The 104,244-nt window shown below is 43.4% G+C and overlaps 1 protein-coding gene and 1 long non-coding RNA gene across 2 annotated transcripts; one reads left to right on the top strand and one right to left on the bottom strand.

Moving 5' to 3' along the window:
- The first annotated feature begins 909 nt into the window (after nt 1-909).
- NID1 (nidogen 1) lies at nt 910-90,071 on the top strand. The gene is made up of 20 exons (XM_003410906.4): nt 910-1,267; nt 26,262-26,561; nt 28,643-28,869; nt 31,005-31,384; nt 33,635-33,784; nt 37,589-37,840; nt 40,570-40,770; nt 43,079-43,324; nt 44,382-44,525; nt 50,665-50,790; nt 54,302-54,451; nt 55,986-56,108; nt 72,615-72,839; nt 74,011-74,183; nt 77,586-77,712; nt 82,708-82,879; nt 84,312-84,469; nt 86,152-86,275; nt 87,062-87,174; nt 88,143-90,071. The coding sequence occupies exons 1-20, from the start codon at nt 1,043-1,045 to the stop codon at nt 88,262-88,264; spliced, it is 3,738 nt and encodes a 1,245-aa protein (XP_003410954.2). The 5' UTR covers nt 910-1,042; the 3' UTR covers nt 88,265-90,071.
- Nucleotides 90,072-97,085: 7,014 nt separating this feature from the next.
- LOC135228658 (uncharacterized) lies at nt 97,086-102,937 on the bottom strand. The gene is made up of 3 exons (XR_010319419.1): nt 102,597-102,937; nt 101,237-101,301; nt 97,086-98,248 (listed from the first exon to the last, which is right to left on the bottom strand). It is a non-coding gene; the product is annotated as an uncharacterized LOC135228658 (long non-coding RNA).
- Nucleotides 102,938-104,244: the final 1,307 nt, after the last annotated feature.

The raw sequence follows: 104,244 nt of genomic DNA, 5'->3' as shown, positions 1-104,244 counted from the left end.
TCTATTTTCAACCAAGTGCCAAATTAATGATCAATCTATTATTTACCATACCTCTTCCAATCTGTTACCTCCCTTTGTTAGAACTTTCAATAGTTCTCTGATTGTTAGGGAGAGTCCAAATTCCTGTATGTGGCATTCAGAGCTTTACTTGGACCAGTCCCCCGCTAATTCTCAGCTGGGGGATAGTGCCTCGAATCCTCCCTGCTCAGGGCTCAACTCTTGTCTTCCCTGCTGCCTGTAGAAATTCCACCCCTTCCGGAAGACCTGGTTCCATTCCCAACATCTCACGCGCCGCTTTCCTTGGCCAATTATTCCAGCCTCGATGTCCTTCATTACTTAGGGACCTCACCCAACTTAACACCGAATTGTGTGTTATACATTCGTGACTTTGGCTTGCCTTTGAAACGTCTCAGGGGATGCGACCCTATTTCTTGCGAAAACGCAACTTTACATAGCTCAGGACCAGGCATTCAGTAAATGGTGAATGAATGGGTGCATAAGTAAAATGACCATGCCACTGGCCCAGGCCGCTCTTGCTAACTCCTAACACCCACCCTTTTTCCTACGAGAGGCACGCGAGTCGGGCCTCCGGATGCCGCCGAGCGACATTGGCTTGGGCTCTGTTTCTGAATCCAGGGCATTTCCACGTCGCCTGCATTCCACGGTTTAGCTCTGACCCGAGGACAACGTTGCTCCCACCTCCCGGAGGGGCCGCTGGGGGGAATCGGGCTGGTTTCGGGAATCGCGGTCGTCCGCGCTCATTTCCTTGCAGGGGGTCTGGGCACTGCCGCCAAGGCTGGGGGATTGGGCCCCTCGCCCTCCCCCTCGCGGCCATTGGGCCGCCTCCGCGGCGCGCCCTGTCGACGGGGCGGGGCCCTCCCTCTCCCATCTCCCCTCGGTCCCCTCCCCTATTTCCCGGGGTGGAAAAGTTCTGGGGCGGGAGGCGTGCAGGGGCTGCCGAGGGGCGTCTGGTTACATCTCCGCCCTTCTTCAGCTTCCAGGCCGCGGAGCCGCTGGGCTTGCGGGACAGCAGTTCGGAAACATGTTGGCCAGAAGCAGCCGGAGTTGGGCTGCGTGGACGCGGGCGCTGCTGCTGCAGCTGCTGCTGGCGGGGCCCGGGGGCTGCCTGAGCCGCCAGGAGCTCTTCCCCTTCGGCCCCGGACAGGGGGACCGGGAGCTGGAGGCCGGCGACGATCGCGTCTCCCCCGCCCTGTTGCTGAGCGGGGGGCTTCGCTTCTACGACAAATCCAACATCGACTCGGTCTACGTGAGTGCGCCCTGGGTTGGGAGATGGACGCCGCCCGGAGGAAGGGCGCGGGGGCTGGAGCCGGCGTCGGAAGGAAGGGTCCGGGCTGGCTGGGGACGCTGGCGGAGCCGGACGGACGTTGGCGTCGCGGGCGGGGGCAGGGACCTAGTGACCCGCTGGGCTCGGGGCGCGGCACTGGGTCCCCAAGCCGAGGGAGGTTTCCTGCCTGTGCCGCGCGCCGAGGTCCCCCGCCGCGTCACTGTCGCCCGAGGGACACTTGGGTGTGGGGAGCCGGCTCGCCCCGTCTGCGCGGCCCCGCGCGAGCCCTGGCCCTACTCCAGGACAAGGGGACCTGGAGAAGCGTTTCCTCCCCGGCGGCTGTGGGCGGAATCGCCGCCGGGAAGTCGGTTCGTTGCTCTCCACTGTCCGGTGCCTTTGCGGCAGGACCCGGCTGGCCCGGGTGTGACCAGGTGCGGGCGCGGAGCCTTCCCGGGGAATGGCCAGAGCTAGGGCGCAGCCGCGCGCGGGCTTTGGAACTCCTGTGGGTACCAAGGCCAAACAGGCAGCAGCTCCCGCAGCCGAGAAGCGGACTGAGCCAAGCCGGGCTCTCAGCCCCGGGAACTTAGCCGACAGTCCCAAGTGAACTCGAGAAATGCCTTGGCAGTGATTCTGCTCTCCAGTTGAGCGCCTTTCAGAGTCCAGAGTTCAGGGCTCGGACGCAGGGCATCCTGGTGATCCAGTTTCCTGTTGCCGAGCATTGTCACCATGGGGCCCCAATAAGAAACAGGGCCAGGTGACCTTTAGTTCTCCCGCGCCTCCCCAGAACTGCCAGGGCCTGTGGGGCTCTGTCAACTTGGTAACGTCCCTTCCTGCCGCCGCCTTGCCCAGCCGCGCACCATGTGGATTTCATATAAAGCTGTGCGCATTCCAGAAGCAGGGGGAACAAACACGCGACTGGAGCCCGTGCTGCCGGTGAAATGGTTGTGCGCACGGTCTCGCCAGGGCAGACTACGCGCTGGACGACATCCACGCGGAGCTTATCGGCTTTGCGTAACAGGATGAGTCCTAACGTCACGGTCCACAGAGCACATGGCCCCTGTTGGCTGACTGCCCTAACCCCTTAAGACCCCTTCTCAGAATATTTTTAAATTCATAAAATAGAATCCATAGGGTTACCAAGGAAACCAACTGCATTGAAATGCACATCGAAATATTTTTAAAAACTCAAAATTTTGTGGAGTAATAGACGTGCTTGTTTTTAACCACATTAAATAATAAGATGTAGCAGCTGATTCTAATAATTACTGAATTTTCTAGGTAATGAAGATTGTAAACAACGAGGCATCTGCAGCAAACGTAGTGTGACATGGACATAGCTGTGAGTTCTATTAGGGACAAAGTCACCAAGTGCTACTGCTGCTGTGCCTACATTCACAACGGAAGGAAATGCTAAGTATCAGTTACAAAAACCTAAAAAGACAAAGACTCGCTGGCAATTCAGTTTGATTCATGGTGACCCTATGTGTTGCAAGGGTAGAACTGCGCCCCAGGATTTTTGAGGCTGTGAGCTTTTAAAAGCAGATTGCCAGGTCTTTCTTCCCAGGTGCCTCTAAGTGGGTTGTCACTAGTTGAGTGCTCAACCGTTTCACCACCTAAGCCAGAAAACCAAACTGGTTGCCGTTGTGTTGATTTTTAGTCATAGTGACCCAACAGGACAGACTAAAACTGCCCCATACGGTTTCCAAGACTGTAAATCTTTGTGGAAGCTGACTGCCACATCTTTCTCCCACCAGGGGCTGGTGGGTTGGAACCACTGACCTTTTGGTTAGCAGCTGAGTGCTTAACCATTGCGCTACCAAGGCTCCTCCAAATATCAGCTAGGGTTTAGTGAAAATAAAAATGCAATGTCTTTTTTCCCATGTAAGTTTACAGATCTACTGAATTCTATCCAGGAACTCTTATGTGGGTCGTTGGGCCCCAGGTTAAGAACCAAAACCAAACCCACTGCTGTTGAGTTGATTCCGACTCAAAGCGACCCTATAGGACAGAGTAGAATTGCCCCATAAAGTTTCCAAGGAGTGCCTGGCAGATCCGAACTGCTGACCTCTTGGTTAGCAGCCGTAGCACTTAGCCACTACGCCACCAGAGCTTCCAGGTTAAGAACCCCTGTGTTAAATTGTAGTATCAGACTAACCACATTACCTTCTAAAGACCTGGAACATCCATTCCTAATTAAACAAACAAACAAACAAACAAAAAAAGATTCTTGTCAAACCATTGCTTCCGCATCTGTTTGGGTTTAATCTGCATTTTAATGAGAAAGAATTCCAGAGCTCTCTTTGGATCTTACATGTGTGTTGCAGGTTGGGCTCCCCAGAAAGCAGACTCTGAGATGGGGATTAGAGAACCAATCATTTAATTAGGGTGAACCCTTCAGATACACACCTGTGGAAGGGAGGGGAATGAAGCAAGATTGAGCAGGAGGAGAAAGTGAGCTGCAATGCAGTTTCAAGGAAGGTCTCAGCCAACCCCATGGGCAGGTCTGAAACTGGAAAGACCTTTCAGAGTTGTCTCAAGTTGGAGTGAGAGGGCTGGCCTCTGTACCCTTGCATTGGTTAGTCATTGGGTAAGGGCTGCCCTGGAAGGAGGTGTGACCCTGGATGCGGCAGACTTTTTCAAGGAGGGGGGGGTGGTGACAACTGAAGGCTGCATTCCTAGGAACTGAAGAGGGATCTGGGTGACAAAGTCAGCATCCACTGTTATCTGTAACTGGGTAGGTGCTCTTTTGAGCTGATGGAAACCCTCACACGGCTCTGATTGAGAAGGTAAGTTGACAGGGAACGTGAGCATTAACTTGATGCTGTGCACTTTTCTGGGCACTAGCCCAGGAGAATAAAAGGAACACCCACCAAGAAAGAAAGTGATTATTGACTGGTTATACCTATGTGTGCCAGGGACTTACTAATTTTTTTTTTAATTTTTATTTTGGTGAAAATATACGCATTTGATGACTGTAGCTGATTACTAAATTGTACACCAGAATAAGGGCAAAATGGCAAATATTGTGTTTAAACACAATAATCTTATAACAAGAGCAGCAAAAAAAAAAAAAAAAAGGGAAGAGGCTCACATTGCTGACACTGCTTAAGTACATCCAAACACTTAATGGGATTAGTTCTGATCTTTGAAAGGTACAGGGTCATGGCTTTGTGGGACAGTCCAGTCAGTTGGCCTAACAGTGTTTTTCGAGTTACTCTTCCATGATGAATATACCCATTCATCAATTTCTACATATACAGCTCAGTAACATTGGTTATATTCCACGGGTTGTGTCACCGTTCTTGTTATCTCTACCCATATTGTTTCATCATTGATTTAGACTCACTACCCGCTAAACCTCTCATCTATGCTTTAAAGTCACTGTTGACAATTTGATCTCATATAAATAACCCTTTAATAGAGCAAAATGCTCATGGCAAACATTCTTTACTAATTTGTCTAAATAGTTGTTTAGTTTAAAGGTAACTTCAGGGGATAATTTTGGTTCGTGGTTTGAAGATTTTCTCAGAGGAGTAGATTCAGGGATTCCTGTCGTTTCAATAGGTCCAATAAGTCTGGATTCTGAAAGAATTTGAAATTCTGTTTCACATTCCGCCCCCCCTTTTTTTGTTTATATTTTTATTGTGCTTTAAGTGAAAGTTTACAAATTAAGTCAGTCTCTGATACAAAACCTTATATACACCTTGCTATAATACTCCTAGTTGCTCTCCCCCTAATGAGACAGCACACTCCTTCTCTTCACTCTCTATTTCTGTGTCCATTCAGCCAGCTCCTGTTCCCCTCGCGCTTCACATCTCCCCCCCAGACAGGAGCTGCACACATAGTATCATGTGTCTACTTGATCCAAGAAGCTCAGTCTTCACCAGTATCATTTTCTGTCTTATAGCCCAGTCTAATCCCTGTCTGAAGAGTTGGCTTCAGGAATGTTTCCTGTCTTGGGCTAACAGAAGGTCTGGGGACCGTGACCTCGGGGTCCCTCCAGTCTCAGTCAGACCATTAAGTCTGATCTTTTTACAAGAATTTGAGGTCTGCATTCCATTGCTCTCCTGCTCCTTCAGGGATTCTCTCTTGTGCTCCCTGTCATGGTAGTCATCACCTGTAGCCGGGCACCATCCAGCTCTTCTGGTCTCAGGCTGATGTAGTCTCTGCATTTTCCCCCTTTTGATCAGGATCCATCTATTGATCCCTTGATCAAAATGTTTAGAAATAGTAGCCAGGCACCACCCAGTTCTTCTGGTTTTACGGATAGGGAGGCAGTAGTTTGTAGAGGCAGTTAGACCTGAAGTCCAGTTCCTTCTCCGATTCCTGGGTCTCCTTCTTCCTGTGCTGCACCAGGCAAAAAATAGAGACCAATTGTTGTATCTTGGATGGCCACTCACAAGCATTTAAGACCTTGACACTACACAACAAACTAGGAAATGGAAGAGTAACTCTAAAAACACTGTTAGGCCAATTGACTGGACTGTCCCACAAAGCCATGACCCGGTACCTTTCAAAGAACAGAACTAATCCCATTAAGTGTTTGGATGTACTTAAACAGTGTCAGCAATGTGAGCCTCTTTTTTTTGTTGTTGTTATAAGATTATATATAACACAATATTTGCCATTTTGCCCTTATTCTGGTGTACAACTTAGTAATCAGCTACACTCATCAAATTGTGCAACCATCACCCTTAATTGATGTGAATTTTCCCATAAAAAAACCACTACTTCCCAGAGAATAATTCCCTCTCTTCCTCCCCACTCCTGCCCCAGGCAACCACTAAATAGCCATTTGGTCTCTGTATATTTACTTATTCTTGTCTTTTCATATAATTGAGGTCATCTAGTATTTGTCCTTTTGTGACTGACTTATTTTACTCGGCATAATGTCTTCGAGGTTCATCCATGTTGTAACATGTATCAAGACTTTCTCTTTATGACTGAGTAATACTCCATTGTTATGTATGTACCACATTTTCTTTGTCCCTCTGCTGATGGGCACTTAGGTTATTTCTACCTTTTGGCTATTGTGAATAGTGCTACGAGGAACATAGGTGTGCATGTGTTACTTTTAAGGGTATACACTGGGGTCCCTAAGGTATATACTGGGGCCCTGGTGATGCAGTGGTTAAGAGCTCAGGCTGCTAACCAGAAAGTTGGCAGTTCAAACCACCAGGCAAGCCTGTGGGGTAGTTCTACTCTGTCCTATAGGGTTGCTATGAGACAGGATCGACTCGATGGCAATGAGTTTGGTTTTTTGGTTTTTAGGGTATATACGTAGGCTTTTTAGGGTATATACGTAGGCATGAAATTGCTGGGTCCTATGATAGTTTTTTTAGGTTTTTGAGGAATCACTATAATGTTTTCCACAATGGATGTGCCCATTTTACATCCCCACCAGCAATGGATAGGGTTTTGATCTCCTCACATCCTTGTAAATATTTGTTATTTTCTGGGGTTTTTTGATCATTGCCATTCTAGTAGGGGGTGAGATGGTATCTCATTGTACTTTTGATTTGCATCTCTCTAGTGGAGCCCTGGTGGTGCAGTGGTTAAGAGCTACGGCTGCTAACCAAAAGATGGCAGTTTTAATTCACCAGCTGCTCCTTGGAAACCCTATGGGGCAGTTCTACTCTGTCCTACAGGGTCTCTATGAGTCAGAATTGACTCGATGGCAATGGGTGTGGTTTGGTTTGGGGTTTCAATGGCTAATGATGATGAACATCTTTTATATTTATTGGCCACTTGAATATTCTCTTTGGTGAAGTGTCTGTTCATGTCATTTGCCCCTTTTTTGATTGGGTTATTTGCCTTTTTAATGTGAAGCTATAGAAATTTTATGTATTTTTTTTTAGATATTATACCCCTATCGGCTACATTGTTCCTGAAGCTTTTTTCCCAGTCTGTAGGTTCTTTTTATTCTTTTGATAAAGTCTTTTGATGAACATAAATACTTAATTTTTATGAGGTTCTAGTTATCTATTTTGTTTTCTGCTGCTTGTGCATTTGTTGTAGAGTTTGATAATCTAGCATTAAAAAAAAATTAGGCCCCATAGCTTTGCCCTTATATTTTCTTCCAAAAACTTTATGGTTTTAGGTTTAGTATTTAAGTCCTTGAGCCATTTTGAATTAGTTTTAGTGTATGGTGTGAGGTATGGACCTTGCTTCATTTTTCTGCACGTGGACATCCAATTTTACCAGCATCATTTGTTGAAGAGACTGTTCCTTCCCCGTTGAATGGACTTACCATATTTTTATGCAAATAAAAAAAAAAATCTGAGTTTTAGTTTTTTAATGCATACCTTCTGTATTAGTTTGCCAGTCATGCCCTCCCTCTGCCAGGTATTTTTGTAAGCATGCTGTGCTATTTGTTTTTTCTTACAGCAACATGTAAAAAATTTGTGCATCAGCACTTATAAAAATAAGTCAAGGATTCTTACTCCTGGGGCATGAAAGAGTGATGGGGTGGCTGGGGACTGACTTGAGAGCAAAAGTGTTAGCTCAGGTTTGACTTTGTGGCATTGGCAGCAACAAGGGGACCAGAGAGTGGAATTGCTCTGTAGCCAGTAGACCCACAAGTAAGTGGTCAAGCTGAGGAGGAAAGTGGAAATCTTGAGACATTGGTTCACAAGGGGAAGTAGGATAGTAAGAAAAAAGTGGAGAGCCGTATTTGGAGCCCTTGAAAAGGATACCATTGGTGATATCTAAGCAGAAGTTCTCAAAGAGTGGTTCGGGGACCCCTGGGTGTCCTGGAGACTTCTTAAGAGAATTCACAAAGCCAAAACTATTTTCAAATAATACTAAGATGTTATTTGCTTTTCGTACTTCCATATTCTCATGAGTGTACAGTGGGGTTTACGAAAGGGTACATGACATGTGGTATTTGTCACAACTGATTGAATGTAGAAGCTGGTATGAGAATCTAGCTGTCTTCTGTTAAGCCAGACATTAAAGTGATTCTCAAAAATGTAAAACAATGACATTTCTCCCCTCATTATTTTTGGTTTGGAAAATAGAATTATTTTCCTAAAAAGGAATACTTAAGTTAACATGTAATGGATTTATTATTATTTAAATATTTAATTTTTTTCAGTTTTAATTTGTAATATGACTATATTGATGGATATAACCTATATAAACACAAGCTTTTGGGGGAACATCAATAATTTTTAAGAGTGTAAAGAAGTCCTGGGACCAAAATGCTTAAGAGCTGCTGTTGTAACGGTATACAGACATCACATGCCTTAGCCTTAATTTGAGAAATGCTTGATGGCAGAAGGGTATTGTGGGAAAGTGTTCCATGAAGGGGGAGGGACCTTTCTGGTTGCTAGACTTCTCTTGTAGACCACAGCAGACTCCCTTCATGATAAGGTCTGATACTCTGCTTGAAATAACCTCTTATTCTTGAAGTTAAATGGTAAGTCAGCACAGTCTCACAGATGAAACCAGCTGTTCTTTGGACCCCGGCCTGGGTCATGGGGGATAGGTCCCATGTGCACTTCTAATGAGCCAAATCACTGAACCATTGAACATTTCACATGAGCCCTGCTGCCTGGAGCAGTGAACTGAGCTCCCTGTGCAAGAGTTCTTCACAATGCAATGAGGTTATACAGAACAATAAAAATGTTTTCTTCCATTGGCACCTTGGCAACTGAGTTTATTGATGCTGGTTATCTCATGCTGAACAGAATTGGCTGTGCAGACCAAAGAAGAACTTCTGGAACATGATTTTATTGCATATTAAATTATTTATGCCTTTGATTCATAAAAATGGAGAAATGGACTAGTTATTATTTAATAAGTTCAGTTTGTTTTGGAGATAAAATCCTTTGTGCCATGCAAAAATAAGGACATCCTTGGTAGCAAAAAGACTGTTTACTCTTTTTGCTAAAGACTTTGCTAACAATTGTTTAGTCTCCCTAGTGTCTGTCTGTTTTTCTGTCTCTCACACTCTCTCTCTTTCTGTCACACACACACACACACACCCTCCACTTTCCATCCAGAAAATTTCTTGATTTCAATAACCTTAACCTATCTTCCAAGATCTCCTACCAACTCTCTTCCCTCTTCCTGTTTTTCCCTTTCCTCCTTCATTCTGCCATAGGATTCTTATGTGTGTAGGGCTGTGGTGGGTGCTGGGGCTATAAAGTGTGTGAAACACAGCACTGAATATGACCAGGCCCCTGTCCTTAAGGAACTCTTGATATCGTGAGGGTGCTACAGGTAAATAGGTGATTGCAATGCCCTGTGCAATGCACTCTGATAGAGGAGCCAATCCCAGAATAAGTGCAGTTCAGAATCTGAGTAACCAGATCTACCCAACCTGGCTCATTCCTTGACCCCTCCATAGAAGTGAGCTAAATCTATGTTGTACAGTGTTTGTTGTAAATGTTTCCTTTGCTTCTTTCATTCTATACTCTGCTGTCCCCAAGTAGGCTATGAAACCCCTGGAATCGTAGAGTATTTCCTTCATTTGATTTTTCCCTTTCTTTGGAGATCTCGGCAACCTTTATGGCTTTACCTGCCTGCTCCGTGGCAGTGTATCAACTGAATTCTCACTTACTCACTACTAGATGTCAAAGCCATATCAGATGTTCCCATCTGAATGCCCGTTGGTTACTTCAGGTTCCATGTGGCATACCGAGAATTACGTCCCTTCCCCCTTCCGTTGCCTTTCACTACCACTTAGTTTTCCTTGTGAATGGTGCCTTATGAGGATTCTCACACTGGCTTGAAGCTGCTTTGCCCCTTTCCTTTCATTCATTTATTCTACAAAGACTTATCAAGAGCCTACTATGTGCAGGCACCATGTTAAGCACTTGGGATACAAGCATGCAAAACAGAGAATCCTGCCCTCAAGGAGCTTACATTCTAGTGGGCATGGGGTGGGAGCAAGAAAATAAACAGTGTACATGGTAAATAAATTATATAGTATATTGTTGTTAGTTGCCGTTGAGTTGATTCTGAAATGTTGATTAAGGGCTTTGTAAAAAAACTAGAACAGGAAAGTGGGAGTTGAGCAAAGGCTTGAAGGAGGTAGAGAGTTTAGTGAAGCAGGTATCTAGGGAACGAGGATTCCAGATGGAAGGAACACATTCTCCAAGGTAGAGATGGTGCCTGGTTGCTGTAGGCTGTGTGAGCAATGGAATAAAGGAGGTCAGGGAGGTAGCTGGGGGCCTAGGTCACCAGGGGCCTGTGGCCCCTGAGAGGGCTTTGCTTTTTACTCTGAGTGAAATGAGGAGTCTTTGCAGGGCTTTGGGCAGGGGAGTGACATGATCCGACTTAGGTTTTAAGAGGATCATTCTGGCTGTTACTTTGTGAATAGATGGTTAGGGGGCAAAGAAACAAGGGAGAACCATTAAGAGGATATTAATGCTTTCTGTGGACACAGTTCTACTTTGACATACATGGAGTTGCCATAAGTCAGAGTCAACTTGATGCCAACGGGGGGGCGGGGGGAGCAATCTAAGCAGGAGGTCATGGTATCTGAAGTCAGAGTGGTAGAAAAGATGTAGAGAAGTGATCAGAATCTGGATCTCCTTTAAAGCTACAGCCAGCAAGATTTCTTGTAGATTTGAATGTGGGGTGTAAGAGAGAGAGACATTTCTTTCAGTGTTTTTGACCTGAATATCTAGAATAGAGTTGCCATCAGTTGAGATGCAGAAGGTTGTGGGTGGAGCAGGTTTGTGTGGGAATGAAGGTCAGAGGTGTGAGATGGAGTAGGTACCTGGACATATGAGTCTGGAGTTTGGAAGAGATGTGCTTCACAGGTAAATTTGGGAACCATTGGCATATAGACAATATTTAAAGAACTAAAGGAGCTCCGCTAAGGGAGTAAGTATACACATAGAAAATGACCGTGGGGACCCACCAACAGATAAGGGAAAAGCAGAGGAGCCAGCAAAGGAGATGGAGAGGGAGTGGCCAACAGCGTAAGAAAAAAGCCAAGGGAAGATGGAGTTCTGGAAGCCAAGTAAAGAAAGTGTATCAAGGAGGAGAGAGTGAACTGCCATGTTAAATCCTGCTCATGGGCCAAGAAAGATGAGGACTGAGAGCTGACCTTTGAACTGAGCAACATGGTAGAGGTTTTAGCCAATCACCAGTTCCTGTCCGCTGCACCTTCACGATGGACCTTGGATCTCTATCTTGCTATTTCCAGCATCTTTTGCTATGTTTAGAAATCTCTAGAGCCCTCGCCTGACCCTAACATCAGAGGAAGACAGACTCCTTGGCCTGGCATTCAGGGCCTCAACCTTATTTTTAGCTTTACTACAACACCTCCCAGAAAAGTAAAATAGATGTTACTTTTGGCCTTGGATGATTTTTTTACTCTACCAAGTTACTCTCTTACCTCTCAAAATCTATCCATTCTGCCAGGGCCAATGCAAGTCCTTCTTCTGCGTGAAGTCCTAACCAACCGGGGCCACCAGACTACACTGATCTCTCAGTCTTCAGAGCTCTCTCTAATGCCGATGTTGTTTTATTTGGAACGTAATGTATTAACAAAATTTCAAGTATCTTAAATTTATCATTAAGTAGTGTAGAAAGAGTGTGGTCTCTGGAGCTCAGCAGATGTGGGTTTGAATTCCTGTGTTGTCACTTTCTAGTGTGCAATCTTGAATAAGTTATCCTAAGCCTTGGCATGTTCATCTTTAAGATAGAGATGTCATTGCCTTTCTCATGGAGTTGTGCACATTCATTGAATTAATGTAGTTGAATAGTTAATCGTGTGGTATGTGCTCAATAATTGATGGCTTTCTTCTTCATTGAGAGCAGAAATTGTGTCTTATTCCTCGCTTAACGTCAGTCATAGAGCTATCACACCTACTTGTGCACAGATTTACAGAATTGTGGATCAAGTCCAGAGCTACCACTTGTGGTTGTGCAGGTTGTTCACAGCACAGGGACTTTGACCAAGGGGACAAGTAGGGGCTGAAATAAGCCCACATGCCACTCAGCAAGCCCTTGAGACTTGGCATGGGACTGGGGCCACTCAGGGGAAGGGACATCAGTTTCTAATTTGCACCCCATGGTCTAGAAGTGGCCCCAATCAAATCCCAAAATATTGAATGACAGATTATTAACTTCCAAATGAGGGCTAAAATTTCATTGACTAATCATGCTGACCAACTTATAAGTGAAGTCAAATCCTTTCATTTCTAGCCCCGTTACTCTGGATCTCCTTTATTTATAAAATGAAGAGGTTTGATGAGATTATGTCTAAAGTTCACTTCATTTTCTATTTTTAATATTCTCTGATTTAGTGACTAGATGCTAAGTACATTTATTTTTCAGAACACTGGGTATTATCTTTTGTTAAATGCAATACAATGTTAAAAAAAATCATTTACTTATTCAACAAATATTTTCTTTGCTTTCTAAAATGCTGGATGCTCTGCTAGGTTTTGGAGATGCAAACTGAAAACAAGACCGTTGTTGTTTCTGCCCTCATGGAATTTACAGTCCAGTAAGGAAGACAGGCATTAAACCAATAATTACACAGATAGTTGACCAGTTGTCATAGGGATGGGTGCTATGAAGGAGAAATTTAGGGTGGGGATTTATTGTGGTGGAGGAGCCAGGAGAGGCCTCTCTGAGGAAGTTAGCCAGAAGCTGGAACTGAAGGATGAGCAGAGGTTAGCCATGTGAAACGGGGAGGAAGGTGTGGAACCCTGTAGGGTGTAGCAAGAAGGAGCTTAGCATGTCATAGGAAGAGAAAGGATGCCGGTGTGTGCAAGGGGTAGTGGCCCACGATGAGCTTAGAGAGCTAAGCACGGTCAGGTCTGCAGTGCCTTGTGAATCAGACCTTGTCACTCTCCAGCTTAAAGCCCTCCAGGGGTTTTCCATTGTGCCTCACCACATGTCCTCAGAGCCTCAGCTTGTTTCTCAACTCTCTTCTCTTACCCTATCCCCTGCAGGCCCTGGGCTCCAGCCACACCAGCCTTCTTTCTGTTCCTTGGCTACAACCAGCTTGTCCCATCCCAGGTCTTTGTGCTTCTCTTCCCTCTGCCTGGAATGCAGATCATTCCATGGCTGCTACCTTCCCTGTTGACCCAGTCTCATTGTTCCATTTGTGACACACATAAAACCACCTAAGACTAGCTTCTTCATTTTTTTATTTCTTTATTGTTTGTCTCCCCCATTAGCGTCCGAGCTCCGGGAGGGTAGGGCATTTCTGCCACGTGCACCATCTCCCCCAGTTCTAAGAGTCCTGCCTGTGGCACATGGTGGGTGTTCTGTAATGAACTGTGGAATGAAGGAAAGACTGCTAGGAATTTTCACTTTATTCTGTGCATCAGGGAGAAGCCATGAGAGATTTCTAAGTAGGTGAGTGACAAGATTTGATTTTCAAAAATTACCATGTTCTCCAATGGAAGAAAAAGGAGGAAAGAGAACTGTTACAGATGAAAAGAGACTTAAGGACTATGTTAACCAAAGGCCAGGTGAGGACTTTTTGGGATCCTGATTAAAACAAACTCACCATACAAAGCCTTTTTTTTTTTTTGGACAAAGTGCTTGTCTAGAAAAGAAGTGTAAGGAAATACTGACAGGTAAAATAATGTGATGTTTGGAGTTTTATTTTTTTAAATATTCTGTAAAAGAAAAAGAAAGATACACATGTGGGAGAAATAGATGAAGCAAGAACTGTAGCACGTTGGTAATTGTTGAAGCTGATTGATGGGTATTGGGGGATTCACTGTACTGTTCTTTTGTGTGCATTTGAAATTTTCTCTAATAAATAGTTTCATTATAAAAAATAATTTTTAAAAAAATTACATTGTCTTGGGGTGGCGTAGTGGTTAAGTGCTACGACTGCTAACCAAGAGGTTGGCAGTTCAAACCACCAGGAGCTCCTTGGAAACTCTATGGGGCAGTTATACTCTGTCCTATAGAGTCGCTATGAGTCAGAATTGAGTCGAAGGCAGTGGGTTTGGTTTTCTGGTTTTTGCCTCGGGGTGGGAGGGGTGGGGGAGAAGTCCTTGCTTAAGGGGCATTGAGTTTCTGCTGAGGGTGATGGAAAAACCTGGAAACAGATAGTGGTGACAGTCGCAAACAACATGATGCACATAATTAATAGCAATGAATTGTACATGTAGAAATGGTTGAAATGGCAATTTTGTTGTGGTGGTGGTATTTTACCACAAAAAAAAAAGAAAAAAATCAAAACCAGTTGCCATCCAGTCAATTCCAACTCACGACAACCCCATGTGTTACAGAGCAGAACTGCTCCGTGGAGTTTTCTTGGCTGTGATCTTTACAGAAGTGGGCCACCAGGCCTTTCTTCTGTGGCACCATTGGGTGGGTTCGAACCTTCAACATTTAGGTTAGTAGTCGGGCACAAACTGCTCTACCCAGGGACAGACATTTAAAAAAAGAAAAATTACACTGTCTTCTGGGTATAGGGCTTTGGGAGGATGAAGAGGAGAGGAAACAGCAAATTCCAGAGCTAAAGACCTGTTGCCTTGGTCCAGGTGAGGTGGTGATGGTGTGGTCAAGGGTTGTAGGTTCCAGAAGTATCTGGGAGGTGGAAACAGGGAGGCTTGCTTTTATACATTATTTCACTGGAGACACGCAACAGCCCTGTGTGGGGTGTCAGGTAGGTGACACCAATAGCCCAGTGCTGTAGGTCAGGCAGGAGACAATAAGCTGTATACTACAGAGAAGGACGCTGACCCACAGAGCTAAGGGATATGTGGAAGTTTACATGGCTTAAAGTATCAGAGTCGCAGCTTGAACTCAGGTCTTCTGAGTGCATGTTCCATGCTCTTAACAGTAGTTGATTATCACTTTCTTCCGTTCATTCATTTACTCACTCAGCAATTATCTCAGCCCCTGCTCTGTGCAGACTTCTGTGCTAGGTGTGTTGGGGCAAGTGACATCAAACATGGCTCCTCCGAAGACCCCAAAGAGCACGTTTCTTTACTGCTTTGCCATTACATAAAGTTTTTTCTTTTCCTTAGTTTTTTTTTTTTTTTTTATCGTAAGTGTTTTCAGACACACGCCAAAGGGGAATTTTCTATATGTTATTTTCAAGTATAACGAGCACCCTTAGACCTACTACCTACATGTAACAGTTGCTAGCATTTTCCATATTGTTTTATCAATTTCTCTTTGTCGAATATCCAAAGTAAAGGACAGTTCTCATGACATTTTATAGCTAAATATTTTACTATGCAGGCCTAGAAAATAAGAGCATTTTCCTGTATAACCACTATGCTATTATTACACATAACAAGATTAATCATTCCCTATTATCAGCTTATGCTCAATTCATATCAAATTTCTCCAATATTCCCAAAGCTCTCTTTTGTAAGATTTATTCAGATTGGTATCCAAAAAACCCAAGCATTACAGTTGGCTATGTCTCTTAAGCCTCTTTTAACCTTGAACAGTGTTCTCCCCTTTTTCATTCACGGCATGAGCTTACTTGGGCATCACTGCCAGCTGTGCTCTAGAATGCCCACTTTCTGCATTTGATTGTCTCTTTGTTGTGCCATTTAACTTGTTATCCCATCCCCGTATTTACTGAACACTAGTAATTGAATCGAAAGCCTTGAAAAGATCCAGGTTAAACTTTATTTTTCTTCAGAAAACATTTACAATTTTATTTTTAAATCAGTTTTGGGTTTTGGAATACAATTGTTAAAAAGGAAAAAAAAAAAAAAAACTCTAAAACTTGCAAAAACAGTGAAAAGTAAAGTTTCTTTCCCACCCTAACCTCCGGTGCTATAGTTTTCTCCTTAGAGACAATCACTTTTTTTTTTTTTTTAATTGTGGTAAAAATATATATAACAAAATATTTGCCAATTCAACAATTTTTGCATGTACAATTCAGTGACATTGAGTACATTCGTCATGTTGTGTAACCATCACGACTATGCTTTTCCAAATTATTCTACCGCTATTAACAGAAACTCAGTGCCTCTAAGCAATAGTTCCCTCTTTTCCTCTCCTTGCCAACCCTGGTAACTACTAATAAACTTTACCAAAAAACCAAATCCATTGCCGTTGAGTCTATTCCAACTCATAAAGACCCTATGGGTCAGAGTAGAACTGCCCCACAGGGTTTCCAAGGAATAGCTGGTGAATTCGAATTGCCGACCTTTTGGTTAGCAGCCGAACACTTAACCACTGTGCCACCAGGGCTCCAAACTTTAGTCTCTATATGTTTGCCTATTTCGTAGCCTTCAGTATGGATTACTCCTCAACATAAAGAAAACAAAAATCCTCACGACTGGACCAATAAGCAACATCATGATAAATGGAGAAAAGTTTGAGGTTGTCAAGGATTTCACTGTACTTGGATCTACAATCAACAACCATGGAAACAGCAGTCGAGAAATCAAAAGACACATTGCATTTGGCAAATCTGCTGCAAAAGACCTCTTTAAAATGTTGAAAAGCAAAGATGTCACCTTGAGGACTAAGGTGTGCCTGACCCAAGTGATGGTGTTTTCAGTCACATCATATGCATGTGAATACTGGACAATGAATAAGGAGGACCAAGGAAGAATTGACACTGCCTTTGAATTGTGGTGTGGGTGAAGAAACATACCGTGGACCGCCAAAAGAATGAACAAATCTGTCTTGGAAGAAGTACAACCAGAATGCTCCTTAGAAGCAAGGATGGCGAGACTATGTCTCACATACTTTGGACATGTCATCAGGAGGAATCAGTCCCTGGAGAAGGACACCAAGCTTGGCAAACTACAGGGTTTTATGCAGCTATCCTTTTGTCCATCAACCTTTTTCACCTAATGGTTTTAGCATCCATTGATGATCTTCACCTGAATCAATTATTAAATTAAGGGTTGCAAAATGGTAGTTTTACTGTTTACTTGTTTCTGTCAATGTTTCTACGTTCATCAGTTGGCATGCTTCTCTAAAGAAGAGCTTTTCCTCATTAACTGGGGCTTTGGGTTACACTGGAAAGGCAGGTGAATGCTTAGTTTTCACCTTTAATTTAAAATATTCAAATTAAGGAGTTGCTGTAATACCCAGATGCATCCAAGTTGTTAAGGAGGGGCACGCTTCTCCCAGAGACTGAGGGCTAGCACAGGCCCTTCTCTTCTCTTCCCTGCTTTTCTTTTCCTGGTGTGGTGTGCTCAAGGACACCACTGCCTCTTCTTTGATAATCACACCAGTGGCGTCAATAGGGTTGGTGTCACCCAGTGTGGTAACTCATGGTGTAACCCCCACCACACCTGGGATGGGCAGGGTGGCCAGTGAGCAGCCTGGCCTTGCCCCCTCCCGGCCCCCATGGCTCCCACAGCTCCTCCCTTCTTCCATTGTCCCAGACAAGGCCACTCCACGCTCTGAACGCCCTGACCGGTGGTGATGGGGTTGACAAGTTACCCCACAGGGTGATAGGTGATACCAACTCTGGTGACGCCACTGCCTTGGTGGCTCTTCCCCTGGCAGCACCAGCCTGCCCACCACCACTGTGAACCCTGGGGTCATTTTGGTGTCACCCCCTTTGACAGTGTCGAGGGGTGTGGTCTGGACCTCTGCACCCCCACAGTGACGCCACTAGTTAAACACACTAGTAGTTAAAATTTAAAGACCCCAACCATTTTTAAATGTTGGAAAGCAGGTAGAAATTTCCTGCAGAAGATATGGGTAACTGATTCAAAGTCTCTCATTAGACATTAACTGGATTAAGTTGAAGGCTTTGACTCACATCTAATCATTACCCCCTGGGCCACCCCTCCTCTTTTATTTGCTAATTCTTTTGTTGCTATGTCTGTTTCAAGCCAGAGTCATTTCCCTGGCTCCTCTGGATTAATGGAAAAAAATTTCATCCTGTACTTGGAGTTTTGTTCTAGCACTTCTAGTGTATGATCTCTTAAGCAAGTTATATAAACTGAAACTCATTTTTCTCCAGGAAGAACGAAGATGCTACCAATGCCTACTTTATTAGGTTTAATGAGGTAACTGAGTAAAAATGTAAAGATCCCATGTAAAAAAAAAAAATTTTTTTTAAGTGGGATCAAGCCCCAAGTCCACCTCTGGGCTCTAGGCTGAAATCAATCAACCTCTCCCTTGATTGCATTATGGACTTGACTATTTACCAGACTTCTTTATAAAGTTTTTCTTTTCTTAGATCCTTTTAGTCTTTAAAGAAAGCTTGTTTTCCAGCTTTTTCTAGCTGCCCCATCTCTAATCAAGAAGTCATCTCACAAAGCTTTGCAACGTCCGTGACTTTTGCCCCCAATTTCTCTAAATTAGGCAGCTGGATATAAGAGAAAGAACATGGATTATGGTCTCTAGCAGACATGGGTTCCAATCTTGGTTCCATGAAGCGCTGGCTGTTTGACATTAAGTTAAATGAACTGTTTTATCATTTCCTCGTGCGTTTCGTAGATGTGAAAACAGATGGTTGTATTAAATGCCGGAATTACATTTGAAAAAATGTAGACAGTCTTAGTAAAGGATCTCAAATTTAGCAGTTACTCAGTAAATGTTTCTTTCTCTCCATTCTTTAAATTATTTTACCTTAAATTCCCACTGCCTCCCACCCATGGAGTTCACTTTTGCAAGTTTTAATGTCATCTCAGCCTACTTGTTTATCTGTGCCTACCTCAAGCATTCTCTAGCCACCTGTGCTTTGGAGAAGGCTGCTTTCTGCCCTGGAGGTTGCTACTAGGCTAATGTAAGTCTAAAAAGATGGCTATTGTTTCGTTGTCTTCAGTGTGTATTTGAATATAAGAAATCTAACATGGAATTTTAATTTATTGAGTATCTGTATTTAGACTTTCCCAGTGATCCAAGCTGTCTGTAAATTTACTTTAATGATGAAAACGAGGCAGGAAGTACTTTTCAAACGGGAAACACTCTTCCATTATGAGTTAGCTGTCTGTCCATCCTCTCTTAATGTTGGTTGGGTTAAAACAATTGTGTATAAATGGCTCCAGCTGTGGACCATGTGGTACTTGCCATTTTTACCCTGGGAGTTTTTGTGGTATAATTGACGTGGTCTGCCTTACAGCAGCTGGATGAAAAGCCCTATTGTTTGGGGTGTTCCCTGGGGTGAGTGCACAGCATGTACCGAAAAATTGTGCTAGTAACACTGAGCCGAAGTTCGACTTTGCTAAAAAAAGGAACCTTTTTTTCTCAGCGTGAACTGTTGTCGTAAGCATGATTTCAGGCAACTATTTAAGTTGGTCAGTATGCTGGAAGTAGCTGTTTTTCAATTAAAAAATGGCTTAACATTTACTCATTAATGCAATCTGCCAAGAACTTCACCTAAGCATTGTTGGGCTAGTTTGAGTTACCTTAAGACAGTAGTATAACGGTTTTTGTTTGTTCGTTGGTTTGTTGAGCTCTCTCAGTAATTCAAAGGGGCTTTTTCAGGAATGTGTTCCATCCATGCAAGGTTGGCAGTGTGATCCATAGCAAGGAATCTGCTGGTGCTTAGGAGACAGGGCGCCTGAGTCCTGACTCTTGGGTGCTAAGTGCAGAGATAGGAGTGCAGGTGTAAAGGACCAGGTGGTAAACCCTGCCTGAGGAGGCCAGGGAAGGCTTCCTGAGGAGAAGTGGGACTTTGCCAAGGCTCTGAACTCAGAAAGGGTCTTCAAGGCAGAGGGGACCGTAGGTGCAAAAGCATGACAGTGCTAAATAGGGGAAACACCATGGCAAGTTTAGAGAATCGTAAGCAATTTAGATTTTTTCTAATGTATGTATTTCTACTTCAGTCTTCTACTCACCAACATTCATATTAAAACTAAAATCCAGCCCCATATCCATATTAGTTTTTAACCAGCACAAACAACAGAAAGTAATACTGGTGACGGGTAGCGAATGCTTCTGTTTAATCATCGTTTCTTTCTAGACCCAGGGCACTGCACAGGTTGGCTCCAGGCTCTGTAATATTTGATTAGCTTAAACTACTAAATCCGCTTTTCCCAGCACCGTCTGCTCATCAATGCAGCCAAACCCACCCAGTGTAACAACACTTCCTGAATCCCTGGTGGTGGGGGGTGCTGGTGGCAGGGCCTGGGAGGGAAGGCTGGGAGAGTCTGAGGAAGCAATTCAGAGACAATAAGCCACAGGTGCTCCTCCTGTCCAAGAACTTTAGCGCCAATGTATATGTTAAATAGGAATCAACTTGATGGCAACTGGAAAAAGTATACTAAAGCTGTCTGCCCTTCCTTGCTAATTTTAGGTCAGTCTCATGCATTGTCTATTTTTTTTTTAACTTTTTATTACGGAAAATTTCAAACATATATAAAAATACAGAAAATAATATAATGAACTCCCATGCCCCCATCATCTGGCTTCAACAAGTATCAATTTACGGTTAATCTTGTTTCATTTATATCCCCAGCTATTCCTAACTGCCCCCACCCACCTACCTAAATGGAATTATTTCTAGTAAACCCCAAACATTTCATTGTAAATACTTCAGAATGTATCTCTGAAAAATGACTTTTTTCCAACAAAACTACAAAATCACGATCACATCTAAAAAATTAGTAATAATTCCTTACTATCACCAAATATCCAAAGAGTTTCAGAAATTGTGTTACTTTCCTTTTCAGTTGATTTGTTCAAATCAGGAGTCACAGAAGGCCCACACGTTGCATTTGGTGGATTTGTCTCTACATCTTTTTTCTTGCAATTTATTTTTTGAAAAAACTGGGTTATTTGTCCTGTAGAATGTCCTGAATTCTGTATTTTGCTGATTGCATACCTATGGTGTCATTTAACATGCTCATCTGTTCCCTGTATTCCCTGTAACCTACTAGGTGATCTAGAGACTTGATCTGACTGACTGAAGTTATTTGGTTCATGTTTAGTGCAGGCCCTGTTTTAGTAATTGGTGTTGGAGTCTCCTGGGAGGAACTCCAGTAATGCATAATGCCATGGTCCTTCATGTTGCCAACCCACTGACCTCACCCTTGGACATTATTCCTAAACCACCCTAGGTTTGCAGGCTGTATCCTGTATTGAACCTCCCTGCTGTGTTTCTCGAATGAAGCCAGAGAGGGGTGGGATAACATGTGCCAGGCAGTGTATAAACTCTGGAGCTACCACTGTCAAGTTGTGATGGGGCAGTGAAGGAAGCAAACAGGAGCTGACATGTAAATCTCTGGGGTAGGAGTAGGGGAAAGGAGAAGGAACCAGCACTTGTATGGTAGGAGAAGGTCTCTCTGAGAAGATGAGAAAGGGCCAGTCACATGAATGAGGAGGCAGGGACAGGGCAATGATTGTAGTTGGACAGGATGACTGTCTGTAGGACTGAGATGCCACTTAGGAGCCCATTGTAGTAGGACCTGTTGGATGATGATGATTTGGACTAGGTGGTGGTAGTAGGGATGGAGGAAGTACCATTTACTCTGGAGGAAGGACATACAGGACATGGGAGGTGAGAAAGAGGAAGGTTTCCTGGTTTAAGCAAGTGGGTGAAAGCAGTTGTGGCATTAGCCCTGAGCACCTTGACAGGAAGGTGAGGGGGCTTGTGGGAACCTCCCTGGAGCACCCAGTCTAGTCCCCTTAGGGATTGCACGCTGGGTTTATACCTCATAAGTGCATTTTAGGCCTTTTCCTTTGTACTGCCTGCCCTTTGACCATTGAATTGCTCAATGGCACTTCCAAAAGATAGAAAAAAGGAACAAGGCTGGTAGAAACATCATGGTTTTTGACCAAAAAAATCCAAACCCACTGCCATTGAGTCAATTCTGACTCATAGCGACCCTATAGAACAGAGTAGAACTGCCTCATCGAGTTTCCAAGGAGCGCCTGGCGGATTCGAACTGCTGACCTCTTGGTTAGCAGCCATAGCACTTAACCACTATGCCACCATGGTCTTTGAAGACTTTGCAAAACGAGACTTGCACCCAAGTGTAAGGCAATAATATCATTAATCAAGTTTACCATTAATTTTTATAACTAAAAAAAAAAGTTTACTAGGGAGAAGTTTAAAGCTAAGAATCAAATAAAACTTCCGAGTTTTCTGCTTATTTCACTTAGCTTTGGTGTCATCTTTCTTCATTATCACAGATGATTGAGTTGAAGTAAAATTGGCTGAATGATAATTTCCCAATAATAACATTATGAAGGTTATATGACTTTTGGGTAGAGCATTTGCAGTGCTTCACAATACATGTCTAAAACTTCAATTCCTAAAGCATTCCCTGCGAAAAGAGATACACATTCCTATGCCCAGATTCTAAATAATAAAAGACATCAGGAGTGTTTTGAAAATTGTTGGACCAATTTAAATTGCATTTGAAAACCTCTTTTGAGAACTCCTTTGTCTGTATGTGGTCTCTATGTGATGACTTTCCCACTAGCAGCTGGTCACTGCCAACTTCTGGTGGCTTGAGAAAGTAAGCCGTTTCCCACGCTCCCACATGTAAACCCAACTGGGATGTTTGTGCAATACTGTATTGCTGGAAGAGAAGAGGGTGAAAGACCAGCTGCATGGAATTCCTTCACTAACTCCCTCTTCTGCAGCCTGTCATTGTGTCCTGAAAATTAGTGCTGGATCCAGGTGATGATGGAAAATATAGCACCTAAAGATTTGACAGCCCTTGGAATTTGATTAATAAAAGAGGGTTTTGTTAAATCCACACTTAACTCCCAAAGTTCTCATTCTTTCCCAGTTATTAGCTGCTGGTGAGTCGACTGTGACTCATGGCAATCCCATGTACAACAGAATGGAATGTTACCCAGTCCTGCACCATCTTCCCAATTGTTGGTATGTTTGAGTCCATCGTTGGAGCCACTGTGTATAATGAGTACCTTCCAACTTAGGGGGTTTATCTTCCAGCATTGTATCAGACAATGTTTTGTTGTGATCCATAGAGTTTTCGTTTTTGGAAGTAGGTCTCCAGGTCTTTCATTCTAGTCTGTCTTAGTCTGGAAGCTCCACTGAAACCTGTCCACCATGGATGGCCCTTCTGATGTTTGAAATACTGGTGCCATAGCTTCTGGCATCATAGCAACATGCTTGCCACCACAGTACAACAAGTTGACCGATGTGGAGTAGAAAAGATATGGAACATTTTGGCTCCAACACATTGAACCTTTTTTTTTTTTTAACTAGGTTCTTGGCATATTGCAAGCACTTGATTTTACGTTTCTCTCTGCCCACCCCACCCCTTCCTCTAGTAATGAGTCTGAAATGACTGAAGGTTAAAGATGTGGGAAGAGGATGAGGGGAAATAAGTGGCTTGGGAAACTCACAGGCCTTCTAGCCAAGTCCTGGACAATTGAGAGTTGCTTTTTAGATTTCTATTTTTCCAACCTGTTTATGATACAGCCTCTTAAAGTGTAAAATTAGGGAATTAAAACCAGGTTCTCTAAGTAAAAACATGATTAGAGCCATATTCTATTTCCTCAGTGGGTTGTGCACTGACAAGAATATGAGAGGATGGTCAGCGCCTTATCCGTTAGCATAACCCTGGAGGGTCCAAGTGTCCCCACCACCATAGGGCAGAGTTGCTACTGTATCTCGGTGGCTTCTTTCCCATCTTCCCAAGGACTGTGGGTTTTAGTTGAATAAGAGCAGTAATGCTTATTTTATAGACAGTAATAACACCCAGTAGCTGATTTCAAGAAGGCTCGAAGGCCAGCTTTGGAAAGATCAGGAAGACCAGTTTTAGAATCAGGCTCCCTGGGTTCAAATCTCAAGACTGCCACTTATTATTTGGTGACTTTGGAGAAATTAATTAACATACCTCAGTTTCCCCAGCAGAAAAATATGGATAATAGTAGTACCTAGTGTTATGGGGTTATTCTGAGGATTAGATACTAATAAGATGCATGGAACATGGTAAACATTCAATAAGTGTTAGCTATAAGCTATTCAAAATAATAATGTCCCAAAACATATTTACCTCTTGACACTTTACTAATTTTTTATTTATTGTATAATCATGATTTTTATCAGTCCCTCACCTTATCCTGTGAACTGTGGGTCTCTTCAAAGGGAAGATTGCAAAGGGACGTATTAATGGTAAAATATCTATAACAAAAAGTTTGCCATTTTAACCATATATTTCAGTGGCATTATATACACTCACCATGTTGTACAACCATCCTCACTGTCTATTCCCAAAAGTTTTGCATCAGTCCAAGCAGAAATTCAGAACCCCTTAAGGAGCCCTGGTGGTGCAGTGGTTAAAGAGTCCATCTGCTAACCAAAAGGTCAGCAGATTGAATCCACTAGCCGCTTCTTGGAAACCCTACGGGGCAGTTCTACTTTGTCCCATAGAGTCGCTATGAGTCGGAATTGACTCAATGGCAAAGGGTTTGGTTTTTTATATTATTTTAAGGAGCCTGGTGGTGCAGTGGCTAAGTGTTCAGCTGCTAACTGAAAGGTCAGAGGTTCGAACCCGCTAGCCATTCTTTGGGAGAAAGATGTGGCAGTCTGCCTCTGTAAAGATTTACAGCCTTGGAAAATATTAGCCCAAGAGACTAAAGGGCCACATAAACCAGAGACACCAGTAGCCTGAGACCAGAAGAACTAGATGGTGCCTTGCTACCACCAGTGATCTCCCTGACAGGAAACATAACAGAGAGTCCTGACGGAGCGGGAGAAAAGTGTGGAGCAGAACTCAAATTCACAGAAAATGACCAGGCCTAATGGTCTGACAAAAAATAACACACACGAGGAATGTGCTTCTTAGTTCAGATATACGAGACCAAATGGGCAGCTTCTGTCCGGAGGCAGGAGGAGAAGGCAGGAAGGGACCGGAACTGGTTGGATGGACACACGGAACCTAGGCTTGAAAGGGGAGTGTGCTGTCACATTGTGGGGATTGCAACTAATGTCACAAAACAATATGTATATAAATTTTTGCATGAGAAATTAACTTGAGCTGTAAATTTTCACCTAAAGCACAATTAAAAAATACAAAAGAGAGAGAGATTTACAGCTTTGGAAACCCTATAGGGCAGTTCTACTCTGTCCTATAGGGTCGCTCTGAGTTGGAATCACTCCAGGACAAGGAGCTCAGCAATAGCTCCCATTCCCTTTTCCCCCCAGCCCCTGGTAACCGCAAATAAACTTTTGTCTCTATGCTATTTGCCTATTCTATGTATTCAATATAAGTGTGCTCATACAGTATTTATCCTTTTCTGTCTGACTTATTTCACTCAGCACAATGTTTTCAGAGTTCATCCTGTCAGAGAATATATCAGGACTTTGTTTCTTTTTGTGGCTGAATAATACTCCTTGTATATATATGCCACCTTTTGTTTATGTCTTCATCTGTTTATGGACGTTTAGTTTGTTTCCACCTTTTGGCTTTGTGAATACTGCTGTAATGAACATTGGTGCAAACATACCTGTTCGTGTCCTTGCTTTCAAGTCTCTTGAGTGTATAACTAGGAGTGAAATTGCTGGGTCATATGGTAATTCTATGCTTAATTTTTTGAGGAACTGCTAAACTATTTTCCACAGCACTTGTACCATTTTACAGTCCCACCAGCAGTGCATGAAGGTTCCAGTTTCCCAACAACCTGCCCAACACTTGTTATTTTCCATTTTTCTGATAGTAGCCATCCCAGAGGGGTGGTGGTGGTGGTATGCCCTACCCATGTCTGTACCCACAGTATTTAGCACCATCCTGGTACGTAAGGATAACTCAGTTTGTTGAATAAATTAATGAAGGTTGTAATAATGACTTATGTTTGAATAGTGCTTTGCTTTTCCCTTTCACGTCTATTCCCATCATCTTATTTGAAATAAAGAAGGCATGGATGAGGAAGCCTGAGACTTGAAGTTTGAGACACTTGCCCAAGGTCCTGTGACTGGTATATGGCAGAGTCAGGTCTTAGGATTCTTACCAGTATTCTTTCCCCAAGCTCTACTGCCTGGAAAAACAAAGCTGAGTTGTTAAATTTGGGATCATGTCCTTCTCAAACTCTGTTGTATTTAACCTACTCGGTACCTACTGACAACGATCTGAGTTGAGTTCCAGTCTTCCTTGCATTCCCTTTAACCGTACTTGGTTTTGCACAGGTCACCACAAATGGCATCATCGCAATGAGTGAGCCCCCAGCTGAGGAATCCCATCCTGGACTCTTCCCACCGACCTTCGGGGCCATCGCACCTTTCCTGGCTGACTTGGACACCTCAGATGGCCTTGGGAAGATTTATTATCGAGAGGACTTCTCCCCTTCTGTCACTCGGCTGGCAGCAGTGTGTGTCCAGAGAGGATTCCCGGATGTCTCTTTCCAGCCCCGTAGTGTGGTGGTTGTCACTTGGGAATCCGTGGCCCCCTACGAAGGGCCCAGCAGGAACCCTGCCCAGGAAGGCAAGGTAAGTATTCATGGAGGTACACGTGTAAATAGTCTAACAGATGGGTTTTACACTCTTTGGTCTTCTGGTTCGTGCTATTCTGATATACATCCTGTCTGAGTTATTAGTAAAGACAGGAAATCCAAAGCATGTCCAAAAGTTCTAAAATTTATCTACAAGGCTATATAAATCTATGTTTCAATGATGATTAGATACAAAGAAGGGCAATTTCTGAGAAGACTACTATCCAGCCAGAATATGGCTGATAAATAGCATCCCCAACCTGTGTTTAAAAATATATAACCTTAGTTTTGGTGGCAAAGTAGTTTCTAATTAAATAGAGACGTTATTAATATGAAGTGATAGGTTTAAAATAACATGGTCCTGAGGGATGTGAAGAAATAAAGACAAGGCCCTACACCCTAGTTGGGGAGATAAGAATCATTTGCACCGTGAGTGGTTGAGAAAACAAGTGCTATCAGAATTCTGAGGTAGGGTCCATGTGGGCTCAGTGGTCAGGAAAGACTGTAGAGGCTGAACTTACCCTTGAAGAATGGGGAATATTTGGGTGGGTCAAGAAGCCATGACAGGCCTTGAACTGACCTTAGGACATGCCTCAATTTTTCTTGGAAAAATAATTTCTCCTCACCATTATTTAATTTTTATAAGATTACAGGGTAGAGAGAAACTGGAAAAGTGCAAAATCTCTGCATTTAAATGGCGGTTGTTCCCAAAGTGCTTACCACAGAACACTTTTCCTGTATGAGAGTTCTTCAGAGAAAGGCCTCCTTGGAGACTCATACTGGGAAGTCTGGCAGTAAAGAAAACTGCTTAATGTTTAACCTCGTATTTCTCAAACTTTTTTGGCCATACTTTTTTTTCCCCCTCAAAACACATTACCTCCCATATGTGTTTTGTGTGGGACTTTGGGAAAGTTCATTATGGGCCTCTATGACATTTTGCTCTGCCAACTGTTATCTTGTCTGAGTGCTGTACTTGAAAAACTGCTTAAGATCTCAAAATTCTTGAGTGCCTCCCTTTCACTTGCACGATAAATGCACAATTCCTTGGTACTAAGCCCTCACTGCCTCTCGGGCCTAATCTTCTGTTACTCTTCCACACGCCCTCTACAGCAATGATACCAAATTATTTGTAGTTCCCTGATCATGCTCCTCCTTTCTTTTTTTAACTGTAGTCTCTTGCACATGCTGTCCTCTCTACTTGTGATGTCCTTTCCCTGACCCTCTTGAACTCTCGTTTGTTCATTCAGACTCTAGCCCTCTGTGAGGACTTGATCAACCACCGTCTCCTCCACTCCCACTCTCCTCAGTGCTGGGCGTTTCCTCCTAAGGCTCCTGTAGCTCTTTGCACACATCCTCATTATAGTATCCAGCCCCAGGTTTTGTGATGTTTGATTCACAGGTCAGCCTTCCCATGGAAACAGTAAACTTTCAAGTGCAGGGACCATGTATTTTTATTTACTGTCTCCACAGAATTTGGGCCAATGCCTGGCTCATAGGGAAGGTACTAACATTTATGGAGTACTTCCTCTGTGCCTGGCCCTTCATAGGCTATCTCATGTAATCTTCATAACATTTCTGTGAGGCAGGTGGTTTTATTTCTGTTTTACTTGATGTGAAACTCAAGGCTTAGAGAACTTAAGTAACATGCCCAAGGTCACACAACCAATAGAGAGTAGAGCAAGCATTCGGATCCAGGTCTGTTTTCTCCCAAAGCTCACATTTTTTCTACTGTATGATGCTTTGGCCCAATAAATATTTGCTGGATGATGACTGAGGTTGAATATGTCTAATGGCCATGGAAACAAATTCTAAGGATAGGAATTTCCTACGTTGGATGAGATTTAGGCCACCATCTGAAGTTACCATGGTCTTAGAGTTACATGGCCTTAGAGTTATTTCATTGGTGCTATCCTGGAATTTAGTACTTGGTCCTTGCTACAAGAGTACTGCTTTTAGAATGAGATGAGTGTACTGCCATCTCTTTACAGTACTTTTTATAAATGAGCTTCTGGTGAATAACGCATTATAAGATCTCCAGATTCTTTTCCTAAGTAACTGATTTTTAACTCACCTTCACAGAGAAACACATTTCAGGCTGTTCTGGCCTCCTCCGATTCCAGCTCCTATGCCATTTTCCTGTATCCAGAAGATGGTCTGCAGTTCTATACGGCATACTCAAAGAAGGACGAGAACCAAGTTCCTGCTGTGGTTGCGTTCAGCCAGGGTTTAATGGGAATCATATGGAAGACCGATGGTGCTTATAATATATTTGCGAATGACAGAGAATCAATTGAAAACTTAGCCAAGTATGCTTTCTTTGTTCTTTAATAGATTCTCCTATAACAAGATTATCATTTCTTAAGGATAGTGTTATGGGCATTATAGAATGTTACATAAAAATCTTCCCACAGATTTAAATTTTGTGTCTAGTTTTTATATTATGCAGTACTTTTTTCTGATGAGATCAAGGGAATATACCCTTAGGACGAACAGGTGTCCTGTTTTTAGCTATCATCCTTAGTTTAAGTAGTTTCTACCATTTCCCCTGGAAGTATAAAGTTAGAAATGAGTTATTCAAACCTGTGTCCTTCTGTGAACCTGAGACAGAAAACCTTTTCCTCCTTTCCCATAGATTAGTGTTGTTCTTACAACAAAATGAGTCCTTTCTTGGGTTATTGTGAAGAATTTGGTAAAAGGAGGAGAAGCCAAGACTGGTTTTCCTAAAATTGAAATATTTCCTTTCCTATTATTCTGGAAAAATAAAAAGAACTTCCCTCTCTCCCCTAATTTCATATTGTCAAATCTACCCTGAAACTCGCCTGCCTTTTGCATAATGGTATGTTCATAAATGTTCAACAACCTATTTTCTGGGTGTGGCAGGGCAAGTCCTGATTTATAGTGTTTGCCTATTTCTGGGGTCTAAATACTCCTACCATGGCAAATTTCAAGCCACTAGTGTGATGTCACTCAACACAGACTTGAGAAACAGCATATTATTACATAATATGATGTAGTATTTTCACCATGCATATATACTTAACTCAGGGCTTCAAGCTAGTTCTTCCTGGTTCAGTCATAGCCAAGGAACAGACCTGAATTTTTATAATTTGGGTGAACTAGAACGGTAACTGGAACGGGAAAAATTAGAAGCCCTGTTAGAAACTTAATCTCCTTCTTGAAAAACAAGGGCAGAATACGTGTTGCATAGCAACCGAATCCCTGGTGGATTTTGTGCAAAGTGGGCAACAGTGGTGCCTCGCTCAAAGATGGCAGCTGACTGACTGAGTTGCTCTCCACAGTCCTGCCAGTAATCAATCTCATGCTTCAGGCTCCTGAGAGGGCTCACTATGCCTCTTCTGAATCTCCCATTCCAGGGCTTCCACCTGTAGTTTTTCCTACTAGAGTTACCGTTCTGGACCACCAAAATTATAAAAATTTAGATCTGTCCTGGTTTCGCCTCGTCGGCCATGACTGAACCAGTTCAAACCTATTCAGAGCCCTGATTTAAATAAGTTCAACAGCATAGGTAAAGAGAATAGTAAAATAATTAGGATTTGATGAGTTTTGAGCATCTTTGTCTTTAATGGAATGTATTTAGTTGTAATATTGCATAAGTAATTTTTTACAATGGCTGTAATTTTTAAAAAAACTGTCTTGCAAATGCTCTCATGAGTTTAGTACAAGCAAGCTCACATACCACCACCTTTACTTGAGATAGGCAGGTTGGTTAAATGTTCTGCTTCTGCAAGATTTTGATCCTTCATTCTCCATCCCACCCCAATTTTTTGCTCAGTTTTCTCCAAAGACCCATTCTGAGTAATGGTATGTCCTCTCTTTCCATCTTATTATATAAGATGGTCATTTTGTCTCATTTCTAATAGGAACATTTTCTAGTCATAGATACCTAAGAGTAAAAATAGTGGCGCAAGAGGTAAAAATTCAGGTTAATATGCTGTATTTGATAATTATAAAATGCCTTTGTGTTCTAGATGTATTTGCTTTTCACTACACATGTTGAACACAGAAAGGTAAACAGACCTGCCCAATAGCCTTCACCTACTTAACGGAGTTGGGATTTCTAATAGACCATGCTGTGGAAAGAGAATAGTCAACAGGTTCCTTACGTGATAGGGCATTTAACCAAGGACTAATATGAATCAAACTTTAAGGCCTGAACCACAGCTCTCCAGTGTCTGAGGGTAAGCCAGTGCAAGGGCTGTACCCATTTGGATAAGTCCTCATAGAGTAGCCCAGGAAGGTCTCAGCTCCGTGATGACCAGACATGACTGCATCTGCTCAGCTCACTCTCCAGCCCTGGCTGTAGGGGAAGCAGGCAATGGGTTTCACGTGGACCCAGATCCCACATATGGCTTCTGCTTGGATGGTGGGGGCTTTTTGTGGGTTGTTGACTTGTTTCCAAGAGGCCTGTCCTTCCCTCTAGGAGCAGCAATTCAGGGCAGCAGGGTGTCTGGGTGTTTGAGATTGGAAGTCCAGCCACAGCCAGTGGTGTGATACCTGCTGACGTGGACCATGGACTCGATGATGGACCAGAATATGAAGAGGAAGATGAAGATTATGACCCGGTGATGAGGCTGGGCCCGGAGGACGTGGCCACTACGCCCTTCCCCTATGAGGCTCTGGGAAGGAGAGACACAGACACGTACCGTGTGCCCAGTTTACTCTCACCCCACCACATAGCAACTGAGAGCCCCCCTGAACTTCCCACGGTGAAGACCAGGTCTTTCCAGTTGCCGGTGAAGAGGTTTCCCCAGCAGCACCCACAGGTGATAGATGTGGACGAAGTAGAGGAAACAGGAGTTGGTAAGGCCTTTTAAGCTGTGTTTGGTACAAATGCAGACACTCGAGTTTCAGACAGGAGTACTGCTGGAGGGAATGTCAGTTGTGTGCGTTTTATGGTGATTTGTAAGGATGAGAGCCCTGGGGAGGTAATTCTGAATTTTCAGTCAGAGCATTGGTGGATAGGCCTGACAGCTTCAAAGAATCCAAATAGCCTTTTGGGATTCGGGCTGTGGCTATGGAGACTGTTGAGTAAGTTTTCTTTCCTAGTATCCCATTCTGTCTGTTTTCAGGAGGAAAGTGCTTTAGAATTATTTTGAAAGTCAGATTTTCTTATTTGTGATTTCTAAGACCAGAAATATATTCATCCACCTGAAAAAACATTTTAGAAGTTCCTTGGCTATTTAAGCAGCTTATCTTTGACAGTTATTTCCTCTTGGCTTTGGAATTAGAATGGTTGATTATTTTTTCCTCCCAGGTCATATCAGTTTCCGAGTTGGTTTGTGAAGATTAAGAATACAAAATATGTAGATCCCCCTTTTGAAGCTAGTTTTACAGTTCTCTGTTTTCTAATCGAGCATATCAGATTTTTGCTACATTTTTGAAGGAAGATAGTTTGAACCCCAAGCACACTTTCATTTGTCTTACAAGAGATATCCAAACTAAACTGTATTCATTATTTTTTTTTTCTCTTCAGTTTACTTTATAATCCATTAAAATTCATATAAATTGGATGGTCCAAGCATTTAAATGGTGTGGACTAAGACTCTTTACTGCCTCTACTATGAAGTTTTCATAAAGCCCTCGGAAAAGAGTATAGTCCATCTGCATTATTCACTCAGTTTTATTTCTGGTTACTTGTTCTGATTTATCTCTTAGCAATAATCATAAATTCTTGTTCTTACTGAATGTCCCAAAGCATGGACAAGATCTGGTAGCAATGGGTAGTGTGCTTGCTTACTTCGAAGAGGAAGAAACTGAGGCACGGAAATGGCGGCATTGCCATCAGGTGACAGAATGAGGAAATGAGTTTGTCTCAGAACCCTTCCAATAGAGACTGCACCCTGGATTTCCTTGCTAACACATCTCTTAGTAGATGTCCATCTGCCTCTTTCAACGTCATCTCCCCAGATGTGCTGGGTGTGTTTACTTGCAGCGATGGAGTTTTGAGTCTTACCCTATTTCCACTGTATCTAGGCGTCTCTGAAGTTCTCATTTTGGAAGCAATCACATTTAAACAAGGCCATCTCTATCCCCAACCACTTATGATTGTATAGTGTTGGATACCGGTAAAAGTCTAGATTTGAACCCAAAATGTGTCTAAAACAGTTGCTTTTCCATCTCTCTATTCCAGTTATTTCACTGTTTTTATTAAAACGGCCAGTCTTCTGTAGGCCGCAGTGTATTCCTGGTGTTCTGTGTGTAGTCACCCGTGGATACGCAGGCCGTAATGGACCTGCTGAAAAGCTGGGTACAAGGCTGGAGCTAAGCAATCAGAAGCACCACGTATATGCTTATTTCCAGGTCCACATGTTCTCAGCTCCAAACACCATCTTTATACACACTGAAAATTCCCATCTAAATATGTAGGATTAATAGACTCTACCTGGGGTTAAATTTTTATTTTTATCTTCACTCAACTGTCAATTATAAATTGGATTTTTAACCCTCTTAAAAGTCCATCCCATTCTGTGCTTTTGAACTACATCCCGTATTAATTTGCTCTGGATTATTAAATTTAATGAGCTAGTTTCATAATTCTAATAACATGAACCTGGGAGGTAAAACTTTTAGGGGGAAATTAGTTTTGTTCCTTGAATCAAAGGCTTTTAGACCAGGTATGACTGCGGGATTATTTCCGATTAGTTTTTGCATATAAGAACTTCTGAGTTATCCCTTGGGGAGAAACAGGGACAAAAAAAAAATTTTTTTTTTATAGTATTTTAAGATCCCCCTTGATCCTTTGGACCATATGGGATAAATAACATCCTGAGGTTGACATAGAATGGCACTAACCTAACATTGATCCAATGATACATTAAATTATAGCAGTTTTTAGTATTTCACCCTGTGATTTCTCAAACTCCTGTTAGACCCATTTGCCTGGGTTGTTTGAGCCACATTACTATTTAAGTAGCAGCGTGCAGTGGATGTGAGTCTCTTGTCTCTTGACTTGCCTAAAACATGTGTGAATTCCTGTGGGTCTGCCTCGCACTATGTGGTTCACCTGTCGTCAAGTGGGACCCTTACAGGTGTGCTGTTTTCTCTGCTCAGTTTTCAGCTACAACACTGATTCTCGGCAGACGTGTGCCAACAGCAGACACCAGTGCTCCGTACACGCAGAGTGCAGGGACTACACAACTGGGTTTTGTTGCAGCTGTGTTGCCGGTTATACGGGGAATGGCAGGCAGTGTGTTGCCGAAGGTAAGCTGCTTTTTAATGTTAAATTTGTGGGGGGAGGAGGATGGGGAAGGAGTTTTTGTTTAGTGCTTGTTTCTGAATGTTGCCTCGACCCAAATCTCTGGAGGTGTCTAAGGTTTTTAGTATGGCAGTGATGTTTCATCTCTCGGTCCCCATTCTTCCTCATACTTTGCCAGTGGCCATCCTTCATGGAATGCCCATTATCCTAAGATGACAAGGTCTCTTTCTGTGCTATTTGTCCATCTCTGAGGTGACAGCCACTTGGATCCTTTCTTCAAAACTGCCTGTAGCAGTGGGCAACGGCTGAAGTGTTGAAATTACGCAACCTGGACCAGGAATTGTTAATGCTTCTCATTTTCATTAGTTTCTTTCAAACCTCTTCTATGCCTTTGTCCTTTGAGTGTTCCAAATTTTATTTAGTATTGTTCACAGATCTGTCTTAATGCCTGTTAAACCCTGGCAGCACCACAGACAGCTAGTTTAGACCAGAGTTTATAGTAGGGAAAGTTTATTCCAGTCATCCTTTTAGGGCTAACTCTAAAATGGACTCAGTGGTGAGACTACATAAGTTCTGAACTCTGACCACAAAAGGATCAACTAGTCTTGCTACTCTCATATTGCCAGAAGAAACCTCTCTGTACAAGTCTAGGGAATACCAGTTTACTCAGAGGTAGATCGATGAGGAAAAAAAGTTACCGTGAGTTTATTTCAACTCAAGACGACCACATGTGTTGCAGAGTAGAACTGTGCTCCACAGGGTTTTCAGTGTCTGAGTTTTCCGTGGATTGCCAGGTCTTTCTTCTAGCACACATTTGGGTGGGTTTGAACCACCAATCTTTTGGTTAATATGAGTGCTTAACTCTTTGCACCACCCAGGGTCTCTGACCTATGAGAACCTGGAGCTGTATACCAAAATTAAAGCCAAATCAGAGCAAAACAAAAAATAACCCTACCATACTGATCGTTTGTCTCCTTAGATGCCAGTAAGTTGCCTCGCTGTGTCACAGGTCATTTTTCTTGTGTGTTTAGTGGGAAACTTCAATTGCTTTGCAAATTTTGACAAAATAAAACCCAAATGGAGGAACATCTTCTATTTTTCAGATGACCTGCCCTATAAATCAGTTATAATTTTAACTTACAAAAAAAAAGAATGTTTTTTTCTGGGTCACATTTAGACAAGGTAAGTTTTTTTAATACTATCAATATTAAAGAAAAATTTCAATATACTTTCCATATTAATTTTTTGGGATGTTTTTAACTTCTCTAAATGTGTTTTCTGTTTTCTTTCCAATCCCACGACCCCAGGGATGGTATGCCTTTGCTGCTTTGTTTCAGGTTTGGCTTTTATGCCTCTCCCACCCTGGGAGAAGCTTCCAAAATCCACAAGGAAAGCTGTTTCTTAAAGAGCAAACTCATTAGCTCCTTGCAGGCCAAATACCAGCACTCTCAATGCTGAGCAGTTTGTGTTTGTCAGCAAGCTTAGATATTACAAAATATGCTGCTCAGATTTTGACAGGACATACACACCCCATAATAGTTTTGCAGTTGAAATATCTGTTGGATTCTTACTACATTTTTTAAAATGTTTCTAGCTTAAAGTTGGGTGGGAAGAAATTGGTTTGGTTTCCTGAACTTGGCTTTCCTGCGTGTTTCTGTAATTATTCCTAGGGTGCATTTTTTTACTGTTAGTCTGCTAACTTCGCAGTATTCCCCAGTGTAATGACACAAACTGTGAGCAGGATTGCTCTCTGGCTTGTCCGTGGCCCTCTTTGGCAGCTTGGACATTTTAAACAGAGCAAAAAGCCATCAAAACGTCCATGATGATGCCCAGGTGTGAGGCTGTCTGTCTGGTTTACTCAACAAACATTGCTGAGAACTTACTATATGTAGAATACCGCCATGACCAGGGAGTGAGTTGGAAATGAAAGCCTTGCCCCTAGTAAATTATAATCTAGGAAGAGAAAGAAGATATGTACGATCAGTAACTGACAAAATTTAACTCTGCCTCAGACCCGAATAGTCCATGGTGATCTTTGTTTTATCTCTTATTCTGCCCTTCAGTTTCTTTTTAGATACTTTTCATATTCTTTCAGAATGTAAAATTCAGTGGTTTTTGGCATGTTCACAAAGTTGTGCAGCTTTTGCCGTTATCTAATTTTAGAACATTTTCATCACCCCAAAAAAGAACCCATTGAGAGTCACTCTGGATTCCCCCAAACCCCCCAGCCCTGGAAACCACTAATCCACTTTCCGTCTCTGTGGATTTGCCTATTCTGGACATTTCATGGAAACCCTGGTAGTATAGTGGTTAAGTGCTACAGCTGCTAACCAAAGGGTCAGCAGTTCGAATCCGCCAGGTGCTCCTTGGAAACTCTATGGGGGCAGTTCTACTCTGTCCTGTAGGGTCGCTATGAGTCGGAATCGACTCAATGGCACTGGGTTTGGTTTTTTGGGCATTTCATATAAAGGGAGTCATACAATATTTGTCTTTTTATGTCTGGCTTATTTTGCTCAGAATAATGTTTTCAAGGAAACCGTGGTGTTGGGTTGATGTTTTCAAGGTTCATCCGTGTTGTAGCACGTATCAGCACTTCATTCTTCTTTCTAGCCAAACAATATTCCGTTGTATGGATATGCCACATTTTGTTTATGCATTCCTCAGTTGATGGACATTTGGATTATTTCTCTTCCTGGCTGTTATGAATAATGCTGCCGAGACTATTCATGTAAAAGTTTTTACATGGATGTATGTTTTCAATTCTCTTGGACATACGCTTTCAATTTTCAGTTATATACTAGGAGCTGGAATTGCTGTGTCATATGGTAACCTTCAGTTTTCTTTTTTCAATACAACAACTTAATTTCTTTAGATCTTACTTTTTTTCCTGATTAAACAATATATACAACTTATAAATGTTCGAACATTATAAAAATATATAGTAAAGAAAATGAAAATTTACTGTGTTGCCCTGAGTTAACCACTGTTAACAGTTTTGTGTCCATCTCTTCAGATTTTCTCCAGGTATGTGCTAACATTTATTATTAATATGTATTTTGTTGCCACCCTACTTATATTATTTGGCAGCTTGTTAAGAAAGCCATTAAATTGGCCATGGGAGGGCCCACTGACATTGCCCCAATTGTCTAAGTGGAACCATCAACAACAAACACAACCCCATTGCGCCGAGCTGGTTCAGGTTCAGAGGGCATGCTTGCATGGCCTGTGATGTCCACCCATATCCTTCCCTGTTCTGGGTTGGGCTGGACGAGGCTCCAGGACTCAGGCTGCCGATCCTAACCATGAATTGTTTTTGATTCAGAAATGATTAGTAAGGTGCGTTATAGATTGAGCCACCAAATGTCACGGATTCCCCAGGACCACCTCGGTTTAGCCCTGTTGTCCCAGTGAAATTGCTAATTCTGCACCTTTTACTCTCAAAAGTGATAAATGATATAGTCACCCTGGTTCAAGATCACCTACAATATTGGTCTTCTCCTGAAGTTACTTTATTTGCCCCCAAAGTTACATGTTCACACAGCGGCTCACAACTGGAGATACCTTTCATTTGTCAATTATCAGGCATCGCAGTAGAGAGGCAAGGATCTTGGGATCTTGAAGGCCCACGGTGCAGCTGTAGGTACTCTCTTCTTGGGAAGAAAAATGACTTTCACTTATTCCAGAGCCATTTACCACAGTGCTGTCTTGCCTCTTTGCTTTCTTCATGAATAGGTCCAGTTATAACAGACATATTATTCTTTTTTGAAAGGCTTAGCAGTATCTTCCTCCTTGTTCTGTTTCTCTCTCAGGGTCTCCTCAGCGAGTTAACGGCAAAGTGAAGGGAAGGATCTTTGTGGGGAACAGCCAGACCCCGATTGTCTTTGAGAACACTGACCTCCATTCTTACGTGGTCATGAACCATGGACGCTCCTACACGGCCATCAGCACCATTCCTGAGACCCTCGGGTATTCCCTGCTTCCTCTGGCCCCCGTGGGAGGCATCATTGGATGGATGTTTGCTGTGGAGCAGGATGGATTCAAGAATGGATTCAGCATCACTGGTAATTTATGCCCTAAGATCAATAGGCCACACAGTGGTGCCTCGGGAGCCTGGGGTTGAATGGAAGAGGAAGCCCATGTAGGTAAACGACTTACTGATACGCATGTTCTGGTTCCTTGGTGTCTATAGAAAGAGAAACCTGTGGTTTTGCCCTTGGAATAAGAGGTTGAAATAAAATTATCACTTAATTTTTTCATTAATACGTATTAACTGAGATGGCCTGGTGTTGTATTTTTTTTTTTTTTTCACAAATGGTAAAATATACATAACATAAAATTTGTCATTTTAACCATTTTTAAGTGTATAATTCAGTGGCATTAATTACATTCACAATGTTGTACAACCATCACGACCATCTATTTCTAAAAATTTTTTATTGCCCCATAAAGAAGCTTTGTACCCAGTAAGCATTAACTCCTCCACCTCCCATCCCCCCGGCATCGTATTTTTATCAAGGGGAGATTTCATAGAGGAGATATAGAAGTTTCTGGCAGAACAAATGTCATCAGGTCATGTATCTTCACAGCCAAACATGTGCGGCTGACTGGTTTCCTCAATGTAGTGAATTTAAACCTGCCTCTGAATTCAGAACTAATCTGAAGCGGGTATTTGACATTTTCGCAGTACCTTCTAGGAGAAAAGGAGTCTGTCATTTCTAGCTAGTAAATTAAGCCCAACAAACACAATCCTTGTGAGTCTTAACCTGTTGCCTTAAGTTTCTGTTCTCTGTCCCTGCTGGTCCCCATACTCAGGTGCCCCTTGCCCTCCACATGTCTGCGCCCATCCTTTTCTCTGGTTGATTAAAGCAGACGAGTTTCAGCGTGTTCCCTTGAAGAGCATTTGAACCGTGTGCTTTTTATCAGTAGTTGAGCCAGGTCCTGTCAAGCCGATTCTGATACACAGCGACCCCCTGTGTGTCAGAGTAGAACTGTGTTCCATAGGGTTTCCAATCGCTGATTTTTGGAAGTAGAGTGCCAGGCCTTTCTTCCAAGGTGCCTCTGGGTAGACTTGAATCGCCAACCTTTCAGATAATAGCCTAGTGGATTAACTGTTTGTACCACTCAGCAACTCTTCTATAGTTGAAGAATTACAGACTGTGCCTAGACAAGGGAAGTTCAGTCTTTAGCAGGGATGTGGGCAGATCGTTTGGTGGACATCTCCTTAGCGTAGTCTTGCCCTCTTCCTCCAGATAGTCCCTTGCTCTGCTGAGGCCAGACCCCCTGTGAAGTAGGAGGCTCACTCCCGGAAACAGCTGGGGAGGGTGGGTAGGAGCCTGTGCCGGCATCACCAGTTACTTGCAGGACCTGAAGCCTGTTTTGCTGGGGCGCAGGTACATTTAGCCACTGCCTCCATCTACCTAGATGCCTTCACCACTGCTGGAGCCAAGCTCGAGCCTCAGCCACTCCTTTGCTAGTGGAGATGGCTGAAAGTGGATCACTCTGCTTTACACTGTTAACTCCTCCAAAAGTTAACGAGGAACCAGTTGCAATCAAGTAGACCCCAACTCGTGGTGACTTCCCCTGCATGTCACAGTAGAGTTGTACTCCATAAGGTTTTCATTGGCAGATATTTTTGAAATAGATCACCAGGCCTTTCTTCCAAGGTACCTGTAGGTAGACTTGAACCTCCAACCTTTCGGTCAGCAGCCGAGTGCATTAACTGTTTATACCACCCAGGGTCTCCACTTGGGACTCGGGTAACTATAAAATGGGGGTTGTTAAACTTTTGTGGAAAGGGCCAGATACTAAATATTTTAAGCTTTGCCTAAATATTTTAGGTCATACAGTCTCTGTTGCGCCTACTCAGCTCTGCCATTGTAGTGCAAAAGCAGCCATAGATGATACATAAATGAATGAGTGTGGCTCTGTCTCAATAAAACTTTGTTAATGGGCACTGAAATTTAAATTTCATTAATTTTCACATGTTATGAAATATTATTCTTTTTTTTGACTAAAAAAATCATTTAAAAATGGAAAAACCATTCTTAGCTCAAGGGCTGTACAAAAAATAGACAGTGGACTAGACTTACCCTTCGAGGTGTAGTTTGCCAACCCTTGCTATAATGGAAGTATCCAAACGTGGAAAAGACAGGCCTGCAAAGAAGGGACAAGTATTTTTCGCATGGCTGAGGTTGCTACCCTGTACAGACCAAGGGCCATTCCTGAGCCAACACCAGTAGTGAGTGGCCCTAAGGTGGGTTTCTGTATTGGTAATGGTTTGCACTGAGCAACTCATATATCCTCACCAGGACTTACTTATTATAACAGTCATCCCCACAGTTCACATTCACGGAGAATGTGACAATTTGCAGAGCATTTTATCTCTTTAATTTTCACAAGATAGACTGTATTGTTGTAACGAAATGGAGGTTCAGAGGGCTGAAATAATTGTCCAAGTTTACCAGCCAGTACCTAGCACAGTTGGAGGTCACACTGCTTTTTTCCAGCAGCGCCTGGAACCAACGTGCCTTAGAGGTTGACTTGTGTTTGGGAAAGAAGCAGCTTCTTGCCTCTTTGTGTGGCTCTGTTGGGCCACATGATATCCAGGCTTTACCAGCCTCATGGTCTACCAGCCAAACTAACTTATCCACTGAGAAAGTGCCCTTCTGCCGCAGCCCCTTTCATGATCATGGTGTCAGCCCTGGGTGGGCAGGGAGAGTTCTGTGCCTTCCATGGGTGTTGACCTGGGAATAAGCTAATGCATGCTCATAAAACCAATCTTGTTTTGTAGGTGGCGAGTTCACCCGGCAGGCTGAGGTAACCTTTGTGGGGCACCCAGGCAAGCTGGTTATCAAACAGCAGTTCAGTGGCATCGACGAGCATGGGCACCTGACCATCGACACAGAGCTTGAGGGCCGCGTGCCACAGATTGCATTCGGCTCCTCCGTGCACATCGAGCCCTACACGGAGCTCTATCACTACTCCCCCTCCGGTGAGGGCGCACGCTGCTCGATCCGGGGTGCAGGCCAGGCTTCATCCGCTGTGGGCGTGAAGTGAGAAATAGTACACACGCGTGGTAGATGATTTTGTTCAAAGACAAGAAAATAAGCGTAACATAATCATAAAACCTGGAGATAATCATTATTAAATTTAAGTGTATTTCCTTCCAGCATTTCCCCCAACACATATATATGTATATTTTTTATTATAATTTATATGTAGCTTTTTAATTTTTTTATTTTGAAATAATTTCAAATTTACACAAAAGTTGAAAATAGTACAGAGGCTTTCCGCAAATAATATACAGAAATCTGCCTGTTAACATTCTGTCACATTCACTTTATCATTCTCTCTCTCTGTCTCTCTCTATATGTATATATACCCACACATGTATGTATATATGAACATATATACATATGTGCTAACCAACCAATTGCCATGGAGTTGACTCTGACTTGTGGCAACCTCCTGGGTGTCAGAGGAAAACTGTGCCCCATAGGGTTTTCAATGACTGATTTTTTTGAAAGTAGCTCACCAGGCCTTTCTTCCAAGTGCATTAACTGTGCCACTATACATATATAATGTTATATGTGTGTGTGTATATACATATATATATATATATATAAATTTTTTTTTTTTCTGAACCATTTGAGAGTAAGTTGTAGCTATCATGATCCCTAAATACTTCATGTATTTCTCTTGAGGACAAGAACATTCTCTTACGTGGCCACGGTACACTTATCAAAATCAAAAATTTAACATTGTTACAATATTATTAAATAATCTAGAGGCAAGTATATAGTTTTTATTTAAATAAAATTGTAATCGTACTACATTTTTCTCTTTTTCAATTAACATCAAATCATGAATATTTTATAGTTTCATTAAGTAGGCTTTGAAAATGCTTTTTAGTGAATGTGTACTATTTTACCGTATGGCTATTAATTTAAACCATGCTCCTATTTTCTAAAGCTTAGACTACATTCCATTTTTCCCCCTCATAACAAGTTGAAATACCATCTTCATTATAAACCCTCGCAAAGTTTCTGATTTTTTCTAAGACTCAATTCCTAGAAATAGAAGTGGTGGGTCAAACAATATGAACTTTTCAAAGGATCTCATTAAATTGCTGTCCAGAAAGTTTGTACCAGTTACTCAAGGCTTTGAGACTTGGTTAGGCTTCTCCTTCGGAGGAATGAGCACGGGGGAGAGGAGTGGGAAGTGAACAGGACCCCGGGCTGCAGCCTGCCTGCAACCATGACATTTCGGGTGGCCCTGCACACAGAACTGGACAGAGGCAGCAGTCCACATTATTTTTTATTTATCCTCTAGCTTCTGTGCTTCTATTATGGAGAAAACTGCAGCACAGCACAGAAATATAAAGAGTCTTTTATACTTTTTTTTTTTTTTTTAAATAGGAAGTTGTGGGTTTCATTGCATGGGTGAATAGCAGACTTCTGATTGGGGAAGACTGTCTCTCTTCTCTGTGGAGGTTTGCTCATGGCACTTTAGTGATTTTTCAGAAACTGGCTGAAAAATGCTCATTTAGTTTCTCATTTTTATTATCATAGACTCCTTAATCTAGGATATGTAGAGCAACCACTGTTTATTGAATCCTAAAGGAGATAGCCTGTATAAAGCAGTTAGCCTGATGCTAGTCACATAGTAAATGGCCAGTAAAATAGTATATTAGTAATAGTATTGCTGTTATGGTTGTTGTTAGTTGATGTTGAGTTGGCACTGACCACTCATGGTGACCTAATGTACAACAGAATGAAACATTGCCTGGTCCTGTACCATCTTCATGATCCTTGCTATGTTTGCTATTAGCCTGCTCTTTTCTAAAAGTTTTACACACTGCCTCATCTAATCCCTGCCCAAACCTATTTATTTTTTAGAAGAAACTAAGGCTTGAGAAGTTAGTGACCCATGGTCACAACTGTGGCAGGGGGCTATGAACTCAGATGTGTCTCTTTCCAAGCCTGTGTTCTTCCTATCAGACCATGGTCCCTCGCCTGGTCCTGGGAGTCTTAGGAACTTTCTAAGAATCACTGGATGAGAAGAAGCAACAAATTTAATGATATAGAGAGTTCCAATAATCATGGGGGAAATCTAAGTAACAGAACCCATTGCCCTCCAGAACTAATTCTTATTTTGCCTAATCTACCTGCCCCCGCATCTGGCAGCATCATGGGCAAGGAGGACTCCTGATTGTTTTAAAACTCTAGATGGTGCCTCGCACATCCTTAAGGGTTTCTCATTTGTCTTTCCACCTTGTCCCCCTCTGCTGTCCCCCCTAGTGATCACATCCTCCTCCACCCGGGAGTACACCGTGACAGAGCCTGAGCGGGACGGGGCTACCCCCTCACACACCTACACCTACCAGTGGCGGCAGACCATCACCTTCCAACAGTGCACCCACGACGATGCCCGGCCTGCCCTGCCCAGCACCCAGCAGCTCTCAGTGGACAGCGTGTTTGTCCTGTACAACCAGGACGAGAGGATCTTGCGATATGCCCTGAGCAACTCCATTGGTCCCGTGAAGGGTAAGTGAGGCAACAGGTTAGATCAAACAATGTGCATGCGCTTCTGTGTGTCTGTGTGCCTACATGTTCAAAAATCCCTGCTCTATGTGTTGTTTTTAGTCCCTTACTCTCAGTCTATAGAAGGGGGAGGACCCACTCAGATATCGCCTGTCAGAAAATAGTCTTGTTGTTTGTGAGTCTTAGAAAACCTAACTGTCTCTGTCCTTGTAAGTGAAACCCTCTTCACTATCCTAAAGAATGCCAACCTATTGAGTTGCCTTTCAGAGCGGACCATTCAAGAGCTCCAGCTTTGGCAGGGCTTTGAAAACACACTAACACTCAGCCTTGAAAGGAACGTGTGCTCGGGGCCTGAGGACATCGAGACACGCCTGGTAGGCCCAGAGCCTGAAGCACACTCTACAGTTAGTGCACATCACGGGTGTGTGGCCTGGGCCCAGGCACCTCCTGGCTGCATGGGGGGGAGCTGAGGTTGGGGAGCGTCCATGACATCTCAGTGTCAGACTTCACGTCGTCCAAATCTTTAAGGCCTGGAGGTCGTATATATTTGGGGCCTGGGTGTTAATGTCTTTTTGTTTCTTCAGTTTTTTAGATCTCTCTCCATGCTCAAGTTTTTCCTTAATCTAGCTCCATAAAGCAGAAGGAAGGCAGATGTCTTTCTCTCTCATTTTAAAGCTGTGGCTCTAGGCATCAGAAATTGGCATATTTTTTCTTAAAGGACCAGATAGTAAATACTTTAGGTTTGGCAGCTCTATGGTCTCTGCCTCAGCATCTTCTCATGGCCCCAAAGGAGCCATATACCACATGTAACCAAATGGGTGTGGCTGGTTTCCAGTAAAATTGTATTTATAAAAACAGGCAGTGGGCTGGAGGGGCGTAGCTCATGGACCCTTGCCCTCAAGTGGTTACATGGGGATTCAGCTGGTTTCTTGTTCCAGGACCCTGTGCTGCTCATGAGTGATTACCTTCTTGGTCACCGGTTCGCTGACTTTCTGTGGAAGGAGGAAGCCTGCAAGAGTTCCTGAATACTCACTCTATTTACATGTCTTTGCCTTCACAGAAGGCTCCCCCGATGCCCTTCAGAACCCCTGCTACATTGGCAGTCACGGCTGTGACACCAACGCAGCGTGCCGGCCCGGCCCCGCAACACAGTTCTTCTGTGAGTGCTCCATCGGCTTCCGAGGAGACGGGCGGACCTGCCAAGGTACAGCACCGAGTCTGACTTGTTGGGGTTGGAGGTTGGGCTCTGTAAGCCCGAGAGCTGGGTAAGGAGGGGGTGCCTGGGAGCTGCGAAGCCCGGTGGGACAAGTCCTGATGGACACGCTTGTGTGCTGGCGGTGGTGCTAGGGTACTGCCCTTGTCTGTCTCTGATCACACAGGCCCACCAGAAGCAGCAGAGTAGAATTCACAAGGCCATGCTCCACCCACCTTATGAGGGCAGACTCAAATGGAAGCTGAAGTCAGTGCTGCTTACAAGAACGCTAATAACTATAGCTATAATTTACCCAGGCACTGTTTGAGTTAGGTGCTTTGTAAACACCGATCTCATTTCATTCTCCAGCTCTAAAGATGAATTCTTTCATTCTTGTTTTCAGTGATGAAAAAATTGAGACTTATTAAAATGAGCAAGTGACAAAGCAGGATTTGAACTCAAGTCTCTGATGCAATGTCTCTATCACTCTACCTTCTCGTTACACTTATTTTATCATCAGTAATTTAATTTCATAAACTTTTGTGTAGACAGCTTGATATTTACATCCGTGCAAATGTAGTTTAATTTTAATCCACCCACATGGGGATAGAGCCCATACGCCAGGGACGACTACTGCAAGAACTCCAATTGCTTCATCTAGTGCTGCCTGAATCCACAACAGAGCTTGCTCATTAACACAGGGAATGTTAGAAATGTTTTCCCTGGTGAATGAGTGGTGTGCAGATACTTGGTTGTCTAGAAGGATAAGGGAGCCCATGGCTGGTACAAATGGGTTAATGCCTCAGCTGCTAATTGAAAGGATGGAAGCTCGAGTCCACCCAGAGGCACCTCGGAAGAGAGCCCTGGTGATCTACTGGAAAAGCAGCCATTGAAAACCCTGTGGCACACAGTTCTACTCTGACACACACGGGGTCGCCATGAGTCAGAATCAACTCGACAGCACCTGGTTAGAAAAATAAGCAACCTTCTCCACCTTTGCACAAATGAAGTGTAAGAATCGAGTGAGCCCAGCAGCCTCATAGCTCTGGGACAGACTTGGGTCTGCAGTCCAACCCCCCAGTTACTGGAAGATCTGCATTGCTGATGTAACTTGAAGGTTAGTAGATCCTGCTGTCAGGGTATTGCTCTGTTTGTTTCAAAGCGAGCCTCTGAAAATGCCAGAAATAACAGAGAGCAGGGACACAAGCTTACAGGAACAGGTTCTATGATGATCTGGCCTGCTTGCTAAGAACGTGTATGTGTGGCAGAATTCAGCCTGGGGCTTGCCTTCTTTGGGACATGCCAACTGGGAGGGGACATAGTTCCCACTTAGCTCTAATCATCAGAGTTGCCTAGCCTTTCCCAGAAGACCCTGACAGCTGTGAATGGCTAAATTGGCTTAGGCCAGCTTGAGGCAACATGGCACTACATGACTAGGGGACCCCCGCTTAGGACTGCCAAGGTGGTGACTGACATCGTTTCTCAAGCAGAAGTACGTACATCCTCGTTTCAACTTCATGTTGTTATTAGCTGCCATTGAGTCGGCCCCTGACTCGTAGCAGCCCCATGCCATTGGACCGTTGTGATCCGTAGAGTTTTCATTAGCAGGTTTTCAGAAGTCAATTGCCAGGCCTTTGTTCCTAGTGCATTTTAGTCTGGAAGCTTCTCTGAAACCTGTTCAGCATTATAGCAACATGCAAGCCTCCCCTGACAGATGGTTAGTGGCCGCATATGAGGTGCATTGGCGGGGAGTCAAACTCTGGAGGGTGAGAATTCTATGACAGAACCACTGCTGTCCCTTTCAACTTCAAAGTCAACTGAATATGACCGCAGTATGGAGATACCCCAGCCTGCTGCTGCTGAGCTGTGACCTGTCATTGTGAGAGGGCTTCACTTCAGAAGACGTGGCCAGCCATGCTTTCTGAAGTCTGTTGCAATCACAGAAAATCCCCGGTCACCCTGCCCCAGGGAGACAGGTGGCCATATGTGGGTCTGCCTTTGTCCTGTGGTTAGTCCTTGCACTGGCATATTAGCACTGTGGAATGTGGGTGTTTTCCCAGTCGGGCTCCTTATTGTTCTGGGTCATTAGAACATGCCTCAGAGTGTTAATGCACTGAGACAATAGGCTTTTCATAGGAAATTGCATTAAGCAGATCACTTCATGTATTATTTTGATGTGGGAAGTGCCATAGAGGAGGAGAGCCCATCCTGTCTACAAGGATGAGCCTTCGTAATACAGTGTGTGTATAACATTGATGTAATGACATGTGACATCCCAGACACCGCTGGTCTGGGTGAGACATTAGAGAGTGAGTCTCCAGTCACAAAAATAGTTACAGTTGAATCCCAGAGCTCAGGATGGCCTCCCTGTATTTCTCAATTTGGAGTCATTAGAGAGAGTGTTGGTTAATCTCTTACGGAGTGTTTTTTGATTACACTCAAGGTGTTTAACAAACTAATAATGAGACTCTTTTCCTTAAAGAGTCTGCCCTTTGATAAAAGAGACAAACTGGAGAAACTTAAACAGTTGTTGAAAATGTGGGAAAAGTAGTCACTCCGAAAAAAGACAAAAAGGAAGTGGTAATTCTTTTAAATAATATTTTATTGTGTTTTCAGTGAAGGGGAAGTAGTAATTTTAAGAACAATCCAGGATTTTCTGAGTCAGAGGGTGATTTATGTGACAAGGAAATCTCTTTGCAGAGAAGAGGTTGACCAGATATTGAATAATAGTTATAATAATTTTCAAGCAGAGACTGTGCTATTTTATGAGAGATAACAAAAACCTGTTGTCGTTGAGTCGATTCTGATTCATAGTGACTCTATAGGACAGAGTAGAACTGCCCCATAGGGCTTCCAAGGCTGTAGTCTTTATGGAAGCAGACTGCCACTTCTTTTTCCTGTGGAGCGGTTGGTGGGTTTGAACTGCCAATCTTTTGGTTACCAGCCAAGTTCTTAACCACTGTGCAAACAGGGCTCCTTTATTTACAGAAGGAAGGATTTGAATTAGACATTAGGAAAAACTTCCAAACTGCAAGGACCATGAGATATTAGCAGAGACATTGGTAGGGTCTTGTCTCTAAATAAAAGGTGTCTTCCAGCATGGTGTACATGTGTAGACCTGCACAGAGGTGCAGGTTGGGCTAGGGACCACCCTGCCTGCACCTCATGGACCCTGAGACCCTATTTGCCATTGGCTTTCCAGGTAGAGCATGAGGGAAGAGTGTGCTCCTAATCACTAAAAAAAAACTTTTTCAAAACACATAGCTTCCCTCTCCATATTAGAGAGACTAGAGCTTGAAAAACTTCCCCTGGTGATTTGGCTTTGTCCCCTTGATTGAAAACTGCTGCTGTGTGCTGTTATACTTTGGCAGTCATGTCTGAGTCAGGGAACCCTGCAGTCTGTACATGGTATCCAAAGCATCTGTGCAGGGAATGTCCTCTGAGATTTGTGGTGTGAGAGACAGCGGAAGCCAGAACGGGCTCTTTCTCCCATGTTGTCAGAGCAGCAGCTGGTAGATTGGAGCACCGCAGTCCACACTTGATGAACGTCTCCCTCCAGCTCCAACTGCTTTGGGAGGAACTCTGTTCTGGAATCTTTCAGCTGTGCCTCTTGTCTAGATCTTGGGTCTTAAACATTTCACAGAAACACACATTTCAGTATACTTTCAAAAAGCTGAATACCATTTGGTTTGGGGTTTTGCCTCTGTAAAGGGCAAATTATGGGCCTGATGAGGCAAAAATGTTTGTTCTGTACGATGTTGTTCCAATAAGCATTTGTTTCTCCAGTAAAGGGACTGGCTAGGCTGATCATCTAAGGGGGCACATGGAGCTTTATCTCCCAAATGTGAAAGCTTCACAAAAAGCATGGTGTGGTATGGTGAGGAGGGGAGTTGTGTAGTCTCAGCTGTTGTGAAATCTTCCTCACATATCTCAGGGTTTTAGAAATTCCAGAAGTAACTGTGTACACTCTGAGCATGAGCTTGGCATGGGAGGGACCTCATGTAATGTGTTCATTTTAACCCATTAGTGAACAGGTAATCCCAGGGTAATGACAGGCTAGCTCAGTTTCTTGGCTCGGCCAACAAGCCTTGCTGTAGTCGGTAACCATAGACTGGCTCCCAAAGCCTAGCGGCCATCAGAGAGATGTGTTCCCAGAATCGGCCACATCCGTCACCACGGCTGGTAGTGTAGGGTGAATCCCAATAATTATAATAATAACTATGTTTCTTGAGCATACTAGGTACTCTTCTGTCCTACGTTCATTGTCTGTGATCCTATAATACTCAAGATAAGTATTATTATTCATATTTACCAATGGGGAAACTGAGGCTGAGTAGTGACGTAACTTGCCCAAGATTACATAGGTACCAAACCAGTTACTGTTGGGTCAATTCCAACTCATGGCAACCCCATGTATGTCGGAGTAGAACTGTGCTCCATAGGATTTTCAAGTGCTGTCTTTTTGGAAGTAGATCACCAGGCCTCTCTTTTGATGCACTTCTGGGTAGGCTCAAACCTCCAACCTTAGCAGTTTAGCTGCTAATCATATGCACCACCCAGGGACTCCCGCATAGCTACAGAGACTCCCATAAGACAGTAGAAGTACACGTTGCTAGTGGAACTGGCCACAGTGACAGAGAGCTAAGCCAGCCATAGGCAGTGCTGAGCATTTGCTTTATATAATATGATTATGTAAAGACAATAACCATTAGAGGGGGAGGAAAAGATCACACAGCTAGTGACTGACGGAGGCATGGTTTGAACCTAGGCATGTAGAACTCCAAATCTATCTTTTTTGCTCTGCATTATCCCGTGGTCGATGGCTATAGTATTGTCATATGAAAGGATATCACCCTACTAGATCGTTCACAATATTTTGAGTTAATGGATTTCCTTTTAGTCCAGTAAGCTCTAGACAGCATTAAAAATTACACAATTTGGTTTTAAATCGTTCAACTTTGTAACTGTAATTGGAGAAAGGTAATATTTCCCGCAATAAACCAAAACCAAACCCAACCAGTTGCTGTTGAGTCGATTCTGACTCATGGTGACCCCATGTATGCAGAGAACTGCTCCATAGGGTTTTCAAGGCTGTGGCCTTTCAGAAGTAGATTGCCAGGCCTTTCTTCTGAGACGCCTCTAGGTGGGTTTGAACTGCCGACAATTTGGTTAGTAGCTGAATGCTTCACCATTTGTGCCACCGAGGGACTCCTTTTCTAACAATGTTATTGTTAGTTGCCATGGTGATTCCAATTCATGGTGACCCTATAGGACAGGGTAGAACTGCCCCACGGTGTTTCCAAGGCTGTAATCTTTACAGAAGCAGACCGCCAAGTCCTTCTCCCATGGAGTGGCTTGTGGGTTTGAACCAGCGACCCTTCAGTTAGCAGCCGAGTGCTTAACCACTGCACAACCAGGGCTCCTAAATAAAAATAAACCTGTTACCGTCGGGTCAATTCTGACTCATAGCAACACTATAGAACAGACTAGAATTGCCCCATAGGATTTCCAAGGAGCAACTGGTGGATTTGAACTGCCGACTTTTGGTTAGCAGCCGAGCTCTTAACCACTGTGCCACCAGAGCTCCAAGTGACAATACCAAAAACCAAAACCCACTGCCGTCAAGTCAATTCTGACTTATAGCAACCCTCTAGAACAGAGTAGAACTGCCCCATTGGGTTTCCACAGAGCACCTGGTGGATTTGAACTGCCAACCTTTTAGTTAGCAGCTGAACTCTTAACTGCTATACCACCAGCGTTTCCCCAAATAATAGTAGTCATATTTAAATATGCTCTCCAGTTTAGGAACCTTCTTCAAAGTCCGGATACTTGTCTTTCCATCCTTCTCACATGTGTTTGCTGATCTGATGTTCATGGCTCTTGTTGTGGGTCGCAGGCTCCTCACCTAGCTTGGGAGACATGGAGGTGGGTAGCAGAGCACACACATATTTAGGAAGAAGGCCTTGGGAGCTCTCTTTCAACAAAGTTATGCACAGAAAAAAAAAAATCTTAGCATACTTTTGGAACATAGGAAATTTTGTTTTAAAATTGATCTCTTCTCAGAGATAATTTGCTTTCCACTTTATTATATTCAGTGAAGTCTGAATATGTTTAAAAAAGCCTGCTTTTTTTTTTTTTTAACTTGCTGCAGATATCGATGAGTGTTCTGAGCAGCCCTTGGTGTGTGGAAGACACGCAATCTGCAATAATCACCCCGGAACCTTCCGCTGCGAGTGTGAGGAGGGCTACCGGTTTTCTGACGAGGGAACGTGTGTGGGTAAGTTGCCTAGATAACTTTTCAAAATGTTTATTCATATGGTATGTATTAATTCCTGTCTAAATGGTACTCTCCCAGGTAATTCAGCAGATTGAGATAAAGGTACCAGTTCTGCCCTTGGGGAGGGCTGTTTACAAAGAGGAATCAGACTTAACTTCTGTCCTCCAAGCAGATGGAAAGTTAAAGGAACAAGCAATGTTACTACCTACACGAAGACTACCGTCACCCCACCTGTTCTGTTTTAACAGGCTTGCAAGCATTTGCCTTACATTCATTTCTTCTAAAACTCTTTTTAATTATTTTCATTATACCTTTAATAGCTATTAAAACAATAAGGCTTATTTCTCCTTATAATTAGCGGCCTTGGGATTCATACTGAGAGGACTGGAGGAAGCCTCCTTTTTCTTGTTCACATTAATTGCTTCATATGTTCGATTTTTTTTTTAAACCTTCAATGTTGCAGCTAGAATTCTTTCTAGCACAGCCTTCTATACAATTAAATACTCAGTAGGTGGAATTTTGTTAATGTTAGTAACTTAAGGCAAAGCGTTGTATTTGACGCATCTCCAGGTGCTATATATCCAGGTGCTGGCACCCAGCGTTTATTGTGATAGACACTTGTGTCATTACCTGCCTTGGACTGAATTCTACCTCATTTACAACTAAAACTCCATTTGGAGGCGTTCTATGTATGGACTTTATTTTTCAAGCTGTGGGGAGTACCATAACTTCTTAGCCTTATTGAGGTAAATTGATGCTGTTAATTAAGCTAACTATGCTTTTGGTTGATGATGATGGTGATGATGGCGGTTGGTGGTGGTGCCCCAACCACAAGAGCCAGATTGTTTCAAGTTTTTCTTTTTTTCCTACTGCTGCACATGGATCTGTTGGCTCTAAGAATTTTAAGTTCAAAGATTCTTGGAGATTTCCAGGTCTGGAGGACAGTGCGTGGACGGGACATCTGAGCTCAGCATTTCTTCCAAATTTAAATCAGATTCCTCTTTTACAATATCCGTGAGCCATCCCTTTATCCCTTCCTCACTGTTTACTCAACCGTAGCATGCTTTCTCTTTGCTCTGTCTTGAAGCTCAAGTGAAGCCACCAAGGTCACGGGATGAGGTGGTTTCTGGAGGGCTGGAGGGAACAGGCAGTTCTCATATTTTGAGTGTGACCCAAACATCTGCGAGCTGAGGGAGGCCAGTCGCCTTTTCACAGAGTTGAGATTTCAGATTTCAGTAAAGAGCATCTACTTGTGTGTGTTCAGCCTGACTTCCTTCTCTGCCTTTTGAGGGTTGGAGATTCAGACGTAGACGTCCCATGGCAGTGCTCCACTAGCATTGCATTTCGGTTCAACCTTGGGTGGTGGGTGCTGTGCTCCTTGAGTGGTGAGGTGGAGTCACTGAGACTCGTCTTGGGTCAGGTGTGTGAGGCAGGCTGTCCTCAGGATGGGTTGCTGGCCTGGGAGGGTCAGAGTGGTGTGCAAGACAGGTGGTGTGGGAAAGTCCACTCCAGACATTTGACTGGGGGAAGACACTTAACCCCTCAGGGCCTCAGTTCTTCATCTGGAAAATGGGATGATTGGGCTGGGTCATTTATTTTTCAGTTATGGTGTCCCATGGAACCCTTGAATGTGCCTCTGGGGGCTACAAAGGAAAATACAGGGCAGCCAATGGGTAGGCTCTTGTCCTTTAGCCCCTACTTCCAGCCTTGCATTTTCTTGTATATCAAATTCTGAATAAGATTTTGAAAAAAATAGGTTCCATTGCTCAAAAACAAGTGTGGAAACCACTGGATGATCATTAAGCTCCTCTCAGGTCTAGCATCATGCAGTTTCCTGATCCTTCTGCTGCCTGTTGACCCCATGCCATTTCATCCCACTCAGCTCTTCCCTGTTTAATAGACTCCTTTCAGATGTACTGCACAGAGAGATGGTTAACTGTAAAACCAAGTCTGCCTAAATGCATTCAGACAAGTAACTCTGGCTCTGCCACTCGTCAGTCTTACCTCTCCTGGAATTCCTTGTTAAGATAGTATCCTACTTTGGAAGTCTAGACTAGGAAGGTTTTCCTCTGAGTCAGAGAAGGAAGGATGAGGAAAGAATCCCAACAGTTTATGAAGCTGACTCTGTCCCCAGCCAACTGCAAGGAACTCTGCTTGAGCCCTGGTGGGCTAGGAGCTCATGCTGGGCATGTGGGCTTGTCAGGGGTAGTTATCTGTCTACCTGGATTGTTAGTCCATTACCAAGGAGGCTTCTATACTTGATATTTTCCATAAACCTGCGGCGTTCTCTTTTCCACTGGAGGCAAACTTTTACAATTAATTGGAACATGCAAAATACGTTGGCATGAAGGAAAGATGGGCTTCAGCTTGCCTGAAAGTCACCTTTGTGTGAAGACATAGATGGCCCCTCTGAGTGGACACAGCCCTGAGATGGATTTCCCTTGGTTTGTCCTTCTTCCTCTTGCATCTCCATCCTTTCCCATGTCGCCTCATTCTGCTATTCCCAGCCCACTATTTGACCTGCCTCCACGTGTATCTCTCTGACCACTGTGATAGCTCTGGGTCTGACTGCCCTGGGATAGGGTACATTCTTTTTCTAGGATTCTCTTTAGGAATGAAGGAAGTAGAAAAGTTAAACCCAACTTACAGTCTTTTTATTTCCCATTTTGAAGCGAATTTTCTCTACTTTCTAAGCCTTTCCTCCTGCATTCCATCCATGCAGAAGAAAAAAAAATTTTTTTTTTTTTTTTTATCCATCCATGCAGCTTCCATTAATTGAATAGGTGGGGCCAGAAGTTGTGCCTCACTGCTTAGTATGCTGGAAGTCATTCCTGTTTGACAGAGGAGGGACGTGGGGCTCCCGGAAGTTTTATGGTTTTCCCAAGGCTATGTGGCTGACACAGTGTACCTGGTGTAAACCCGGGGCTGGTCCCCAAAGGCCCACAGTCTTTCCACCACACCCTGTCACTGCCATGGAGAAGTTATCTTTCTTCTTCTTAGTGGGAAGTGGGTGATTTTGGCTTAGACATTCATAGTGAGTATTCTACCTGTAAAAAGTGGAAAAGGCTAGGAGACACCTTTCCAAAGGCTCAATTACTTCAAACTCTGTACTAATACAGTTGCCGTAGGGAGTGTGTACATCTGCAGATGTTCCAAATCCACGTCCAGAGTGAAGGGGAGTTGGATCCTGGGGACCTGTTATGGGACTGGGTATGGAGAATGGCCTGAGACGGAGCCCGGGGGTCTGAGATTGGAAGCCAGGCTGAAAAGCCAACCGCAGTGTTAGTCTACAAAAATAGCAAGAGTCAGAATCCAGGTGGGAGGACACAAAATGAAAGCCATTGGGCCAGACCAGTGGTGAGCGGGGCTGAAGACTGGGAATCTGGGGGCAGGGCACAGTCCTTGTTTAGAGAGCCTAGTGGACTAAACCATTGGTGTGGTGGGAGCTCGCTGGGCCTGCTCACAGGACTTTCTCTCACACTGCATCGTATGTGGACCTTTTTTTCTGAAGCTGTTGCAGACCAGCGCCCCATCAACTACTGTACAAGTGGCCTCCACGACTGTGATATACCCCAGCGGGCCCAGTGCATCTACACTGGAGGCTCCTCCTACAGCTGCTCTTGTTTGCCAGGCTTCTCCGGGGATGGCCGGGCCTGTCAAGGTGGGTGCTCACGCTAATCCTCCCTGTACCAAAAAACGGGCCTGGAAAGTCCCCCATGTGGTAACTCTCCTATATTCCTTACCTGCTCACTACCAGATAATCCTCACTCTATTGGGTGAATGGGCTGCGTTCTATCTCTCTCTCTTTTAGTCTGAACTATACACTTTCTTTTGGAGCCTGTTCTCAATCGTGAAGACAGTTGGCCTCCCCTACTGCTTTGTTGTATGTGACTTGTTCAGGCAGCAGTTAGACACTTGTTCGATGCTAGGAACTGAGGATGCTGTTTGTTTTTCTTTAAAATACAAACAGTCCTTACATGCATGGATCTTGAAGTCCAGCCTTTTATTTCTTTTATTTACTAAGATATATATTAACTATATATCTTATATATATATATATATAGTCATTCAATTGGCCTGCTCTAATCTGCTCTTCTAAAAAAACAAAGTCCATTACTGAGTAAGTGACTGCAGAGAACCTTCCGGATCTGGGATCAACTCAACATTGGCCATCTGGCTACTCTTAAAGCAAATTTTAATTTTAGGTAGGATAACCTGTGAACACAATTCTCCAGGCCTCTTGATTTGCAGAATGACTTAATATTATACAATAGAGTGGGAACAATGGGATTTAGTGATAGAATTCTCGCCTTCCATGCTAGAGAACTGGGTTCAGTTCCCATCCAGTGTACCTCATGCACAGCCTCCACCTGTCTGTCAGTGGAGGCTTGCGTGTTGCTATGATGCTGAACAGGTTTCAGTGGGGCTTCCAGACTAAGATGGACCAGGAAGAAAGGCCTGGTGATCTACTTCTGAAAATCAGCCAACAAAAACCCTATAGATCACAATGGCCTGATCCCTAACTGATCATGGGAAGGGCACAGGACCATGTAACATTTCATTACGCTGTTCGTGGGGTCACCGTGAGCCAGGGGCCACTCCATGGCGGTTAAGAACAACAGTAATATAATAGAGTATTTCTGAAAAGTACAAACTTTTCTAAGATTATAATTTCTCAGGTAGTTTCTCTTCATTATTAAATATGTGAATTTTCTCTCATCTGAAGTTTTTCCATCATGCGCAGGCACCACAGGGATCATTTTATAAGTCAGGGGAATCCTCTCTTTTTCCTTTTGCAAATTTGATTTTTCATGAAAAACTTAATCATTGAAGCGAAGCACATTTGTAATCTCAATAGAGAGAAATTGGGGATTAGTGCCTTGATAATTGATGTTTCAAACCTCTTGCCATCAAATCAATTCTGACTCATAACGAACCTACAGGACAGAGTAGAACTGCCCCACTGGGTTTCCAAGGAGTGGCTGGTGGATTCGAACTGCCAACCTTTTGGTTAGCAGCTGAGCTCTTAACCGCTATGCCGCCAGGGCTCCATTTGATGTTTAGTGAGTTCTGAGTCACCATTCCCAGATCAGAAACAGGTTCCCATAGAGCTGGGCAAGTGACTTAAATTGTTCTGTTAACTGTGAATTTCAGAAGAAACCTCACTGTCCCTGGGCCTGGTTGCTGTTTTGCAGATGTGAATGAGTGCCAGCCGAGCAGATGTCACCCTGATGCCTTCTGCTACAACACTCCAGGCTCCTTCACGTGCCAGTGCAAGCCTGGTTACCAGGGAGATGGCTTCCGTTGCATGCCTGGGGGTAAGGTCAGGGGAGGCTTGGAGTTGGTAACCCATTGCCATGTCCATAAGTATTGAGTGCATGGCCCTGGGAGGGGAGGGGAGGTGGGAACATGGGAGCTCCGTGGAAGGTTCTAAGAGTTGTCAAGGCAGGCAACCAGAACACAGGCTGCAGCATAGTGCCCCACAGGCTGTGCACTGTACAACTCCAGAGGGAGCCCTTCACATGGGCATCACTGTGCTGGCAGCCTGGCGTCTGGTCATCCTGGAGGGGCTGTGTCTTGAGCAAGCAGTTCTGGGTAAGCAGTGGTTCCTGAGAGTTATGGAGAATACACTTGGGTGGGGCATGAGGGTGAAAGGCCACTGGTGACTGAAGACCCCACAGAATTCTCTATATTATTTGCTATACCTGACCTGATTTATGCAACTTGTAAAGTAGTCTACTGATCAGAGACTTGAGTGATAGCTCTTAGACCAGAAGGATTATGATAGCCCTTAGGCAGTCTCTGGAATGAGTCCAGGTACATAGGAGGCACTCAGTAAATGCTGTTGAATGAATGGATATAAATAGCTGCCATTTATGCAGAAGCCGCAATGTGCTGGGGGACTTACATATGCTATTTCATGTAACGCTCATCATAGTCTTTTTAAGGTAAGTGCTATTACTATCTCCATTTACACAGGAAGATGCTGAAAACTTAAAGGGTAAAAGCCTGGTCAAGGTCCCACAGGTAGTAAATGCTAGAATGAAGATTCAGGCCTAGGTCTGTTAAATAGACCCCAAACGTGTATTCTTTCCTCTACACTGCACCGTATCGTATCCCGACACGACCCTAGGAATATATTGACACCTTGGTCTAGAGTTAGCCAATAGAGCCATGTAGTTTTAATCACTGCTCCCGTTGTTGGCCAGATATATTCATGCCATTATAAATGTTATCAGTAAGAGATAAATGGAAGTTATCATTTTGGCACTTTTTCGAAATAGTTAATAACTGTTAAGTGTCTGTCCCCTTCAGTAACCTGAGTGCCCTGAGGACTGGGTGCATATGCATTTTATTTTTATGTCCCCAGTACCCAGAAGAGTATGTGACACATGGTGGGGTTGACAGCTATTTATAGCTGTTGAAGAAGTAAATGAACCAATTTTCATGCCTTCCTGAAGTGTATCAAAGTATTTATCTACATTTTCGCCAGGATTGGGTATTACCAGTTTTTTTTTTTCAAGGGTAGTTACTGGTCTAAAAGGAGAAAAATAATCAGATTGAAATTTGAATTTTGTGGTATAATTACATGCTGCTGGTGTAAACTGGAAAACCTGGCAGCGTAGTGGTTAAGAGCTATGGCTGTTAACCAAAAGCTTGGCAGTTTGAATCCACCAGGCGCTCCTTGGAAACCCTATGGGGCAGTTCTGCTCTGTCCTATAGGGTTGCAATGAGTTGGAATCGACTTGAAGGCAATGGGTTTGGTTTTTTTTGGTTTTGAGACCAAAAGTTATTTTCTTCAGTTTAGGTCAGGGGTCAGCAAACCACAGTCTGCAGGCCAAGTCTGGCCCAGCACCTGTTTTTGTGCAGTTTTATTGGAACACAGCCATGCTTATTCATAGGCCTACAAAGTCTAAAATATTTACTATCTGGCCCTTTTCAGAAAAAGTTTGCCAACCTCCGAGTTAGATGAGCCCCAGCAGGCCCACCTTTTGTTCATGAAATTATGGGTAAAAACTGGCTCCGCCCATAGGTATCTGGCAGGCAGGTTATGTAGAGAAAGACACATTGGCTGCAACGATGGGTTCAAGCACAGCAAGGATTCTGAGGATGGCGCAGGACCTGGCAGTGCTTTGTTCTGTTGTACGTAGGGTCGCTATGAGCCAGAACCGACTCAACGGCACCTAACAACAAAACAATGATAATTCGAGTCAAGACATTCCAGCAGCTATTAAAAATGACTAAAGTTCATTATTTCCTTTGGCTTGTTTCACATCTCCAGTTCAAAAAGAAGCAGCTGTTTCATTTTTTTTTGTGTGTGTGTGTTTTTAACCTGACTTCTCGCCCCCTCTTTTTGGCTCTGTTTACTAAACAGAAAGAGGCCAGGCCTGTAGGCTAGGATGTAACGATGGGGCAGAAATAAAAGCAATCATAGCTACTTGCAAGGGTTGTTTATGTATTTAATCCTGTTCTCTTAAAAAATTCCAAACTTAGTTATATGCCCAGGGGAGAACGTGCACTAGAAGTGTGTAACAATGTTCATTAAGTACTGTTGGTAAGAAAAAAAAATCTGAATGGCCATCCACAGGAGGAATGGACAAATGGCTTTAGATCCATTCATACACTGAAATAATGTACAGCAGTTAAAATGAATGAGGTGGAGTTAATGGGAAATCTCAAAAACACAATGTTGAGCAACAAAAAGTTATGAAAGGCATATGCAGTATGAGGCCATTTCTAAAAAAGCTTAAATCTGTATGAGAATAAACCTACCTATGTGTGTACAGGCAGGCTTATTCTCATAGCTATGTATGTACAGGAGCCCTGGTGGTCGACAGTTGGAATCCACCAGCCACTCTTTGGAAACCCAGTGGGGCAGTTCTACTCTGGCCTATAGGGCTGCTATGAGTCAGAATCGACTCCATGGCAATAAGTTTTGGGTTTTATGTAGAGAGAGAGAAGAAAACTATAAAATATGTGCATGGGGATAAGAAAAATTCAAGGATAGAGATCGCTTCCATAGTGGGAGAGAGGGAGCTGGGGTTGGGGAAGGTTACACAAGGGGCTTGTATTTCTCATGTTTTACTTTTTAGCTGCAATCTGAATATAGAAGTTTTTTCATATTTTTCTAATTTTGCACGACTAAAATATTAACCATTACAGAGAGAAAAATAATTTGTAATGTCATCAGCAATCCTATTTCCAACTGTAGTGAAGCACAGGGTCAAACAGCAAGCACTATTTGGAACCTACTGTATACAGACAGAAAGAGTTTAGAAAACAAAACTAGACTTGCTTTGAAGGTGAGTCAGTTAAGGTCATGGCAGCTGCAGCATCACCCCATGATGGGTAAAACAGAAAAAAAATGATGCTCCGCCCCCACACACACACTCCTCCCCACAACCCACATATGGATTGTGAAATCAGTTTAATGGATCACCATTATCATTTTCTTTTAAATGGAATGAGATAGGAAACAATAGCCAAGAAAATATCAGAGTGCGTCATATGTGGTAAGAATAAGTATTGTTTCATGAAGCAATACTTGCATATGAGCTTGTATGTGTGCATGGGGAAGTGCATATTTGTGTATGCGCAAGTGTGTACACTTGTGTGTTCTGGGTTTCCAAATAAATGCACTTCTTTCTGTGGGTCATAGTCAGAAAGTTTGAAAGCCACTATATTAGTTATCTGCTGTTGCCTAACAGATTATCCAGAATTTAGCAACTCCTTTCACAGTTTCTGTGGGTCAGGAATTCAGGAGTGGCTTAGCTGTCAAGATGTCGGCCGTGGCTGTGATCTTCTCTACAGTTCACTGGGGCTGAAGGACTTACATGATTCTTAGCAGGCCCCAGTTGCACACAGATACTGAACTGAGTATCTCAGTTTCTGGATCTGCCTAAGTATCTTCATGATGGAAGCCACAGTCTTTTATAACCTAATTTTGGAAGTGACATACTGTCACTTCACCCGTATACTCTTAGTCACAGATCAACCCTTTCGTAATGCTAGAAGGAAGTACAGCAGTTTGTGAATACCAGGATGTAGAGCCATCTTGGAGACTGGTTACCACAGCCACTCATCTTGCCTGGGCAACTTCTGAGGCAGTGTAATTGGCTAGATTTTTGTAGTTTAGGATATTAGAGGATCAAAGAGGGATATTAAAAGTCCTGGGCTAGAGATGTAAAATCTCATCCTCAGCGGCAAATACCAAGCCAGTGAATGTTTGATCACTTCTTTTTACGCTTGGCACCAGTTACACTTACCAGCGCACAGTAACTAGTTGTGCACTGTATACCTTTAGAGAGAAGAAGGATAATTAAAGACTTCAGAAAGTAGAGCTGCAAGGAGAGAGGAAAACATTTAGGATGATATTACTTAAGGGAAAGAAAATTAAAGACCAATTTAGCGTGTTATACTTTTTGTTTGTTATGCTTCTGTTGTTCATGTTTTATTTCAAGCACACTCAATGTGAGAAAACTTGAATTTTCTACACAGAGCTGAAAGGGGTCTAGAAATTCTCTAAGTTATCTACTTTGTTTATAAGTAAGGAACACGAGGCCTGAATAATTTCCTAGTTTACAAAAAGTTTTCTTGAACTCTATATAAAAGAATTTTCCATAGCAGTCTTTCCTCAAAATTGAGTAACATACAAACCAAAAAATGAAACCCAGTGCCGTCGAGTCGATTCCGACTCATAGCGACCCTATGAGACAGGGTAGAACTGCCCCGTAGGGTTTCCAAGGAGCACCCGGCGGATTTGAACTGCTGACCCTTTGGTCAGCAGCCGTAGCACTTAACCACCACGCCACCAGGGTTTCCGAGTAACATATAAACCCTTTTAAAAAGAAAAACAGTCTTAAGGCCTCCAGTGTTGGCTTGGATTATTTTCTTCACTATAGATAAAACTAGTTGTCAACTTCTTACATAGCTATGAAATCAAAACAAATTTATAAGTTAAATAAAAGTTACAAATCATAAGATTTCAGTCAACATTAATGTTTTTATCTGAGATGAAATTGCCCTTCCTGTATTGTCTCCTCTATCCTGCATATTTACCGTTTCTGTCTCTAATGGGTAATTCTTGATGTGGCAAGGTGTGCTAGGCTCACAGTGTGTATTTCCTGCCTCAGAACTGACACTAGCCATTTCTCCAAGAAGCCCTGGTTTCTTTTGTGGGAAATGGTATGGCAGGGCCACAGTCTAAGTACTAGGGATGCTCGCACAGAGCTAGGACTGCCTTATGAGTTTATATTGATATTTCCAATTCAAACACAGGGTTTTCCTTTAACTTCTTCTAGATTAAATCCCTGTCTCCTTTCTTCACTCCCCAAATCCTGGTTGTCAGAGGCACAGGAAATAAGAAATAGACTATACCATGATTACTCATTTATCCCACACTACACAGACAACAGTCTCAGAATGACAATACTAACGCTGCCACCACCAATGTAGTTTCTGAAAATAGTTAAAAAACATTTTGTATTTGCTCTCCACACCCTCCCCTCTGACACACAGGGGTCACCATAAGTGGGAGTTGACTCTGAAAACTGTGTTTGTTTGTTTATAGTTATACTCTTATCTGCACTGACTGACCATGTAACCATGTCATCTATATTCTCTCTCATTTAATCCTTATTTAGTCTTAGTTCAAGCTCCCTGGGTGGTGCAGACAGTTTTGCACTGGACCCCTAACCTAAAGATTGGCGGTTCAAACCCACCCCGTAGTGCCATAGAAGAAAAACCTGGTGATCTGCTTCTGTGAGGATTTCAGCCAAGAAAGCTCTATGGAGTTCAGTTTTCCTAACACATGGAGCTGCTGTGAGTCAGAATCAACTTGACAGTAATGGGCTTGGGTTTCTAGTTTTTTGTTTTAGTTTATTTCAACAAGTAACTGTATATTTAATGCTTCTTAGCAGTCCTTGGAAACCTCGGTAGTGTAGTGGTTAAGAGCCACAGCTGCTAACCAAAATGTCGGCAATTCGAATCCACTAGGCAGTCCTTGGAAACTGTATGGGGCAGTTCTACTCTGTCTGTAGGGTCACTATGAGTTGGAATCGACTCGACGTCAATGGGTTTGGTTTGGTTTGGTTTTTTTGGTAGCATTCCTTATGTCAATGTCTCTGTAGTTACTTGATTGTTAGAAACTTGTTCTCTAGTAGATTTCTCAGGAAGGGCTCATAGAAACAGTATTTCTTGGTGTACATTTTCTTTTCTTGAGTATCTTGAGTATTCTTATGCTGTAAAACATAGTGGTCAAACATTCTAATGATAACCTGAAGGTAATTCCTCCCTTTTTACTTAGACGCCCAAAGAATTTTGTTTTTACTCTTAAAAGTCCAATAATTTTTCTAGACTATTTTTGTTTTAAAACACTTTCCTCATTTCTACCTTCTAATTCTCTTAAAGCGTAACCTGTTATGTTTATTCACTTTTGTGTTCCTTCTAGTTTACTCTTCATTTCTGAAGTGATTTTTTTTCTTTTATTTTTACTGTTCCTTGAATTCTGTCATTTCATTTCTGAGGGTTTTTGCTTTTTATTTTATTTTATTTTATGCTTTAGGTGAAAGTTTACAGAGCAAATTAGTTTCTCATTAAATAATTAATATATATATTGTTTCATGACATTGGTTATCAACACTGCAGCGTCTCAACACTCTCCCCTTCTCAACCTTGGGTTCCCCATTTCCATTTGTCCAGCTTTCCTGTCCCCTCCTGCCTTCTTGTCCTTGCCCCTGGGCTGCTGTGCCCATTTAGTCTCATATACATGGTTGAACTACGTGTGTTATTGTTTGTTTTATAGGCCTGTCTAATCTTCGGCTGAAGGGTGAACCTCAGGAATGACTTCGGTACTGAGTTAAAAGGGTGTCGGGGGCCATAGTCTTGGGTTTTCTTCAGTCTCTCAGACCAGTACCTCTGGTCTTTTTTTTATGGTTTTGAATTTTGTCCTATATTTTTCTCCTGCTCTACCTGGGACCCTCTATTGTGATCCCTTTCAGAGCAGTGGGTGGTGGTAGCTGGGCACCATCTAGTTGTGCTGGGCTCAGTCTGGTAGAGGGTATGTTAGTTTTGGTCCATTAGTCCTTTGGACTAACCTTTCCCTTGTGTCTCTGGTTTTCTTCATTCTCCCTTGCTCCAGACGGGGTGGGACCAGTGGACATACCTTGGATGGCCGCTTCCAAGCTTTTAAGACCCCAGATACTACTCACCAAAGTAGGATGTAGAACCTTTTCTTTATAAATTATGCCAATTGAGCTAGATGGCGCCCGAGACCATGGTCCCTAACCGTCAGCCCACTAACTCAGTTCCTCAGGGAGTTTGGATATGTTTATGAAGCTTCTATGGCTTTGTTTTGGTCAAGTTGTGCTGACTTCCCCAGTATTGTGTGTACTGTCTTACCCTTCACCAAAGTTACCACTTATCTATTGTCTAGTTAGTGTTTTTCCCTCCCCACCCCTTCCCTCTCTCGTTACCGTCAAAGATTGTTTCTGTGTGTAAGCCTTTTCATGAATTTTTATAATACAGTATTTGTCCTTTTGTAATTGACTTACTTCACTCAGCATAATGCCCTCCAGATTCATCTATGTTGGAAGATGTTCCATAGATTCATCATTGTTCTTTATCCTTTTATAGTATTCTGTTGTGTGTATGCACCATAGTCTGTTTATCCATTCATCTGTCGATGGGCGCTTAGGTTGTTTCCATATTTTGGCTATTGTGAATAATGCTGCAGTGAACATGGGTGTCCATATGTTTATTCATGTGATGGCTCTTATTTCTCTAGGATACATTCCTAGGAGTAGGATTGTTGGATCATATGGTATTTCTATTTCTAGCTTTTTAAGGAAGCGCTATATTGTTTTCCAAAATGGTTATACCATTTTGGATCCCCACCAGCAGTGCATAGCAGTTCCAATCTCCCTGCAAACTCACCAGCCATTTGTTATTTTCTGTTTTTTTTTTTTTTTGATTCATGCCAGTAATGTTGGGGTGAGATGATATCTCGTTGTAGTTTTGATTTGTATTCCTCTTTTTTTTAATGACTAGTAATCACAAACATTTCCTCATGTGTCTTTTAGCCCGCCGAATGTCTTCTTTGGTGAAGTGTCTGTTGATATCCTTTGCCCATTTTTTAATTGGATTATTTGCCTTTTTGTTGTAGAGGTGCTGGATTTTCCTATAGATTTTAGAGATCATTTCTGAGTTTTTTGAATTCTGATTTATTTTGTTCTTTCATGTCTTAGATCATTTTCTTAATGTCTTTTTGTTTATTTTGAAATAGAAGGTTACAGTCTTATCTGTTCTATTAGCATGTCTTAAAGGCAAGCTTTCATTGCCTGTAGAGTTATTATTCTACTCCTTGTTCTCTTTCTTATATTAATTTTGTATGGCATTTGACCTCCATATTTTTCTGTTGCTCATTTTTATATGAATTTAGTTTTCCAGAAATTTTAGAAGGAGAATCAATTCAGAGAGGTTTTCTAACTTCAGAGAGTTCTTCTTTGTTCTTTTGTCAAAGTGTTTAAATATTTTTCAACTTGCTTTTGAGAGTTTTGGCTCTGTTCCCCTTCTTCTTTCCTTGTCTCTGTTATCCCCATCCTGCTTAATTTTTATTTCACTTCCAGCAGTTTTTCCTCAGTGCGGGGTCTTTCCACGGAGATCAGTTCTGAGAATTCACTGGGGCTAGACTCTTTCAAAGGAGCCCTGGTTGCACAGTGGTTAAAGTACTCAGCTGCTAACCAACAGGTCAGTGGTTTGAACCCACCAGCTGCCCCAGGGGAGAAAGATGTGGCAATATGCTTCCATAAAGATTTTCAGCTTTGTTTGGGAACCCTGTGGAGCAGTTCTACTCTGTCCCATAGGGTTCTATGAGTTAGAATCGACTCGATGGGATGAATCTGGTTTTTTGATTAGACTCTTTGAAAAGTCCCTGTGTGGTGCAGATGGTTAACATGCTTAGCTGCTAACCAAAAGGTTGGAGGTTCAAATTCACCCAGAGGTACTTCAGAAGAAAGGCTTGGTCATCTGCTTTTGAAAAGTCAGCCCTTGAAAACCCTATGGAGCACAGTTCTACTCTGACACATGTGGGGTCACCATGAGTCAGAGTTGACTCCATGACAACTTCTTTTTTTTTTTTAAGACTCTTCCAGCCCTTCATACGTTGCCTCTGACCCCTTGCACTCACCTACTATTGAAGTAAGGAGAAACCCTCCCAGTTTCAACTGCTGTTCTCAAACTGCCCTGTTGTGCTTTCTAGCAAGTACCCATCAGTGATTCAAGAACTGTTAGATGCCCTGTTGCTTCCCTCTGCATTCTCCCTCAAAGACATGAATACAGGTGACTCTTGAGGCCATCAGTGGTATGTTCTCACCTGCTTCTGCTTTGGGGTTCATGGGATGACCTTGTCACTGCACATCATTGTAAATGTCACCCATGGTTTTTGGGTTTGCTCTCTAACTACTCTTCCTATAAGTAGATTCTAAAACTAGGCTGCCACTGCTGTTGCCATCTTCTCAGAGTCTCCATCCTCTCTTGAACTACTGCAGTTCAGCTTTTGCTCCTACCACCCCAGTGAAAGGCAGCAGTGATCCTCAGTTTATTAGATCTCAGGCCTCACCTTTCTTAGCAGCACTTGGCACAATTTATCTCACCTTCCTTCCTGAAACATGTTCATCATTTGGTGTCCGGCGTACTACCCTTCTTGGTTTTGTTTTTTGACATCACCGGCCACATCTTTTTTAGTCTCCTTTGGTGCATCCTCCTCTCTGGTCTTTTCCAGCAATGAAGCTCCATGGAGGAGACATCTGAGCAGCTGTACAGCATCATGTAGCGGGGTGACCACAGGTCACAGAGCCAGAGACAGCTGAGTTCATGTTCTGGCTCCACCATTTTCTACCAGTGGTATGATTAGCTCCATTTAATGGGTGAGGATACTGGGGTTTAGAGAAACTAGCTCACTCTTCCAGGGCACCCAGGCTAACTAAAAACTAGTAACATAAAAAAAACAGTCTCCATCGAGTTGATGCTGATTTATTTTTTCTTTTATATCTGTGTCAGAGTAGAACTGCTTGACAGGGTTTTCAGTGCCTGACTTTTCAAAAGTAGAGCACCAGGCTCTTCTCCCAAGGTGCCTCTGGGTAGACTCAAACTTCTAACTTTTCAGTTAGAACTGCACGTTAACGGTTTGTACCACCCAGGACTCCAACTAATAGCACAAAAAAAAAAAATTATTATTATTTTTTTTCCAGGATCAATTGTTAAATGTTTCTTGTGTGCCTGCCCCTGTGCTCTGCACTTGAAAAGTAATGCCTCTCCTCTGGAGGAGTTTGCATTATAAATGGGCGGGAAAAGGGAACACTTGAGACAACTAGTGAATCAATGAATGGTAACTAGGGCTAGGAGGAGAGATCCAGGTAGGTGACAGAAGTTAGGAAAAATGGAAGGAGGGGGAGGATTTGTGTTAGACCTTGAAGGGTGGTTAGGATTTGAATGGGAGGTGGTTGGGCGGTAGGGTGAGGTCAGGCTGTGGAGGATCTAAAAACCAGGCCCTCCAGAGGCTTCAGAACATCCATGGTAGTCCTCTTGACAACAGCCTCCCTCTCTTATAGCTCTCACATGGCCTCATTTCCAAATCAGTTGACAAGACAACTGCATCTGTTCTTTTTTTTTTTGGAAGTCCTCTCCAACCTAAATCCCAGGCTGTGTCCTGTCAACAATTCTCACCAGTACCTTGAATTTCTTGGCCTCTTCTCCTTCCTCCACCCACAGTCAGAAAACCTCCAGCCTTAAGTCAGTTTGCTAAAACACACAGGCTGCTGGGCTAAGCCATGGGCTGCACATATTAGGGACACCACAGGTTTACCACCCACAGCATCAGCTGAGCCCTCACCTCACCCACTGCCAGATTAGGTGCTCTTTCTCTCTCTTTCCATAGGTCCGTCTACTGTCAACCCCTTCACATGCTGCGTGATAACGGTCAGAGTCTTCGTCTTTCCCATTAGACTGTGTACTCTAAGGATTCTCCAATTTAGCTCTATTTCCTAGTGCTTACAGGGTGCCTGGCTCATAGCTGATGGTCGTTGGCTGCCTCTGACTCATGGCTGTCCCATGCATGATGGAATGGAAATGCTGTCCGGTCCTGTACTATCCCCGTGATCACGGACTTGGTCCTGCACCCTCCCTGTTGTGATCCATGGGTTTTCATCAGTTGATTTTCAGAAGTAGATCACCGGGCCTTTCTTCCTAGTCTGTCTTAGTCTGGAAGCTCCACTGAAACCTGTTCAGCATCACAGCAACATGCAAGCCCCCACTGACAGATGGGTGTTGTCTGTGCATGAGGTCCGTTAGCCGGGTCTCCCACGTGGAAGGAACAACAATCCTGCCACTGAACCACTATTGCCCCCATAGCTTATGGCAGGTTTAGTAAATGCTTATAACACAAATAAATAATCCAAGGGTCCACGGGGTTCTTGAACTGAGAAAGATAATGAGCACAGTGATTTAAAAGTCAGTCCTATACTACAAGGGTTAGGGAAGAGGCTGGGAGCTGGGAACCGGGAGACAACGATGAGTAAAAAACTCAAAGATGCCATTTCCCATGATGGCAAAAGAGGTGACATGTAGGCTAGAAGTCGACTTTCTATTCTTGGTGTTTTATGACCTGCTTTCTCCTCTCCATTTGCCTCTTCTAATTGGGAGTGCCTTTCTCTCCCCCAGGATCTTTCTTCCACCCAGGTGCTGTAAGGAATAGTGGGCACGTGTTTGGAAGGGACTCTGTGGAGAGTTAAACAGAGAGATTTTCATTATTATTACCATGATTTCTGGTCTTGTTATTAGTAGGCCGCTAGTAAACACAAGGGAAACCTTACAGCATAGTGGCTAAGAGCTACGGCTGCTAATTAAAAGGTCAACAGTTCAAATCCACCAGGCACTCCAGGAGGCAGTTCTACTCTGTCCTTTAGGGTCGCCATGAGTCGGAATCAACTCGACTGTAGTGGGTTTGGTTTTTGTTTTTTTAGTAACAGGAGAATAAATAGCACTTCTGGTTGACATTGTCTCCTTCACTTGTAAATTCCTATTCTTGGAAGTTTGGCAGTCTCGGACTAGCAAGTGTCCATTTGGGAGCTAATGAGATGAGGCAGCGTGAGCCGAAAAAGTCTCGGCCTGAGCAGAGAGCAGGCATCGTTCACCAAACCCATGTCCCCATGTCGCGAGACATGTGTACTTGGGAGGGCATGCTCTGTCGGCATTGCCACCAGAAGCAGCTGACCCCTGCTGAGAACATGGGGTCCATGCAGGTTGGGGCAGCCCTGCCCCAACAAATTCCATTCTAAGTAGCCCTGAAGGTTCTTCCATTGCTTTATGTCGTCTCTTCCTAGAGAGACTTGACGTCTCTTGAGTACCTCCCCACCCTCGATTCTGCTGAGTATTATCAGAATCTACAAGAATCATTTATTTAACACAGAGAAAGATATTTATTCAGGCAAGGGAATGGAGTGCAAATTGAAATATTAACCATGTGCTTCTCGCTTCTTCCTTTGTTTCATTTTCCTCTCATTCCCTTTGTCCCCACCTCCAAAAAAGTCACCCCAAGTTCCCTGACACTCCTCAGATAAATATCGAGTCTTGCGTGCTTCCTTGCCTGAGCAGATCAGACAAGATGAGTAAGAAGAATCTTGTGTAAATTATCATTTTATCAAATGAAAACAAGCTCAGAAAGGCTTTATTACCCTCCCCCCACCCCATTCACCAGGCCCTTAGTGGAAAATTCTCTGTGGGGGGGCTGTGACCCTCTGCAGGGGGCTCCAGCTGTAGCCCCTGGGCTGCTCCCTCATGCCTGCTGGCCAAGCCACCCCAGGAAATTTGATGATATCACAGCTTACCATAAACACACTTGAAATTCCATTTCCTGAGTCAGAATTGAGGTCACCCCTCCTCCTTTTTATAAGTACAAGATACAGCACTTAAAATTTACACTATAAACTCTAGATTACTTGAGATTTTGTATATTGGCCAGATACCACATTAAGACAAAACCGTTGGCCACACGAAATGGAAAAACCACTATTTCTTTAAAAGTTTAGTTGACAGGACACAGAACACTGGTCCTTTTTTTTAGCTAGAAAAATGGCTCTGTATACAAATGTTTGTGGCAGAAAAAAGAGTCTGTGAGGCTTTGTCATTTGAGTGTGTTAAGCTAACATATGTATATCATTGTTGACATGACATGTTTAATGTGTGTGTGTGTGTCGTCTGGGCACTGGGGACATGGGTGGCAGAGATCCGAGGCACAGATGGACAGATGCAGGAGGAAGAACCCAAAGACCCAGGCTCTGGTTTGAGCTGTACCACTTACTAGTTCTGTCACCTAAGGTGACATCCGTAACTCTGAGCTTCAGTTTTCTCATTTGGTCTAGAAAGCATACTTGCTTGCCTCCTAGGATTATAGTGAGAATTAAATAAAATATGTATGTGTGGGAGGTTCAAGTCCACCCAGAGGCACCTCGGAAGAAAGGTCCAGCAAACTGCTTCCAAAATATTAACCTTTGAAAACCTTGTGGAGCACAGTTCTATGTGGATACACATGCTATGAATCTGAGTCAACTCAGACAATGGCAACTGTTTGTTGTTGTTTTTTGTATTTTTGAAGTTTTTTTGTTCATTTGTCTTATATACGTGAATGGGGACAGCCTATGTGGAAAGTCTAAAACCCCCTACAAATGTAAAATAGTAAGGAAGTAAACAAGTTTTATGTCCAAGAGTAAACAAAACCCAACATTTTTGTTTTCAGCCAGATGGCTTTTTCATATCTTTGTTTGGCTCTTCCCACATCAAATATATATATTTTTTATGTTGGCCTTTGGGACAAAAGAAAAAACATACATAGTTTTCCCTTGCCAGATTCAACAAATGCTTTTCTGGCATGCTCACTGCTTCTAATAAAGGGATCAGCCTCATTAGGGAGGCAAATATGAGAGCTGATAGCACAGACAAAAGGTACTTTAAACATTCATCAGCGACACACGCACTGAAAGTCACTGTGTCTGCCCTGCACAGATACAGTCAGAAATGAACACTGGCGTGCAGACCTTAAAGTCCCCTCTGTGTGCGCTGTCACATACCCTCTACTCCTCAAATAATACTGTGAGGTTAGTTACTGCAACCATCCCTGTTCTACAGCCAAGGGTGGTACAACTTAGTCAGCATTGTTGACATTACCAGGTAACCCCAGAAGTGGTGGAACTGAGAATGAAAGCATTTTCAGGCTCAAAATTCTCTGAAATATGTAACACACACACATACATATAGTTGTTGTCAGTTGCCATCAAGTTAGCCCCAACTCATTGTAACCCCACATATTACAGAATTAATGTAATTAAGATGGCCTGGTCCTGCGCCATCTTCATGATCGTTGGTATGCTGAGTCCATTGTTTCGGCCACCATGTCAGATCATCTCATTGACGGATTCCCTCACCTTCGCTGGCCCTCCACTTTACCAGGCTCTTCTTCCTAGTCTGTCTTATTCTGGAAGCTCCACTGAAACCTGTTCACCATGGGTGACCCTGCTGGTATTTGAAGATTTTCAGTATTATAGCAACAATGCAAGCCACCACAGTGTGACAACTGACAGATGGGTCGTGGATGTGTGTGTGTGTATACATATATTTTCTCCCATCGTAACTAATAATGTCCTAGAGCAGGGGTTGGCAAACTACAACCAGCAGGCCAAATCTGGCCCCCTGCTTGTTTTTTGTAATAAAAGTTTTTATTGGAGTATAACCACACTCATTCATTTACGTATCATCTGCGGTTGTAGCTGCATGATCTACAACAGAGACCTTATGATCTTACGTCCCACAAAGCTGAAAATATTTATGCTCTTGACCTTCACAGGAAAAGTCTGCTGACCCCTGCCCTAGAGCTATATAGCACATTTCTAGTCATCAACAGAGAACACTTAGGCGCCCTGTTTTGTGGAGAAGATCTCTTCAGTGTACCAGTGGGATTCTCCCCTACCCCACCCCCCAAATTGTAATTGTGTGTTTACTTGTCCTCTTCCCTCCACAATGTGAGCTCCTTGAGAACAGGCCTTGTGTTTTATTCCTGTCTGCAGCGCCAACCCCAACCCCAGTAGGCAATTCTTGAGTTAACAGTTAAGGAGATTCCATTACTTCCCTCACAGAGCCTAGAGTTGGCTCAAGGAGACAGACAAGAGAACAGCCCGTTAAGTAGAAGAGCTAGAGTGCTGGAAAGCCCAGAGTGCTCTGGGAGCTCGTAGGAGGGGTATCAGGCCCAGCCTTGGGAAGCCTGGGAAGGCTGCCTGAAGGAAGTCAGTGCCAAAGTTGATTATCGATTCATGTTGGGGAAGGAAGGTACAGGGGAGGTGGTAACAAAGGGAACAGTACATGGGAAGGCCTGGAAGGGAAAGACTTACAGGGTGGTGCAGGTTGGCTGAAATACAGCTCTCAGCTGTCAGCGAGTGGAGGGTGGGGACTCCCCCCCTGCCTGGGCATTGCTCTGTATTGTAGACGCTGAAGAGCTGCCTTCAGCCGCTACCTGCACGTTATGGTGGCGGACTCCCTAGCTAGTGCAAGCCAGCTATCCATCAGTTGCTGTCACATTGACGCCGACTCTTGGCGACCCTACATATATCAGAGTAGAACTGTGCTCCATAAAGTTTTCAATGGCTGGTTTGCCAGGCCTTTCTGCCGTGATGCCTCTGGGTGGACTTGAACCACCAACCTTTCTGTTCGCGGCCAAGAGAATTAACCATTTGCATCACCTAGGGATTCCAGCTATAACTCTATTGGGTAGTTGTTTATCCCAGACAGTAGTCTTCTATCAGCAATCCCTCACAGATACAAAAGTATTTCCCTGCTTTGGGATCTGAGTTGCACAGTGAAGAGGGCAAATTTCAAGCCAAACACTAGGATGTGATTAAAGAGAAGCATACAAATGTTGGTAGACCGATCCTGTGGTCTTTGGTCCCCAAAATCTCTGGCCTTAACTCAGTGTAAGTAATCAAGAAACTTGAAGTGATAAAGAGGACCAATTTAAGAACAATTTTAAAAGTTCTTTAAATAAAACTCAATGCTTCAACCATAAAGAGCAGCAAAATTCTGATACATGCTCTGACTGGGATGGACATTGAACACACTATGCTGAGTGAAACCAGACACAAAAGGACAAATATCATATGACCCCCACGTGTATGAAATATCTAGAATAGGCAAATGCGTAGAGACCAAAGTTTATTAGTATTTACCATGAGAGGGGGGAAGGGAGGGGTTATTGCTTAAAGGATCCAAAGTTTTTGTTGTCATTGTTGATTTCCTTCAAGTCAGTTCTGACTCCTGGTGACCCCACGTGTACAGAGTACAACTGCCCCATAGGGTTTTCAAGGCTTTCACTTTCCAGAGGCAGATCGTCAGGCCTTCCTCCAAGGCCCCTCTGGGCAGGTTTCAACAGCCAACCTTTCCGCTACTAGTCAGCATGCTTAAGCCTTTGCGACACCCAGGAACCCCCAGAGTTTTCATTAAGGATGATGAAAAAATTTGGGAATGGGCAGTAGTGATGGTTGCACATTGAGCTTGGTGGATGTAACTAATGTCACTGAGTTGTACACATAAAAATGGTTGAAATGACAAATGTTTTGTTATACGTATTTCATCCCAATAAGAATTTAAACAAAAACACCCTCAGTACTGACCGAGCAGCTGTGGTGGTTCACAGTGAGTGCAGTGGGACAGCCCTTCCTCCCTCCATGGCCTGGGAATGGGGATGGATGCAGAGCTAGCTGCCCCTTTTGCTGCCTCTTGAACAGAAGCGGAGAAAACCAGGTGCCAGCAGGAGCGCGAGCACATCCTCGGGGCGGCAGGCGTGGACCTGCAGCGACCCAGGCCCCCTGGCCTCTTTGTCCCCGAGTGTGACGAGCATGGACACTACGCACCCACCCAGTGCCACGGCAGCACCGGCCACTGCTGGTGTGTGGATTGGGATGGCCGCGAGATCGAGGGTACCAGGACCAGGCCCGGAACGCAGCCCCCTTGTAAGTACACAGGTGGCCCAGCCAGGCAGTGCCAGACAGGGGCCTGCCAATTGCGTGCGTTTCCTCATTGGAAACCCAGGGTAGGGGCCGGGGGGTCTTTCTGCCTGACCTTGAATCTTAAACCGCTTCATTTGCTTGAACCCATTCCATCTGCTTTCCAACCTCTCTCTCTTCTTCTCGCCTCTTTCCTCTCTCCTTTACTCACCCCTTCTCGGGGCTCTCTCTCTCTCCTCTCCTCACCTTCCCTCTCATCTTTCTTATCTGTGCAAAAATGTGCTTTGTGGGATCTGGTTCACTGAACTGACAATTGACTGCAGGGTGGGTGTCTGTGCCTGGGGTTCCAGGGGCGAGTGCTGTAGGGGGAGGTAAGGCTTCTGGATATTTCCGTGTTGGCCCTCCTTCATCAGAGGCATCACTAAGGTATAGCAGGCATTGGACCGGCCCTGGGCACCTGGCACCACTGAGCAGTTTCTATTAACCAGGTACAACCTGTGGTGTGTCTGTGGAAAATGGCTTCTATGGCAAGCACTAAAATTGCGCCCCTGTCCAAATATCTGACACTTCTTTTTTAGATAACTTTATCATAGTAAAAAAAAAAAATATCATAGTATCAGCTCAAAAATACAAGTCAATAAATGGGCACAGCAGCTTAAGGGCAAGGACAAGAAGGCAGAAGGGGCAAGAAACCTGGTAATAGGGAACCCAAAGTTGAGATAGGGAGAGTGTCAACATGTCATGTGGTTGGCAACCAGTGTCACAAAACAATTTGCGTATTGTCTAATGAGAAACTAACTTGCTCTGTAAACCTTCATCTAAAGAACAATTAAAAAAAAAAAGTCAAGCTTGTTAAACTTTTATTTACATTACCGTGCTTGAGGAAGGACGTTGGGCCATATTGGGTTAACAGAAACTGCTCGGTGCTAGGCGCCCAGGGCTGGCGCAATTCCCTAGGTAGGCAACTGGTGGTGGGCACTGTTCTCATCCTTGCATCATTTGTTGCCTTTCCAATTGTGTCCATGCTGGGTCAGTTTTAGAATTCAAAGAGCAAACAGCCACAGAAGTTTCTACAAGCTGGTTCTACGACACCCTGTGGTGGTGCGCACACCCACACACATGCGTTTGGGTGTTTCTGCTGCCCTCTGGCCTTGTACACTGGCATCTCCTCCCGCAGGTCTCAGTACAGTGGCGCCCCCAACTCACCACGGACCGGTAGTGCCTACCACTGTGATCCCCCTGCCACCCGGGACGCACTTACTCTTTGCCCAGACTGGGAAGATAGAGCATCTCCCCTTGGAGGGAAATACTATGAAGAAGACTGAAGCTAAGACGTTACTTCATGCCCCGGTGAGTGTTGGCTCCTTGTACGCTGTGACAACCTCCATTTCCAGTGAGGTGGAGAGACCAGCGGCTCGTAGTCAGACCAGGAGCCTGGGGTGGAGCCCTGGAGCCAGGGGGCTCATCATTCCCTGTGACCTAGGGTCCTTCTCTAGGTGAGGGCACTGTACTTCCTGAGCTGCCACAGGGCTCCGGGTGAGGTGGGATCAGAAACAGAAAGTCCTTACAGGGATCTGTCCCCCTGGGCAGGGCTTCATGTGAGCTTTGTATTTTGCCTGTGTGCATCTGCTGGGTTTGATCTTTCCATTCCCACCAAAATAAAGGGACTTATCTTTCAGCCACAGATCCTCATATCTGCCCAGAGACGGCAACAAGCTTTGGGTTAGAGACTTTTAAAAGCTTCAAAAATGCATTTAGTGAATTGGGAATTTTTATCCGTATGATAGAGGTTGGAACCCTGGTGGCACAGTAATTAAGAGTTCAGCTGCTAACCAAAAGGTTGGCAGTTCGAATCTACCAGCCAGTGAAAACCCCATGGATCACAACGGTCTGACCCACAACCAATCATGCAGATGAGGCAGGATTGGGCAGTGGTTTGTTTCCTTGTGTATGAGGTTGCTATGAGTCAAGGCCGACTCCATGGCGTTTAACAACAAAAGGTGGAGGGGAGAATGCTGAAATAACAGTATAAATATTCACTATGTCCCTATGAACCGACCTTCTGTGAAGGACATGTCTCCTGATAGCCCTGAGCTTCTCAATGGAAGATCATCCTGGTCCTCCTCTTCCATCATCCCCAAAGCCTACCTCCTGAGCCTTTCCTTGGGCTCATAATGTCCAGCCCTCTGTCCATGACCTGAGACCATTGTTCCCAGGCTGTCAAAGAACCGCAGCTTGCCAGAGAAGCACTCACGTGCTGAGAGAGTACATGCTACCAGCTTTTCTCTTAAGTTTGACGGGACAGCCTCTAAAAAGATGAACCCCTGCCCTCTGAACAAGAGAAAATCATGTGTCCATGTTTTTTAATTTTGAAATAATGATAAATTCACAGACTGTTGCAAAGATAATACAGACAGGGCCTGTACACCCTTCAACCAGTTTCGCCCAGTGATTAAATACCTGTCATTTTCACATAATTTAATATACAAGGGATCTGAGCTAGGCTTTACCATACCAACCTATGGGGCAGATGGGTTATTGTGAGGCAGTTTGTACTGTTTTGGGTAATTTGAGTTACTTGGTGTTCTTACTAGGATGAAGATCACTATATTTCTAAATGTCACCATAATTTGTCATACATTAAAAACCAAAACCCATTACCGTCGAGTTGATTCCAACTCATAGCAACCCTAATAAACACTTGTTAAATGAATTAGTGGCAAATAAGCCATTGCCTCTTCTGAGGAGAGTTTGGTTTACTTAGCATAGCTAACCCTCAATGGCTCTTCAAACATAAGTCTTTAATTTCTCTTCAAGCACGGTAATGTATTAATAAAAGATTAACAAACTTGACTTTTTTTTTTATTGTACTTTAGATAAGGGTTTACAGAGCAAATTAGTTTCTCAGTAGACAATACACGTATTGTTTTGTGACACTGGCTGCCGACCACATGACACGTTGACATCCTTGTCGAGGGTCTTCTTCATTTTCCCTGACTCTCTACCTTACCAAGCATGATGTCCTTCTCCAGAGACTGGTCCCTCCAGATAACATGTCCAAAGTACGTGACACAAAGTCTCGCCATCCTTGCTTCCAAGGAGCACTCTGGCTATACTTCTTCTAAGACAGACTCGTTCATTCTTCTGATAGTCCATGATATATTCAGTATTCCTTGCCAACACCATAATTCAAAGGCATCAATTGTTCTTCAGTTTTCCTTATTCATTGTCCAGCTTTCGCATTTTCTGAGGCTGCCTAAATGGCAAAATAAAATAAACATAAATGTACCAGTTTTAGGATCTGGAGTTTTTTGCAGAGTTACCATTACTTTTTATGTACACTTGGTCTGGTGGGTGAATTTATCCAGAAGGGGGTGAAGCTATTTTCTTATGATTTCTTCTAGAAGCTTTATAATTGTAGCTTTTAATATTTGCATATGGCATGAGGTCAATTTGAGGTTCTTTTTTTTTCCATATGTCTATCCAGCTGTTCTGGCACCGTTTGTTGAAAAGACAGTATTTCCTCATTGGCACCTTGGTGCCTTGATCAAAAAGCAATCTTTTGTACATGTGAAGGTCTATTTATGGACTCTGTTTGTTCCATTGATCTATTCATGTAACTTAATGTCTTAATTAGAGTAAGTCTTGAAACCAAGAAATGTGAGTCTTCCACCTTTGTTCTTTTTCAAGCTTGTTTTGACTATTTTACAGTCTTTGCATTTCCCTATATATTTTAGAATAAGTTTTCTGTTTCTACCAAAAAAAAAAAAAAAAGCCTGCAAGATTTTGGTTTTGATAGACATGTCATTGGTTCCATAGCCCTTTAAATAAACAGAATTGATATCTTAACAATGGTAAACCTAACAATCAGTTGATATCATTTATTTCTTATTTTCGTCTTTAATTTCTCTCTACAGTGTTTTGTAATCTTCAATGTAGAGATCTTGCATGTTTAAAATATTTATTCCTAAGTATTTTGTTTCTTAATGCTATTGTAAGCATCATTGTTTTTTAAATTTCTTTTCTTTTTTACTAGAATATAGAAGTACAATTTTATATTGACCTTATTTGTATTTGACAACTTTGCTAAATTCAGTTTATTAGTTATAACAGTTTTATAGATTCCCTAGGACTTTCTAGTAACAATCATACTGTCTTAGAGTGGGGTGGTTTTACTTTTTCCTTTTCCGTCTTTGTGTTTTCTTTCTTTGTTTTATGTCCTTTGTGTAGGCAAAGATTTTATGAACAGTATACAAAATGCATTAGCCATAAAGAAAAAAATAATAATTTGGACTTTATAAAAATTGAAAACTTTTGCTCTTTAAAAATACCACAGACGCACATATACAAATGTACCCATTGCCATCGAGTCAATTCCGACTCATAGACCTTATAAGACAGAGTACAGCTGCCCCATAGGGTTTCCAAGGATTGGCTGGTGGATGCCAACTGCCAACCTTTTGGTTAGCAGCCATGCCCTTAATCACTGTGCCACCAGGGATCCTTGTATATATACATACACACATATACATATATGACATGCTATATATTTACAATATAAATACGAAAAAAAATTTTAGCTGAAATATATAAAGAACAGCAACTCAGTAACTCTAAAATGGGCAAAAGACTTGAAGACACTTCATTAAAAAAATATTCAAATTTGTGTAAGTATGTGAAAAGATTCTCAACATCATTAGTTGCTCAGATGCATGTGGGTGAACCATTCTCACCACTGGTCTTCACTTACAGGATAAAGTTATCATTGGACTTGCCTTCGACTGTGTGGACAAGATGGTTTACTGGACTGACATCAGTGGACCTTCCATTGGGAAAGCCAGTCTGCATGGTGGAGAGCCAACCACCATCATTCGACAAGGTGAGGATGCTAAGATCACTCTTCCTTTTTGGTTTTGCTTCTAGCAGCCAATATGGCCCTTTGAAGAAGGTGGAGATTGGAGTGTATGGTTGCTTACAGGGTATGGTGGTTTGAGAGGGGCCTGGTCTTCTGCCTCAAAACACCACCTTTTTCAGACCCCTCTGAAGAGTCATCCAAGGACTCTGGGGTTTGTTGCCAACCTAAGGAGAATAAAATTAAAACAAGGTAAGTGCCCACACGTTTCTCAGAAAGCTTATATAGTCAGTTTTAATGGACAATAAAGGCCAAACTCACTGTCCAGTTTTGTTTTGTTTTTAATTGTGGTGAATATATATATATATGTATATATACATATATATATATATGCAAAACATTTGGCACTTCAACATTTTTTACATGTACAGTTCAGTGACATTAATTATGTTCATCATGTTGTACAGCCATCAACACTATCCAAATATTTCCATTACCCTTCATAGAGGCTCAGCGCCCCCGAGCAATCCAGTTTTGAGTTGTGTTTTTCCCTCTCGCTACTGACCCTAGAATTCATTCTCAGAGCATCTGTTCCATAGTGTGCTTCACTAGGATTTTCCCAAAGGTAAAAGGCACGAGAATCAAAGCTAGGAGGGTCACAAGCATATTGGCAAATATTGACCCTGATAGTTGAGTCTATTCAGAAGACAGCTTTCAATTAAGGGGTCGTCATTTCAACCCGTAACATTCTGGGAGATAGCTCTCTCTCCCCTCCTCTACCTCATCCCCCTGGCACTTGCTCAGGTTGCCTGTGCCAGAAAAGTTCAACAAATCAGGCTGAACTTTTGCAAACATTTCCCAGCTGTCTGCTTCATTACTGATGATAAAGTGCGTGACACTTTGGCACAGCTTCCCCCTCGACATTTAACTGCAGTTCTGTAACTTAAGGATGCCAATTTAAGTGAAGGACTCTATGCATTATTTTGATGTCTGCATTCAACAAATCAAAACTGTTTTATGTGGTTATATTTTATCTAAAGACCATTACAATAAAAATCCAAGGACTCATAAAAATTCCCCTGTGTTGAAAAGGTCAAATGTTACATGTTGCTTAAGTAAGTGACTCATCAGCTGACTTGGGAATATTTTCACTCAAAAGACATTTTCATACTGATGATAAAAAAAAAAAAAAACTTGTTGTATAAAACCATCTTGCTTCCTTTGCAAATATTCAAATCAAAGATATATCTTTAAAACATAGGCGCTTCATTTTGTATTTCCTTTTGCTTTGGGCTGAATGTAGCTTGTCTGGTTCCCAATTTAATGTTTCCCTAATAATTAATATTCCCGAAGGGTCTCTCTACCTTTGGACAACCCTGGGGCATTTGTTTTCCTTCCATGACTACACTAGAGGTGATCAGTGGAGAATAAGCTGAGGTTGAATTAAATATGTCTGGCTTTGGACCTTTACCCCAAATTCCCTTCTGAAAACCGGTGGTCTATTTAAATAACTTCTGCTAGTTGTTATGCTTTGCTTCAGTGAACAGAAGTTTGAAAATGCCTTTTTGCATTTTCTCTCTCTCTGTTAAAAATGTTCTTGCTATTATCTGCATTTTAATGTCAAAACCCAGTGGAAGAGGTCAGTGTGGGCTATTTCCTGTTGCTTTGAGAGCTAATAGTCATCCAAGAAACCTCTGAGCACAGAAAGAACCATTCCAAGCAAAAGCCTACTTACCGCAAGAACACAGAATTGACTCTAAATGCAATCTTTATAGAAGAAAGATCATCAGGAATTTTTTGTGTGTTTTAAAGAGAGAAAGCAGCTTCCGCGTAAATCCTCCCCGTGATGCAGGTTGCTGCTTCAGGAGTGAGTGTACGTGGCAATGGGCATCTTTTCATTTTCTTCTTCCTTATTTCAGACAGTCTGAATCCCGGGCTTCCCATTCTTTCCTTGAGTTAAAGCCTCAACCAAATATTTTTATTAAATATCATAATCTGTTTCCTTTCAACATAAGCAATGGAGAATATATTGCCTTGCTGTTTTTAGCCTTCTCCCTTTGGCTACACAGTAAAGGGGAGAGTTTCCAGGCTTTTCCTTTGGTACTCTGGAGTCCTGGTGGTGCAGTGCTTAAGAGCTACAGCTGCTAACCAAAAGATCGGCAGTTTGAATCTACCAAGCACCCCTTGGAAACCCTTCTGGGGCAGTTTTACCCAGTCCTATAGGGTCACTATGATTCAAAATCAACTCGACGGCAACGGGTTTGGTTTCTTTGGTACTCTAGCCCATAAAGAAATATTTTCCTGGTTAGTGGGAGGACCCAGTTGCTGTTGGGTTCAGAATCAGGACGGGACTGTTTTTAATGAGACAATATGACATGACAGTATAACCACATGACCAGGGTTCCTGACGTGTCTGGTAAAGATGCTCTTGTCTGAATAGCCATCCCCCTGTTTTCTGCCTGAGTGTGTGTTCTGAGCAGCCCACCTCAGTCATGCAGGTCGTGCTCATTCCAGACATACCCCAGAATGATTTATCCTGGTTTAGCTGCAGAGATTCTGAAAGCTAGAAGGAGGCTCAGGTGGTCATTCTCCCTGTCCATTCGCCTCTAGGGACGTGGGAAATATTTTAATACTTGTAAGGCTCCACTTTGGGTTTGAATAATAAAGATCTTGTTCAACTGCTGTTCCTACCTCTTAATAAGCTGCTGCAGGCAAGGGTCCTGTATGGGGGTGTTGACATTTCTCACACGACGCCCATGATCACATTAGGGGTCTGGCGAGGGCTGCGCGAAGGGCACTGAAGGTCTGAATCACTTATATGTTGATGAAAACACACAGTATTGGGGTGGTTTCCTCATCCCCCAGGCCCCTCTGTGGGGCAGCTTCATTCACTGCTTTGCCCTCGCTACTTACTCTCCAGCCATACTAAATCACCTGCAATTCTCTGATCAGAAGAGGTGACAGAATCCTAAGTGACACCGCTACCATCCAAACTGTCATTTTGTTAATGGTCTGATACCATTTTTCATACATTGTTTTAGATTTTATTGTAAAATATATATAAAAAAACAGTTGCCGTTTTAAGGGTACAATTCAGTGACATCAGTTACATTAATTCACCATGCTGGGCAACCATCACCACTATCCATTTCCAAAAGTTTTTCATCATCTCTAACAGAAACTCTGTATCCCTTAACCAATAACCCCCACTCCTCCCTCCCCCTACCTCTGGTAACCACTAATCTACTTTTGTCTCTACGCCAAAATTTGTTTTTATTTATAGTTAGGAAACCAGTGCAGTCTTGAACCTCCAATCATGTTAGATGGGAGCTAAAGGTTTACATTTTAATCAGCTTACTCTCTGACAATCCCTGGCCGGAAAATAAGTTGCTCATAACTTAGTAAAGGTCTCTGGGACTGATCACTGACACCTTTTCTCTGTACTCCTTATACTTTATAGAAACAATAACAAGTAAACTATGACTTTTTGAATTTATATTTGCCTGGAATGCTCTTATTTTTCTATCCAATAATTGATGAATAAGATAAATCTATTTGTACCATTCGCCATATTAAGGTCAGTCAATGCCTCCCCTTTGCCTGTGAGATAAGCTCGAAACTCATCCATATGCATCCTAACTTTATCTCTGGCCATTTCCCCACCTTGGTGTCCTCCATATAAAGCCACCTACAGTTCACTTTGTTGCTGTTAGGTGCCATCCAGTCAGTTCTGACTCATAGTGACCCTCTGCACAACAGGAGGAAACACTGCCCAGTCCTGCGCCATCTTTGCAATCGTTGTGATGCTTGAGCCTGTTGTTGCTGCCACTGTGTCAATCTATCTCTTTGAGGGTCTTCCTCTTTTCCGCTGACCTTCTACTTTACTTTTGCTGTCCTTCTCTAGGGACTGGTCCCTCCTAATAACATGTCCAAAGTACGTGAGACAAAGTCTCGCCATTCTTGCTTCTAAGGAGCGTTCTGGCTATACTTCTTTCAAGACAGATTTGTTCGTTCTTTTGGAAGTCCATGATATATTCAGTACTCTTTGCCAACACCATAATTCAAAGGCGTCAGTTCTTCTTTGGTCTTCCTCATTCATTGTCCAGGATTTGCATGCATATGAGGCAATTGAAAACACCATGGCTTGGGTCAGGCATACCTTAGTCTTCAAGGTGACATCTTTGCTTTTTAACACTTTAAAGAGATGTCTTGCAGCACATTGCTCAATGCAACGTATCTTTTGATTCCTTGACTGCTGCTTCCATGGGTGTTGATTACGGATCCAAGTAAAATGAAGTCCTTGACAACTTCAGTCTTTTCTCTGTTTATCATGATGTTACTTGTTAGTCCAGTTGTGAGCATATTTGTTTTCTTTATGTTGAGGTGTAATCCATACCACAGGCTGTGGTTTCTGATCTTCGTCAATAAGTGCTTCAAGTCCTTGAAGCATTTGAAGCAGTTCACTTTAAGCTATGTCACATCTTCCTTTATACCTCCATTTTGGTCCCTCTACCTGGGAACTGTTATCCAGATCTTTGCCTGAGGGATTCCTATTGGTCCTTCAGGAGCCAACTTTGTCACCTCCCCAGGAGTCCTTCCCTCGTCTCCCCCAGCTGGGTCCAGTGTCCCCCTGACAGCCCTGAGCTCTGCACTATGATTAGCTGGGAGCCCCTTGAAGGCAGGGACCATGGCATAGTCATCACCATAGTCCCCACGCCCAGCAGGGATATCATGCCCAGTGAATGGAGTGGCATTTTTGAACTTGCCATTTTGAATGTTGCTTATCACATAAGCAACATATATTTCACATTCCTATTTGGTTGCTCAAAGTGGAAGGGCTGGAAGCCATGTGAAGTAAAAGATTGTGAAGATGGTGCAGGACCAGGTAGCGTTTCATTCTGTTGTACATGGGGTCACCATGAGTCGTGGGCCAATTCGACTGCAGCTAACAACAACAACAAATCAGGAAAATTTAATCGCACCTGCTTAAAAAAATCAGAGGAGTTCTGTGTTTGGTTATAGATCTTGGAAGCCCAGAAGGCATTGCCCTTGACCATCTTGGCCGCAACATCTTCTGGACGGATTCTCACCTAGATCGAATCGAAGTTGCAAAGCTGGATGGCAGCCAGCGCCGGGTGCTGTTTGAGACCGATTTGGTGAACCCCAGAGGCATCGTAACGGATTCCGTGAGAGGGTATCTTTGCGTAAAATATGTGTGTGCATCTGTTCTGTTTCCATCTGCCCTTTTGGATATTGTCAAATGTCAGGCTCTAATTCCAGCATTGCTCTTCGAAATGAATGAGTACAGGGTATAGTTGGTGACTTGTAGATAGCCACTGTGAGATGCCAGACCATCTATGACAAGCCCCTGTTATCATGGCTCTAATGTACTGTTGATTTGATACCACGTTCTACTTCAAATTTTTTTACCAAAGACTGGAAGTTGACAGCTCAAAATCGGGTATTTCTCATATGAGTTGAATGTGCATGAACACCCAAGCAGTATCAACACTACGAGAGAATCAGGGTAGAATATATGCACTCATGGGCTCCCTCCTGGGGGCAGACCCAGCTGGGAGCACTTCAGAGAGCCCCTCCTATGGGTTTTGGCAGTGCGTCAATGTTCTCCCCACAACCCTTTTCTGCATATTGCAGGCTCGGTATCTTACACACCAATCCCTCAGCTCCTTGACACTTGAAGTCCCTTTTGAGACTATATCCCTTATTCTGTGGCACTCAACTACCCTCTCTCCCTCCCCCGCTCCAGCGGCAGGGGCCTTGACCACCACCTCTGCCAGCATCTGTGCCTGTGCCTTAGTCCAGTCCCCTGGGTCTGCTGTGCCTTCTGCGTGGTGGCAGGATATGAATTCTCATGTGTTTATGGCAGCATGTTTAAGGGAACTGAATTTGTTAGTAACATAATGACCAAATTAGTGTCTTTGCAAAGGAAAATGTGTCATATCACTTCCTGTCTTAGTTATCCGGTGCTGCCATAACAGAAATACTACAAGTAGATGGCTTTAACAAAGAGAAATTTATTTTCTCATAGTCTAGTAGGTGACAGGTCCAAATTCAGGGTGTCAGCTCCAGTGGAAGGCTTTCTCTCTCTGTCAGCTCTGGAGGAAGGTCCTTATCATCAATCTTCCTCTGGTCAAAGAGCTTCTCAGGCACAGGAACCCCGTGTCCAAAGGACTGCTCTACTCCTGGTACTGCTTTCTTGGTGGTATGAGGTCCCCAACTCTCTGCTTACTTCCCTTTCCTTTGATCTCTTGAAAGATAAAAGGTGGTGCAGGCCACACCCTGGGGAAACTCCCTTTACCTTGGATCAGGGAGGTGACGTGAGTAAAGATGGTGTTACAATCCCACCATAATCCTCTCAACATAAAATTACAGTCCCAAAATGGAGGACAACCATACAATACTGGGAATGATGGCCTAATCAAGTTGGTACACACATTTTTGGGGGGACATAATTCAATCCATAACACCTCCATAGCCTTTTTAGTTATTCTCTGTTTTCTGTAGCTTCTGTCTGTTCATCATAGGGTCTTTTTAAATGCTTTTGCAGACTTTTTCTCATGCATCTTCATTATTTCTCTTCCTCTTTCCCCTCCTTTCTCCTCCAGAAACCTTTATTGGACAGATTGGAACAGAGATAACCCCAAAATCGAAACAGCCTACATGGACGGCACAAACCGAAGGGTCCTCGTGAAGGATGACCTGGGCTTGCCCAACGGGCTGACCTTTGATGCGTTCTCATCTCAACTGTGCTGGGTGGATGCAGGTGATGACGCCTGGGGCTGGAGAAGTGCCCTTTTTTACCCTCTGTGAGCAAGCCTGTGTGTATAGCAACAGCATTTGTACCTGGGAAGAGGGTACAGAGAAATCTCTTTCCTTCCTTTCACAAGAGCACATGCCCAAGCTGTACATCTGTGGTCCAAAACATATTGTTTCTCTTAGGCCCCAAGCTTGACACTATGAGGTGAGTTTTCACTCTTCTGAATTAGGACCCAAAATCGGCCCAGCTTCTGTTTTTTCTGCAACCCAGAAGCTATGAATGGTTTTATAGTTTTAAATGCTACATTTTAAATGGTTATAGACGTACCTACTGATTTTCCAGCCCTTTAAGAGAAAGCTTGCTGACCCCTTTCCTACATGGCACCACATATGGCCTGTGGTTGCCTGGAAGCCTATTAAGCAATTCACAACTTATACATTCCTACAGCTCCCTCTTGTCGCCAAGGGCTTAGGCAGGACTGTGAGCCCAGGAGGATACAGGCATACAGTCCATCCTTTGTGTCTCTGCCTCGGCACATTCTGGGCCTCCCTCAAGCCAGGGATGTGGGCAAGAGGCTCAGTCGGGGAGGAACATCAGTCAGCCATCAAGTCTCTGTTCTGGATACTACGTTAGGTGCCGTGGGGGTACAGAAACTGTCAGACATGGTCCCGGCCCAGTGAAGGAGTAAGTCGTGACCAGGTAAATGAGAACACAAGCATTAATTTCAGTCATAATGCAGGCATTGACATGAGGCCATGCACAGTTGCTCAGCAAGTGGTGCAATTTAGCACTTCTTTTAAAAAAAAAAAAAATTGCCGCGAACTTGACTCTGACTCAGGGCGACCAGGTGCGTCAGAGTAGACTGCGCTGCGTAGGATTTTCAGTGGCTGAGTGTGCACAAGTAGATCACCAGGCATTTCTTCTATGGTGCCTCTCGGTGTATTCAAATCCACGAATTTTTGGTTAGCAGCCGAGCAAATTCACCATTTATAGTCATTTACTTAGCAAATGATTCTTAATGGCTCCAAATTCCAGGAGGGAAGGTCTGGAGGGGCTGCTCTAAGGAGGGACATGAGCAAGAGCAGGAAGGGGCATACTTCCTACTCAGAGACGGCTACCTGGGGAGAGAGAGGGACCAGACGCCAGCAGCTCTGGGAATGGGTAAAACGTGGTGCCATTCCTTGGCTCTGGCTCACTTCCACCCATCAGAACCAGGTGTGGGTGGCAGGAAGGAGATGGTGTTGACCACTGAAAGGGGCAAGAGAGGAAAAGAAGAGGCAACTTTCTAATTTTCAATAGCAGGCCCCATGGATTCCCAAGGATTTGTCACAGTAACACGGAATTTCTCTCACCCTTGCCCTCGTTGCTCTTGCTTTTGACACAAAGGGACCCTTTCTTTCTTTTTTTTTTTTTTTTTATAATTTTTATTGTGCTTTAAGTGAAAGTTTACAAGTCAGTCTCTCACACAAAAACCCATATACACGTTACTACACATTCCCGATTACTCTCCCCCTAATGAGACAGCCTGCTCTCTCCCTCCACTCTCTCTTTTCATGTCCATTTCACCAGCTTCTAACCCCCTCCACCCTCTCATCTCCCCTCCAGGCAGGAGATGCCAACATAGTCTCAAGTGACAAAGGGACCATTGCTTGCATGAACAATGGACAACTTGTCTTCCCTCCACACAGGCACCAAGCGGGTGGAATGTATAAGCCCCGATCAGCCCAGCAGACGCAGGATTCTTGAAGGGCTGCAGTATCCTTTTGCCGTGACCAGCTATGGGAAGAATCTGTACTACACAGACTGGAAGACGTATGTGGGCTGCTGCGTGTGGGGTGGCCGGCTTGCCCTCACCCTCTCACCCTCTGTCTCTGAGATGCCGGAGCCCTTCCATCTGGCCTCTTGGCTTGACCTTTGAGCCTCCAGAGATAAGTCCCCCTCTCCCTCACCCTTCTGGTTGTCAGTAGACAGGAAAGGGTGGTGAAGAAGAAGAAGGGAGGGCAAGGTACCTGGAGGAGAAGGAGGAGTAGGGGGTGTCATTTATTTCTCATCTGGATGCTCTTGGCTGGGTAGCTTCCAGTTTGTAAACTTGGGCTTCCTAGTGTGCTCTTCTCTCCCCCAGAGCTGCCTCAGGGTCACTAGGCTCATGGGCTTCATGCCTTGGTGCCCCCTACCCCATTATAGTTCTTAACCAGCAACATGTTCACAGCCCTGAGCCACCCCTTCCTTCAACCAAAAAAAAAGCCCATTGCTGCTGAGCCGATTCCAACACAGAGGAGTTAAAACAAGGGCCAGGGTTGTCCCTACAGAAAGCTGATTTCCTAGCCTGGAATTTTAAGTGGGAAGGGAGAGCTCTCTGGGCTTTGTCCTCTTTTTTTTTTTTAAGAAGCTAGAGAAATGGGCGAAACATGGTGCAGTTCCCATGTGCATCAGAGTAGAACTGTAGGCTTGACCTACTTCGGGAGGAGGCAGGGCAATCTGGGAAGCCAGGCCATGGTGTCTGTTTATTACCTCCAATTTGTCCTCAAAACTACCAAAGGGATACCCTGTAGAGAAAAGGTCAAACCGGTAGATAAGTTTTTATTCTGGTGCTTATAGGAATTCCGTGATTGCTGTTGATCTTGCTATTTCCAAAGAGACGGATGACTTCCACCCTCACAAACAGACGCGGCCATACGGCATTATCACTGCCCTTTCTCAGTGTCCACAAGGTAACTCGCTTGTACCCTGTCTGGTGTCTGGGGCTACCCTGGGGCTCAGAGACCACACTAGCTACAACCTGCACGGCCTCTGATCACACAGTAGGGGAGATGCAGTCCCTTCCATCAAGAACCTTAACTATCAAGGCAGTGAGCCAGATTTAAAAAAAAAAAAAAAGAAGAAGAAGAAGAAGAAGATAACATAGGAAATGAGGTCAACAAGGGTGAGGAAAAGTATTGAATCTCTGACTGGGTCTAGAGGTGTGGTGCCAAAAAGGAGCGTTAATGTTAGGATCTTTAAAATGCCATCCATTTTGGCATCATCATCATTAAGGCAAGCTTGTATACAGTACTTACTATGAGCTAGCACTCTACATGTATTAACCCATGGTTCTAAGTGTGTTTTAATCATTAACTCATTTAATTCTCATAGCAACCCTATGAGGTAGGCACTATTGTTATGCTCATTTCAGAAATAAGGGAACTGGCACAGAAGTTGGTTAAAAACTTGCCCAAGGTCACACAGCTCATAGTGGCAGAGCAGGTGACTCTAGGCAACCTGGCTGCAAAGTCTGTGCCTTCTGCCTCTAGAAGACCTCTCACGAACCTACTTTCCTGACTGGCTTCCCTCTTCTCCCCTAGGTGAGTGTGAAGCCAGGATAGAGAGCACTTTGTGCTTTGTACTTTAAAATTCCAACTCCGTGTTACAATCAGAGGTGGAGACCCTTCCTTGAGATCAGTTATTAATAACTTCAGTGGTAAATCTACATAGTACCCAAGTCAAGTCGGGAATTAGTGCTTTTGCCTGTCTGATTAAATGATAGTTAAGTACCTATTACGGCATTTCCTGTTCCCCTGGAGCTTCCACGGGCTTGGACTCATGGAAACCAAAAAAAGGGTTAATGAGGAGGCTGGTCTCTTAGATGACCGTTCAGTCACATCTGAGGGCAGGCTATTAACCCAATTCCTACCTTTTCCAGGCCACAACTATTGCTCGGTGAACAACGGTGGCTGCACCCATCTCTGCTTGGCCACCCCAGGGAGCAGGACCTGCCGCTGCCCTGACAACACCCTAGGAGTTGACTGTATTGAGCAGAAATGAAGACAGGAGCACTTATTCCCTCTCCAAGCATTTCACAGCAACACCCTACTTGAAAAGATCCAGACTGAAAACTGTTCTCTGTCTGAGTGGCCACCAGGCCCAGGTCTAGCCACCTGAGCCCTGACAACTTTTCCCTCACCGTTCCCTAAAACATACACCCTGGGCTTCTGTTCTGGGAAAGCCTCTACCCCTACATGAGGACAGAAAACCTTCCTGGCCCCAACCTTCAGACAAGCTTATACAGCACCAAGTGAGGACTGTATGCTCATCCCAATCCCCTGGAACCTTTTCCCAACCTTAGCCGCACTGTCGTGCGCAACTCTGCAGGCCTGAGGTGTCTTTCCCCTGTGGTCTTATGAGCTCAGCCTTACTCTGAGCCACTTACCGTCCTGTCAGCCCCCAACACACCAGCCAGGGCCCTCCTACACAAGGTTGTGAGTGAAAGAGGGAGTTAGCCTCTCTGCAATTTCTCTCTTGGTGCTCTGATATCCCTTCTGATACTCCCAGCATTTTACATCTCAGCCCTTTGCGACCTTCATCCTGCCCAAGGTCCCCATTATAGAGAGTATGCCCTGCCTTTAGATAAAAACCCACCCTGTCCTGGGGGATCTATGGGTATTTCATGAATGATAGTCAAAACCTTAAATTGGAGAAGTGTTCAGTGGTAGGAATTTCAAAGTATAGAGTCAGATTTTTGAAGATAGGGGATTCTTTTTATGTGCCTTAAATGTCACTGAAGACTACCAACTTACTCCCCTTTTCTCAGAGCACCAGCCTTCAGCATGAGGTCTCTCAGGCAGCACAGCCCCACTGCAAGTGCCAGTGTTCAGTCACTTCACAGAAAACGTCTGAGGCGGAGGCTGGGACTAGTACCAGGTGATGACCAACCACAGTCTTGCCTCTGGCCTCCACTCTTGGGAGCCAATTTACAAGCCATGAACTTACTGCTGCTTTGTTCCTCCAACTACCATGGCTTTTGCTATCTATCATGGAGCCTGCCATGACCTCATTCCAGGAGGACCGAATAAGATATTTAGACTAATGGTCCACATCTTTTATTGATCATTGGTATAATTAAAGGGACCATTGTCTCATTTCATGTTTATGTTTTTACAGTTTGGTTAGTGAATATCTCCTGACCATACGTTATTTTTTTTATCAGCTGCTTCCCAGAGTGTTAAAATAATGGAAATTTTGTATGCAAAGATGAGTATAAGGAATTTAAGCCAGTGAAGCATGTGGTAAGGGAGTAGAGAGGACTCAGTAAGAAATATCACAGAGATAATTGATCAAGAGCAGGAATGGAAAACCCAGGAGGGAGGAGATTTAACAACACCAAGAAGAAAAACTTTTCAATAACTCCAAAATGGTGTATTTTTCCAGAGAACACTTTTACTTGAGAATTTGTCTGATTTTCTCCCTGGGGAAGGGATCTTCCCACTTCTCGTCAAATTCCAGGACAATCAGCCCCACTCACCCTCACCCCACCCCACCCCGCATTTGTCCTCACCTGCTTCTTGCTGAGGCAGAACATTGGAACCAAAATTGGTAGAGAGTCTTTCCTTGAAGAATTAGAGTTTGTTTTGAGAGACAAATATATCCCCAAGGATCCCAAGATTTGGGGAACACGTGGGTCTTTTATATTGCCCAACCCAAAGTCAGTTTTACTTTATGTATTTATCATTCCATATCAACCCCTCTGTATCAAGTGTGTGTCTGATTTTGTATAATTTTTATAACTATTTTATTCATTTTCATAGGTTCATTCTAAACTTTTAAAAATGATAAATTTTTAAACTGTGGAAAACATTGAAGGTGCTTATTAAATGTTCCCCCAGATTTATGCAAGTATTGGATGATTCCTTGAGTTTACAGGTGCACAAGTTATTAATACAGGAAAATAAAAAAAAAATTTGTTAAAAAGAAAATCTTCCTCTTTTATGAAAGAAGACATTTAATGCTGGGAGGCTGATTGACAATGGAAAAACAGACATTTAATAATCTGAAAAAGCTATGTAACCCAGAGACTATTATCCCAGTGTTGTAGGGGCTAGTTAATTTCTTAGTACAGTTTACAAAAGACTCATGAACTTACAATTGATTGAAAAATGAATTTATATGATAGACCCCAAACTACCCTTTTCAACATTGCTTTCATTTTTCAAAAATGTATTTTAGCTGCAGGCAATAGAAACCGTTTCTTCAATCAGTTCTGAAAATAAGCTATGACTTTTCCCCCTATTCACCTCCAGAGGAACAAAGACGCTTTCCTGATGTTGGCTGTGGAGTAACACCCCTGGTCTGTCCTGCTGCCACCAATGGGCACTGCCACCCATGCTGGCCCCTGGGGCCTCTGCTAGGACAGAGTCAGGGAGGGGCATCAGAAATTATAGGACTGGGTGCTCAGAGCTGCCGTGGTAGAGAAGGGAATTGCGATAAATGTACAGCCTGCTGATATGAATTCCTTGAAAGGGACAACCTTTGTTAGGTCATAAAACTTCTGATGCTTTATATTCTGGTCATAAAACCTACTTCCTTAAGATTGGCAAAATGTTGATCATTGCTGTGATAGGCAGAACGCTAAAGATGTCCCCAAGAGTCCTGTCTCCTGGTTCTTAAACGCTAATTCCAGGTACTGTTGTGAAGGGACTTTGCAGGTGTAATTAAGGTTACAAATCGACTGATCTTAAAATAGGGCAGTGATCTTGGATTATCCAGGTGGTCCCTTAAAAACAGTCAAGGAAGGCAGAAGAGTTGGAGAGGTGAGGTAAAAGAGGAAAGCAGGAGAGATGAGGCAGAACGGGAAGTCAGTAGGTTTGAAGCGTGAAAAGGATTCCACCTGCTATTGCCAGCTTTGAAGCTAGAGGAAGGGGACCATGAGCCAAGGAATGTGGACAGCCTCTAGAAGTTAAGAACTGGCCAACAACCAGCAAGGAAATGGGGACCTGAGTCCTATACCTACAAGTAACTGGATTCTGCCAATACCCTGAACAATCCTGGAAGCAGATTCATCCCCAGAGCCCCTAGAAATGGAATGCAGCCCTGGAACACCTTGATTTCAGCCTGTGGGACTCTAAACAGAGAGCCGGCTGAGCCACGGTGTATTGGACTTCTGGCCTGCAGAACTGTGAGCTAACAAATGGGTATTGTTTTAAACCTCTGAGTTTGTGGTAATTTGCTAGGACAGTAGTATAAAACCAGTACAATTGTTAAGGTTCAGTGATAGGTATACAGGGGTTATGCTGGATTTCCTCCACTTGCCCTTCCCCATCCTCATCTGACCCACATGGACTTCATCTGTGGGCTCAAGTAGGAACTCAGCTAGTGAGAACTCCTGGCAGGAGATGGAAGGAGAGAGGAGAGTGAGACCAGGTGCTTATTCCCTCCACCCGCTCCTGGCCAGGTCACAGGGACACAGCTTCCCCCAGGATGTCTTCTCTACCCACACTCCCTGCCAGGATCCCTGGAGACACTCCCTCCCCTAGTCCCTTTGGGCCTCAGGAAGGTAATAGCACCCTGTTACTATCCCCTGGGACTGCCCGAATTCTGAGTACCCCTGTTACGTGCTGAGACCCTGACTGATACAGGAGTTCAGCTTTTGTGATCTCTACTTTTGTGTGTGTTTGAAATATTCTGTAATTTAGTTAAAAAAAATTAAAGAGCTAGCTTATAATCACACCTCACATATAATTGTGTCCAATTATGGTACATGTTACTTACAGTAGGACTGTTGTTGCTGTTGACTGCTTTCTGCTTTCAAGTCCACTCCCGACTCACGGCGACCCCAGGCACTACAGAGTAGGCCCCTGCTCCATAGGGTTTTCTTGGCTATAATCTTTATAGAAGCAGTTTGTCAGGACTTTCTCCTGCTAAGCAGCTGAGTAGTGTTCAAATCACCAACCTTTGGGTTAGCAGCCAGTCACAAACTGCTTGCACCACCCAGGTCCCTACAGTATAACTGAGAGGTCTGAATTACCTAGTTGTAAAAAAAAAAAAAAAAAAATTCTTTATTTCTGTAGTTCCTTTTTATTTTCAGACTCAGAGACTCCAATGACAGATAACTTAATCTGGTCTCTTTGGGAGGTTTTTCAGCTCAAACAGTAATTTATCAGTTATCTCTGGTTCCAAATTCAGTTGTATTCAGGGGCGTCCTTTCTCAGTGTTCTTCCCCAGAGCCAAATCCCTAGAGCTTGCTGACCTGCTATTATTAGGATAGCCCTCTTCAGCCCAGCCCAACCCACCTTAGGCTGGCCTTTTACCATCTCTCCAGCAATGGTGCCTGGGCTTCCAGTGACATTCTTTCCACCAGGATCTTCATGGACCTTGTGTGCACTGCTTTCTTGACCCTCACTGGTCACTCTGTGGCCCCAGGGGAAACAATCCTGTCACTTTAACTCCCTGGCAGCCCTTTCTCTGAGCCTGCCTCCCCATCAACGGCTCATGCAGGTCCTCCCCCCGCCGGCTCCTCAATTTCAGTGAAGGCTCTGCCATGAGTCTCTGGGTGGCATGGAGAAGAAGAGCATGACCACCCTGTGATCTCATCTCCCCTCTTCCCTCCTTCTCTGCTCTGAGCTCTGATGGGGCCACAATGGGTGGGAGTCCTCCCTGGCCTGCAGCTAAGGTCTTGAAGTTCTTTTCTGCCTTATACCTTGTCCACTCTCATTCCAACAAGACCCCTAGTGTAAATGGAGGCCTTGACTGTGTAGTCTCCAAGGCAGAGAGTCAAGGGTTGGAGTGTGAAAGGACACTCCATAGGCTGATGCCGCAAATGATTGATTTATGCTATACACACACATATACAAGTCCAATTAAGAAATGAGGGCAGGACTGATCAAGAAGCTTCTTGGAGGGAATGAGATGTTGGGCCTCAAAAGACAGCAGACACACTGTGCAAACACAATACTTCAATCCGTACTCCTAAAGCCAAATGAATTTCCTTCTCTATTAAGCCATTTTACATTAATACTTACAGCAACTAAATTTTCTCTCCTGAGGAATGAAAGTTGTGGGGTTTGATTACTATGCCCAGGAGGGTTTCCACTCTTTCATTCACCCACTTTCATCTACTCATGGATTCTGTGGAGGGAAACAAAAACCCACATGCACTGAGTGTCTGCTATGTGTACATATGGTGCTAGGTCTCGAAAGATGGAAATGTTATATTTAGAATTTCTCACAGCATGAGAGTCATGAAATGAACATTCTAATATTTTCTCTTTCTGAGAATGTGGGAGAATGTGTAAAGCCTGGGTAGGTTTGGTGCTGTAAAGGAAAATCAGTGTGTAAGCAGGAGGCGGTAGATGCCACCAGAAGAGCAGAAGAAGGGCAGGTCATGTTCCAGACCATGCAGTCAGTCTTCATTGTAGAGCTCAGAAAGGTAAGTTGGCGAGGTTCACTCACGTTCACTCAGGAAGCAGCTGCTGACCCAGGCCCAGCACTGAGAACCCGTGAGTCAACAAGGCGTTCCCTAACTGCCCCTGCTCTTGGTATTTACATTTGGGAGGAATACGGCCTGAGGTTGGTTTTCCTCCTCCTTAAGAATATGTTGGCTCTTCCATATGGAGAGGAAGATATGGCAATACAAAGAAATAAAAGTTAGGTTTAAATTTAGAAAAATAGGGGTAAATAATAAGGTAACCACAAAGGAGACAAACTATCCTACTCATCGAAATAAAATACAAGAAAAAAATAGAGACTCAGCAGAAACAAAATCAACAACAACGAATATGAGGAAAGGACAATACATAAAGATAATCTACTCAGCACATTAAATTAAGTGGGAAAAAGAAACTCAACAACACACAAAAAAAGACATCAAAATGATAGCACTAAATTCATACCTATCCATAATTACCCTGAATGTAAATGGACTAAATGCACCAATAAAGAGACAGAGAGTGGCAGAATGGATTAAAAAACAAGATCCGTGTATATGCTGCCCACAAGAGACATACCTTAGACTTAGAGACACAAATTAAAACTAATAAATCTTACCAGAGATGTAAAAGACTTGTACAAAGAAAACTTTATAATACACTTCTGCAAGAAACCCAAAGAGACCTACATAAATGGGAAAACATACCTTGCTCATGGATAGGAAGACTTAACACTATGAAAATGTCTCTTCCACCAAAAGCGATCTATACATTTCATGCAATTCTGATCCAAATTCCAATGACATTCTTCAATGAGATGGAGAAACAAATCACCAACTTCACTGAAGGGAAAGAGGCCCCGGATAAGTAAAGCATTACTGAAAAAGAAGAACAAAGTGGGAGGGAGGCCTTACTCTACCTGATTTTAGAACCTATTATACCACCACAGGAGTCAAAACAGCCTGGTACTAGTACAACAACAGATTCATAGACCAATGGCACAGAATTGAGCACGATCATTAGCCATTACAAAAATGCAAATCAAAACTACAATGAGATTTCATCTCACTCCAACAAGGCTGGCATTAATCCAAAAAACACAAAATAATAATTGTTGGAGAGGCTGTGGGGAGATTGGAACACTTATACACTGCTGGTGGGAATGTCAAATGACACAACCACTTTGGAAATCGATTTTGCCCTTCCTTAAAAAGCTAGAAGTAGAACTTCCATAGGATCCAGCAATCCCACTCCTCGGAATATATCCTAGAGAAATAAGAGTCTTTACATGAACAGATACATGCACACCCATGTTTTTCGCAACACTGTTTATGAATCTGTGAAACATTTCATAACATGGAGGAACCTGGAAGGCATTATGCTGAGTGAAATTAGTCAGTTGCAAAAGGACAAATATTGTATAAGACCGCTATTACAAGAACTTGAGAAATAGTTCAAACTGAGAAGAAAACATTCTTTTGTGGTTATGAGAGCAGGGAGGGAAGGAGGGTGGGAGAGGAACATTCACTAATTAGATAGTGGATAAGAACTACTTTAGGTGAAGGGAAAGACAGCACACAATACAGGGAAGGTCAGCACAACTGGACTAAACCAAATGCAAAGAAGTTTCCTGAATAAACTGAATGCTTCGAAGGCCAGTGTAGCAGGAACAGGGGTGTGGGGACCATGGTTTCAGGGGACGTCTAAGTCAATTGGCATAATAAAATCTATTAAGAAAACATTCTGCATCCCACTTTGAAGAGTGGTGTCTGGGGTCTTAAACTCTAGCAAGCGGCCATCTAAGATGAATCAATGAGTCTCAACCCACCTGGATCAAAGTGGAATGAAGAACACCAAGGATACAAGCCCAAGAGACAGAAAGGGCCACATGAACCAGAGACTACATCATCCTGACACCAGAAGAACTAGATGGTGCCTGGCTACAACCAATGACTGCCCTGACAGGGAACACAAGAGAGAACCCCCGAGGGAGCAGGAGAGCAGTGGGATGCAGACCCCAAATTCTCATAAAAAGACCAGACTTAATGGTCTGAGACTAGAAGGACCTCGGTGGTCATGGCCCCCAGACCTTCTGTTGGCCCATTCCTGAAGCCAACTCTGCAGACATGGATTGGACTGGACAATGAGTTGGAGAGGGATGCTGGTGAGGAGTGAGCTTCTTGGATCAGGTAGACACTTGAGACTATGTTGGCATCTCCTGCCTGAAGGGGAGATGAGAGGGTAGAGGGGGTTAGAAGCTAGCGAACTGGACAAGAAAAGAGAGAGTGGAGGGAGGGAGTGGGCTGTCTCATTACGGGGAGAGTAATTGCGAGTATGTAGCAAGGTGTACATAAGTTTTCGTGTGAGAGGCTGACTTGATTTGTAAACTTTCACTTAAAGCACAATAAAAATCATTAAAAAAAAAAAAAAGAAGAAGAATATGTTGGGAAGGGAGGGTGTTGTCTTATACCTCTGCAAAGGTGTCCAGTGGGTTCTGTGGTCCTCCCTGCTCCACGGACTGCCTCCTGCGTCCTGGACGCGGATGCGAGGCTCAGACTGCAGCCCTCGTGGCCCACTGCTGCCATGTCCTTTTCTGGGGCCACAGAGGAGACTTCTGCGCACAGGGCAGGTCTCCCTCCTCAGCCCCTTCACAGCGCCACCCCAGGTATATGAGGGAAACGGGCGCTTCTGAAGGGTTTTACCGACAAGCAAAGGCATGGAAAAGAGTAAACGGTCCGCCTGAATTCAGCCCTGTATATCCATCCCACCTGGCTCCTCCACCCGCAGCTTGCCCGGTTCTGCCCCGTGAGAGCAGCCTCTCGGTACTGGGCTGTGCTGTCCACACCCGCTGACAGGCGCCCTCACCCACAGGCGCCTCACCACGGGGCCCATTGCCTTCCCTTAGCTCTGGGCCATTCATTCCAGGGTGATCAGTAAAAGACTTCAAGGACAGAAACATAACAAGCTACAAAACATCATCTATTTCAAATCCCTACTGAATCTGGAATTTTTTTTTTTTTTTTACTGCGGTGAAAATATACAAAACACATTCCATCTAAACAATTCCTGCTTGTACAATTCAGGGACATTGGTTACATTAAGTTGCGCCACCATTCCCGTGATCCTTTTCCAAATCATTCTACCACTATTAACATAACCTCTGATACTTTTTTTTAAGATGAAGCAGTTTTATTTTTAAAATGCCGATATTTGCAATACACGTGAAGTTACATGCCTTTGTAACTAAGCAAACCTATAGTGAAAAATGTTTAGATGACAATAAAGATGAGAGAATACGTAGTTTTGCAAAATTAACTTAGAGGGAACATGAGCAAGCACGTCAGAAGATCGCGGGCCTGCAGAGGAAGGAGGCAGGACCGAGGTCTTCCCGGTGGCGGCGGCGCGGCGTCTGGCCCTGGGCTGGAGTCCAGCCCTGGCTGCGGGCCTCACGGACCAGGATGCGCAGGCTGCCTACAGCTGCTGCTCTAAGGATTAGAAAGACACAAGGGAGAAAAAACCCTACAGTGGCCCTTGTTAAAACAACGCGGGAATTTAGAGATGGAATGGCCGCAAAAGCTTGAAAAACAAGTTCTACGATTGGCTTCCCGGTTGCTTGGGGCGTGAGTATAGGTGACCAAGATGACCGCCTGAGACCTTCCCAGCCAGTAATCCAAAGTTTAACTCAGGGGCGGATCCTCTCAAAGGCAGTGCCAAAAGAGGCCACTTGAGGGCAGTAAAGGCTTCTCAATGCCTGCAAGTGAGGCGCTGCGGGGTGTGGCTCCCAGTCCTGGTTATCCAGATAACATCCCCAGAAGCGGCTGTGTTCAGGCTTGCCCATGGTCCTGCTCAAGAACTTTCGTAACATTGATCACTTGCCTAACCTGTTACCAAAATCTAAATGTTTCCCAAATGTGTTCAGCCTTTTCATTATAATGCAGATTTTCCCTCCTAAAAGTCCAGCGCTTTTCTTCCAAAAGTCATGTGGTCACTCAATATTTACAGAAATCTATTATCACACTAGGTCCACCCCGATGTGTCAGACATTGTGAGGAATATACGCAAGGATTCCTAAATGCACTTACGTGTACACATGAGCGTATGCATTTCTTCAGGGACCGGACTCTGAGTAGATCTAAGCGGAGAATAACACAGAATATTAAGCTAATTCCAGAAAGCATAGGACCTTTGAGAGTAAGACATCGTCCTCACACAGGAAGTGTGTATCTAGTTGCTAAGGAGCTATTAAGACGGGGTGGTACGAAAAGATTGGTTTTAAGAGATCAGAGGAGGGAGTGGGCTCAGTAGGGGGACCAGGGTTACAGAGTGAGAAACCTTCATGTGGTGACCTTAAGTGAGAAATGGAATACCTTCCTCACAATAACCTTGTTCCCATTGTGCAAATCAGAAAACTGAGGCGCAAAGAAATGAAGTATCTCAGCAAAGACGACACAGTTAGCAAGTATCAGTTAGCCAACTCCAGACCTGGTTTACTCTAAAGCCCACCCTTGAAACATCCCCCACCTACCTTTTTAAAGAATATTGGTTTAAAGTTTTTATTTTATCTTACTTTATTATTTCGTTGTGTTTGACACGTGTCCATTGTCGACAACTGGAAAATAAAGATAAATTACAAGAAAAAAGCAATATTAATTTTGCAATAATCTCATGAATACATTGGTGTCTTATTCCAGAAGTGTGAGTACACACACACACAATCTTGTCACATATATTACACAAAATATATATAACAAAGAATGGGATCCTACTAAATATACTTTTTGGTATTTTTGTTTTCCATGTAAATAAATGCGTATAGGAGTGTCACTTTTAATGACTACACAGTATTACATAGTATTATGAATGGACCATAAACTCACCAACTCTCTTATTGATGAACATCTGGAGTGTTTTTCCTTTCTTTTTGTTATGGTAAATAACACTCAAACACCCTTGTACTTGTATGAAGGTGTCTTTCTTTATTCCTTTAGAATAAATTCCAACTCAATATTATTCCAAATTTTAAGCCTTTTGGTAAATACCGCCCAACTGACCTCCATAAAGTTTGTCAGTTTATACTCTCACCAGGAGCGTTGTTTGACGGTATCAAATTCCCCCTCATTTTGCATCTGAATAGTTAAAATTTTTTGTCTTTGTCAATCAGATAGGAAAATATTTTGGCGTTGCTTGTGTATTAAAATTTCCATTCTTTTAGTTGAGTTGAACTCTTAAAATGTATATTGGTCATTTTAATTTATTTTGTCAATTGCCTTTCACGTCCTTAGTTCTTTTTTTTTCTTTTTAAACTGGGACAATCGTGTTGATTTGTAAGGGCCCTTTACATTTTAAAGCTAGTTAGCCTTTTGTCATATATATTGCAAATAATATTTCCCAGGGTTTGTTTAGTCATTTATTTATTTATTTAGTGCTTTTTTTTACTTTGTTTTTGGTTATTTATTGGCCATACAGAAGGTTTTAACCTGGTGGTGCAATGGTTCAATCACTTGACTGCTAACTAAAAGGTCAGCAGCTTGAATTCACCAGCCACTCCGTGGGAGAAAGAAACGGCAGTCTGGTTCCGTAAAGATTTACAGCTTTGGAAACCCTACGGGGCAGTTCTACTCTGTCCTTTAGAGTTGCTATGAGTTGGAATCAATTCCACAGCAATGGGTTTTTCTGCTTTTTCTACTATACTACCTGCCTCTCAAAGCAGCATGAGCTCGAATAAAAGCAGGGGCCTAAAAATCAGGAGGCCCAGAATGTCCAGGCTCTATCACTATGGCAGATGGTAGCTTCCAAGATAGCTTCAACACATCTCCCATCTCACATATTCTTTTTATTACATGATGTTGCTATTCCTCCCATCAAGAAGTAGGAACTACGTTCCCTCTCCTTGAGAAACAACTTTGGTTCCATCCACTCAACAGGAAAAAGAAGAAGAAGAAGACAAGCTGTTGCTCACACTCTGCTCAGTCAAGGAATACATTTCAGCAAGTGATCAGATTAGACACTGCCTCTTGCCCTGGTTCTCTCAGTCCTATTGGGAAATAACCTGATTCAGGCAGAAAGCAAGACTGTGGCAATGAGGTGCAGTGGGATCCTTTAGGAGAGGAGGAAAACAAAAAAAAAAAATCATTTGGTGTGTTTAAAGGTACAGTGGGTTAAAGGTTGAATAATGTATAAGTGAGGGTTTGCTTGGCAGTCCTTTAGCTCCAGCCAGCCGGAGTGGGGCTACTGGGACCATTGTCTCAGCACGCGCCCTTTCCTGTAGTGCCCACGCGGACGTGAAGTTTACCTTTGCGCAACTAGTGCTAGACTTGGCGGGGGCGGGACCTGTGTTTAAAGCCCGGCTCAGCCACTTGTTGGGGCAAGTCACTCCACCTCTCTGAATCTCCATTTCCTTCTTTGTAAAATCAGGGCATTAATATCCATCTCATAGTAATTGTGGGGTTAAAGTGTGATCATAACAAGTGAAAGTGCCCGGCACCTACCGAGACCACAGTAACTGTTTATTTCTTACGTTAACATAACGTTTTAAAATTCGCGAGATGCTTTCAGTTTCATGAAGTCCATGCGGAATGTAGGGTGAGTATTGCTATCCTATTCAGGGATGATTACACTGAGGCCCTGGCAGGTTGACGTCTCCCAGTTAGTAAGTTTCAGGTCTGGTTTCAAACCGACTTTTCTCTAGTGCCAAAGCCCATGCCGTTTCTATATACCCCACCATCTTCCCTAAAAATACATGCATGTCCTCTACATTAATTGAGCACCTACTATGTGCCAGATGTTGAGCTAGAAGCAAGATGCAGAGGTAATCAGGGTAGAGCTGGAAAGCCATGCCTCAGCTGAGTCTTGAAAGGAAAGCAGGAGTTTGTCTGGCAGATAGAAGAAGAGAGGGCATTCCCGACACAGGGCATAGCATGTGCAAAGGTCCAGATGCTACCTGAGGAATCTCAGATAGGGCTGTGAGCAGTGGGCCACTCTTTAAGGGAGGGGCTCCTAGAATGCCAACCTTGAGGCCTTGAATGGGCATCAGTGGTTAAGAGCCATGGCTGCTAACCAAAAGGTTGGCAGTTCGAATCCGCCAGCACTGTGAGTTGGAATCAATATGAGTCGGCAACAGGTTTGGTTTTTTGTTTTTTAAGCTCATTGCTAGGGTGATCCCCAAAACCATCTAAAAACATGGCAAAAAAATGGACTCCAAATGAGATGACCGGCTTCTGGCCTCTGAAGGGGAAATTCAGTGATCTGATCTTCCTCCAGAGCTGGGGGCCCCTCAAGGAGAGATGCCAAAGGTGACCCTCACTTCTCCCACCCCTTCAGACACCCCAAATCCTCTCTGATGCAGCTTGCTTTGCTTAAAGCTCTTTCATTTTTTCACTTTGCCCTTCAGGCCAAGGCCAAGAAACATAACGGGAAAACAATTACAAAGCCCCTGGGCGAAGTGCTGCGGAACACAGAACCCCTTACCATGCAAAACGTCAACTTCTCTTAAGATATCAGCAGATGTCTCAATTTCTTTTTGAAAAGAGGTGAAGCATGAAGTATTTATATTCATTAAATGAAACTATTAGTCTTCAAATAGCATAAACTGACTTACCTCTGGTCAGAGACCCTCCTTTGCAGGCGAGCACAGCCATCTGTTTAGACTTAGGGCCAAGGTGCCTGCCAAGCAAATACCCCCAGTGAATAGACAGGAGCCAGACTCTTCCTCCTCTAGGCTTTTCCCAGCCACCAAAACAGAATCCTCAAATCCCAAAGGCCACCCAGAGCTTTCTTTTAGGTCTTCTGTATCATCTGTGTTTTTAGCTCCCTTGGGGATAATGTAGATGTGATTCAGGGGCCTGCCCGGTGCCACTGTGGGCTCACACTGTGTTGGGTGTGTACAGCCTGGGACTTTGGCCCTATTTGTTTCCCGTTTAGTGACTCCCTGTGAGGTAACCGGTTTGATTTTTTTTTTTTTTGGTATACTGCAGGCTGAGTCCCTGGGTGGTGCAAATGACTAAGTGCAGGACTAATAACCAAAGGTTGGTGGTTTGAACCCATCCAGAGGCATTTCAGAAAAAAGACCTTCCATCTACTTCCAAAAGGTCACAGCCTTGAAAACCCTATGGAGCAGTTCTACTCTACATGCATGGGTCACCGTGAGTCAGAATCGACTCGATGGCAAGTAACAGCAACAGAACATGCTGCAGGAAAACAGGAGGGCAAAGGATGGGCCCATCACTCCCTCCCAGAATGACTGGCGTCCAGTCCTGGCTGTAATCCCATCCTTCCCAGCCCTCTGAGGGCACAGCTAAAAGACATTCTCCGCACAGAGCCAGTCATTTCTGCTGGCATCCTGGAGTTCCTTCCCTCCTTTTCTGGTGCCAAGGCTCAGGTGTGTGGCTTGGCAGGTACCTCGCAGGTCCAAGGAACACACCCACAGAAGTAACAAGCAGGCACTGAAATGTACCATTACTATCAACAAACCCAGAGCCTTTTTGAAGACCAAAAATAGAGACCCAAAGTTCTAAGCCCTGATTCTCATACATGCAAACTGAAATCCACATGCTAGAGAATCAAGGATTCATGGATGATCAAATACAATACACTGTTTTTCTTAAGGCATTGAAAATCTTGGAATATGAAATCATATTATTAGCCAGTTTGAGGATCATCAGATAATCTCCTGAAGTAAAAGATTCTCTCAATGTTCAAATGTACCCTTCTGTGACAAACTGTAGACAATAATGGGCATTTCTATCTGGTATAAATAGTTCCAATTTTTTTGATAAAAAGTATTTCATGGTATTACAGAAAAAAAGCATTTGGAAAATAGACATAAGACAAAAACTCACTGCTCACCCTACCACTCTAAAATGACTGTCTTTTGGTCTTTAGTGGTAATCCCAGTATTATATTTGTCTTGTATAGTTATTTTCTTAAGTAAAATTTTTCTCAAAGGAAAACATACTTACTCGAAAATGCACAGATCACCAGGGTACAGCTCAGTGAATTTTCCCAAAGTAAGCACCACTGTAGAGAGTCACTTTTGACAGAGAATAAGAACACTGAAAGGAAATAGTCTATTAGCAATGCAGTTGAAAAGCGGGGGCTTTTCCCATTGTGATTAAAAACAGGACGGTTGACCCCACCAGCCCTGGCATACTGACACTCTGTTTCCTCCATAACTCATCTGCTGAGCTGCACAAAAGACATGATTGCAGAAGAAACTGTGGGGACAAGACACTGGGATGCATTTGGTGGCACCCAATAACTGTGACTGCTTACATTTTCTGAATATGGCAACTGGGCCAAGCGTCAGAAAGATGAGTTATAAGTCTTTGATGTCACTTACATTAATACAGTCTTGGTTAGGTGTGTGATGGTTAGTTTTATGTGTCAACTTGGTGGGGCTACAGTATCCAGTTATTTAATCAAACACCATCTAGGTATTACTGTGATGAAAGGTATTTTGTTGATGTGATTAACATCTATAATGAGTTGACTCTAAGAAAAAATTACCCTCAATAATATGGGTGGGTCTCATCCAATCAGTTGAATGGCCTTAACAATAAAAACTGAGGTTTCTTGGAAAAGAAGAAATTCTTAGATATCCTCCCTGAGTTTCCTTTGCTGCTGGCCTGGCCTACAGATGTCTGACTTGCTAGACCCTACAATTGCATGAGCCAATTCCAATCAATCAATCAGTAACCTATTGATTCTACACAATACAGAGTGTGTAGGACGTTGGTGGCAGGGGGAATTTAATAAATATTCTAAGTATGAACAGCTCTTAGAAGCCTAGAGCTGCATTCTATTCATTGCTCTACTCAAGCAAAATAAAAGAATAAATATCTTTTGAGGGTGTGACTCTAAAGAATATACTTTATCTCTGCACTAAGGAAAAACAATGAACTAATTAATGAATTATAATTTTGCTTATGTTACTTTTTTAATTTAAACCTTAGTGTATCAATTTTAGGGGCACTGGTGGTGCAGTAGTTAAGTGCTCAGCTGCTAACTGAAAGGTCAGCGGTTCAAATCTACCAGCTGCTCGGCAGGGGAAGGATGTGGCAGTCTGCTTCTGTAAAGATTACAGCCTTGGAAGTCCTATGGGGCAGTTCTACTCTGTCCTATAGGATCGCTATGAGTCAGAATCAACTCGACAGCAATGGGATTGGGTTTTGGTTTTGTATCGATTTTAAAGAAGGCATGTGGGATAAGTGGAATATTTGGAAATTCTAACACTTTTGACCACCAGAGGCCCATGAGAAGCAAAATAATTAGCACTTGTTTAAATGGCAAACAAAAGATAATTAATGAATTTAAATTATTTTTTCTTTTCTTGGTCTTGTGTCTTTGGCCTTTACTGTACATACATAAATGCTGAGGTAGGAAAGTTCAGAAGCACCAGGGTAGAGTAATGATTCCCAACAATTTCAAACAAAAAATTTCCTTTTTAATGTCAAAAAAATGTTTGAGGCTCCTCTCAAAACCTCCATATTTTGAGGACCCTCTGACTGAGAAAAGAGCTAATAAGAAATGGTTACCAACTTCTAAATGAAGTTCTGTTATCAATCACAAGAATGCCTAGATACATTGAAAAGTATAACCGCTTGATAC

Source organism: Loxodonta africana, chromosome 25 (assembly GCF_030014295.1).
Source record: "Loxodonta africana isolate mLoxAfr1 chromosome 25, mLoxAfr1.hap2, whole genome shotgun sequence".
Classification (NCBI taxonomy): domain Eukaryota; kingdom Metazoa; phylum Chordata; class Mammalia; order Proboscidea; family Elephantidae; genus Loxodonta; species Loxodonta africana.
This window is presented reverse-complemented; position numbering and strand designations above follow the sequence as displayed.

Coding starts and splice junctions, on each gene's coding strand:
- NID1 (XM_003410906.4), top strand. CDS start 1,043: ATGTTGGCCAGAAGCAGCCGGAGTTGGGCTGCGTGGACGCGGGCGCTG. Junction 26,562..28,642: donor ACCCTGCCCAGGAAGGCAAG/GTAAGTATTCAT, acceptor TCACCTTCACAG/AGAAACACATTTCAGGCTGT. Junction 50,791..54,301: donor TGACGAGGGAACGTGTGTGG/GTAAGTTGCCTA, acceptor TTTTTTCTGAAG/CTGTTGCAGACCAGCGCCCC.